The 143,510-nt window shown below is 38.5% G+C and overlaps 3 protein-coding genes across 20 annotated transcripts; 2 read left to right on the top strand and 1 right to left on the bottom strand.

Moving 5' to 3' along the window:
- The first annotated feature begins 8,531 nt into the window (after positions 1 to 8,531).
- Positions 8,532 to 15,479, top strand: CCDC28A (coiled-coil domain containing 28A). 5 transcript variants are annotated; one of them, XM_061990975.1, is made up of 7 exons: positions 8,537 to 8,603; positions 9,621 to 9,774; positions 9,896 to 10,084; positions 11,872 to 12,032; positions 13,407 to 13,561; positions 14,186 to 14,208; positions 15,276 to 15,479. In XM_061990975.1, exons 3-7 carry the CDS (start codon positions 9,927 to 9,929, stop codon positions 15,331 to 15,333), a joined length of 555 nt encoding a protein of 184 aa, XP_061846959.1. In that variant the 5' UTR covers positions 8,537 to 8,603; positions 9,621 to 9,774; positions 9,896 to 9,926; the 3' UTR covers positions 15,334 to 15,479. The 5 variants fall into 5 exon arrangements, with proteins under 5 accessions (XP_061846960.1, XP_061846959.1, XP_061846958.1 ...); XM_061990974.1 differs by lacking the exon at positions 8,537 to 8,603 and adding an exon at positions 8,669 to 8,940; XM_061990976.1 differs by lacking the exon at positions 9,621 to 9,774 and having other exon boundaries at positions 8,532 to 8,603.
- A 14,383-nt stretch (positions 15,480 to 29,862) lies between these two features.
- Positions 29,863 to 97,309, bottom strand: REPS1 (RALBP1 associated Eps domain containing 1). Of its 10 annotated transcripts, none has more exons than XM_061990801.1 (20): positions 96,966 to 97,309; positions 79,447 to 79,570; positions 75,060 to 75,256; positions 64,909 to 65,062; positions 59,603 to 59,730; positions 58,979 to 59,141; positions 58,614 to 58,677; positions 57,695 to 57,849; positions 53,179 to 53,318; positions 48,590 to 48,670; positions 45,459 to 45,546; positions 44,769 to 44,870; positions 41,767 to 41,839; positions 39,395 to 39,513; positions 38,603 to 38,667; positions 37,323 to 37,508; positions 35,849 to 35,944; positions 35,123 to 35,228; positions 34,363 to 34,468; positions 29,863 to 33,268 (listed from the first exon to the last, which is right to left on the bottom strand). In XM_061990801.1, exons 1-19 carry the CDS (start codon positions 97,116 to 97,118, stop codon positions 34,389 to 34,391), a joined length of 2,274 nt encoding a protein of 757 aa, XP_061846785.1. In that variant the 5' UTR covers positions 97,119 to 97,309; the 3' UTR covers positions 29,863 to 33,268; positions 34,363 to 34,388. The 10 variants fall into 10 exon arrangements, 9 of the variants coding, with proteins under 9 accessions (XP_061846785.1, XP_061846782.1, XP_061846781.1 ...); XM_061990798.1 differs by having other exon boundaries at positions 35,080 to 35,228; positions 53,179 to 53,297; positions 96,966 to 97,308; XM_061990797.1 differs by having other exon boundaries at positions 35,080 to 35,228; positions 41,767 to 41,836; positions 53,179 to 53,300; positions 96,966 to 97,308.
- Positions 97,310 to 116,617: 19,308 nt separating this feature from the next.
- ABRACL (ABRA C-terminal like) lies at positions 116,618 to 120,918 on the top strand. Of its 5 annotated transcripts, none has more exons than XM_061990012.1 (3): positions 116,618 to 116,688; positions 119,117 to 119,183; positions 120,361 to 120,918. In XM_061990012.1, the coding sequence occupies exons 2-3, from the start codon at positions 119,123 to 119,125 to the stop codon at positions 120,567 to 120,569; spliced, it is 270 nt and encodes an 89-aa protein (XP_061845996.1). In that variant the 5' UTR covers positions 116,618 to 116,688; positions 119,117 to 119,122; the 3' UTR covers positions 120,570 to 120,918. The 5 variants fall into 5 exon arrangements, with proteins under 5 accessions (XP_061845996.1, XP_061845998.1, XP_061846001.1 ...); XM_061990014.1 differs by having other exon boundaries at positions 116,642 to 116,675; XM_061990017.1 differs by lacking the exon at positions 116,618 to 116,688 and adding an exon at positions 116,721 to 116,793.
- Positions 120,919 to 143,510: the final 22,592 nt, after the last annotated feature.

Here is a 143,510-nt window from a genome sequence, read left to right on the forward strand (position 1 = left end):
TCCTCCTTCCAGGAATCTCCCTTAGGGTCTCTTTCCAAAAGTTAGCAAATTTAATCCCTGGTTGAAAATACACAGAAAACTCCCTCCAAACATAAACAAAACAAAACAAAACAACACAACCAGTCTCACAATGATGCCACTTTGGTTCTTTAATTTCTTGATTTTTCTGTACTTTGTATTCAGTGACAGTTATGACTGAAGTTTTGAATACTAATACAATTACAGTGATCCACAACCAAAATTTGCAAATGCTGCTGAAGTTAGTAACTTTTTACTATGCTTTCCCTACAGTTGTTTTTTTAATATGCTTTGATAAGGAGGTCTCATTTAAGCCTTTTATTCTATTAATTTAAGAAAACTTTAAACTAGAAGCTTTCTCACTAACAGCTACTGCACTATACTACAATTAACTCTTAGGCTGTATGCAATTGCCTTCAGTGCTACTTGCATGCCCACTGTGTTCCATCATGTATTTAAGCCTTAAATGTTTTGCTACAGAGTCTCACTTTATCCACAGGAATAGGGTGCACATAGTCACATCTGTCTTGTTTGGACCTGAGATCTCTTGCTGCTTTCTTTTTAGCATTTCCAGTGCAAAGGAAAATGCTTCAAACACTTAACTTTTGCTTTGCTAATTAGTTACTGGAGTAAAATCACATTAAAAAGAAAACTCTATTACACTGTTTAACATAGGCATTGCTTAGAAGCAGCTTTCTGTACAAATATTTCTGTGTACACTCATTATCTTTAGGGAATGGATTTTTGTTTGTTTTTAGTTCTGCATTTCTGTATGTCTAACAAAACACAGTCTGATGTTACCAACATGCCTTCTGATGTCTGTTTGGAAGAACAGACATGTAATCAGTGGAATTCCTCAGCAATGTATCTTATAGCCTATAAAAAACCAGTCACTTGATGCTTTTAAAATGTTGTAGCAGTTGTGTTTATACTGAACCACAAAGCTATATAGCAAGAAGGGAATTAAATTTCACAAATCACATGAAGAAGTGACATAGGGCCAGCTACAAACCTTAGCAGGAAAATCTGCGGACTGCAAATAACTCACTGTTTTACTTTGATATTACGATAGTCATCCAAGTTATATTTCTAGAATATACCTATATCTTTTGATAATATTTCTATAACTGTAATTATGAGAGCTATATTTCATGCTCTTAGCACACTCAATAAAGAAAGTCCATCTGTTTGCCTTCACAGTTCTTTGTGGGCATAACCTTCACAAACTTTCTCACTCAGAAAAATCACTTGGTTTTCTTGAGTTGAATCAAAGTTTACAGATGATGACTATAATTTTGCACATAGACAATTTCTTAAGAAAGTATATTCAAGTTAGTTTTATACTGTATGGCTCAATAAGAAAATTGTAAGTTTCCCTGGTTTTCTTTTAAACCAGAGGATCTCATCAAGAAAATTTGCCTACAATTCTTTCCTATAAAATGCATATTCACCATTGCCCATGATGCCAACAGAACCTTTGACAAAAATTAGGTAGCTGCTGTGCTTAAACCATGGTCAGTTATGTAGATTCAGGTTGTCTGATTGTATTTTCTTTTTACTCTTTTGTCTTGCGTCCATTTGTTGTATGATCTTTGTGGGAGGAATTGCCTTTATTTGCTCTCTGAGTTTTGCACCATTAAGATTCATAGACATTACTGAAGATTCAGAGGTGTGTGCAGGTGATTATGTCCACAGCTCATGTTTGTGCACACTAAAGGTGAGGCTGAACTGCTTTGAAAAGTTGAACTTTCTTTACTGGACTTTTCCTGGCATGACAGGGTTACTCTGCAATAGCAATACCATTCAGCAATACCAAATGCCCTTCATAGAGAGAATGTGAGTAGTAGTTTCTCCTACTGACACCAAATATAAACACTGGGAAAGAAAACAAAACAATTTTTGTAGGCACTAAATCAAACTATTAAAACAACTGAGCAAGTATTTTATTTCAATTGCTACCTTAAGATTGTTTTTTTTTCTCTCCAAGGTCTTACTCCATTATGATAATCTTGTTATAAATTACTGAACAGTTTAAGAAGCAAGCTGTAGAAAACAAAAGATGTGCCCTGGTTCTTTGTGATATCAGCTGCATGTTCTATCTTGTACTAAATTAGTCATAAACATTAATCAATATTTAAATATTTAAAAGGGGGAAAGAGCAGGTGCCTGCCAAGAACAGGTGTTACAAATGTAAGGTTAAATAAAATGCAACAATCCTTTCCACATATTATTTCCACAATATACATCAGAAACCCCACTCTGCATTAATACATCTCCAATTGTGCAGAAGAAAAGACTTTTTCACATGTTTGCTAATCTGACCTTGTTTCTAGAATTTACTTCCCACTCTGGTTCACAAGGGTTCAGTTTTTATGACCTTGAGAATTCTGTAAATACAATGTTGCCAGTCTTAGGACTGATTGTAAATGTTATGTTTACAATGAGTAGCTCACTGAGTATCTGCAGAATATAATTCAGCAGGGAGGAAGGATTTACCCAAGGTTTATTTTTATTCATTTTAAAAGCACATATGAAATTCATCATTGTCTACTATTGAACATGCATGCAAGCATTTGAAGGAGTGGTGCCATATCATCCAAACCTTTTAAGTCCAGCAATGGGTCACTTGAGTCCTGTGAGAAAGGTTATTTAGGATAAAATTAGTGGAACAATTTGGTAGATGGAAACATTTGATGATAATGTGTATGTAAAAGGAGGGCGTCAGGCTCTTCTCGATGTCCAGTGATAGAACAAGGGGCAATGGGTACAAGCTGGAACATAAGAGGTTCCAAAGAAACACAAGGAAGAATTTCTTCACTGTGAGGGTGACAGAGCACTGGAATGGGCTGCCCATTGTTTTTGAGTCTCCTTCTCTGCAGACATTCAAAACCCAGCTGGATGAGTTCCTGTGTGACCTACTCTAGGAGGTCCTACTCTGGCAGGAGTATCGGACTGGATGATCTTTCGAGGTCCCTTCCAGCCCTTGAGATTCTGTGACTGTGAACAAGCACTGTCCAAGCAAGACAATGGTGAGAGATGGAGATTAGCAATCGTTATGTGCAAAAGGTCTTTTCCTTCCTTGCTTTCCCTCCACAACATTTCCTTTCAGTGACTCACAGCCTTATCCTTCAGAAAAATCTACTCTTTTTACATGTCAGCACCTAAACTCTGGAAAATGTTTTGAAATAATTCTAAAAGAGAATGCGTTACACACTGGTGAATAACCAATGCATTTCTTGCTAATGTTAGTTTTACAACCCCTGACAGAATCTGAAAAACTGTATTAGGTTTGGGACGATACACGAAATATCATGTGTGCTGGCAGAGCCAACGAGAGACTTTTTCATTTTCCAGCTGGAGCATTGGTGTTATTAAAACAATTAATGTACAGCTCCAAAGTGCTTTTTCCTTGGAGGATCTTAATGCATGTTACAAATATTTAAACTAAACACTTGGAGAAAGGCAAATGTGACTGTACCATAGCTTCTCTATCTGTTGAACACACATACAATATTAGCATCTTTTCATATAACTAAAAATTGTACAAGGGAAAACTTCTTCACTTGCACTGTAACGCAGGACTGGAACAAGTTATCTGCAGGGCTGGTGGAATCTCCATTCTTGAAGGTTTCAAGGCCTGTCAGGACAAAGCCACAGCTGACCTGAAGTGGCAGTAGCTGTCCTCTCAGCAGGGGGCTGTGCTACAAGACATTTGTGCAGTCTTCATCCTTGAAGGTTTTCAAGATAGGCTGGATAAAGACCTGGGCAACTTGATATGAGCACAGAGTTGACCCTAATTTGACCTCATGCTGTCCTACCCTGAAGTAGCCCATGACACTTACAACCTCAAGAACTGCTTTCCAACCACTATTACTTTGATCATACTGTGAATATGAAATCCAAATTAACTAGTGGACATGGTAATAATATTCTTTCAACACAATTTTCCAGGCATATAAAGAAATCAGGCTGGCTTGTTGTTCTTCTCTGGAGACAAGACTGCAGCATAGATCCCAGGAGTCATCCAGGACCTGAACAGAGAACTGGAGACTCTTAGCTTAGTCAGGGATTGACAGCCCTGGGCTGACTTGAAATGAGACTCCTGGCTCCACAGGCAGTGGGGCCTCAGTTGGGACTGGCCAAGGCCATTCAGGCCCTAGTGGCCTAGTTCTTGGGATGGCTACTGCGTAACATTGCTATGTGCATAGAAACTGCATCTGAATCACAAAGCTGATGGAGACTGGAAAGTATTCAGGGCAGCATCTCATGTTCACCAGTTTCTTACAGTTTTTTATAGGCATCTGCAACTAGGTGCTTTGGAGTTAGCACACTGGGCTACGTGAACTTTTGCTCTGATCAGTAGAGCCATCTTTATATTTGGAGCAATTCCTCAAAACTTCCATGACAAGAAGAATCAGCTTTCATTCCTTGGTATCTCCTAGGTCCTAGGGAGATCATCTCAGTCCTTTGAAGGCCAAAGCAGGACTGGAGAGAACTGAAGATACACAGAGATAAAGAGAAGGAACTGGGGCATGACAAGAGTAGGCACCTCCAGTAGTGAGGAACGCTGGATCAAAACTGACCAAGAAGGTCCTATGAGGACATTAGCAAGGAGCTAAGAGGTTGGTATACAGCTGAAAGCTGAGGCAAACAGAAGCAATACACCTTGAGCAACCATCCTACCTCAGAGGCAGGCTTACATATACTTGAAGAGATTCTGCTTCTCAAGTGATTTGGCAGCCCCTTCTGTTTTCCGTTCTTCCTCCTGTTAACACATCATGGGTACCCAAATCACCATACTGCTTGCCTGAGGAAGTGGTTTATTCAACATGAACATTCTGGCAAAAGATTTGCTTTGTTTTTAAGCAGGTCACATATTTAATGTTTCGGTAGCTAACCAAGAATTGGGTTTTTTTCCAGTAAGCTGACACTGGATACACACATAATACTGGTAGAGGTTTTAAACTACTTGCTGTCATGTGTAATAGTGCTGACTTGAGCGGACTATTCATGTTTGAGATGTGGAAACTGATCGGTAATAATACAGAAATCTAAATATTTATATATGCTTATATTCCTTCACTTAGCCAGATCCGTGTGTGTGTCTACAGTGATACACTGTTGGTATATATGTTGACACATTTTCAGTGACATTTCAGGAGGGCACATCTATCATCATTCTGTAAAGAGGAATACACATGTGCCCAATCCACACGATTCTACATCCATATTAATCCAGTGATCATTAATTTCCTTTATATATACTCTCAACGTCACAGCATTGCTTTGCACATTTAGCTGCCCAATAGATACACACTCACACCTTGTTATGCTGCTAGTCATAAACTAGAAATAAGTACTTGATGTGAACAAGTACATCTCAGACTCTGCTCTTTTTCAGAAGGTTGTGCTACAGCAATGACAAGCTACTATGAGCATGAGGTGCCACCCTGTGAAATATATCTGAGGTGAAATACAGAAGCTAAAGAAGAAGTAGCTTTCATCACTGTCTTGGAAGCCTTTAGAACCAACTTGCCATCTCATGTTAACTGAACAGGGGTTTCAGAAAGAAGAATCTGATTTTATTTGCATGCATATCTCAATACAAAGTACAGACTAACTTCTTTGAAGTTCTTCTTCAAAGCATCTTCAAAAGTGGGACTGTAGTTTGTATAAGGAGATAGACATGTAAATAAAATCAGATTCAATTAACGTTTTAATTTGCTTCTTTAACAGTAACGTTGTGCTTGATGATGTTGTCAGAATAAAGCCTTATAAAGGAAGAAAAAAGCCTTTTCCAAACGCAAATTGTTGCTACAATACAAAATTATGCAAAAGCTCAGCTAAATGGAGATAATCCAAAATCTCTTCCCCACCCATGGCCCCCCCTATTGAGTATATGATATCTTCATTTGATTCCAGGAAACAGTGTTATCTGCCAGGGGATTTGCAGTATCAAATCAAGGCTATTCTATAGTTAATTCTCAACTTATTGTTATCTTTTAGAATAAACTAATTATTCACTACAAAATAACTTTCACTATGCAAACATACAATAAACTCTGATGTTTTCCCAATTATCTGCCCCTGTAGGCTCTGCTAAGTCAGATATAGAAGTAATAGAGACATTTTAATAATGATTCTAATGTCATGTATTGTGTATTTCTAAAAAGGGCACGTGGAGCAAAACAACATCTGCATGCTAAAACTGATTGCATATCTTTTCCAGTGTGTCCCAGGAAAATCACACATAGCTTTTATAAGAGTAACTAAGTTAGTGTACTTGTTCCCTTATACTAAGAAACTAAACTGAAGCAGTTGACTGGGGAATTCAACAGCTTTCTGCATATAAATAATTTTATTTTTAAAACGCTTATATCAGTGATGGAAAGATTTTCCCTTCATTTAAAAACAGCCCATAAGACATTCTACTTAAACTACTTGGGTAGAAACAAAGGATATCTAGTCACTTTTTGTCCTGTCAAACCTCTTTGCTATATTCTGCCAAGTGGGACACCATTAATCCACGGCAGGTGGGGGGGGAAACCCCAAACAACCAACCCCACACCTCTATACACAAACCGTAAGGTGGCTACATTTACTTGCTTATATAGCATGTGAAAAATAAGCTGAATGAACACAAGTATTTCTGAACTCACCCTGCAGAAACAGTATTTATCTCATAAAAATCTCCCATATAGCTACACAAACTTGTCTGTAAATCTTGTTTTTCCCAGTTTTTGTAGCCCCCATCTCCTTCTCCTTGAGTCATTGCAAATGCACTCTCCCTTTTTGGACTCAAAGTGGCCATCGAGTCTCACAACTACAAGGTCCCATGGAAGTCTTGATGAGGCACTGTTGTATCTAATAGCCCCTCGGGGACTGATTCAAGATCCACAAGAAAGTTCAGGATGAGGATACAACCGGAGAATCAGGTTTTTGGCATCACATAAGCTCTAGACAGAGGTAGGGATGCATCCCTGCTGCACACCTGTTAAGCCATGTGATAGCTTTATACTGAGACACACCCTAGCAAACACTGGTAAAGCTTTTGGCCAATGTTTTCACTCAGGGTGATGCAGATTATACCACCCTTCACAGCTGGTGTGTAAATAATGTCTGAAAATTTTCATCAGAAATAATGCAGTTATGAACAACACACTTCTCAGGTAAAAACTAAGATCACATTGCAAGTAGAAGAAATTCAGGTTGATCAATTGTAAAGATATTTGATAAGTTCACCTCTCTAGGTAACGAAGTACTGCCACATGGGGGAAAAAACACCTCGAGCTACCACCCATAGCTAGGAAAATACGTACCCAGCATCAAACCATCGATGTCAAGGAGCGCTGAAGACAAAGGTGAGTTCTTATACAACAGCAGCAGTACCATGAAATAGTACTGCTATTTCATGGGGGGGCGGGGCCTGGAGTTATTAACTACAAAGGGTAGGTAGGCCTGCCCTGCTAATATTGCCTGCCTTGAAAATACTGTTGCCATCATCCAACTATTAAAGGCCAGAATTTTGGTCGGTTAAAGAGAGAGCGAGCTGCCTCAAACCCAGCGCCACAGCAGGGTCCTCCTCCTTTAACGTGGATCCATAACACCCGCACTTGGAACATCTCCGTCGGGAGCGAAGCGGTATGACTGAGTGGGGCCTGCTCGTCCATTACAGCTGTTACCTACCCGTGCTGCTCCTAGAGGCAGAGCTCAGCAGCCGGGACGGGGAAGGTGGACAGCTGCCCAGGCTGCAAGAGCCTCAACTCGGGAGCCGACGCGGCTACCTGTAGCGCGGGGCCTGCCACGGGAGGGAACCTGCCTCGCGCCTGCATGAAGCTGCCGACCGACAGAAACGCCTGGGCTGCTTCTGCGCCTCGGTGGGGGACAGAGCCCCAAAAGTCCCGCGGGGCATGGGATGCCCCACCACCGGCCGAGGAGACGGTCCCTTCTCTCACCAATCCGAGTTCCACCGTTTCAGAACTGGGGAAGGTTTTTCACAGGCATTTCTAACACGGTCAGCGAGGCCTCCGTGACCACCTGTGTGCAGACAGGACGGCTGCACGGCAGAGGGCAGGCGGCGGCGTGGCAGCTTCCCTCCGCCCCTCTGCAGGGCACTGAGGCCAGAGGCGGCCGCCTGCCCGGGAAGGGGCTCTGCCGACGGAGACCTGCGCCGGTCCCTCAGTGCGCGGCCCGAGAGCGCTGCGGCAAGGCTGTGGCGGGGGGCGGCTATCCGCCCGGGAAGAGGCTGTGCCGACAGAGCGGCGCGCTGCGGCCGGGGGCGGTGGCGAGGCCAGGACCGGCCGTGTGCCGGTGCAGGGCTGTGCCGGTGCGGCGGGGCGCGACGGCGGCCCCGCCCTTTCGAGCCGCTCGGGGGCCACTCCGCCCCCACGCGCCACCCCGCCGCGTGCGACGAACCCGCTCAGCCCTCCCGCGCGCGCGGGGGGTTCTGGGAACAGTAGTCGCCCTGCCCGCCGAGGCGCGAGGCGGGACTCCCAGAATGCATTTCTCGCTGGGCAGCCGCAGCGCGCGGTGACGTGACCCTGAGGCCGGCGCCGGGCTGAGGCTGCCGCGTCGCTGGGGGAGGGGTGAGCGCCCGCCAGGCCGGGGGCGGGGCCTGCGCCGCGGCGGCTGCTTCACGGGGACGGGGGTGGGCTGTGGGTGAGGGGCCGGCGGGAGGGCGGTCGTCCCCTGCCGTCCCCTCCCGCCCCTCCTCGTCCGGCAGCGGCAGGCGGCGGCGTGGCTCCCGGCCGATAAAATGGCGACACGGCGTAGGGGCTGCCGGTGCCAGAGGGCTCGGTGCTTGGCCCCGGGCTCTTACCACGGGAGGCGGTGGCGCAGGGGAAGGGACCCGTGGGGGTCGGCACCGCCGTGCGCGCAGGGCGGCTGTTAGAGAAGGCGGCGTCCAGGCGAGGGGATCATTAGGTAGCACCTGATGGTAGCGTATATAGTAGCAGCAGTCTGGTATATATATTAGTGAGTAGCACCCTTCAATAGCATGTCTGCCCCTCTGCTGTGCCTCTGGTGAGGCCTCATCGGGAGTACTGTGTCCGGTTTTCTTAGGAGGAACGGCTGTGGGACCTGGGGCTGTTCAGCCTGGAGAAGACTGAGGGGAAATCTCATTAACACTTAAAAGTACTTGAAGGATGTCAGGAGAGTGAGGTGGCACTTTTGTTGTGTCCCGCGACAAGACTAAGAGTAATGGACTTGAGTTGGAACACAAAAAGTTCCACTTAGTCACAAGTAAAAACTTCTTTGCTGTGAGAGTGATGGAGCCCTGGCACAAACTGCCCAGGGAGGGTGTGGAGCCTCCTCTGGAGGTTTTCAGAACCCGCCTGGACACATTCCTGTGTAACCTATGTGAACCTGCTTTAGCAGGGGGGTTGAATTAGATGATCTCTAGAGGTCTTCAAACCCCTGCCAGTCTGGGATTCTATGATTCTATATAATAGCAATACTAACTCGGCATCAAATGAGTTTTGACAAGGCCATTGCCTCTCTCTACAAAGGAGGTTATTTGGACAGGGTGGATCACAGCATCCTCATACCGCCATCGTTTTTTTTTTTTGATTGGCGCTGACTCAAGTAGTTGTGCTGTTTTCTAGCAATAACCAATGGGACACAAAGCTTGAGATCATTTTGAGGTACCTGTCTGCTGAAGATGATGCATAGGTTTTGCTGATCGGGCAGGCCTGGGCAGCTTCTGAAAACTGGATTCTCTTGTTTGAAGAAATGACTGACTGCTCATCTTTGAAGAAAGTATAAAGCTGTATTTCCATGCACTGTGACCTGTTTTCCCCCTTGCTTTTGTTGTAAAGCCCATTTTTAATTTGGTGTTTCTTGCCCTTTTTTTTTTTCCCCCTTCCCTTTGGAAAACAAGAAATTAGTCTAGATGCAGTAAACTGGAAGAAATGGAAGAAAGGAAAATTAAGAGGAGGAGCCCAAAATCATCTACCAGTCACCCTGCTCAGGTTGCTAACTCCAAGAAAAGCTCAGTGCCAGTCAGTAAAAGTACAGCTTTTTCAAATCCTGCACCACAGCCTGCAGTACAAAAAACAAAGTTAAAACGGTAAGCTTGGGGGAAGTGAGAGACAGAAACCTGGCAATGCTCTGATGGTCTAGTGGGTATTTAGACTGGCTGGGACAAAATGAAAAGAGCTGAATTCACACTTCTGATGACGTGTCTTTTTTAGCAAAGCAATTTGTTCAAAGCAATAGCAAGTAGCAAATTTATCAAAGCAGTAACTATTATATTGTTTAATGCAATATAACAGTTATTTTCTTGAAAAAGATGACTGTCAACACTGTGGTACATTTTATAAGCTGTTACACAGTGCTGTAGACTCATACCAGTAACAATTCCACTGAAGGGAGGCTAGATCTGCAAGAACCTAATGAAATAAGTTTTCCAAGAGTAGTAATATTTTGTATTAAGCTTCATATACAGGTGGAAAAAGTTGATGACCATTCTGGCATATAAACCTTTCTTTAAGTCTGAAGTTGAAGCAGCAATAGCCAAAAAACCACCCTAAATTGAGGCATGTTACTCCAAATTCAACCAGATAGGGTAATTGTTGGACTGTTCTAGCATGCAGACTGTGTAGCATATGTGATGTTTATAGACCATGTAAGTTGTTAGGTTGGAAAAATAGTAATTATTTCCCATAGGAAAGAACTTCTGACTTGCAGAGCATGGGACTATTCAATTGAAGGGTGGGGCTTAATATGCTGTAAACCCTGTTATTTTAACTAATTAAATAAAGCCTCTTTACTAAAACTATGATTTTTTTTTTCTAATATCCCATAATATCCTAAATTTAAACTTTTAGCCTCAAAATTTTTCACTGAATCACATTCTGAACAGACTCACCACAAGGCTGCTGAAGCAGACATGTTAATGTGAGGGAAAGGCTGCGTGTGCACATAAGGGGGCAAATTTGGGATGAAAACAACTCTTCACCCAAGTTGAATTGGTTTAGGATGCTGTCTGTCTGTCTGCCCATCTCTGGATCCAAGATGGAAAATGCTGCTTCTCACTGTCAACTGTGGGTTCATTTGGATTCCTAGTGGTTGTTTGTAGTCATCTATGTAGTTTCTGTAGGTACTGCTATGAATAAATTTAATGTCTAGAGAAAAATGCAGGTGATCTAAGAATTTTGATGGTTTTGTTGCAGTGGGGCTGTGAAGAAGTTTTATCATGTGAAGCATTTGTTTGGGCACGACTAGTTCCATCTGGTGTGTGGTACAGAGCACTGAGACATTGCTTTTGATGGAAAATTTTACAAAATTGGGATTTTGAAGGTGGAAAGAAGGGGCTCTAGGAAAATTTATCTGGAGGCAAGGTCACCAGCTTATAATGACATGTTTTCCACACAGGTGGCAGTCTATAGATGGTTGGGGCAATGGGAGCATATGATCATTGAGGGTTTTTTTCCCTTCTGCTTGAAAGAGAGTATGCAGATGCTTTTTGGGTGATTGTATGTAGATAAGGCCCCTAGGGTCATGAGGCATGGATGGGTAATAGACGTAACAAATAGGGCAATAAATGGTCTTTAGATTATTAAGGTGGCCATTACATACTTGTGCTCTGTTGATGTTTCCCACTATTAGTAGGAAAGCAAGTTGTTGGAGTCCTTCATTTTGCAGTATGAACTCATAAAATGATGGTTTATGTTTTCATGTTTTTATGACTTTATTCTTAAGAGAAATGGGTGATCTGGTTTTTAACTTGAGGGCTTGCAATATGTATTATATATTTCCCATTTCATCTTGAAAGCCCACATGTACGTTTGTCATACATTTCAGATGCTCTGAAAGCAGGAAATAACTGTTTTGTTTTGTTCCAATTTTTTGCAGCGTGATAAAAGAGAAAGCCAAACCTCCAGGTGAAGCAAAAGGGGCACAGGCAGCTCCAATCCAGCATTCTTTTCTCACAGATGTATCAGATGTTCAGGAAATGGAAAGGGGACTTCTGAGTCTCCTGAATGACTTCCACTCTGGCAAACTCCAAGCATTTGGTAAATGTGTGAATTGTTTGTATGCAATAATAGTTTCTACAGCTACACCACGGTACCATTTGCAAACCAATGTGCTATAGGGACAGACTGACAGTTTGTCACAGGAGGAGCTGTTGAATTACATGAGGTTTAACGTAATTTCATAGATCTTACTGCATTTTTTTAAATGATAGACCTGTTGTAAGGCTCTCTGTGGTGTGAGATGATTGAAATGCCATTTCATCGTTCCTTTCAGCATGGCACACCAATTGGCTTATGGATTTAAGATCATAGAATCACAGAATAGTAGGGGTTGGAAAGGACATTTAATGATCATCTAGTCCAACCCCCTGCAGGGGGATCTAGTTGGACTAGATCTAGGGTCCACCTAGATCAGGTCACATAGGAACATGTCCATGTGGGTCTTGAAGACCTCCAAGGAAGGAGACTCCACAACCTCCCCAGGCAGCCTGTGCCAGGGCTCCCTCACCCTCACAGTGAAATAGTTTTTTCTTGTGTTTAAATGGAACTTTTTGTGTTCCAGCTTCATCCCATTACTCCTTGTCTTGTTGCTAGATACCATAGAGAAAAGGGATGCCCCAACCTCTTGACACCCACCATTTAGATATTTGTAAATATTAATGAGATCCCCCCTCAGTCTCCTCTTCTATAGACTAAACAGCCCCAGTTCCCGCAGCCTTTCCTCATAAGGAAGATAACCAAATTTGAAGTCACTTATTTATGGTAGTATAGGAATAACAAGATGTAACTGGTTTTAGCCTAATGGTTATATAGCATGTTAACACTTCTGACTGTTGATAACAACTTCTGTGGAATCCAGTACATGTATTTTACACAGCTTTCTCTTCTGTCTTAACATCTTACTGTTCTTACTGTTTCAGAGTTGGTGGAGGTTTCAAAAAAACCCCATTTTTTCCCCTGAACTCCGTAGAAAGATGCATATGTGCTTTGGAAGTTTAGTTTTAGGTCAGCACGTCATGTTAATTCCAGACTGATTTAAAAAGAGAAGCTGAAAAAGTTATAAAGTATCAATGACAAGGAAGAAATCCCCAAGCTTTATCAAAATTAGAAAGAAAGTTTGTTGTGATCAGTTAAAAATAACAGGCCTTTCCTAAATTGGTGAGAAATTCAGAGTACAGAAAAAAGATGTAAATTCTAGAAACCAGTTTAGTATCATCAGTGGTTGTTGTAAGTTCAGCAGAATACCAGACAGATGACAGAAACTTCAGTAGTGAAACAGGGAGAAATGGCTAAGAAAGCAAATGAATTTGTATGTATTTGGTGTTTACGTTCTCTAATGTAAAAAACTGCAGCTGCACACCTTCATCTGTTCTCTCGGGTGTCTTGATCTAAAGCTGTTACTCATCTTTTTAGGAAATGAATGTTCCATTGAGCAGATGGAGCATGTGAGGAGCATGCAGGAGAAACTTGCTCGCCTCAATCTGGAGCTCTATGGGGAGATGGAAGAACTCCCTGAAGATAAAAGAAAACTGGCCAGTGACTCCAACCTGGACAGGCTGCTGTCAGATGTAAGTACTGGGAAGGCATAAAACATGGAACTTCTCCCCCAGCACTCAGCTTAGGAAAACCACACCGCTGGGTGTGCAGAGATCTACAGTTGAGGAGACCATGGCTTTGTAATGAACCAAAACAACCTCACCTTGGTTTTGAGGAAACACAGGAACTCCTTTTTGGTTTTTTCATAGGCTGCTGCTTGTTTGGTGAGTGGAGCAGCCTAGCTGTAACCTGCCCGAGGATATCGGCCTTTTTAGGACAGCCACTGTACCAGAGAACTATCATTTTCTTTGTGGTCCATCCTCTTACATCTGGGGAAGACCACATGTAAAAAGGAATTTCCAGTTGCATATTCTTCACAGCTTCTCCTTTCCCTTGTGTATTTCCACTGTTTAAAACTTCTTTACGTTTCCTGAGATTGGAAGATTTAAACTTAATTTGTGACTCGGCTCTGTTGGTGTCGAGTTCAATGCAGGTTTGCCTTGCTTTGTGTAATAAGATCGTATATCTCAGCCCAAACAATTAGTGATTCCCTTCATTTAAATACATTTTAATGTATTTATTTCATCGTATCATTGTAATTGGTGCATTTATTTGACTAACTGACATTTCTGATACTTTATAAATTTATATTGCAGCTAGAAGAACTGAATTCATCTATGTATCCTTTTCCTTAACTGTCTATTTTGCGTTATAGTCACTATTAACTGTAATCAAGTTACAGTATAATTCCCCAGTACTTTGCTGGTGTCTGTACAGGAGTCAAATTGCTTCAATAATGTCCTTTCTTTTAAATTAATAGTGTAGCAGCATAGATTTTAGGTTCTTCCAACACATACATGACTGGATCTCAACACTTCTGATTACAGGCTGTTTTACCCTGGGGTGATTTATTTAGCCAGTGTGTACCACTCCAGACAATGTGCTGACAGTTGATGGCAGAGCCCAGCAGAAGCAGGGTCATTGCACAGGCATCTCACTGAGACACTCTGAAACAAACATACATCATAATAGCCCTGCTGTAGTGTTCAGAAGCATTCTGTCCCATAGATAAGTGAATTGTGTTAAGTTTTAGGGTTTTTTCTAGAAAAGCTGTTTATCACCAATTTTACTGTGACTACTAGACTGACCCAATTTTTTATTTCTAGAGTCAGACTCTGGTTGAGCCAAATACTTCAGCAAAGCTCTGGTAATTGAACAAATATGTGCTCTTAGCCCATCCAGAAGAAGATAAAGCTGAATGTCTTAGCTTGATAGCTGAATATCTTAGCATGATATTGATAAGCTAAGAACACGGTTGAGGACTGTTGCATTCTGTTTATCCTGCAGTTATTTCTGATGTTAATGCACTTTGTATGCATGGAGGAAGGTGGGACTTGGGTTTGTAACTTAAGGTACTGCCCTGGTATATGCATTCTCTGTCTGTGGAAAGCTGTTAAGGCTTGGTCTTACACAGAAGACAAGGGGAATGTGATAGTATCTACACACAACAGTAATAAAAATAACCTGCTGTCCCACTCAACCTACCAACTAATTCTGGAGGTAGGTAACGTCACCTTGAGGAAGATGAATCTACTGGTTGAGAGCTAGCATGGGAATTCATAGGACTGAATTCAACTTGCTGGGTGCACACCCACCACAGGACTAAGCATAGTCTCATGTAACACTGCTAGATTGTTTATACCTTATCTATATGTGAAAGTATTATTCCTTAATTGTTTGCTTCAGCCAAAAACTACATTTAGCAGATGCTCAAGATATTCCACCAAATAGTGCCACAGGCTGAAAGCACAGCTTTGTCAGTTTGGATTCTCCCAGAAGCTTTTCTTTTGTTTTTTTCCCTGCCACTGGAATCTGGAACAGTTGTGGGTTTGTGATTGTTGGGTTGGGTTTTCTAATTTTACACAATGAAGAATCAAAGTGCAAATGCAAGTGTTTATTTTTGCACATTCCTCTTTGTGCACTGTGTAATGTCATGACTCTAGTATCTAGAGTTTTAAGTAGGTTACTGTGACACCGTGCTTGGTTTTATTGCCTTATTTAACAGGAAAAAAAAAGGGGAAACACGAAAGTACATTTCTTCTGCTCCCTGGTGTTCATAGGGTTGAACATGGTATATCTAAGTTCGTTAGCATTTATCCAGTTTTTATGAAGGCAGCAGTAACGTTGTCTTTCTGATCAGGATGTAGACAATCTGAACACTCTCACCTTCAGCATTTCACTGGTCACTGACGGTACAGATTAATTTATTATCAATTCAGTAAAACCCATTAGCAACTTCTCCGAATGAAACATGATGTAGTTATTTGTTCAGCTGTGTTAAGAAGACCAGAGTTCTTGCATGGTCTGAAAATTTACAGAGTTTACTTTTTTTCATTACTGTGAATAATTTTAAAACCTGACTAAATGAGAACTAGCGTGCATGCCAACAGTCCACACCGTTTTATTGAGTATTGTGAAATTCCCAAAGTGAGGAAACAGATATGTTTCAGTAAATCCAGTGTATGCAATGTTGTAGTCATTACAGTGTTATAAATAGTCTGGTATTAATTGGTATCATCTTTGTGTTCACAGTCAGAGGAAAAAAAATCTGTATGAGTGCAAAATCAGACTGGGTTTAGAGCCAAAATTTCTATCCTGGTCTGTCAAACTCTGCTTCTAGTTCTAGATTTATTTCAGTGTCTAAGTAATACATTCAGATTCTATATTATATATACTTACTGCGCAACAAATTAAATTGTTACCCCTCTGCCTGAGAACGAAGCTTTTCCCTGTGCACAGCGGGCACGTGGCCAGGGAAGGAAAGGCCCCTTTTGTTTTGGCACCTCTGGAGAAGAAGCTTCTTCCCCCACAGGCTGCAGTTGTGGATTTCATCAGCTCCAGCTCCTTGTGTCACACATTGTGCCTGCAGCAGAGGACAGAAACAGCACTGAAACACGACAGCATGCTCTGGCCTCAAATTCTGCCTAGGCCACCCTTCATTCCTCCCTGCCTCACCCATCAGGCAAACCTCAACAAGGAACCAACCAGTAAGGATCACAGTTGGGCTTTTCCTTGAGGATGTTCTTGTTCTTTACACAATTTATCTCCTGTGTGGTTGAGAGCCTCCAGTTGTGAAGTTGTGCATGCTGCTTGAAGTACCTTGCAGTCCCAGCCTGCTGCTGGGTATGTACCTGTCATGTGAAATCCAAAGACAGCTTACAAGAACTTCGAATACAACATGCTTCTTGCACAATAAAACCAAGGTGTCTGGGGATTTTTTTCTGTCACTCTTTAGCCAGTTATCAAGCAAATAATCCTTTTCTGCACAGTAACTTCTCACTGCTGGCACGTTGTCTTTGTTTATATTCAGACTTCTGAACATCAAGCAAAAAAGCAAGTTTTATCCTCACACCTCAAGGTGTGAGGCTGGTTATGGCAGCAGAAGTCACCAGCAGAGCTGCATTTATAGAAGTGAAATGACATTGTCACAGCTCATTTTGATCCAGGAGAGCTGTACCCTCACTAGCAGCATGTCTCTAATACAGTGTATTGCAGGACTGCAACATATGCTGGTCCCCAAAACACACTTTTAACATGTAGTTTTCATAATTCAAGCTGGTTTACAATAGATATAATTATTTTGCGTTTTTGGGCTCTGCTACCTAACTGCCTAGGCTTGTGACTTCACATTTCAAATAATTTACAAATCTGTGGTCTCAGATGTCTTGATCTTTAAGTTTCTGAGGCAATTTGTGCAAGCATATAACGCAGAGCTGGAATTTGAGATATGTCATTTTCTCAAGCAGCCCTTTAGAATTATACAAGAATTAGCAACTTTTTCTTCAACCACCTTAAGCCCAGAGGCAAACACAAGTCACAAAGAATGCATTCCGTGCAAATAATTAAGAAATTTAAATTCTCTTATCTCCTGGATACACATTTGAGCCTTTTAAATGATCCATTAATGGTGTATGCTCATTATGTTTGGCATTCATAACAAGAACATTTTGTAGCGAGCTATTTGAGAGACTCTCTAGGTGGTAATAAAGTAATCACAGCTCTAGGCTCTCACAGAAAAAGAAAAAATCTAACACATTTCTGGATGGGTTTTTGGTAATTATAAAAGTACGTAAGTGGCTGCAGAAAATGAGCTGCTTTTCTGTTATCTTGTTTCCTGGAGAACTGTTTCTGGAGATGGTGAGCGTACTAATGCTGAATGTTCCCTGGCCTAAACTCACACTGATAAAGGAATACAGTGTTTGAAAGAAGGGGCTCTTTCCTGAGTCACTGCTCTTGGAGTGAGGTAACCTAGGGACATCTGTGTCAACCTCGGTAAACTAAAAATCAGGAAGAAAGGCAAATAGGAAAGTATCTAAGAAAAGAGAGTTTGGAAGAGATGAGAGCCAGGGGTATTAAATTAACTTTCTTCAAAAACAGCAAGATGAATTATTAAGGCATTAAGAATCTTATATTCAGAAAATATAACAACTCATAGAATCACAGAATGGTAGGGGTTGGAAGGAACCTTTAGAGATCATCTAGTCCAACCCCCCTGCAGAAGCAGGTTCACCTAGATCAGGTCGCATAGGAACATGTCCAGGCGGGTCTTGAAGACCTCCAAGGAAGGAGACTCCACAACCCCTCTGGGCAGCCTGTGCCAGGGCTCCCTCACCTGAACAGTGAAATAGTTTTCTCTAATATTTAAGTGGAACTTTTTTGTGTTCCAGCTTCATCCCATTACCCCTTGTCCTGTTGCTAGCTACTATAGAAAAAAGGGATGTCCCAACCTCCTGACACCCACCCTTTAGATATTTATAAATGTTAATAAGATCACCCCTCAGTCTCCTCCAGACTAAACAGCCCCAGTTCCTGCAGCCTTTCCTCATATGAAAGATGCTCCAGTCCCCTGATCATCTTGGTGGCCCTGCGCTGGACTCTCTCCAGCACTTCCCTGTCCCTCTTGAGCTGAGGTGCCCAGAACTGGACACAGTACTCCAGATGAGGCCTCACCAGGGCAGAGTAGAGAGGGAGGAGAACCTCCCTTGACCTGCTGCCCACACTCTTGATGCATCCCAGGATGCCAGTAACTCTTACGTTTCAACAGTTAAGGTCTGACTTTTTTTTTTCCCCCAGTAAGTTTATTAAAAATGACAGATGTATACAAATGCTGACAGACCCAGGCTGAGCAGTGTCTTGAAATTCTCATTTGTGAAAAGGAACAGAAAGGTAAATTTACAGCCTGCTGACCTCATGCTACTAGTGTTCAGCAGGTTGTGTTTTAGAGCTGCAGCATCACAAAGGGACAAGGAGGAAAGGTGTAACACCGAAAGAAAAGCCTGGGTAAATTTGGATCATCATCTGTAAATTCATTTCAATCGGTAAGAAATTGGGAGTATTTACTACAGGGTTCAACGGCACATCAGAGCCTTATAAACCACAGACAGTATGTTGAGACTTCACAACTAGGTTGCATTCTTCATATTTTACATGGCATATTGAGTGTTGATGCCTATTCAGTCTCCCCACTGATCCCAATCCACCACGGGGTTATGTTGCAATTCAAAGTAATTCACCTTTAACACAATACATACTGGGATCCTGAGGCAGCCGTGTAAGCATTTTTCATAGGCTTCAACTCTTGAAACATAATGTATTTTTACTTTTAGTTCTACTTATAATGGCAATTTGAGAACGCCATCTTACCCTCTTCACTTTCTCAAAGCAGAGCTGGGTTTTTCTGGGTTGGGTTTCTTCTTTTTTGTTCAAAAAATGAAGATTGGAAATTGCCCATGAAAGGCAGCAATACACAACTCTTGCTCCAGGAGTGGCACAGATGTGGGAATGCTTTGTCAACATAAAGTCTCACACTTCTTGGGAGAAACTGAAACACCTGTTTTCATGTGGATAATTTCCCCAACTATTCCTTTCTGCAAATAGCAGCTACTGTAGGTGTAACATCTGGTTTGAGGATAGTTTTTTTTTTTCCTAGAAAGGTGCTATCTACCCCATGGAACCAGGGCATACAGCTCACTTCTTAAAAATGAACATAGCAGCCAAATTTGGCCTAAAAGCACATGAGGATGCAAGCAGGCTTACTGTGTGCCAAAGGAGCTCCTTCTAAATGTACTTGCATTTCATCACTCCTCACATGATCGAATCTGCACTTCATGTTGAATGTCACATACACAATTCAGTTCTAGGCAAATAAACACCAAGTTTTGAGTTCACAGAGTGTTTACGATTACTAAACACACACGTTTTAGCCAGCAATGCTGGAAATTAATTCCTGTAAAATTACAAATAATTGAATTCCCTGCCAGTGATCTGTGCCTTGTGCATCTCATTGTCGTCATCACAAAATGTGGGCTTTATCACAGGTCACTTCACTCACTACAAAAGACAAATAAGTACATACCAAATGTGCAGCTGACTGCCCAGAAGTGCCAACCAGCACACAGTGCAAAATGGTCAACAGCGGGAACGAGACATCAGAACAGGTCTCACATAACTGCATTGTAAATGGAGAGAAGGTATTTTTATTAAGACCTTGCCATGGTTTAACCCCAGTCAGCAAGTAAGCACCACACGGCCACTCTCTCCCTCACTCCTCCTTGTCTGTCACTACCCCTGTCCCCACAGTGGGATGGGGAGAACTGAAAACAAGTAAAACATTTTAATAATTTACATTAAAAACAAAAAACTGCAGTGAAAAGATACCCAAGAAAAGTAATGCATGATGCAATCCTCATCACCTGCTGCTCAATGCCTAGGCTGTCCCTGAGCAGCCATCTGCCCTCCCTGTCAGCTCCCCTTGGTTTGTACAATGGGCATCTTATGGTGTGGAATAGCCCTGGGGTCAGCTGTGTCCTGGCCATGTCCCCTCCCAGCTCCTTGTGCACTTCCTCAATGGCAGAGCATGGGAAACTAAAAAGTCCTTCACTTTGGATAAGTGCTGCTTAGCAACAACTAAAACTTTGGTGTGCTACCAGCACTATTCTCACACTAAATGCAGAACACAGCCTTTTACCAGCTACTAGGAAAGAAAATTAACTCTGTGCCAGTTGAAACCAGGACAGACCTGCATCAATAAAGCAGAACAATCTATACACAACTGAAGGCTTCAGCTGGCTCATAGCAAGGAGTTATTACAGGCTACTGATTGTTACAGCGAATGCACATGAGCTGCAGACCAGCTGACATGTTTTAATTTGGAGGTGGCATTCTAGAAGACTTCATGCTACTTGCATGTTTGCTGCTTCACTCTTGAGAGCAGACTACTACTGCTGTACCATATTTTACAATTTCTTAAAATTGTTAAAAGCTTGCAGAAAAAAAACCACTGCTACAAATCATACTCTTTCAGCTTTGCTTTTGAAGAAACAAAGAATGTTTTTTAAAATCTGGCAGTAGAGAAACTGAATGTATCACTCTTTATAAAACAATGCTCTAACTCCACTAGTCTGAACAGCTAATTTCAACACAAAATATAAGGCAACTCTCAGAATGCAATGACTGATAAGGGTAACAGTATACTGCATATAAGAAACAGCATCAAACATCTGAGCTCATGTGATTTGGCTTTTGTATACCAAACACCTTGATGAAGGAGCTCAGCTTCTTTCTTCATCCTAATTAACTTGCTGACACATCTTTGCCTTCTGATGTAGACGTCGTCGTCTTCTGCGCCAGAAGCACTTGCAGCAGATAGAGTTATAAATTCAAGGGCTTTAATTTAGTGGAGTCCATGAGGTTTCTAACCTAAGACTGTGATTGAAATTCAAAGTTGGCAGGAGACTTTGATTTCTAAGGCAAGGTTTTAAGTTCCAGATTAGTCTGAAACAATTGTTCTCAGAAGCTCATGAAACTGCCTCAGCAGATCTAATGTAAGCATACAGCCATGGGTTCAGAAAGGCACACAAATAGAAAGCAGCAGTCCCCTTGAAGCAACTTGGCACTCAAAAGGCTGCTAGGCTGAAATGGAAAAATGTGATAGCCATTTAATTTTTTGTCACACACATTTCAAAGTTGAAGCCCTTTGGGCTAAATCTACCTTGGGATAAGATAAAAGTGTGCCAAATGTAGATTTACAAGGAAATCGATTGCCAGTAATTTGTACTTTACAAACATCAAAAGTATGTTTTTAAACACCCTGCTCCTCATATGACAACAGCACTGGAAAAGGCCTTCTCTTCCATCAAAACCAGTAAGATATGGTCTAAAAAATAATCAGAGTGGCTGAACTGCCTGTTTATAAATCTGTAATCTCACCTATTAGGTAACGAAGTTGAGTTTTCTGCCAGAAAAGTTGGGTCTTCAATAGCAAATGAAAAGCACGTTGCAGCTGAATACACCATTACTTCTGTAAATGAATTCAGCCAAAGAACTGCTGGTGAGCTGCATCAGGAAGAGAACCCTCAACTCCAAAGGCTCTCTGGGTAGGGATTCTGAAACAGTTTCCAGCCTTCAAAATTGTGTGTGCTTGAAAAAACTCCAGCCTGCCAGGGCTGTAACTGTGCACATCAGGGTGCTTACTCTTCATTCACTGTCCTCAACGAAAAAATCTAACAAATAGTGGCAGGGTGGGACGATAAAAGAGTTTAAAAACATGAAATATGTGAGGTCCTGGAAAACGTCACTACCGTGTACATTTTCAAAATCCTCAAGTTTTTCAAGTTTCTCCACTACATTAGGAATTCATAATGTCATCTTGAACAGTGTCTAAAAATGGAACACTGTCAAACAGAGCAAGGAGGGGAAATAACTTGTTTCTTGTTACCATCCCAACACTTCAGTAGGATCGTCACACCTGTTTTGCATGGGTTTGTCCAGACTGGCAAGGAACTGTCTTTACACAGTTTGAAAACCACTAAAAAATATGCAAGCTTTTAAAACAGCTCCTTCTATAAAGCAGCTCGTCTCTAAAAGATTGACCAAGTACAAAGATCCAGCCAGAGAAGCTTTTATTGCCAAGATGGGAGATAAGAAGAGAGCACAGGATTCTCAAATAGCAGTTGTCACTGTTTTTCTGTGCAAAAAGCTTTACAAGCATAAATTCCTGTGCAAGAAAACTCAGCTTTTCCCTTTTAAAACTACCAACATGATTAAACATTTAAAAAGGCATCTGTCTGCTCCTCAATGAGTGGCATGTTCCAGGTCCATCCCTTTGACTGATGACCTTGTGCTCAGACTGAATGTGTGATGTCTGGATCCTGAAGAACAACAAAAATGAAAGCTGCAGTACATGATCTAGAGCCAGGAAAATCAGTTTTACATGAATACTTCTCCTAATGATCCTTCCCATCTAGGTTTTGAAAAACAGTGACACACTTTGTATAATAAATACTAAGTAATTAAAGTGGTGCTTAATATTAATTTCCTGCAATAACAGTACTTTACAATCTTTAAGTAGGTCTCAGATTCTTGAGTAACTGCAATCCCTGTACTGCTATTTGGTTCCCTAAAGAATCAGTTTATTTCTGACAATTTTTAGCGTAATTTTTACCCCCACAGAATTTATGGAACAGTTCTTGCATTGTCACGTTTTGACTAGTTAAAAAATTGCTTGAAATGCTTTAGTCTCAAAGTCCCAAAATAAAGAGCCTAACTATTAACATGGAATATTGATTTTAAAAGATCAGTGTTACTAGCTTAGCTCCTACAACTTACCTCATTTCCTCATCGTTTTGACTCAAAATGCGAGTTGTTAAAGCCTCATCCAAAACTTTTAACACATGCGAATAGATGAAGTGGATGAGAACAGCTCAGTTCAATGAGCTCTTCAGCACAAACACCACATAGGAGTTGCTACGTACAGTACTGGGATAAGGACTGCATAATTAATACAACTAAGGATCACATCGGCTTGATCGGGGATAAAGCAGTCATCTTACTCTTGGCTAATAAAGAAAACCCATTGGTACTTGCCTTTTTTCCCCACTACATGATTATATACACATACCTCAGAAACCATCTGTGCATGGACTGTGAGTTGGTCTATGCCTTCTGGCATACTGCTCTCTCTCCAGTATAACGCGTACCCAGAGGCGAGATGCGCAGTAAATCCACTTACCTGCCAGTTCTTGAGATTCAACTGCAATGTCTGGTCTAGGTCAAAGCAATGTTTCACAGCACACAGTTCTCAAAAAGCATTCACACCTCTGTCAGGAAACATGGCTCAGACTGGAGTAGTGCCAAAGAGAAATGCAGACTGCCTTTGGGCTCTTAGAAGAAGAAGAGGCATGAAATGCAAGAGCTGAGTTTTCTTCTTGTAACTCAAGTCTATCCAGCAGGATGAATTCAAATATTTAGAGCTAGGGATGGAGAACCTTTAAAAGCATTTTCTGAGGAGTTCGTTACTGCACAAAATGTGATTACACTAATAATTACTTGAAAAGCTTTTACCAGAATCGTTACAATCATTCTTAATACATATTTAAGACTTCTGCCAGTCAAAAAAGTTGACAGAATCTATAGTAGCTAGACCAATGGACAATCTGAACAGCTTAATACAAGCAGATACTTCAAACAATGTTTTTCCTACTCAAAGGCAAAAAGGGTTTCTATTTAATTCTCAGACATATCACAGAAAATGAGAGATCACTGAACCATGGGACTAACCACAGAATGAGTTAAGAACCATTATATAAATCACCAGATGCAGTTTATAAGCAGCAAAATTATTTTACATTGTTTTCTGTATATTTTTAAGCTACAGCTTACTATGTAAATGCTAGAAGATAAAAATAGCCAGGAAAATAGACATAGAAATGCACATACCGTATTCCTGTAGCAAGTTCCATATTCCTGTAGGAAGTTCTACTTTTTGCTAAGCATGTGCCTAGAGACCATTTTTATTTTGGAATTTGTAAGCAGAATTCAGAGTTGAGTGTCTCAAAGAACATGCACTTTTTATTCATGTTCTTTTAACAAAAAAGAACCCTTGCCACGAATTCAGTTCCCGGTTGCTCTTGTCCCCTGTTCAGAAGGAAAGAACCCACACACATCTACAGATACTATAGAGCAGAAACAGAATATTTTTTAAAAATCATTTTTTAATTTAAACTATCATCAGAACAAAGTGAAACTTGAGGTGGTGCTGCATTTCAACTGTTTGTTAGTTCCCAACAGTACGGAAATTTAATACTACTACACAGCACCAAACTTTTACTCAGGGTGAAAAGTCCTGCTTTGACTGGAAGTTATAATGCTGCCTGGGTCACTGGACTGAGCTGGGAGCCATTACTCCAGTTTTGCTCACGCTGCTGGCTTATCGTACCCTTAACCATGGAAGGCTGTTATTTTTCTCTTTTTTTTTTTTTTTTTTTGACAATCTGTATCCCCAAAACATAACACAAGTCAAGAACCGTACTGAATCAGAACCGACTGTGGCTCTGGTTCTGCAATGAGACCAAACAGGCAGATATCCATATTAGCACTGAACTTTGTTGAAATAAGGCTTTACATGGAGACTTGTGGCACACTTCCATGACAGCTGTAAATCTCTCCAAGTGAAAAAAAAAAACACTAAAAAAAGCCATACAATATTTCTAATGGCTGACATTAGATCTAAATTTTGAATATTAAAAAGTTAATCATTGTAATAGATCAGAATTTTCCCCCTTCCTATTTAGAAACACCAAGATCAGTATGAGACTTTCAACACTTAGGTCTTCAATAGTATTAAAATAACAAAAAAAAGGAACATGAAACAACTGAAAACACACAAGTTTCTCAGAAACTGGAAGACTGGGACTAGAGTAAGTTAAACAAAAAGAGCAGTTTGCAGATAATCTGACCACCCTATCAGTGCAACTAAGCCAAAGGCCAAAATATTGAAAAGATGGAAATCTTCAAACTACTAGAACAAATACAGTCTCACAGTTAAGCGTGTGCCAATACAGGAAACATTTATACAGAACCCTAAAAACTGATATGCATCTGTGACGGAAAATAGGGGCACATTAGAAAAAAAAAATTAACCAGCATTTCAAGTTTAAAACCATTCAGACTATCATTGCAACAAATTTGTTTCAATTTGTGTCAGGATTTTCAATCTAATTTAATGTAAAATAAACCCCTCAGAACCTACAAGGAAAAAAAGCAAGCATTTCTTACTTTAGTTTTAAAAGCTGGTGATTCAGGTGGTTCGAAATGTAGCATTGGCAGACCTACTTCAACTTGCACTGATTTTAGAGGAAAAGACTATGGAATCTACTTGAGAAAAAGGTCTGTCTTTTACTTTCTACAGGCTTAAAGTTATAAGCATCTTAATACCTTCAGAGCAGCAGTAACGGGCTAAACAGGCTACCAAATAACACAAGGTCTGAGATCAAAGCTGTACATTTATAAGGTGTCTTGAATTCACAGAGATCCTGAGGATCTTAAAATCAGAAATCTCTCATTGGGTTACCTCCTAACTCTAGAATGAAAAATAATAATTAGTCTTAATACTGCAACCATACACTAAGCGCCGGTACAGAAAGAAAGAGTAGGCTGGAATGTTTTTAGACTAGTAAAATAAGTAGTTTTAAAAGCCCAACTAACTGGGCTTGTATTTTTCAGGGTAACAATTCTTTTTGTTCTCATGTGAAACCTAGGCAGACCTTAGATATTCTGACAGAAACACTTCCAGAGTAAATAATCTGCATAAGGTCTGGACTGACATAAGTTCAGTCTACCCCTTCAAACCTGTACAAACGTCTTCAGCAACATGCTTTACTCTGCAGACTCAGTAGTTTGCAGGTCAATCTGAAATCACCAAAGGAAGTCCACAATTACCATGCTGGAAATGAAAAGAAACTTCTCACAGCTTGTTTTGATACGATAGTTTGAACGAAGGTTTGATTTCACAGGATTCCACATCAGGACTGAAATTTTCTGAAACATCTACAAGCAGATTGTAAATCCACATGAAACCAGAATGAATTTTGTATTAGTACTATCAGCTTTCTGCAACCTCACAGCAACTACATGTACTATACTACTATGAGTTTGCATCAGGCTCTACTTTTACCTTACATCCTAAAAAATACAAGAGGTGTCGAAAAGCAAGATGCACGCATGCACCAGTTCACATGTCTACTGGTAAATTTATATGTCCAAGTGAGAAGTAACACAGAAACTCACAGTATTTATCAATAGTCTCACTCACTTCATTTTGAAGTTACCAGCTTGATCATCCAAACACACAGATGCTGAATAAAAAATGCAAACCTCAACCTTATTCCTATTTAAGTGGACTAAATAAATATGCATTCAGGCTTACAATTAAGCACATGGTATCTGGTACCCAAGACGGGCAATGGCACTGCATCTATAGACACAGCTACACATAGTTGCAAGCTTCCTCTGGATCCAGTATTCAATCTATTTGTGCCTGTTTTTCTCTTACTTTAAAACCACCAGTAAAGGTAAGAGGACACAAACCTAGAATAACATGAAAAATAATACTTCATAATGCCATCTTTCTGAAAATTTTAAACCCAACATTCTATCTTGGGATCAACATCATATCTAATTTCAGTTACATTTTTGTCAGTACTCGCTTTGTATTAATTCAGAACAGGACAATTTTGAGTTGTGACAGCTGAAATGCAATGCCACTGAAAATCAATGGATACTTTTTCTTTCACAAGTGGAACAAAAAACTTCCTGCTATTCTGCACACACAGCTATTTGCAAAAGGAAGTTTTAAAACTTCAGAAGTTTCCATTGTTTGAAAAGGCTACAAAAAAAGAGGATAAAACCCATTCACAAAACATCTGATACTTTTGACACATAAAGTTCTAAGAGTTTTTAGCATGTTTCCTGGTTAATGAGTCAATCTATGGAAGCAACTTGGTGAAAACCATAAAATCCATTACAATTAGCCTCCTAACGTTCATTAAAATGGCACATGAATTAATACTGCTTTTCCATGGGAATTTTCTTTCTTGAACACTACTTCATCCTCAAAGTATAGTGCAAACCCAGGAATATACTCCTTTTAAGTACCCTTTGACAGCAGAAACATCTCTTGATTTTTCTGTGAACTTCTTCCTTTTGATAGAAAGCAGGTGACTAAGTTCCTTCATGAGAGCAGTGAAAGACAACAGGACTGAAGCTCTAAAAGGGTTTGTTGCAAACTGCAGCACTCTTCTTCCAAAGGTAGGGATACATAACAGAACAAGTACAAGCTGAAGGCATGTCACTTCTGCATTTTCTGACAGAATACGTTCAAATACACCTCCCTTTTCCTTGAAATACGTACTGCTTTTTCATATAAGACTGAACTCAAGCTTTGTATCAGTTCAAGGTCTCCAAAAAAGGCACAGCAGCACTTTATATAGAATGCTGAGGCACAGCAGCACTTTTATATAGAGTGCTGAATTCCACAGTTTAATGAAACGTGCTCCTAAGACACCACAGGAGTTCCCAAAGTGTTTCCTTCAGCTTCTGAGAAACCACATGGCTGAAGCTACCTACCATCCATACCTTCCTCTTAAGTCTAACACAATCAATCACATATGCCAGAAACCCTTAACAGGTGCTCACACACACACAAGTGTTTATGGTTTACAGCAACTGCTATAATGCTCATTCTACTCACTTCCCACTCATGCAACACCATCTTAGGACAAATAACTGATTTTACTGCATCCTTTCTCATTATGCAACTGTTCTCTCAAATGCTAGTCTTTCTAATTTGCCCTTTGAATGGATATGAAAGACAATAGGCTACTTTCAGAAGACATTCCCTGTTTCAGAGTGCTGTCTCTTAAATTTAACTTGTTCCATCCCATGGACCAAACCTCCTTCTGTCAGTTTAAATGCAATCTTATTTAAGCCAAAGAGAGAAACAGTTAGTCCTCCAAAGTTAGATGACAGAAAGCGAAAGCCACCATTACTGCTATATGGAATATATCAAAGAGTTTACATGAATTGTAGAGTGGGATGTAGTGCTATCTCTCTGAGCTCCTCAGTAGGCTGGGAAACATACTCCAGTCATGTTAGCATCAATAGCAGCATTACTCTAATTTGGGGGTTTTTCATCAACACATTACTGAATGTCAAAAGCTGAAGTTGCTTTCACTATTTATTATGATGTTTTGTTCATTTCTTAGATTGCTCATAATCAAAACCAGTCAAAATGACAAAGTGTCAAGAACATACTCTACTAGAGATGGAAGCGAATTCATGTAGCTTTCTGTGCTACAGTATGCTCTCAAAGTGTGATAAATAGTACTAAGTCTTCTCAAAACTTTGGCTATAAGCTGTGAGATCACAAACTTATTGTTTCATAGAGTTATAATTCTAAATTTTTGAGTATTATAATGAAACAAAGACCATTTCTGACAAAAACTGAAATGTAATATATTGAATGCCCATATAGAGTAATCTGGAGAAAAGTACTGTAAAATCACTTAGGAATATACTAATAGTGTACAGCCAGGTACAATTAGTGTACAATCTTCATCATCACATGGTTTAGGTACAATTAGTGTAAAATATAGCTTTAAAGCAGGAATTACACTTTTAAAATCCATTTTGCCAATATAAAGAAATATTACTGAAAGGAAATCACACAGGATTAAACTCTCCCTCCAAACACACAATTGAATGAATTTGGAAAACCAATTAATTTAAAGACTCTTGAGAAAAAAAGTTTATATTTTGCTTGGGTATTATTTATCAGGACAACACCATTATTGGTAAATTTACATTTTTAACATTGCTCCTATACAATCACTAGTTAGTTATTATCAAAGACTATTAAGAGCAACATAATATTTATTTTTTTTGTTGTTATTAGAGAATAAAGTCATTGGTTTTTATGTGTTTTGTTCTAGAGGGTTGCATTAGAAGTTATTAGTACATCAATATCCATGGCAAAACAAGCTGAAATACTGCTTATGAAATTAAATAGTACATCTCAAAAAACAGAACTTTGGGGAGTATAAATAAATACTCAGCTGCACATGGACTGGTTTGTAAAGTATTTAAGTAATTTAAACAAGAAACTATGTTTAAAACACATAAGTTATTTTTTAATTTTCCACACAGAGCAGGAACTGCATTGTTATTACTCAGCTGGGAATGACAAAACTTTCAAAAACATGTTGTTTCATGAAACTACATTCTACTAGAAACTAAGACTAGAATGAGTCAAAAGGCAGTGGTTTTTATTTTTTTTTTTCTTTTAGGAAAAATCGATTCAGACTAGGTCATCCATAAAGTTCCATTTAAAGACAAACTGTGTGTAGCTGAACCCAGAAGCGTAACTTGACTTTGCCCTAAATTTACGGTGGAAACACAGCACACCCCATCCATAAGGGACTGAGACATCTCACACAAGAAACAATGCTGCAAATTTATTTTCTTTAGTTTTAACTTTTTATAACCTCAGCTTTGTTTATCCCACATAAGACATACCCGGTAATAAGCAATCCTTCTAGTTCATATACTATACAATTGCAAGTAAAACGAGGGGCATGTGAAGTACAAAAAACTCAAAAACACTAGCTTACATTGGGTAGACTTAAAATACTGCTCAAAGTAAGTGGCTTTTCAGCTTTTTACCTCTGCATTTTGGAAATCTTCTCTGCAGTACAAAGACAAGCAACGAATGGAGAGAAAAGCAACTCCAAAGCAGGTGGAATGAAGAGGCACATTAGTAGAAGAAACAAAAAGGAAATGCAAATCAATCGGGGAGACACTACTCCAACCACAAAGTCCAAAGAAAAAAGTTTTGCAGGTGCTTCAGAAATGCATGCTGCTGTCCATCCATCCTAGCTGGGTACATGAATCATACACCATACTGTTTAGTAGTCTGAATTTATAGCATCAATACAGAGAGCACATCTCTTGTACGGCACATAATTACTTGCTCCAAGGAGCTTACAATCTAAGTTCATAAAAAAGAATGCATCAAGTGGCTGGATCAAGATCAAACAAATGGAGAAGACAGGGAAATAATTTTATAAGGGCTTAAAGTCGGGTTACATTACTGAGGTAACTTCTGAACATCATTGGCAGTGATGTTCTTAAGACGTAAGTAGTTTTTCAGTTAGAAGCTCTTCTGACCATGAAAAACTGGTTTAAAATGTACTGAATGATACATTAAAAGTAATCCACAAAAATTCTTAAAAATAGACTCATTGGTAAGACAAAAATGTTCAGATTGCGTAAGTTCTTCTCGAGACACTAAGTTGCCATTCTACTAGAAAGATATGGATGCTACAAGAAATTCATATGTACATGTGACATTTGAATGTAAAAGGCTTTTTACATTTAAGCTAAAAATGTTAAATTCTGATTTAAGAATCCTGCTGCTACACATAGGCTTCACACTTAAATATTAATATGAAAATAACACTATTTTTAAAATGTATTTTAAACTTTTAAATAAACTATGGACAAGATTGTTGGTTTGAAGTCAACATTCTTTACTGTAAGTGACCTGCTTTTCCCAGTTTTTTTAGACACTGTTCTTGCTACTTGGCAGTTATAATAAAAGTGAGTAGTCTTTCAGCTTTAAAGTTTTTACTTTTGTTTTGCCTAGTTATATCTTGTCTTTTTCAAGTCAAAATCTTGCACTTTATCTACTAAATGGCAAGACGTCATGGAAATGCAATTTATATGTAACCTTTGTGCCCATTTAACTATCATTTCTTAATCCTTTTACATGCAAATAAAAAGTACCATGCAACTATGACATTCATGTCTTTCATACCAGTGAATCTGCTTTGGATTACTATATACATAAGCCATCTGCAACACTTCCATGACATTTGAATAAAAAGTTGGAATAGTTATAGCAATAAAAAAAATTAACCGTAATGATTCACTCTGTATGGAATAACCAGAAAGAGAAATACTTCTTTTTCACTGTAACAAACAGCACATCCAGCAGAAAAATCTGACTTGACCTAACCATTTGGAAAGGAAGCAGATGTTAAGAGAATTTAATTCAAGCACAGAAGCGAGGCATTAAGGATAAGGAGTGCTAATAGGTGATCCATTTAGTTTTAGCTTTGAAAGGTAATCTCAAGGAAATCAAACCGAAGTGAAGACTTATAAACTACACATTTCTTTAAACTCAAATCAGCACTAGCATTTACTTCTTAGAAGCTACAACTGAATTAGATTTACTTATGGGAGGATACAAAAGGAGTATAGCCACAGATTACCAAGAGAATTTTATAACTTCTGACCAACAGCTAAAAAATGGAGGAAAAAAATGGTCAAGGGATTATGATCAACTGTTTCTTATACATGCCCCAGAATTACAAAAAAATTCCCTGCAGACCTGTATTAAGCCCCTCCCACCTATCTGAATGAGTTTCAATTCCCAGGTAAAGATGAATCAACAAAATTAAAATATTGTGCTGTTTTATTGGTGTAAAAATCACACAATTGCTAGTTCTGATTCTGCAGAGATACATCCATGCAGTTAAACATCTATGATCCCACAGCCAGAAGAAGCCATTAAATAGAATATCTGCTGTTAGTCAGCAATTAATGCAAATTTACATATGAGATCAAAGGTGTGTATCGTACAATATACAACAAATCCTAATACAGTACATCAACCTGAATAGCAGGATACACTCAGGGAACTCTGTTAATAGTGAAGCCTGTCTATATGCCAGAGAAATAAGGCCTGGAAACAAGATGACAGAAGGTACCCCAGAATTCCTAAGAAGCAAACAGTCTGAGGTTTTTTTGTGTGGGTGGTTTTTTTTGGGGGGGTTGTTGGTTGTTTTTTAGGTTTTTCTTTTTTTTTTTCTGGGAATCAGAAGTTCATAGAGGTACTGACACATTACTTGACAATACAATTTGTTATAGTGAAAACTGGTGGGTGTGATCTGTTATTAAAAGGTAATGTGTGAAACATGCAATTACAAGTGGTGCTTAGGTAACGTGTAATTAATACGTTGGGGTTTTACACCCAACTATTTTCACAAAGAGGAGGATTGAAAACAAGGTGTGTTTGACAAAATGACTGATTGTACCATAAATCTTTGAATGCATGCGGCTGAATTGGAATCATGAATGGAGAAAATGTGAACACCTGGCAATCTGTGGTTACATAGTCAGTAACATATGCAACAAAAACAACCGAATCCAGCTGATATGGCAGTCGGCCTGCAAGAACTCTGTCAATCTGAACAAATTGGTTTATTGCAAAGAGGCAGGCTTCCTAAAATTGTGAACAACTTTCCAATTGTGAAAGGCAGCTTAGGAAGTAACATTGGCTGATGACAGATTGCTAGTTTTTCTCTTGTCTGGCACAATAAAACAAATGCCATAGTGAAAGAAGAGTTTGTGCTTAAAGTCAACTGATTAGCAATTCTCTTCTGCAAAGATGTTTCAACGGGAAAAAAGAAACCACTAAATAATTCCAGTTGGAAATTTTGGCGACAAATGCTGCAAACTCAAGTCCCACAAAGATCACGGATGCCCACAGAAAATGATGTGAGAGGCAGTGTCACATTCAAGGAAAAAGTTTTTTTTTTTTCTCTGCACTGAAATTAAAATACTTAAATACAAAAGTGGACAAATTGACAAAACAGAACCACAACATTTAATGTAGAATAGAGTGCACTGAGCTAGATGCATGGATCTTTAAATAGGCTTTGAAAACAATACCCCTTTCAAAATTAGTAAATTCACAGTTAACGGCAGTAGGCTTAGAGGTGAGAAAAGGGTCGAAGTTGTTCCAGTTGGACTTCCAGGGAGATTCTCTCTTCAAGAACATCCTACAAAAGAAAGATTTTTCTACTGACTATCCACACAAATGATTGAAAAATTTCCTCATGCAATCAAAACCGGTAAGTGTCAGCTTCAGTTCTGACAAGGGTCTTTTCTAGAATCTGGAGAACTCTTTCCATAATCTGAATAGAAGACTGGTTTTGCTAGTAATTAGTTATAAATGAAAATCACTACTTTGCTCAAAGATTAAGTCATTTAGTATTTTAAAATTTCTTTCAAGTCACCAAACCCACAAAGCTGTATCCATTTGCAAACCCAACTATAATATCATAGAATCATAGAATGGTAGGGTTTTAATAGTCTTATTAAAAGTCTAAAACATGAAGGGAGTAAGCTTTCATCTGAGTTGAAGGACTGGGAATGCACAATTTTTCCCCAGTTTTTCCTCTTGTGAATTTTACACACCTTGACTCAAACAGTAACAAGTGAAATTCAGGCTGGAGTTTTTAAAATGGCCCTTATTCCAGTCTAGACAGTATCATCTTCATTCCTGTTTACATTTAAGTGTTTTTTTATTAACCTGATAATTAAAAATAGAGATTTTAAGGTAAGAGAAAGATGTTAAGATGGTGCCTACAGATAAATCCAAACTGATAGTAAGTGACCTAGACAGAGGTGACTACTGTTGTTTTTAATGAGCAGAAAGCTTTGTATTCCAGATTATTGCATTTACTTGAAAATATTAATATTTTTATTAAGACTTTAAGGTTTGCTTTTTCCTCAGGAGAAAGCAAGCCACTTCAGCTGCTCATATCAATACTGTTTTTAAAGTATCTGATGATCACAACAGCTACCCCAAATTATTAGTACTTAAGTTAATATTTGTGCTTTTTTGTTTTTAGTGTAGCTGAAAGGAAGTTAATATACCAAAAAACTTAGTTTTTATTAGCAAAAACATCCTTTGTAATTTCACAAAGCCTGTCACAATTACCTATATTCTATAATCTATAAAAACAACTAAGTATTTTATATCACTGTCCTCTACTATGTATAGCACTGGTTTGCAGGGATGCCTGTTATTGTGCATTGCTAACATCTTACCTTCTCAGGCTCTTCTTAAACAGAAAAAGATTATGATTACCTTTAGTTGCTGTTGTAGTTCACTATTCAGTCTGGCCAAAACAGTGTTGGTTTCTTTGTTACGTCTGATTGATGCCTGAATTGCCTTCTTGTCTTTCCCCACTGATCTGAGAAAAATATATTAGAAGTACTGGAATAAATTCGTTTGCTTATCTGAGTATCTCACAGAGTAGAATCCTCTTCTCAATATTTTTTTAACTTGTTACACTGTTAATTTTCACACTTCTGCCTGGCTCAATTAACTTTGATTGTCTGCATGGAAGCCACATATACTTGGTTTCAATGAAACAACACATATTAAAAATTTTTAAGTCAGTTTTCTGCAGTCCAAACACACTGTACCATATCCATTTACCTCAAAGTGACTAATGTAATAGTCTGCTTTCACACTAGAACACAAAGACTGCACATTTTGGATTGTTCATAGCAATCATTATTTAAAATTAAATACTACATCTTAATATTTCCATCACTTATTTCCAATATACTTGTAGAAGTTAAAAAGAATTTGCTCTCCAAAATTCAAGATCTCTAAAAGGTCTCTCAGTAGTAGAGGCCTAAGGGTGATCTTGCTTGTTTTTCTTCAACAAGCACATTTACACCGTTAAACTAATTCAGACACACTGGAATTGTTAGCAACTCCTGGAACAGAAAGCGTGTACACTGTTTAAATGTAAACTTTCCAGTAACAGATGTATTTATACACTTCTTGGGTTACCTAGGAATAGATGGCTGTGAAGCAAGAACAGCAGCTATGACACCTGTTTTCTGTGTATGTTCCTCAGCTTCGGGTCTTAGCTCATCTTCTGATTTTAATCTTCTGCGAATTGGCTTTGGTGGTGGAGCAAGTGGGGTAGTGCCTTTACCCTGAAGAGGAAAACATGGCCTATTAATTATCAGAAATTGCATTTTACTTGGATTATAACCTGGTAACTTGCTTATGTTACATATTCCTAAAAGCAGTTACTGAACTAACTGATCTTACGACCCATCAGATATTTTCTGATGGACACCTAGCTGCATTCTCATCTAGTCTGGAAAAAATCTGAAGTGCTAAATTTTACCCTCTGGTTAAAGGGCAACAAGTTGCTATGCTCTGACAAAAGTGGCAAGCAGAAACACAATAGTACAACCAACAACAGCAAATACACAACATCTCAAAATCTCCTTCCTCCCCTCAATTATGTGTCTGTAATTAAAAAAAAAAATAGCTGTTGTTAACCAAGTTCTGCACTAGAAGTTTTGCTATGTTTAAAAGACTTGAACTTGTACAAGTATCTTAATTTTTTGCTCTCTTGAGAATAAAGCTAATCATGAACATCTGATGCAAAAGTTTACCATACGTGTGACTATTTCAAGCAGGTATGAGACCTAAGAAAACTAAGTTCAAGTGGAAGTGTTTAAAGTTGCTGTTGCAAATGAAAACAGATGTATAATTTCATATACATTAGACAACTGCGCTCTTCTTCCAAGTGTACTTTGCATACCGCACTAGTGGGGACATTAGCAGGTGTTTTGTCTTCAACTCTTCCATCTGCTTTGGCAACTCTTAGAGAACTTGTAGAATCAGAGGGTTTTTCAACCTGAAGGAACATAAACTACATTTAGAAAACTACTTAACAAGTATTTAATTTGGTAACAGTTGGAATAAATGCTGTGTTTGTGATGCAGGAAGACAGTTAACACCTAATATTGCAGTTCATGCCTTCTTTAGAAGCACAAGCTGGAATACAATATATGATATCTGCGCTGGAGCAAACCCACTTAAAACTATCCTGGTCACAAACACCGTTTTGTTGTAGGGGTAGCTTATGGAAGAGGCAAATAATTAAAAAGCTGTACTTTCAGAATAAACAGTCAGACCTGTCTTTTGAGATCTAAATTAAGATTCAATACACAATCTTGAAATCCCTCAGAAAAAAAGACAAAATAGTTACTTGAAAGTACTCTATTCTCAAGCACTGTACTCTGGATGTTGGAAGATCTCAGAATAAAGTAAAATCCCCCGTGTTGTGAGGCAACATATAAACTGCTATAGCTATTTCTGCTATTACATTATCACCATTATCTGTTATGACCACAAGTTAATCCCTCCAATGGAACACTGCTCCCCACTCACCTCAATGCAAAACAATCAGCAAGCTTAACTTGAGCAGTTTTCAGTGGCAGCTAAAGCTAACATAGCTGATTTTGCAGTGAGGTACATAGAGAGTGCTCATACGGTTCTATGTCATTGACCATTGGTTCAAGGAAGCAGGAATATGCTGCTGACAGTTGGGAAAACTTTAAAGAACCATAGGTACTTTTCCAACTGAGGATGCAGAAGTGTCCCAGAGAATTTACAATCTGTATGAAGGCTCAAATTACTAAAGGAAAACATGAAGTAATTAATATAATGGCAGTAAGCTACTATGACATCAACAGGAATAAACCCTGAGGCTTCCAAACATTTAAGTCCTATGTCTGTAGCAGGAAACAAAGTTTGTAAATATCTCTAATCATGTATTATAAAAGGATGCCAGAGCTCTATTCACATCAGCTCTTTGTCCAATGTCTTTGAACAAAACAAAATTAATGGAACTTTAGCAGATGTTTATGATACTTGACAGTCATCTCATTTAATAAGACAGACTACTTTAAAACTTACCAGTAAGTCATTTGGAAGGCTGGCAAGAGTAAGCAGAAGAAACATTTTGCCTGTGCTAAGTCTTAAAAGTTGTATTTACTAGCCTGTAAGTGCACAAAAATCTTTTGAATTGCAATCAAGAAATGAGAAGACTTTATTCTGCTTAGGTGTTTGACAATCAATAAATAAGTGTAGCAGGGTTATATGTAAATGCTTCCTAGCAATGGATTGGGACACTATTAAAAAACACAGCGTTCAAACAGTGAAAGTAGGTTTTAAGTCTCATAACTCTTGGTTGGTATTAAGAAATTGACAAGATCTTAACTTTTGCTCACCTGCAAGACTTCTGAGTGTGTTTCAATTTCATCTTCTTGTTCTTTGTTTACACCTGAAACAGCAAATGCCTCAAACTGGCTGAAGTCTGCAAAATTTGGCTGTTCTGGTATTTGTTGAGGTGAGGTACTGGTATGAGCTATTAGGCCTTCAGCATCTACTGGGCGATGCACATGAGGACCTGCACCCTACAGTAAAATAACAAAAATATTTAGTGAGATGGTTCTTAACTTCATTATCTGATGCAAAGAATCTCACCAAACAAGAGTTTGTGACAGAATAGTCAAGAGTATTTCCTTTTTTAGTGGACAAAGATTAATGTCCTGTTACTAAGACAAAGTGCATCTCATCCAAGACACAAATAGATAGATAACTCTGTGTTTATAACACAGAAATATTTAAGAAGTTAAACCTATATAAAGACATGCTATTTTCCAGAGAATGAGACCAAAGATTGATTCGCTTTAGGACTGGCCAGACTCATTGGACAGTAGATGTTTCTGCTGTAACACAGTCCAGCTTGATTGTCATGCCTGATACAGATTTTCAGTCTAGTTTCATAAGAAAACATGCTTATGTAATCACACTGTATGGAATATGTCTGTCATTGTCTCCTCTTTCCTTGCAGATGACTTCTGAATCCACTGACTGACTTTGATTGCTGGTAACTGAGATTCTAGCAAGTAGCTGTTGCTGAAAACAAACCCTGAAAAGCAATTTTATCTGTTCCATGCTGCACAATATTTGTGCAGCAGACGAAGGACTCAGGTAATTGAGACAAAGAAAAAACAACTTTTTCAAGATTTTTTTTCTACCAAATGAGCTAACTGAACTGACTCAGACCAGGACTGCAAAGATCCTTTTGGGAGCAGGCACATTATGTAAACCTATACTCTGTGCCAGACAGATGGAAGACAAATTCGTATCATGCAAAACATTGGAAGACTGCTCTCGCAGTCTGTTTTGGCCTATTAGCTACACAGGGACAGGTAAAGAAATATGAAAGTGTACCTTTCCTATCTTTCCTACAATTCAGAGCTACAGAGCCACTCATTTCCTCCTTAATCTCTGCTTTAATTCCTTCCTATAGTTCTACCAGAAACGTCTTTATTCAGGAAAGGATAACATTTGGCTATTGTCTAGGTTTTGCTGTCATTCACATCCTGGCAGTTTCAAAAACTGTCAAGCAATACTACTCATTTTAGAAAGAAGTTAAAATTCAAAATTGGATAAAAGTGGTGCACCAAGTTAGAGTATGATTATTCAAATGTGGCAACATCACCTGTGAAGGCTGTGGTCTTGGAGGCACTGCAGGGGGATAGGCAACAACTCCAGCCTGTTGCTGTCCTGTAAAAGAGGCATCGCATTCATCCACGATTGTTACTCTTGACATTACAGCACTGATTTTTTTACTTGTCAGCATGAAGAAAACATGCATTTTGCCTACATATTAACCTGTCATATTGAAAACCATAATTGTAGTGTCATCTCCTTTCAAATTTGCAAACAGATAAAACAAGGAATTAGAACAAAAATTTTTTGTTTGTGCCAGGATGAAGTGCAGACATTGTCATTCTTTTCTGATCTTCGTCCTTTTATTTCTTTTATGCTCATTATACACTTTTAACATTCTCTCATACTTAGTGAGCCTGAAAAGTAGTGACAAGTCCGAAAATCCTTAAGCAGAGAATCAGAAGTGACCTTTAATAATTTCCTCCGAAGTCAAATACTTAACACTTGTCTCTAATACACCTGATACCAAAAGAAATACTCTTGAAAGTTTGCTGAAAGATGCAATTCATTGCATGTGGGTGCACTACTGAAATGTTATTTCTTGGCTTAGTTTCCCACATTCACCTAAAGCACTACAATGCCAGCATTCATCATTTACTTCTGAATTATCTGTTTAAGGTAAGTGGAGTAAAAATCAGAATGCAAAGAGGAAGAGTTAAGCTTTTTTGTTCAGAAGCACGTTTTTAAAAAAACATTCTAAATCTTTCTTCAGAGGAAAAAAACCTCTGCTTCAGGAATATATGTGTTAAAAAATAACATACACAAGGAACATAGTATCTACCTGGTGTCACTGAAAATGACCTGTTCAAATCTAAAGATGATGATCGAGAATGAGAAGGATGAGGCCTTGGAGGGGGTGGTGGCGGCGCAGTGTTATCTGGAGATGTACCTGAATGTGATCTGCAAAACATATAAGCTTCTGTAGTGATCATAGGCAGCTACAACAGAACAAAAACTCAACAGTTCTTCAAAGTATGCAATTAAAAAATAAAGTCTGACAGATGGAAAAGAGCCTTATTGCCATTGATTATGAAGACTGCAAAATCAGTTTCAAACTTCTGGTATTCTTTGATTTCATAATTGTTTTAATGTTTCTAGTTTCTTAAATATCCATTATCCAAATTATTTTTGTATTACCACAATTCATTTATCTTTGGGGAACCAAAAGCTCGACAAACATCCCAAACAATGATAGTTCAAGAACAGAGAATCCTAAAGATGGTAATTCCATTCAGATGGCAGACACTGTAATTTGCAAAGTATGTAAGACGTAGTCAACACCTTGATTGGGTTTTAAACAGGTTAGGCTCAATGTCGTTGAAGAAAATATTAAGTTTCTGTTGGACCTGCTGCCTCTGTGTATATTGATCTCAAGAAGTATCTCAGTGTACAAGATAGCTATTCAATTCACTGTCTGAAATTTTCCAAAACTATATACTTGGCAGCAACTTCAGAAATTTTAACTCATTCTTAGGTAGGATCACCATCTAGTGGATAACTTTTGTAAGTTCATCGGACACACATGCAGAAAGGATAGAAAGATGAAGTACTACACTATGAGCCATTTAAGTAGGACTTGCTGTACATAGAATTTTTGTACAGCTTCCATTTAAAAACAGCTTGCAGAGACTTACTAATTAGACCAATTTGAACAAGACAGATTTAATGAATCACTAACATGAATACAGATACTCTGTTATTCAACTCAAATGTAAGTAATAAAATCTTTTCTATAACTGACTTCTGTAATATTATTCTATAACTATTACAAGATATAAAACCAGGAGAGGTACAAGGTATTTAAGTTTCACACAAAACCTGAAATTCCTGGAATTCCTGTAAGTTCAGATAGAAAATTGAGCTATAGGAATAGAAAAGTTTGCTTTCTTAATATGCACTCCAGGACAATGCTTAACCCTCTGCATAACTGCATAATCCTCCAACTGATGAAATATATAATTACACTGACTTCTAGAGTCATCCCTCTAGATAGCCTAGTAAAAAAGGCACAAGTTGGATTAAAAAAAGGGAGAAAGTGGTTTTAAGGATATTTCTGAGGTGTCAATATCTTGACATAGTCTTGCCAGTTTTTGCTTTTTGAAAATACAAAAAGTACTCTGGACTAATGGTAGGCTTAAGGACAACCTCACATCTATAGATACAGTTGTAACTGGTAGAAGAGTTATCAGTGTAAGGAAGCAAAAATGGGAGTGGTGACAAAATTTCCTGGTTTGACACCACCAGAACTGCCAGATCTGAAGAGATCTGTGCCAAAATGCAGCACTCATCAGAAAGCTTCACTCACCTACTCCAGTTGAACAAAAGAACCCAACCCAAAATCTGAGATGAAAAGAATATGTGGAAACCATCATGTGGATATAACAAAACCATAAATAGAAGCAGGACAGATAATCAAATGTGCCATTAAATAACATGAAAGAAATTTTCAATCTGCTGTACTGAGAGGTAGTTGCAAATGTTTCTTTGCTATTGAAGTCTCCCTAATTATTTTTGTTTTGAAACTTGCCTCTGAAACTGACTGTAAGATGGTTAATGGCGTAGGGGTTTTTTAATCCTATTCAGGCAGATTTAATGGAACAAATAGCACCAGCTAGTGCAGCACATTCTCTTATGTCAAATGATGCAGTTGTTGATTATGTGCTTGCATAGCTTCTTCCAGTCTCTTCATTTATGTTTGGCCCATGACTGCTCTTCATTTTGTAAAAGCTCATTATTGAAAGAGATTGAGTTACTGCTATGATATTTATGTTTTATTCTTCTCTCATGTTACAAAGTCTTGTGCCTAATGGATATTTTTTGAAATACAAATAAATTGGCTTCAAATAATATCACGATCTCCTGTGCTTGCACTCCCTTGTGTGTAAGGAGAAAGTAAAAATTGCTGACTGAATGTGGAGTTTCGATTGATTGCCTAATCCCAAACAATCTTTTAGAGTACATTATTTTTTTGAATTTTCACTTTACATGCTAACAGGAACAGTATACATTGTTAATGCATTAGAAAACAGACTGTCTCCAGATTCCTGAGTGTTAAGAATTTATTTAGCCATCATTTTACAAGCTCGTTGTCAAACAACCAGAAGCTCAGAACATGCTTTTTTCAACCTTTTTTTCAGTTGATATGTTACTGACCGTTGCCGCGTTACAGTGCTTCCAATTTGCTCTGCATCTGAAGTATAGGAGTCTGAACTGCTGTAACCATCTGCTGGTAAAAGAAAGCACAAAGTTTCATATTTGTTTTCCATCATTAATTAACAGATATAGGTAATACATCATTTAAAATATCCAATTTTTATTTTTAAAAAGAGTTCATGTCCTTGTATTGCTTCCTTGTTAGATACCATCTGGGCAGGACTCAAAATCCTTCAGTCTGAATAACTGAAGGATACAATACAAAGCAACTCCCCTTGCCCAATACTACGAGTTATTGGTTACTACTGGGAAGTACTGAGAAATAAACAATGATAAGAATGTTGTATTTGAAATACAAAAAGGCAAAATTCATGAACAATAATTTTTAAACACTTGAAGTTCTATCACTTCAACAATCTAACCAACAAGAATAAGAGACATCCAGAAAAGAAAAAGAAAGCAAGGTATAGGATATACTTGATTTTAGAAATGCTGAAAGACTGTCACCAACCTTAGAAGTCAGAAATAGATATTTATAATACACAGATGAACTCAGTAGCATTGCTACTACTCTAACTTCTGTACCTTCAAGGCTGGTAGTCAGCTCTGTTTTGGACTAAATCTTTCAAAAAGCTTTCAGCTTTTGGTTAAGATAGTCTATAAAAAATAATGATGCTATTGCAGCATCACATAGACAGTTTCCTTAACAATATTCTTATCCTTAAAAGCTGTGCAAAACCTTTTTTTTTTTTTTTTTCTGTAGAAATGAGGAGTATCACCAAAATAATAAGATTTGTGTGGAATGAATGTAGACAGAAAAATGGATCTCAGAACAATTTATCACAAGGGTTGATTGCACAGCACCTGGTAAAGCACAATTCAAGGTGGAAAGTCACTGGACTCATCTGATTAATTATGAGTAAAGAAGAAAATTGTACCCAAGAACATAAAGTTCTTTTCTGAATTACCCAGTCTCAAAGGACTACTTTTAACATCAACCAGAACTCAGAGACAAGAATCCTGCAGAGAAGGCTGTTTAGCAAGATTTACTTTATTGTTTAGCACAATCTTACCTGTTACCCCATAGTCTCCCTTAAAACTGCAAGTATATTAGTCTGGTGAAGTTAGCTTCAGACCTTTACGGTGCACAGTCAGTTGAAGAATATCTTATTTCAAGTTCATGTCAGATTAGAAGTTATTTTGCAGGTTTGTAAGTGTGTGTCTATTCAATGAGGACTACAGAGAATTACAAAATGATATCTATATACATTCTTCGGAAAAAAATATGAGAGAAACGTCTACCATGGGATGATGTTTAAGTTTTTAAAGATAAAGAGAGAAAATTAAGTTTTAAGAAGTTAGTTATGTGGAAAATGAAATTATCTCTCTCCAATATGAACACCTCTAGAACTGGGTATATTTCTCAATAACATAACCCAGTCCAACAAGAATTCATGTAATCAGACTTATAAAGAAAAAAACAGTAAGCCCTTCTGGACCTAAAAGTTTCACATTATTTCAGCACAAAATTACCTGATTTATACTGGTAATAGAAGAAGTATTTCTAAAACAATTTCAAAGACTTGGACAGTAAACAATTTTAACAGTTACATAAGGTGAAGGATGGTCATATAGCAAATGTAGTCTTCACAGTGCACCAATATTGGCTAATTCCTAAGTTTGAACACAATCTTAAATCTTCTAACAGAATTATATTTCACTATTTCGAATAACATAGGTGCAGTCATCAGGTAAAGTTCCAATTATGAAGGATAAAGAGACTTTTGCAATGTTGTTTTCTTTGTAGTCAGTTACGAAGGAAGGTAATTTAGATTATCCTTTCCTTCAGATTGCAGCATTCATGATCTTGTTTACATAATTTCGCAAGTGTTTAAAAGAACATATTCAGAAAACAGTCCTTAATAACATCTTAAAGTAGCATGTTACTTTAAAATTAATTTGTTAAAACAGTAAGTTACATTTGCTTTTACTTTTACTTGCATAGTAACAGTTTCAACACTGTGGGTGTCCAGCAGTTGGAAGAATTATTGATGAACCTTTCCAGTTACCACTTTCTGAGGTTATAAAAATCCACTCCCCTTTGTTCCAAATCACACTGCTTGCACAGGAAGACAGCTGTGCAGTACCTACGCCTACTGACTTCTTTCTTATCTCATGCAATGGAAAAGTTTGTCCCTGCCTTCTGGCTTATGTAAGATGCTATTTACAAGTTCATAACTTCCAGCCTGAATTACTATTGATGTAAAGCACAGAATATAAAGACAAAATGCTAATTTGTCAACATCAGGATGCTGCTTATAACTCCCTATATTCAAATACTATTTCAATACATTGATCCACGAACAGTAAACTATGATAAGTAAAATAATTACCCTTCATCTAAATTTTTGATCAATAAAACACTAACAATTCTGTGCTCCTCTGTAAAATGCAGAAAAAAGTAGATGACCTAATGAACAAAATATTCTAGAAGAAACATCCTCAAGAATATCCATCCATGAATTAGCACTTCCAAAACAGCAATGTATATAAAAAATATCCCAAAGAAAAAACTCATTTAGAAAAGGACTTGCTTAGGTTAAGATTGAGACTCCCAATTCTCAAGTTAGTTCTGAAACAGCTAAACAAAGCCAAGCAGCTAAAGCCAAGACCGGAAAATGAGTCCACCCCAACAGTTCAAGGAAGCACACTATAGACATTGTCACTGATTCAACACAGAACACGATCACTGAAGAACATTAAGAAATGTAATCATTAAGACAGCACGTCTGCATGAAAAAAACATTGTGTTAGATTTACAGTGTTTTGGAAAATGTTTTGAATACAGGATATACTGAAAATCAAAAAGGCTATTAGAAGCAAATAAACACTTGAAAAGCTGTACCTACTAAAGAAATCTAGAACGCTACTGTATTATCTTAGTAGCTAACTCTTCAGAAGACATGTGGTTCTGAGGAAGTAGAAAGCGCTTTTATACTTACTAACTGTATTTCCAGGTGTAAATTTTATAGATGAACTAATTTTGTTTTCTTCTGGGAGATCAGGTGGTTTTACAAGTAGAGGACTAGTGGGGTTAGCATGATCTAGATGGAAAAATAAACATAAACAAACAAATGTATTCAAACTCGCCTTTAATTCTGAAATCAACGCTTTACATTTGGCACATGACTTCAGGAAATACTGGAATACTGGTATATATCTATAAATTGAGACTCCACTGTTCCTCAAGGAAAAATCATTGTGCTTATTACTGATCAGAGTATTTAAAAAAAAAAGGCCTGCCAATACTCACAAATGCTGCCAGCTTTCAAAAACTCAGTATTTCTGACCACAGTAGAACAAGCTTTAGCAATACAGCCTATGTTCTCCATCTTCAGTCTCCTTTAGTATTTAATAAGGAAATCTAAATCTTCTCCTGGAGACCCAAGTTAAATATGAAGCTCTTGGACTACTATAAGCAATGATAGATGGTGAAATCCTCACTGTAGGAAATGGTCAATTCAAACTTTGCACTTCTGTGAATGGACTCTTAACTCAGAGAATCTCATTACTTATGCTGGTTACAACTTCAGATATAATATTTTAAGAAGAAAAAGGTCCGCATGTTTAAGGAAGCAAAGCCAACTGTAATTGTACAAAACTTTCCTCATTAGCAAGAGAAAATATCCTACCACTTCCAGTTCTTTTAAGCTCCATTTCCTGCATGTGGATTTTGCTTGGAGTCATTCTTATGGGAACTGGGTGCACAATTGCAGTATCCTGTGGAGGAGATCAGAGTCAAGTCATGCTAATCTAGTTTTAAGTTGTTCTATTTATTGTAAGTCTCTGACAATATGCAAAATGTCATTTTGAAATAAAAAATATCATAAATTGATTTTCTTTCTTTATAGAGTTCCAGGGAACTGAATATACCCATAAACTCAAAGCTCTATATATGGAAGTCTTTTTAACAAATTATAAAGTGTAATCTAGTATAGTACTTAAAAAGAGCACTAGAAATTTTTCTATAGTTGTGTTGTAAACAGGACCTCAATTTTACCAGCTTTCCACCCCTTTTGGCATATCAGGTATCTGTTACTCCAACCATATCTTCAAAAATAAAACAACCCAATCAAAACAACTCACAAAACTCTACAATTTCAAATCCCACTCCCCTGCTTTACTTAGGACGACTCTGAACATAACAGCCTCTTTCAATAACATAAGTAATTCTCTATAAAATAGGTAATTTGTAGTAGTTTAAGACAAATAGCTTCAGGAGTTTTTAAAATAGTAAAATATTCTGAACTTTAGGAAAATAAACCCAATGGAATCTATCTCTAGATAGGCATTGACTTTTACACATGGTGTTTTCTTTGTAGTTCTGTCAAGAGACTCCATTTTAATGTACTTTATGGACAGACAATTCCATTTAGTTTGGAGATTTAGAGTAGGTATCTTAAAATCTCAGAAATTTTACATCTGTTCATAATTAACCTAAAGAAATGAAGAGGGCTGTCTGAGGATGTTTTACCGTCATCTACATTCAGAATATACGAATGGATGGGACAATGACAGCAGAAAAAAAATTCCCAGATTATATTCTGCCCCTAGAAATAACAAGAAGTTTCAAAACTACCCTTGTATCAGAAATTTTACCTGACTACTTCTGTAGATCAATTTCATCAAGCATAATACATTAATATTTTCTAAAACTGTTTAAAGTGTCTTGCACTACTCTCGTTGCAAATAGAAACTTTTTGAGCAACTTCTTGTCACAGCTACACCAGGCTTTAAGGAATAGTTACCACTTTAAAATATATTACTTCCACTACACTGTAATGGGATTATCATGCAAAGTTCACTCTTGCCGTAGCTACTTCAGTCCTTTGCTGTAATCTAACATGCAGGAACTGCAAAACTCACTTCTCAATAGCTAAATGGATTTTCGTGTAATGTAGTTAATTCAGACCATTAATCTGATTTTACATAACAGTTCGGATTTTCACTTACAACAAGCAAATTACGTTCCCATATCAGAGAATGAATGCACTGTTTTATTCTTTTCAATTATTTTTTACCTCCAAAGCAACTACTTTTCCAACAAAATGAGAAAAGAACTGGTCTATAAATTTGCTATTTAGTTAGTTTTTAACAATTGCTCGAGAAAGCTGATACTGTTCTTTGGAAAGGAGGAGTTGTTCAATCAGTCCCATGTATCATTGTTGAGACTGCTAAAATAAGAAGTTAGTATACTGCTACTGAAAATTTACTGCCATTTGTTCTTATTTCTACATGAAAATAAAGACTCTGAAGCACCTATTCCCAAAGTCTGTTATTTTAGCAAGCAAAAAGATGCTCACCATTTTTAAAAGTTTCTCTCAATTACAAGCATTAGAAGGAAACAACTCAACGTCATCTCCTAGCGTTTCACTTTAAATTTCACTTTATACATACATGCATACACACAAACATAAACATATATATAGCTCATATATACATATATGAGTTTTCCATATATTATTGCCATTATCCTTTTTACATAATCAATGTATGGGAAAAAGATTTCAAACTTCAGATTTCTTCCATTCATTATGTGTAAAAATAAATTACTATCTTACTGTAGAAAGAAGACAATGATAGTTTTTTTACTAACAATTACACACAGTAAGAAACAACTATAAACTGACTTGTACCATGTTTACTTCACTTAAACACAAAAATACACTATATTTAAAAAAAAAAGTCTCTTGCAGATGAAAAAGGGCTGGTTTTTAATTTAACAATGACATTTTCATTTGTTTCGAATGTTTACTAAAGACAATTCTGAACAAAGGCAACAGTGCAGTTTGAATTCTAGCTTCCAGCATCTAGAAAAGTTATTTGCCCATAGCGTGAACTATGAGAGTAGAGCACTGAAGTATTTAAAATATATGCATATTTATGTATTATATCTTTTCAGAATCAACGTTTAATACTAAAAGCTGTGTATTATGTACATCTATTATACTTTGTTACACAATGAAATGGATTCTAACACCATAATTAATTAAAATGGGTGGTAACAGTGGCAATGAAATCTGTAAGAAAAACAAGATGAAAGCAGAAGCGAAATACTGAAGTAATTTTAATGCATTTCAGAACTGCTTCGATGTAACAAGCTGTGAAGTATAAAACTAGCAGAACTTGACACACTAGTGAATTTCTGTAACTGATTCTGTAATTTCTTGAAACACTGTAGTGAATTTCTGGTTTAAACTTGGCAAGATATTTAACTACTTAATTCTTCAGAGTACTCACCATTGAATAAAGCATTAGAACAGCGTAAGTTTAGCTGGAGAAATATTAAAGGCTTACTAGTAAGTAACTTAGTGAAAACATTAATAGTATGAAATACCACATCCATTAAAGCCTAGCAGTTTTTTCAGCAAAGCTGGCATTGTCAATTCCTATAAATTTGTGCAAACCAAGTCCTATAACTTGAAAAAAACAAAACAATGCTGAAGACAAAATCTAAAATGTCATTGGTTCATCACTGGGAGCAGCCCTTGCGTTGACTTATGTTTTCAAAAATGTATTATGTTTAAATATTTTGGTAATTAAATTAAATTAAAAATAATTGGTATTACACCACAAGGCAAAAAAATTAAAATAATTCTTTGCACTCAGATATTAAACATGAGAAGTACTAAAAAATTACAAAGCTTGCCACCATTCCCCAAAAAGCAGTGCATGGAATCATGCATAATAGCTAAACACAATGAATGGAAATTCAGTGTTAATAAAATTAATTTCAAACAAGCAAGCTAAGTGATTGACTTACAGGATCAGCTGGTGCAATGTTAGAATCAAATTGGGTCAGAGTTTGTGAGCTTGAGGAGCGTTCGCTAAATGTCTCCCACTGCTGAACAGACAGAGGAGAGAAGTCAGCATGATGAGAAGGATGGGAGTAAAAGATCACTGAGGAGATTTAGCACAGTAGGTCGGAGGTTGCACTGGAAAGTACTATAGTTTCACTGGATGGTACTTGCAAAGCACATCAACACACATTCAGTACTTATATTTCAGTCAGATTGTTGTACAAGCAAGATTTTTATCTGTCAAAATTAATCCCTACATTTGTATTTTATGGTGAAGATACAGGTGCACAATCAACACATAAGTACCTTCAGAGTTCATGTTTGCCAATGAAACTCATACAATTAAAAAACTGGTTAAGCCATTAAAAACCTGCAAAGACAAAATTAGTGACACATGTTGTGTGTATTTGTAATTATAAAATTCACAGAAAAGTTCCTCAGCTTTGCAGGTGTTGAGTTTGAAATGTATTTTGTAAAAGCCAATTTTCTTACAAAATTCCAGATAAATGAACACTGAGCAAAGTACTCTAATTACACCAGTTCAGCTTGCCAGTGCAACCGCTGAGAAGTGATTCTATGCTGTAAAAGAGCATTTTTACAAGTCTAAATCACTGACAAGGCAAAGAATACAAACATATTTTTTTACTGCTAAAGGCAAATAAGTCAATCTCTGAACAATTTTTTAGGATCTAGGCATGCTGCATCAATATGTGGTTGTCTTCATGCTTAGTAAGTTAAGCTACAGCCACAACTGGATCAATAAAGTAGCAAAGTACATAAAAATTAGTCTGTGATCCAGAAACTAGACTACAAATCACAACTGGAACACTTGTTATATTTTGATAAGATAACAAGTAAATATTAACCAAGTTTCAAATGTTACAAGAAAAATTACAAATACAAAATTTTTAGTGCTCAGAAAATTTAACAGAACTTATGTTAGTGTAATTGTGAAAACAAATTAATATTCTTGTTCTATCTCTATAGGCAAATCAATAAATGATTCCAGAAGAGGCGGGAAAAGCTATATGGTGTTAAGTCAAACTAATCTCATGTAGTCTTCTACAAACTATATTTAGTGAATGTCCTGTGTATTTCAGAAAGAACTCTTTATGGAAATTCTAAATAACTTTTCAAACAGCTGAAATTAAGTTCAGAAACAAAAAAAATCTTCTAAGTGGTTTCATGTATGGTGCTGCTCCTTGTGGAAACAGAGCCTTATCTCTTTATTTGAGACTTAATTTTAAGGCCAAAATTATGGGATACAGTTCATTTGGTTTGTGGGTTTTTTTGTTGTTTTGGTTTTTTCTTCCTGATTGCTCTGTTGTTGGGGTTTTTTTGTTTGTGGATTTTGGTTTTGGAGTTTTTGTTTGTTTAAACAAGTCTGTTCATGGACAGAACCTAATGAAACCTTTTTAGTAAGGATCTGAGGTTTCCTTTCTTAACTGCTCTGTCCCATTCCCTGTATTATATAGTTAATCTCTGTGTCACTACAGAAACCTGCTGAGTGAGTCAGTTTTTATTAAGTAAGAAACTTAATGACCAAGTTCTGCCAGCCTGGCCCCTAATTTGGCCTCTTGCATTTACACAGCTGCTCATTTTCATAAACCATGCATTAATATTTATTTTAGGACTATTACCACCCTTTTAAACTTGATTTTGTTAGGGGCTTCAAAGTTATTAGTAAGTGGCAAACAGACCATTTGATCGCAGAAATATTGACTCTTAATTTTTCAAAACTTCCATAAAGGCATACAGTATCTATGTTACAATTAAGATAAAAAATTTAAATATTAAGAGCAAAATATTATTTCATACAGGTGGATGTTGAATTTACCTGTTGTTCTACTCCTCTTGAGCCAAACAGGACATTTATTACTTGTCCTCAAGCTCCCTAGCTGGACACAGACAAATGAACACCTCCTCACTGCTCTAGGGAATGTACTATTGTACTCCACCCTGAAATACTACCAGAAGGCTGTTACTGCTAATCTCCTGGTTAATAGAAAGCTACTTATGTTAAGGAACTCAAACTTCCTGCAAGGCTTAAGAGCATTGACAATACAACTGATTGGTAAGAATAAAACTCTTACTAGCTGAAACTAAAATATTTGTGTTCTAGACTTGCAAAAAATGGTTCAAAAATACTATCAAAGGTTAATCACTAGAAATTAAAAGGAATCTGAACTGCTACTAAAATCCACTAAGACATTTGAAATTAAGTGTAAGAACTGTGAACTACAAAGCAAATCTCCTTATCTGTGTCAAAACTAGTGTGACTATATGACACTAGGCTGTTTTCAATAAAAATTTAGTAGGCTTCTCAATCTTCAAGCTCTCAGAACTAAGTGCTCAGCCTTGAGATTAGATGGATGCAGTGTTTGAAGTAAGGAAGAAGTGATGAGTGAAGATATGAGAATGTAAAGCATGTAGTATCCAGAGTTAGGTGGATTTTCACGGTGCTCTTTATTCTGAAGTTTGAGATTGATGTCTTTGTCCACATTTCTGAGCTTACAGTAACTGAGCCTGACAACTAGAGTCTAAAAATCAACTATGAGCTGGAAAGAACAGAATAACCAACAGTTTTGAAGCTAATAGGGATAAACTGCTTGGACATGCTTTGGCAGAAGGGGTTGACTAGATAATCTCTAAAGGTCCCTTCCAACTCCTACCATTCTATGGTTCTATGATCCAAATGTGGCACACCTTTTTCAAGCATTTGTTCATGATAGCTATAAGAGGTTTAAAAGGAAAACAATTACACTGATGCCTGCAGTAGTACTAAAAGCTTTTTCTGGCATTAAAACCTTGAGGACTTTGACCTGACTCATGCTGAAAAGAAAATGCTCAGAAGCAAGAAGCATGCACAACAATATAGCTGAAAAATCGGAAATTCCATTGTGTTAGAACAAAAACCCTTTAACATTTATTAAAAATTCAACTTTCTTTTTTAGTATAGTTAGTACCTGGTAGTATATTTAGTGTGAGAACTTTTCCAGATCTCTTGAAGTTTTAGTAGATAAAGAAAATACCATGTTATCTATCTCAATGGACAAAGTCAGTTTGGCAAGAAAAGATTTTGGCTGACAAGGAATTGCTCTTAATTTTATTCCAGTAGTGCAATCACCCTATTCAACAGGCTTGAGTTGCATTGGATACTAAAGAAATCTTGTTAAATTACAATGCAGCTTACCAAATTATTAAATCCTTATTGCAAACATGAGAGAAAGTATCGTTGCAAATTTTAATACGGTTGTAGACATTTTCAGCCTTTTAGCAACACAGTATCTGCTCATCTCCCTCCTAAAACACAGCTTCCTACCAGTAGTCTAAGAGTCACTCTGTCAAATAAAACAACTAAGAAATACTAAAGTATTTCCTACATTTTTCATTTGGTAAGGATATCACTGTGAGGTTAGCATTTTCCTTAAGAGGAACAGTAAACTACAAAATCCTTCCTCCTGAGAAAAGACGAAAATTTTCTCTGCTCCTAACTTCAATCTTAAAAATTTGCTTATTTTCTGTTTCATACCAACTCTCCTCTAGTTTGTCTAAATCTTTTCCTACCAAGCTTCTATTCATTTGAAATCTTACAACAAAATAAGAAAGTCACAAAAAGCTATTTCAATAAGAGAAGCAGGTAAGATAATGCTCAGCTACTGCCATCTGTCTTACATGTTCAAACTAAATTTAGATTCTTAAGAGTCTCAGTTTATTAACGGTTAAAAAAAAATCAATATCCTTATAATGAAAAATACGCCTCACAGGATCTCTGTAACATGGTTGCAGTCAAGAACTCATTTGAGTCTCTGAAGTAGCTCTTACTGTAAAATACTGGGGTTTATTCTAAGTCAAATGCAAAACTGTTAAAAACATAGCAACAAGAAAAATAAGAATCAATTCCTTACAGACTTATTAAACAGTGGATATTTGTGGTTAAAAAATATCCAAAAAAACCCATTCGTTTGGCAACATCAGTTTCAAATTCTGACAAAGTACAGATTATATAGCAAATATGCACGGCAAAGCAACAGTTGGCTTCAGGTTCAACTTTGAGTATTTGCTTCCGAAACAAACCCAAAGTAAGACTTCTCTATATTACCAGTGAGATATTTTAAATTTAAGGGCAAAACAATATCCAAAATCCAATCTAAATGTCCAGATCCATCATAAATTTATTCTGAGGTTTTATAAAAGTCTTGGCAATAAAAGTCTGTCAGAAGTAATAAAACCCCATCTTAAATGAAAAAATCAGGAATTAATTCAACTTCTTCAATAAATGCCATGAGATCGTTTTCTGAGAAATACAAACCTTAATTACCACCAATGACAACATTTTAACTAGTTGCTTATGTCAGAATGAGACAGAAAAAATCAGAAGAAAATCATTACCTTGTTTCAAAATTTAATATGTTGAGAACTTTCCTGTGTCTTTTGTACTGCTCACTTTTTCACAATTTGTAGTTGACAATCCACTTATGATGAATTAGGGATGCATACACAATTTATTTATTAACTGGCAATGAAATAACTCTTAAATAAAAGTGCTAACCTCACTGCTCTGATTCAATTCTGGCCAGGTCTGGTTTAGGGATGGCATTGATGGCGATTTGCTTGGAGGTGCTTCTGCTGGAGAGCCGGAGTAACCTACCTCACCAGTCTGTTCCCCAACTTCTGAAAAGACAGGAAGCACTATAAACCAAAATCATGAATTGCATTCCACTTATTCTCTGAAGAGCTGTTCACATCTCATGGAAAGTCCAAAGTCTTTTCCAAGTAAATATTTAGGAAGAAACAAAACCTACTCATTCAAGTAAAATATACCATTTGTCAGGTGCTACACTTTTGAGGATTGTCCCGAAAATTGGACTTTGAGGATCACTCTGTACCATATTCTATCCCTGTACTTTGTCTTTTAAATAGCATTTTTAGATTTTGATTACATGTAGAAATAAATAGAATTCTGACATTATGAGAAAATAGCTTCCCACAGCTTCCATGTTTACTACAGCAAATCTAGCACTGAGAAGTTTATCTTGCAGAATAAAATACTTCCTTATATGAAAGGTTAAAGCAAAACCAGTATATCAATGGAAACACAAAAAATTTTAAAACAGTGATTAAAAAAACTCCCTTAACCAAAGAATATTTTAAGTTTTAAGACTCCTTAACTAAAGCAATAGTGTTTCCATACACTACACTTTGCAAATTGAACAAGTCTAGCAGCTGTCACATTGCAACTGTACATTGCTACTGTTCATTTTTCTCTGAGCTTTCAGCAAGTACAGTGCCTTGCAGAAACACTCTTCCTTCAGAGTTGTACAAATTTTTATGATGCTGTACACTTACTTCTGTTCAAACTGTAAGAGAATTGGGTAAAATAAATCTGAACAGCAGATTAAGCATTCTGTGTAAGAAAAATCCTGCTTATAGTATCTTCTGTTTTGCTAGATAGCACAGTACAAGCTAAAGCCATGCACTGAAAGTCTCAAAGAAGTGAAATTCAGATTATAACTGGATAAAGTAAGCAACAGGAACAGTTTAAAGAATGATTGATAAGTAGCTAGACATAGTAACAAGATGTCTAAAGAATTAAAATTGACCAAGACAAAATACTGCACAAGAGGAAAGATGGTTTAACTGAATTACCTTTTAAAAGGACTGCTTGCTAGATAGGTGACTGATGAAGACTGCCTCAAGAATATGTGATACACTGTACCAAAAATCGATTAAAATGTATAAAAAGACTGGTTTCAAGCTCCTGAAGAGCTGAACTCTGCAGACAGCTATGACAGCAAATTGTGCTGTCTGCTGTCTTCCATTCAGATGATGACTCATAACAAAGTCAGTGTGAAATTGAACTGGAAACAGTCAATGGTGACAACTGCACCTTTGAACACCAATCAACAATACATTATTGTCTTTGAAGTGCTAATGGGGACAGCAAGATGCACGGTCAAAAAAGAACAGCCAAAACACTGAAGTTCAGAAAGAAATTAATTGTCCTGTCTTGAGGCCAGGCAATACTAAGATGCTACTGACATGAAAAAAGCCATACAGAGAAACCAGTAACTCGTGAAAATTTCAAAGGCCTATAAACTTTCAGTAAATAGTCAGACATCAGGTTGAGACTCAATGTCCCAAAACTGTGCCCAATACCTAGCATCATATACTACTGTCCTTTAGGGAAAATGGCTTTACAAATTATTCCAGATAAAAACTGCATCTAATACCCGCTTCAGGCAAAAAGGCAACTAAAAAATAGGCTACATCAAGCTGATATTTACAGGCACAATGATGTCACCAAGTAGCCAAGATGACATGCTGTGGTCATTGTACACAAAATAACACAGTAAGTTCAAAATATGTCAATGGCAATGTTTTGGGAATGTATATAGCATATCAATTAGTATCAAGTGTAAATGCAAAAAAAAAAATAAAGTCTAATGAGTTAAACACTGAAAATTCTCATTTCAAAGGTGGTGCACTAGATAACTGAACTAACTACTACTGTTAACCACAACGTCAAAACATAAGGCTGAAAACTGCCTTGGATAGACTATGCAGCTACTTGTAATTCAAGGTATTTTTCAAATATCTGCACAAAAAATGTATAAGATATCTATGGAAAACTTCAGAGGTTATTTAGTTGTATAAGACACAAAGCATGGCTGACTTTTTCTTACAAAGAAATCGCATTGTTGCAGCAGCCCAAACAAAAAACTGAAGTCAAAGAAAAGCAAAACCTGTTTTGATTTTTGTAAAGGGTTGGCAGCTTTTACTGAGAAAAATCCCTAGTTTTAAAGGAAAATATTCACATTTATTTATGTAGCTAGAAATGAGACTAGTACTCTTTTCAGATGCAGATCATAGATTCTTCCAAGACAAATGCAGACATTATCAACAATATTCAATTCATAAATATATAAGCACTTAAAGAAGTATTTGTACAACTGCCTGACTTCTTGCTCTCATTTTCATTCACTGTATTCTTCTTCTACAGGCTGTCCTTATGTATACAGATCTTGCTCATTCTGAGCAGCTGACACTATCTATCTACAAATACCACAAGACAATATTAAATCTTAAAGTGAAGCTGCTGCAATCAACATAATTCTTTGAAGTATATTATCCAATTCAAAATACTAAAACTGTACTGTAGAATTACCACATTACTTTAAGAACTTAAACCATCTTATTTCTTTATCTAGTTAGATATTAACACCTCATTTAACTTTTTTTTTTCTACCAAAATTCTGTGGAGGTGTAGTGTTATACCAGAAAAATTACTAACTTTATAAATGCTTTATAATACAATAGATCTAAGTCACGTGAGAGAAATACATATCCCTGGTCATGAAATCTGATGTAAGGCAAGGCCTATACATTAACTAATGGGCCTGAGACACCTGAAGTTGGTCACATAATAGATTCACAGTGGCTGATGAGGGAGAGGCTGCCAGAGCAGACCATAAGAGTTCTTCCTTTACTCTGTCTGAACAGAAACATAGGGTGTAGGGAGCCCTCTGCTACTTTTCTTTCTACGGGCCACTAGAGTTAAAAACTCAGAACAGAAAGAGACTGCAAGTTTCAAAAGCAGAGCAGAAGCATTGAAGATCAAGGGGAAAGTTTCTAATAACAGGACAAAATTAATAACAGCGCTGTAATTGCTTTTGAAACAAAGTTTACGATCTTGCACGTTGGTTTTAAGAAGACATTTGAGTAATTAATCTTCTTGAACAGTCTGAAAGTAAGTTATTCATCCTGAGGTTTCAGTCAGCAGATCACTAACAATTTATCTGTGAACACTATACCTAATGAAAAAGTGTCACAGTTCACAGTTTCCAATTTTGAGAAGGCTGTTGGAAGTAAGCTTTATTGAAATACAGCTTTTGCGGCAACAAAAAAGTAAAAAATATTACAGAAACTTAACTAATTGATCTTTTTAGGCTGACTGACAGTCCCTAAGTTGAATCTGCATAATTTAACATGCACACTAATCTGCACATAGATTTATGAGTAACTTCTAATTCAGATTAAAACAGTAAATGTATACTGGAGACTTAGACAGTTCTAACTACAAGTAAAACTACAGCCATGTCAGTAACTTCTCCTAAAGGCTTTTCTGCAATTGTCAGATGAAAATCTTTGATATCCTACAAACAGTATGAAGAGACCCTCTTGGTAAAAAGAAATAAAATTATAGGAAATCATAGTACCTGTGCAACCACAGTATAATCTGACTTTTGAAGCAAAGACCACTTGTTAAAAAGTGATCTAAAGCAGTTTCAAAACAGTTTCCTTTACCTGTTTTAAAATATAAGAGAGAAGATGGCCACAAACATCCTGGTTTTAAACACCACTTTTACATGGAACGGTAGTTAGCTTTTGAGTTATGAGACAGAGGTTTTGGCAAACAGAATTTATTGGCAAACAGAACTTATACATTCAGTGGTTTGTCTGGGATCATCCATAGGTAAGGACTATGCAAAGAAAGGCTAGATGCCAAAGCCATGGAAGATAGAACCTTCTGTCAAGTTAGGAGTAGAATTAAAAAGAAAAAAAACCCCACCCAGTGCTGTTGACACTGTACCTTTAAATTGCACTGTCCTGCCTCTAGCATTGAATCTGGCAGTATTTTCTAAGTACTTCCAAGATTTAGAAACTCATGCTGTATTTTCAAAAAGGAGAATGCACATCAAGTATACTAATTCGAAAGCAAATTTGAGATACAGCTGGATTGGTAACTGTAATGCTATACCTGATCATGAATAAAATCTATACTGTCACAATTTTGTTTTCCTTAATCTTTAAAATAGATAGTATTTCCAAATGTAATAGCTTATATGTGTACTGTTCCTAAGTAACATCTCCCTGTACAGAAATATATAACTGCTTAGATTAGCTTTGAGCACTGATTAAGGCTTCCAAAAATTGCATATGGCTTTACTTCATACTGACTAATGTGTTATGTTCATACCTATAAACTTATAAATATCTGCTGATATGCTGTAACAACTATACCATCATTAGAAAGTGGTGAAGTTTTGTGCTGAAGCACATCTTACCTGTCGAGTCTTCTAGATCAATCAGTTTGGGCATTAAACTTTCAGGTAACTTTTCTGGCAAATCATACCCATTCTTCCTAGCAACTACAAGATGAAATGCAGCGCAGAACTCATCCAGTGTCAGTGCACCATCTTTATCAAAATCTGATAGTTCCCTAGAAAGGAAAACTCAGTATAAATCGACACTTTTCAGACAGTCATACATCTGTTGTGCAGTTTGGAAGATCGAAACATGGAGTTTATAGTTCATTTTACCCTATTAAACACTTCATATTAGTGCCACATGCTTTACTCTTCAAAGAAGATGAGCCTTCATCAGTAAGTTCAAGACCATTTAAACACAATTTTACCTCTGCAGATTTTTCACTCATTCTGGTCTCAGATTTTTTACGAAGTATACCAAATAAATGACAGTGCTGTGGCAATGTGATTTACTTTAAATGGGGAAATACCCAACTTAGAAATGATTACACTGAAAGAAAGATCAAATCTGATAAGGTAAGTCCACTCCACAATTCAGTTCCACAATACAAGCTTTGCACCAAGTCCAAACTAAATTTGTCAAGTCCCACTACACATATTTTTTAAAAAATGCATTTGTGCATTTCATTTAAACTGAGACTTGAATATATACAAAGAATTAAATGCATCTTTAACAATAAAAACCCCAAATAAATTACTTCTTACTCTGAAGTGTTTAAAATTTCTTTGAAAGCTCAAATCACCTTGTAAATAGTTCCAGTCTAGACCCATTAAAACCCATTGAAGTAAAATTGGCATAAATGTGAGTAGGACTGAGTATACTAGAGTACTAGGGAAATTTCACTTAGCACTTTCTAGTAAGCAGATTATTAAAGGACTATTGAATAGTTATCATATTTTAAAATAATTATAGTGAATAAAGACACATCACACTTACCAAATATGAGAAAGTTCAAGAATAGGTAGTTTTGACTTAGTGAAAAATTCTTTAGCTGCAGATCCTGAAAAATTCCAACAATTCTTTTTAATATTTAAAGCAAGTTAAATAGTTCAAGACTTAGACTTATGGTAAAGCAGATGAGCTAGATAGCAAAGATTTTGGGAAAAAACCCATTAACTACGGGGGTTAAAAGAAGGAAAAAGGCAAATTAATTTTACATCCTTTCTTGAATTACACTGGAATTTACCAGAATGTTATGGGTAAAATGTAAAACTTTCTTGGTTTGCATACCTAAGTACAGAACAAAATTTTTGTAATAGAACTGCTGCACCCACAATCGTATTTTTTAAAGAGCAACTTACCTGGTATAAATCCATTTAGATCAGGTTGAATGGTTTTAAACTGATTAACATAATACTGCCTTTGTTCATCAGTTATTTTCCAGGGGTCATCATAACTACTTGATTGCCTACGAATTTCATTTGTTGTTGTAGCTGATGCTACAGTTCGTACTGTTGTCTGGTCCTGAAATGAAATATTTTTCCTCAGTATTATCTACCTAAAACGCTTCTACGAATTCGCAACTTCTCGCCTTCAAAAAATAAAGCATAGTTAAATCTCACAGTAGTTTAAAAACTGCAGGAAGCTATCAGCAAATTGCACCTACAGGATAATGACAGGGTATTTTTGCACATTAATATATATGGATAGGAATGACTGCAGATATGTAAGCAGAAAAAAAAAAGTATGGCACATATGCAAAAAAGCTAAACACAAATGTTTTAAAGTCATAACTGTTGACTTTTTTAAAATTAGTAGCATTCAGTTAATCATCTCAAAAGAAACAAGTATCTGTTGAATAAATAGTACTGAACAGACTTACAGCACAGATATACAGTAAACGTTTGCAATGAAAATTATATGAAAAAAAAGGATTGCAACATCAATCTGAATGAAGCAAATCAAATATCAATAAAGTGTCACACCTGGACAGAAGCAGGATGCATGGCTAAAAGAGCACTGGTTGGTGGGGTATCTGCAAAACTGACCCAATTTTCTTGATGGGGTGGTGGTGAATGGCCAGACCATATGGGATCGCTAGAAGTAGATGAGCCTGAAAGCAGAATAAATAATTTCTTTTCATTAAACAACCTTGAAAACTGAGTAAGAAACACAGTTATGGAAAGCAGTAAAAAAAAAAATCCTGAAACACATGCCTCTATCAAGGAGATATACACTTATAGAACGGTGAAGAAAATGAAAACCGAACTGTACCGAGGTGACAAAGACCACCTTCTGACAACTCACTCCTACAAATGTTTACATGAGGTCAGCTTAAATCTACACTATAAAGAGAAGTGAGGAACAAGCTTATTGCAACACATAAAATGGAAATTGGGTTTCAGGCACTTAATGGGCTTACAACGAAAAGTTTAGTTTGCCATTCTATGAACAAAGTCTTGGAAATTCCTCTTAAGAATCAGGCTTTTTGGCACAGATTTTTTTTTCCTAAATTATTTCTAGACTAACTTGGCTGCTTAAAAGTAGGCCAAGAATTATAAAAGGCATCCATACAGAGCACTAAAATCTGCTATATATTAACTATCTAGAACACAATAATTGCGATTCACTCAGTGCCTTGTTACAATCTACTTCTAAAATACTGATGATATTCTATGTCTTAATATTAAAAAGACTGTGAAGTAACTATAGAAAGATTTGGCCATCCACTGCTCTGTGTGTAAACCACTTAAAATCCTCCTAAACTACAGTTGCAAAATCAAAATTTAAGGAATTCAGATTGGAAGGAAAACAATCTAGACATCTAGAAGAATCTCAGACATCCATTCTACTCCTTGATTCCTAAAAGAAACACTGAACTCTTTCTGAATTCCTAAAAGAATTAGTGAAACTAATTAATCTACTCTTCCTGCACAACTACATGCCTCTCTTGAAATATGTTAAATAAAGTCATACTTCATAGGAATTTCTATGTCATAGGATCAATTTCCTCTCTTTTGAGTTTCTGTAAGCTCTTCACTCAAACCACAAGCAAGAAATATGAAATTGTCATAATTTTTATCGTCATCAAGATCTAGATTGAAACAATGAAGCGCAAGAACTTATTGTCAAGATGCTGTTAAAATACTGCTATGACAAGTCCATTTATCTATACATAATCAATTAAACTGACAAATATAAACAATTTCAGGTTCTTGGAGACTGATGACACTACCAGTACACACTGCAGTGAACTGTGAAGGAAATCTGAAAATTAGTGAAATAATCCCAACAAGAACACTCTTGCTTTACTGTTCCCATTATTTACTCTGTGATGCAACATTTTAGGACACAGGGTGGTAAGGCTGGAGTGCACTGAAGGAAGACTTGCTTACTAGTAACTGTGGGCACCTGGATCCATGCACGTAATCATAGACTGCCACCAGTAAGTAATTCAATTCTCTGTCATTAAAACTACATCTCACATTTGAATTAGAGCTAGTTACCCCTCACTTCCTCCTCAAACAACAATACCAGACTGGAAAAACTGAGGTAGAAGAGAAAGCAGAAGAAAACTGGCTTATAGAGAAGATTCAGAACAATCAGTGTATTTTTATTTTATTATTTGTAATTCAATGAAGAAACAACTTTCAGTGATCTTTGTGCATTTTCATTAGTGAGAATACTATCAGCAGCACTTTGAATGGAGAATAGGCCTAAGACCAACTATCAGATTTGAGCTAGCTGGTGAAGGCTAATGTACCATGTTTAGTATGAAGACCTAGCTTGAATTCCTATGGCTGCTCTTTATCCTTCTCTTCTAGCTGGGGTACCTTACCAAGGTATCGATAACTTGTGCAAAGTGATGTCATTCCCTGTCACACATAAAGTTACCCCCCTCACCTTTAAGCTACAAATGCATATGTAAGTAATGGTTTATCTAGAAAACATCTGAGTAGCTTGTACTTTTCAATAACTACACAAATGTGAGTTTACTCACAGAGAACTAAATTTTCAGTTAACTTCGTAAACTAGCAAGAGCTTTCTTTAGCACCAAATTGTGATGAAACAAAAACATAAGGATAATACAATTTTGGTAATAAGATTAATACTGTAGACATCTTTCCTCCCTGAATAATCATGTCCAGGTAAGAATAACCCTTAAGTCGTAGCAAGGCCAATTATCAAGTTATTGAAGCAGTAACTAGAAGACAAATGATTATTCAGTCACTTGCAAGCATAGTAAATATCTTAGGACTCTAGTGATGTACATGAACTGTTATTACAGTAGACATGTTCTACATTTGTCTATGAAGTTGTCTGGCTCTTGATTTCATGAACTGCAGCAAAATCTCTACAAACAATGAAAATAAAGCAGCATGGCTTATGGCTGCAAGTCCTCATACATATTCTGTCATCAAACCGGACCTTTGACTTAATGCCAAAGAAAGATAACAGAGGACCTATGACTAAATGAAAGATCTCAGATTTCTTTTACTAGTTGACATCATGATTTGGGTACTACTGACATAAATGCTCTGCTTTGCTTCCAGCCAGGACAAGACAATAAAAAATAATTTCTAGCCTTGATTCTGACAAGCTAAACTATCATTTGAAGTGAAGCAGTCAGGTGTTCTTTCTCCCAAGTTTGCTACCATCAGCATCCTTCCAGCAGCTGAAGCTGTAGTGCAAAATCAGATGACAAGGCAGAAAACTATGAAGTACTTTTCTCCACCCCCCCGCCCCCTTGTAACTACAGGAACAGGAGGCTCTCATACACAGTTCAGTTTCCTACAAAGGCTCCAGTCATTCATTGTATTATTCTATGAAGACTAATTCAGATCAGAGATGCAAGACAGAGATGTAACAATGTGATTTTTTAACAGCTTTATCTTAAACTGTTAAATCAAAGAGACTTGGAAGGCTTGAGACACCCAGGTTTTAACAGCATCGACTGGCATTGAAAGATGAGACTTGAACTAGCTATAAACATTCCACACAGGTGATCAATGCCTGTCACTGAACTTTTGATTCCTTATATTAAAGTAAAATACAGGAACCTTTTGGAGGTCTGCTGACAAAAAGGCTTGAAAAAAGGTAGTAATAAGCCTTTGCTTCTGATTTTATACATGTAAGCACACTGAGCTAGTCATGACAGTGCCCCAGAGTCCAGCTACTTATGCAGCATCACTAACGCTATCCTAAAAGAATTACAGTACAACAGTAGCAAAGAAATTGTTAAATCCAAATTATTCTGCTCTGTTGAGAATAGGTTTTCTTCCTCAGAAACTACAAATATCAAGAAAATCCTGAGAACTATGGCTATATTATGCCAAGACTTCTGATACAAGAAAGAAATGTAAGATTTAAAAAAAACAACTGAGTCAATAACTAGTAATTATTCTACAGCCCAATTCGATACAGAAAGAATTAAATAATTTTGTTCATGGTGGGAATATTTTGATACAATGGAGTATCTTCACTACACATAAGTCAGAACCTTGCTGTTTATACACTCCTTTCTCCAATCAAAAAAAAAGGTGGGTTTTTTTGTCCTACTGGTGTAAGGCAACATGCTGTTTATTATTAGATCTATCAGAAATATTTTCACACTTGAGATTCTGTGCTTTTGGTTGACAATCTCCTTGCTCTCAAAGTATGTTTTACAGAACATGAAATACAAACAGAGACCTGGGTTCTTATTTTTCTTGGATCACAAGTGAAATGGCATAGCCCTGCTTTAAATCCTACTGAAACTAATAATATCATATACTTGCAAACTACCTGATTTCTCAATAACATCTTGTATTGGAATAAAGATGAGCTTGCACTGCCGATTTTAAGAAAAGTAACCAATAGCCTATTTGGTTCTACCTAAATAATCAGCAGAACATAATTTTTCTATAAAATATTGACCTTAAAAGTTAGTCTCAAGAGATGGAGAAAGAATGGTAGAACTTCCTACAACAGCTGAAACTCAGAGGGGTAATTAATCATCCGCAGTGCAAAAAAATCACCCATAGTGACAAAAAATCACCACGGGATGACAGTTTTTTTAAACACGGAAAATCCACTCTGTCCTTACAATGGGCAGGACAATCTTTCTACAACGGTATTTCTGAAGTAAACACTCTGTTAATGTGTTTCAATGTGGAATATAAAACTGGTGAATATTAAGCTGGTTTCAAAATATTTTCATACTACTACTACAAAATTTATCCATTAGACATAACAAGGAAGGCATTGCCAAACTGAAATATTAACATGGTATCACTATTTTTAAGGGGAGAATACTGAACTCTTCAACAGCAGAAACAGTTTTCATGCTTTCCTGGAATCCTTGACTTCTTAAGTTAGAAAAACTTTTTGTTCTAAATTATCTGGCATTTACTAGCAAACAACATTCAAGACACTTGCATAAACCTCTGTATACAACCAATTTCACTTTAAAAATAAAGTTTATTTCCTTATTCAACTAATTTTAACAATCCTTAGTCGTCCACGGATGCTTGTAACTACAGAATGACAATAAAATGAAACATAACAGATGAATTTTGGAATATCACAATAAACCAACCAACCACAATTCAATCTGAAACTACAGCCTACAAAATACAACATATTATTTTAGCAGTTATAACAAAAAACAGAACCTGAATTAGAACCGTTCCTCTGTCTCCATATTCATTAATATGAATTGATATTCAGATATCAGAACTTTTTAAAATATGAGCAGTGATACAACAGGAAGGGTCTTTGTGTTAAGTGAAGAACAAGGTTGAAAAGCTTTACTGAAACAAGTGGTTCTGCTGTGACTGCTTGGAGATACAGTAGCTTCAGTTACGTTTACAGAAACTTTAAAGAAAGCAAAAAAAATGTTGAAGATAATTAATTGTTCTGAAAATTCATCTAATCTACCAGAAACATAATTCAAACAAATCATACATTATTTGCCACCTTCCTTTGAGCTCCTCATGTTTTTGTGGATATTGACAGTTCCTGCACAGCTTCAACAAAACATCAGTTTTGCATTAGAAAACTTTTTACTAGGAAACTTTCATATTCTTGTTCCCTCCCTTAAAACTAAGCATTTCCCATACTGCATTAAGAAATGGATCCGCCATATGCGAGACTACAGATTCCACACTGCTGCCATCAACATGAACATCTGAATCTGCAAGAAAATTTCCAGGACTGGAAAAGACAAAAATAAATTGCCCTAAACTCATTTGATATTTTCAAATTCCACAACTTCTGGTTACAGCTGAAGCATAACAGAAGATATTTATACCTGGTTGTGCTTCACTAAATGGAGCCCAAAAAGGCCCAGGTCCAGCAAGAGGTCGTTCATTATTCCCTCCGCTGGGATGGCGGTTGTGCTTCCTCCATGTATGTGGAGAAGTTGGTGGGGATTGCTGTGGTGAAACAACTGGAGATGTGGACTCCTAATAAAACAAAGGAATCTTTTAAGTTTTTTTACTAAATAACTAAAAACATAAAAGTCTATCTAAAACCATTATTTCTAAGAACAACCATCATGGTATTTAAAGTCTCATTTTAGTGAGTGGAAATTTTAGTTCTTACTAAAATGAGGGAACAGGAGAAATCAGGTACAGTATGACTGGAACTGGACATGTTCATTTCAAATAATGTCATGTAATGTATTTTTAACTTGGCACTCAAAAGCAATGCGGAGTTAAATGATGTAGCTACAAAGGAAACTAGATGATAAGACTCACTTTCACTTGTGATAAAAATTACATTTGAACCCAGGTCTCAAAAGAAAAGATTACTTAACAGTATAGCTTATTACCACATCTAACTTTCATCAAGTGATTCACAATCAGTTACTTTCATTTAAAAAATGAACCAGAATTAAACACTGAAAAAACCTCACTAGACAGGCCACATATTTTTTATTATGCAAATAAGAGATACAATTTTCAAAGAATGATGCCATCTAGGATATACTGTAAAAATTACAAGGTAGTTTTGCTCTGACATTAAGGCTCAAGCTTCTTTTTAAATCTATATGGTACTATATTTTCTCTAAACAGGTAGGAAAACAGAGAATCACACATGCAATTTCTACCTGGAGTCAGTTCACATAAGACATTTATATTACCAGATTATTCATTTTCAAATAAAATACAAAGGAAAAAAAATACTTATTTTGTACAAAGGGAAGTATTTATACAGTGGAAAGTAATTTCCTCCCTATATCTAGACCTCCTGAAATTCTTGTTTGTCAAATCTCCCAATTTGAGCCAAACCATATTAGTGAAAACAAGTAAAACAAGAAAGCAAAGCTTGAACTCCAAGTTTCCTGAAAAGTAATGACAAAGCTAAAAATTTTAATATCTCTTTTGGGAGTAGACAAGAAAAAAAGTTTGGTACTCTGAGTTAACAACTGTTAACACACTTTTAAGTCCTGACAGACAGACTGTAGACTTCCACATGACTCCCAAAACTGAACTGGTTCACTTCGTCAAGTACTCAAAGGTCATTATGATTTTTTAATCAATATTACATCAACAAATGTCTAAAAGTCAGTGAGAAAGTGCCATAAACAGTTTAAGCTTTTCTTCAAGAAGGGTCCATACCAAAACTACATACATCCTAACAAAAAAATTTTAGGGCCATGATGACTAGCTACTTTCTAATGTGTTGATGCAAACTTTCACCTTTTTGCCTTCTGATTTTCATATTTCTTGGGATATGCGGCCAGACTGATTTATTCTGCAACTAAGGTATGTTCTGAGATTTCTGATCATTGAGTAAGATTTCATTAACTAAGCTCCTAGGCCACAAGGTCTCAAACTTACCATTCAAAGTATTTAAACAATGCCCATACACATTAGCAAAGTGCATTACAAAGAGGCTGGGAGGGGCATTAATGCACTTCAACTTTCAATGCAAGGACCATCTGACCGTATAGTCAAAGTCACTGTTATTCCACTGTACCTGCACCAGTTCAAAATTTCTTTATTGCAGTTGCATGCCTTCCTAAAATTTCCCTGAAGATTCCTCCTCTTAACATCCTACTTGACAAGAAATTTATTTTTGATGACAATACATTCTTACGTTTACAGTTATATGGGGCTAAGGGGGAAGGAGTCAGGGTAGCCAGAGAGTCATTTGTTGGCTGGAAGCTACAACAGAGGTTGAATGCTTAGTGTGCTCAGCATAGTGCAACAGGTGCTAGGAGAACCATGATGATGTGTCACTGAAATCAATGAAGCTTCCTTTCTTTCATTGGCTTTTATACAGGTCATCTTTTATCAAATAAGATTTGAAGGAAGTTTGAATTTTCAGACAAAATACCACAAGTAAAACTAGGAAATGCTGTGCTTGGTTACAGACACTATTAATTTAGTACTCTTTCTCTGCTAAGTCAGATGGTCCAGAAAGACATAGAATAAAACCTGAGGCATACAAACATATGGATAGTGTACCTAAAGGAAATCCCTCACTGCTTCTAACTGCATGTGAACATTAAAACACTCTTATCATACAGTCCTCATGAAGCTGCATCACCCTAATGAAGCTACTGACTGTGACTAACCCTCTAAGAAAGATTTGACATTACGCTCAAAACATATGAAGAAACTGTAAATACGATCCTCAACTTCAATCCTTTTAGAAATTCACTTTGTATGTTGTTCACATGATTATGTAAAGCATATAATGATGGTATTCAGATCATCAGAGGTACAAGTGTAATAAATAACCTTCTCTCAATGTGCCAGTCCATATTATGATCAGAGTTCTGTACATTTACAGATTTCTCACAACTGACTTGGAGTTTCAGTTTATAGACTTCAAAATTAATAAAATGCAAAAGCATGTCACCAAATCTGATGTCCAAAAACTTCTGGAAGAGGGACAAACTACATGTTCAGCTTTATTGTCATTACAAGACACACATTCCCCAGACAGCTGAAATCAAATTATATATATTTGGTTTCAGCTGTCTGGAGAATGTGTGTCTTGTAATCATGACTTTAATGTGAGACCATCTTTCCCTTGGGCAATCCTAGTCACTCACATATAAAACTCATGGCATTCATTTATCTAGTTTACTAGAAGCTTAGAAGAGATTAACTCCTTAATTGTTTTTTTTTTAATTATATGTATGTACACACACAAATATATGTGTATGTGTGCACATACATATATATCTAAAAAATGTCTTAGCCAAAAGACTGATGGCTTGATGCAAGCATAAAGAAGGAATATGCGAGCCAGAATAGACTGGGGAGGACAACTGTAGAAACACTGACTCTCATTCAAAAGCAGTCATGGGAAAATACAGTGAGTAGTGATTTGCTGAAACTGAAATTACATACAGATTCACTCACTTCTTGTATATAAGTTAACATCGATTAGGTATCTGCCTTTGCAGTGAGTAAAAAGTTGTAATTTTCGTATAATCACGTATAGAAAACATGGTTTGTTGTACTAATTTTCCACTTCAATTTTGCATTGAGCTTCATATTCTAGTAAACAGAAGCAGCACATTGATTAGAATCCTCAACTGCAGCATATGTTCTCAGAAATTGAGAGTGTGAATCCAAGTGTTGAGAGTTTAAGACAGTGTATATATCTTGCAGATGAGGAAGTAGAGTTGGCCACTTTCATCTGTCCCATCTATTAATAAAATAAACTAATTTTGAAAGTCTGAAACATCCAGGATTAGAATTTCATTTAGAGTATTAGGGTATAGAACCTAAATTAATTGCTCTTCAAAAACCTAACTTTTAACAACTACAAGAGTTTGCTTCATTTAGGCAACTGATAAGTTGGGGATTTTTAATTTCACCAATTTTAACAGATGTTACCCACCTAATCTCCTTGGTAGCTTTGATAATTTTACTCACCATTTGCACACTGTACTTGACATAGCATTTATTAGATCACCTACTTCTAAAATCTTATTTTGATAAACTGTTTTAGCACCTTCAATGGAATTAGAGTGAAACATTTTAAACACTAGCTGTTAATTTCTCTCCACACAAACCTCAGTAAAAATCATAGTAAAAAACCAAAACATAGTAGTTGCTATGTTAAGACATTTTTCCTTTTCACCTTATTCCAGAAAACAGATCTAAATAAAATCTTGTTGATATAAAAAGTTACTCTGCTTAATATTTTCATGTTAAATCAAACTGCTGGGAACATTCTTCTAAATAACTAATAAAAAAAATAAGGTTAGAGCTAACAGGCAAATTTAAATATTAAAAAAACATTAAGAAGTTATAAAAAAGCATGATTTTTGTCAAACTAAAATTGGAAACTAAGACACTATGAAGGACTTGGACTTTTTTGGACTGACAAGCAGTTACTAAAAACAGCATGTTATTTTAAAAAGGTGATATAATATATTACTCTAAAAGAAGAACCTTAGTGAAGATAAGTCAAACAAATTGATGTTAGGCAACACAATACTGTGCTAAAGCAACTCTGGAAGAACCTCAAAAGGGCATTGCAAGCATACACGAGTCAAATGAGATTATAAACCTTTTCCTGGATCTCACACCTCAGGCCAGAAGAAAGACTCCTAAGGAGAATTCCAGAGACAATGAAGCCAGATATGGTATCCGAAGGGTAGTTCTAAGGGTGCTGTGATCCAGGTCCTGATACCACACAGCCTGCATAAGAGTCAGGGAACAGATCCATCATGAAGAAAGATTATGCTAGAGATGGTAACTGTATTGCAGAACCCATGTTTTTGTAATCAACTAGCGTTCATACCGAAGAAAAAAATAGTCCAAGGTTCAATGTGAACTCCTCCACATGCAGCACTACACATTTTTAGAGGCATGGTGTGTGGTTCAGCCAATCACAAATTCGTTAGCCTGACCTCAACAGTTTGAAAAGTTTTAGACGAAGTTCTGAAGAAAGTAAATCAAACCACAGAGAAAAATGGGAAACTTTACTTTAGTTAAGACAATATTTTTGTGATTTTCTGGATGGAGGAACTACACTTAACTTGAACCTCAGCATACTTCAGTGGGGTGCCATACAAGGTAAGAACAACAATGTGGGGAGTAATACAAGAATCTAAGGTGCAAAACAACTAGCTACAAAAGGAACAAAGCTGGACCGTATTAAAATGGGAACTATGGGATTGAAGGGAACATTCTAAAAATGCTCCTGAGTGACTGACTTGGGGAATGAATTAATTTGATACTCTAAGTAACTGATTATGCACACTAAATAGCATGTTGATGAATTCTGACAACAAATGAAAGGAGGCAGGCACATGAATTCCTTTCAGGATCTAGGTAACAGTTAATTATCAATTTTTAAAATAAAAAATACAGTTTCTTGCATAGTGGAAATTAATACCACAGTGCATAATAAGAATCAATCATCTGAAAACAGAAGAATGGATGCACAGGTCAACTATCAGACCACTACAATATGTCAAATATGACAGATTTGCTTTATTCACAGCTGCTAAGGTGCATGAGGTGAGATGTAACACACAGAAGTAGGGAAGCACTCTGTAAAATAGTATTAATACTGGTGAGATCTCATTTGGAACAATACAAATCTAGTAAAATATTTTCAATAAGAACAAATTCAAATTGGATCAAAGGCAGAGAAGGACTGTGAGGATTACTGTAACTACTCTGAGATCAAACTGAGACTACAGATTGTTTTGTCAAATAAAACAAAGCTAGGGTGTCCTGCAGCAAACACTAAGGAGAAAGCTGTTAAAGGAATGAGTATTACCTGATCTGAGTAAAATGAAGTGGGAACTCCCACCATATTCCCATGAATATTCCTCTATATTCACTGTATTTCTACTAAGGCTCTGAAATAGCTTTCTACAATTCAATGTGGATAAAAGATTGCAATTTCAATACAGAACTCTGATTACTTTTTAAAAACTCATTATCTAATATAATTTCTCATGATAAGAGAAGGACAGACTCAATGACTCATGATGTCTTTTTCAGTTCTGTGCTCCTAAACAATTTATTTAATATTATCTATATTTTACCTGGCATTACCTGTTCAATCTACAAAACAGAAGTGAATAGAAGTGGACTATTGGCAAAACCTTGAAAGAATGTCACACAATCTCTCTCAGTTAAAAAAAGTTGATCAAATTTTGACTGCTACAGATGCCTGTAGCGAAAAAGCAGAAGAGTCAAAAAAGCTTCCATCTACAAGGACAGCTCATAATTCTACTACGGGGATTTTGTTCATAAAAGCACAAGTAGAATAGCTTCTAGTACCTAAGTATAGGGATATGTATATATACAACAGCTTTACCTATGCTAACAAAAGTGCTCATATAGATGCATATTGTTAGTAGAAGTGCTGAAATCTACTTAGCCTCTATTAGTTAGGAAGAAGAAATTACACCAGTAGAAACTAAAACATTTTCCCCAATGTTTTATCTCCACTAGGATTTTCAGTCAACATGTCATCTAGTGAGTGAAAGCATCTTTCATTATTTGGCTTAACTCCCGGAATCAGTTCTGCAGCTTCCGTGACAGCTAGGCATGATTTCAGCCATCTTCTATTAACACTAACAATGTTAAAACCATATAAACTTCTGGTCAGTGCTATATTTACATAACATGTAGCTATTATAAACTAAAAATGCCACCACAAAAATGGCTAGAGATAGAAAAAGGATGTTACTAAACTTTGCTGATACTTCCTTTAAAAGATGACATAATTTATAACTACTCTTTGGAAACACAACCTGATTGCCATTGCCTGAGTCTCCGTCTCCAAGTGAAGCTCACTGAAGGGAACTGTCAAAATAATGCACTGATAAAGAACTAGCTTTAGCTAGGACAGTTCAGTACACAAAACTCTAAGTAAAATTATTTTACATAATTTTTTGTAGTTATAAGTCACTAAAATTTTGCAATTATAAAATATTAAGCTATGCATGAGAAAACTCATCAACATGGAAGGCTTCACAGTCTTTAACAAACAGAGTCTTTAAAGATGAACATAAAAATAGCTTATGACCTCATACAAATAATATTTCAGTCGGAGTATTTTATGAAATCAATGTACTTTGAAGTGCCAGGCATATCATCACAGTAGGTACATACATCAAGAAAAAGAAATAAAGCCACAAACTCACTAGTGGAGTATCTAACAGCTACATAGCAAGCTGTAAAAGTGAAACATCCAAGCTTAACTTTGATACCTAAATTCCTCCAGAAAGAAGAGTCATATCTAGGAAAATGGCATGTTGTAATTTACTTCTCAGACTTCAGTTCCTGTCCTCATCACTGAAAGAAGTAGCATATAATGAGAATTCAGAGTTTGAACCTCTTTCTAGATTTTAACTGAGTGTTATCTCCAGGTAAAGAAAATTGGATCCATAATTTCTACAAAAACACATATAAAAGCTGTGTTCATCTTTTGGAAAATAACCAAGGTAAGAGTATCTATGTAGTTAAGCAAAATGAGGGCTCAGGAGTCTTTCTCAGCTTGTTTCTAACATGGTATCCAAATAAAATATGTTTTAGAATGGGACAAAAAGGTTGCTTGAATGGATTCATTGTAGAGTCAGAAAAGTAGAATCTGCCTCAGAAAATAGAGTTTTAAAACAGAGTGCAAAATTAGACAATATTTTCCTAATGTTTCAGATGAACAACATAGATTAAAAATGCTGGACTTGATGTTGTGTTGTCTGATACCTTTGCTTCAAGACTGTTTTCTGGGCCACGTCTCTCAAAGGACTTATACACAGAGATTCTTTATTCTGATGATCCCATACAGACTTACGTGAAAGTGAGACAGCAAATCGATGCTATCAGTCAAGATGGAAAAATGAAACCTGTATGCTTATACATGTTTGTGAATATGTGGCTTCTTTATCCAGAACATAGAGACTTCACACATCAATTTCTTCCATCCGTATTTTAAAGTTACACCAGTACAGATTCCTGCACCAAATCATAGCTGTTCACTAAAGCTCACCACAGTGATGGAAGTATAAAAACACTATTTCAACAAAACTAAAACCCCATCATCAGAAGAAGATCTGCAATTTATTTCTTAATGAGCTCTCTCAAACATACCTACTCAAAAACAGACATTGACAACCTATCTCTGAAATGTTATCACTAAACATATGAAGGAAAAGATGGTTATCAGGGGGAGTCAACGTAGCTTCACCAAGGGGAAATCCTGCTTGACAAACCCGATAGACTTCTATGAGTGCATAACCAGCTGGCTAGATGAGGGGAGAGCAGCAGATGTCATCTGCCTTGACTTCAGCAAGGCTTTTGACACCATCTCCCACAACATCCTCATCAGAAATCTCAGGCAGTGTGTCTTAGATGAGTGGACAGTGAGGTGGATCAAGAGCTGGCTTAATGACAGAGCCCAGAGGGTGGTGATCAATGGCACAGAATAGAGTTGGAGGCCTGTGGCCAGTCGAGTTCCACAGGGATCATTTCTGGCACCAGTCTTGTTCAATATCTTCATCAACGACCTGGATGAGGGGACAGAGTGTACCCTCAGCAAGTTGGCTGATGACACCAAACTGGGAGGACTGGCTGATTCCCCAGAAGGCTGTGCTGCCATTCAGCAGGAATCGACCGGCTTGAGAGTTGGGCAGAGAGAAACCTCATGAGGTTCTGCAAGGACAAGTGCAGAGTCCTGTACCTGGGAAGGAACAACCCCATGCACCAGTACAGGCTGGGGGTTGAACTGTTGAAGAGCAGCTCTGCACAGAGAGACCTGGAAGTCCTGAATGATAATAAACTAAACATAAGCCAGCAATGTGCCCTCATGGCCAAGAAGGCCAATGGCATCCTGGGATGCATCAAGAAGAGTGTGGCCAGCAGGACAAGGGAGGTTATTCTCCCCCTCTACTCTGCCCTGGTGAGGCCTTATCTGGAGTCCTATGTCCAGTTCTGGGGTCCTCAGCTCAAGAGGGACAGAGAACTTCTGGACAGAGTCCAGCACAAGGCCACCAAGATGATCAGGGGACTGGAGCATCTTTCATATGAGGAAAGGCTGCGGGAACTAGGGCTGCTTAGTCTAGAAAAGAGGAGACTGAGGGGTGATCTTATTAACATTTACAAATATCTAAATGGTGAGAGTCAGGAGGTTGAGACATCCCTTTTTTCTATTGTAGCTAGCAAAAGGACAAGGGGTAATGGGATGAAGATGGAAAACAAAAAGTTTCACTTAAATATAAGGAAAAACTATTCTACTGTAAGGGTGAGGGAACAGTGGCACAGGCTGCCCAGAGGGGTTGTGGAGCCTCCTTCCTTGGAGGTCTTCAAGACCCGCCTGGACATGTTCCTATGCAACCTGATCTAGGTGAACCTTGGTCTAGATGATCTCGAAAGGTCCCTTCCAACCCTACCATTCTATAATTCTGTGTCCAGATCTACTGCCAGGTCACCTTTCATTACAGTCCCCATCTCCAGTTTGGGAGAAAGGATGTGGCAGCCAAACACTGATTATGGATGGTCTTTGATAATTTGCTTTTTCTTTATATTGGATCAGTCTGGGCTGTTCCCAGAGAGATTAAGACATGTTTAGGAGTGATTGCTTGATTCCCAAGAGAGATTAAGGGATGTCTGCAAGTTCCTCAATGCTTTACAAAACAGGTCGAGAAGAAAGCATACCATAGGAGAAAAAACAGGTCACTCAATAGTTATGCACAGACATACATACACCCAGCAAAATTTTAAATTTGTATTCAGTGTTCTTGCTTGTAGAAAAGACAATAAGAACGTATCTCCCCATGGAAAGACTGTGTTGAAGACTATAAACCCCAAGGAATTATCGGGACATACAGATCTGAGATCTGTAAGCCTTTACAGTATTAATTTATTCAGATATCTTGTAGCTGAAGATGGAAGAACCAACTGGAAAAGGAAAGGAAATCAGTTTTCTCAGAACACAATAAGAAACTCTGTTATTTCTGGTTCTCACTGTCTTTACTTAATAATTAAACAGTTGAACAATAAAAGGTAAGGCAGAGAAAAGTAATTGTGAGATATTTTAAAAAAATCTAAAGAAAATATTTCAAATTTTAAAGTATTGGAGCATGCTGAAGGATTACAAGCCCAGTGTTCCATGGTATTCAGTATCACTGTTCCGATTACCAGGGAGCTAATGTGAACTACCTAATAGATAAGGTGTTAATATCATAATGATTACAACTTGATATTTTCTATCACATCTTACACGTTTTATTTTGTCTCAAGTCTTCATTAACACCAATATTTTAAACACCGATTATAATAGTTCACAAAAAATGTGCCCTACATGCATGAATTTCAGAAGTATTTGTTGTATCCATGTGTAATATAGATCAATATGAGTTTTTTAAAGGAAATTATATTGAAAACAACAAAGCTTACAAGTCCTAGCAAATTGACACCTATGCAGCAAAGTAGAGTTAAGAGTCCCATTTCATCTTTTCAATTAACTTACTTGTTGATCAGTTGATGTACGCTGCTGAACTGCATCATGGCTCACAGAGCCTTTTTTGACTTGTATCCTGCCAGGTGGAGGAGGAATCACACCTGAATATGAAGCTGGGTTATCAGCATCTGAAGAATACACGGCTGTGTGTCTTGATTCCTGTTCATTTTTTGACACAACAAATCTTGGAAGAGGGAGGTCCTTTACTGTTAAAATAAAAACAGAGCAGGCTACTCACTAGACTGAAGTATGATGCTTAAAAATAAAAATGTAGTTTTATTTTGTAGTTAAAATTTCACATTTCCTTCAATTACTTCAACACTCGAGTCAAGTCAATATCTGCTAGTTCGAAGAAAAGCAAATACCCTTTTTGCACTATACTTCACAATTCTCATACCAAAGTTCTGGTTTTGGTATACAAAGAGGAGTTCACATAGGTACATAACAGTTTTGCATTGCAATTCTGCATTAAATGCAGTAACAATCAGATACTATGGATTTAGCTCATTTTTTCTTAGTTTTGCCAACAATTATTGAATTGTGAACTTCAAAATTTATCTTTTAATATCTAGCAAATACATAAACATAGAATCTTCATACAGAATAGTTCATCAGCAAATCAAATGTTAAAATAACACAGTATATACAACATTATCTTTTAGTGAGCTAATGTTATGTTTATATTTACAGCAGATGAAATAATCTAGTCTTATTGCAAAAACTGAAAGTATTGCTGAAACACATCTGTGTATACCTTTCTACAATAGAAGTTAGACTATCTGTTTAGCTAGGATACAACTGCAACCGTTCCAATATCATCTCACTTTGTAAAAAACACCTATAAAGCAAAGTTTCTACAAAATGCTATCTTTATGTACTATGGTTCACATTAGTCTGATAAAAAAAATGAGTCTTCAATTTTTCACTGCAAGATTTCTACCATTTTCTGAATCCCAACCACAATTTTTTACTGGTCCACTGTGAATAACAATAAATTGTGAATTTGCTGTACCACACACTTGCAAATCAATTTACAAGTACAGCTCAAGTTTTATTTCTATTGGTGACTACTTACATTGATTGCTTTTGCTACTGAAAACGAGTTTGTGGTAATACCAACTATATTAAAATATGAGACTAAATTGCATAGTTTATTACATAAAAATTAAACACCAAACTGATTTGTATTTGAAGAGTGTCATTTGAATCCACAGTATTCAGCAACTATGTGTCCATAGACATCTTTACGTGACCACTATTGAAGAACAACACCCCAGTAACAATAAGTTTTTATTTAAGCCTCTATCACTAAGCACAGTGCAATGTACCAAAAGCTTTCACTATAGGGAAGGAGTATGCAACAGAGTCTCTTTGCTAAATTTGTGGTTACTCATCACATAGAAACAGTGTTAAAGCAATCCATGATGCCTTCTTTATTCCTAGATGACAATTTTCACATTAGCATTGTACCCCACGTTGCACTGGGAAAGTTATTCATGTAGCTAAACAAGAAACTACAGCCATATAAAAAGTCATTGCATATAAGTGAAAATCTACATGCATGCAAAACTGGGTGTAATACAGACACTAGTAAAGCCAAATGACAAAGGTGAAGTCTATGCAATTGCTTGTTTCAGTGTGAGGCTTTGTCATATCGAGCATCATTTCACAAAATAATACAGAGAGTTCAGAAGAAACAAAATACTCTATGGTCTTCTTTAAAGTAAAGACTCGATAAATATAGGGGTTTTTTTTCTGTATTAAGTTTCTACATGACCAATGAAATCTGCCAATTTTACCTCCCTCCTCTGTCTTTTCCCCATAATAGCAAATAGAGCTCACGTCAACATCACACTTGCTACCATTCAGAAATACCCCAATTATAAATGTAATAGCTCTTACGAATGGAATTAAATCTTGATATTGGACAAATCGGAAAGTTCTCTGTACTTTTTATGACCACATCTTCATTAACATTTTCTTCCACTGAAATCTGTATTCCATACTTAGAAAATATACATTACTCTGAAACAGACAGCACTCATTAATTTCTCAATTTTTAGCTTCCTGGAAGGAAAATTATTTGGGATGGTAAAAGAGAAAGAGACTTAGGGGCCTGTAGTAAAATAACTAAAGGCAGTCCTTTTATTACCCTGCATCTCTAAGTAATCAAAAAAGCACTGAGTTAAAAAAGAACCAACTGGATGACACTTGAATTGGATGGAATTAGTACTTAAAAGTTGACTGTAGTCTCCACTCAGCAACTCGTACAAAGCAATCTTCCTATCCACTGAAGAGACACAGTAAACCAAAGAGCAAAAGAAACAGGAAGAGATGGGGACCGAAAATACCAAGAGAAAAGAGTGAATAATATTAAGAAAATAATTGAATAAAACATGCATAGAATTCAGAAGTAAAAAGCTGATGTCCTAAAATACTAATTTTAAATGTTTAACTTCAAACATTGCTTTGGGATGGTTCTAACAGTTCCTCTTCAAGACCATCCTTGGGGATGGGCTGTAGGCAGAACCCAGCTGTTCAGGCTGCTGAACCACAGTTTTCAAAGTAAAGAAAATCAAGCTCAAAATTATTTCATGAGTCTTCAGCCTGCTTTATTTCAGCTGTTTAGTAGCTGCTACAATGCTTGAATCATCCTAAAAGACAGAACTTCACAGACAGGACTGGAATCATTGCAACCAAGGCAACAGACAACCAAAGCTAAAAACAGTTAGGGTAAAAATAAATGCTCTGTCAATTGTACTTGTTGTATTCAGTAGGTTTGGAACCAGTTACAGAAAATTATTCCTAGAGGTCCAGAAAGCATTATAAGTATTTCTAGTGTTGTCACAAATCAAGGAAATATAGTCCATTATAGAAGTTCCAATGGCTGCTGATTTTACAGAAATGTTTTATAATTTGTAATTAATTCTGTCTTTTCAATTCCTTCATTCAAATTTCTTTTGGTTGTGGTTTTGTTTCTTCTCTTTCAATAGAAAAGCTACTCCCAGTTAAGATATCTTGCATTAAAATAAAAACAAGCATACAAAGCACCCAAAAAGGCTACATACAGAGATTTTAGTTTTTGCCTTCTTCAACAGGTATTTGATAAGAAATTCCACAAAAATTACACCAAGTTCCATTACTATTGGATGTTAAGGGTTAAAGATCCCTTTCCAAGCTTTCTGATTCTAGGGCATTCTGGTACAACCTGCTGAAGCTTTAGATTTAGCAATATGCACCAGGAAAATGGTTAGTAAATATAGGGTGGTTTATGAGCAGAAAGGAATTTGAATGCTAGCAAAACGTTGACTGAAATAATTCACTTTTCCAAAAAGCTACAAAAAACCCATAAGAACAGTACATAATGTTTATACGAGCCTAGTATAAACATAACTGTAAAAATATAAATGAACCTTTTTTAAATAGCTTTGTCAAATACTACATCCCTACCAGATTGCTTTTATCATAGTCTCCCCAACTACTCTGTTTAATCTGTATCCTTTAGACACAAAAAAACCTCAGAAGTTTTCTTTTAATTTCTAGCATATATAAATCATGATGTGTATTCCACAGAAATTCTACTACAGAATTCACCTTAATGCAAAGCTGTGCTCCATAGACATTCGTGAGTTGTGTACTACATTGCAAAGAGCTTCAGTAGCTTAAAAAAATCACTTCCTTTCTCTTCCTCTTTCATCTTACCGAGCAACACTGACATGGATTCACTTATGTCACTCAGAGGGCTACAGTAGAGCTTTATAAAGCTTTTTCTGCTGTTCTGAACCATCTTCTGAGATGGTTCAGATGGTTTTCCTGTTCTTATTTCACTACCCACACCACAGCTGACCTTTAAAAAGTGGGATAAGAGGTGTTTTGGCTGATAAGAGCCAAATGATCTTTTACAAGTCAGATTTTTCTCTAGGAGACTCTTAAGCCACTAATCCAATTTGCACTAAGAAGGAAGAAAACTGTCAAGCCAAGTGCAAAGGACTTGCAACTTTACTGAAGATGACTTTTCATTTGTTAAAATCAAGGCTTTGTAAATTCAACAACTACAAAAGTTGTCAAATGTTGCATTCTCTTCTGTTCACATTAGTCCTATTAGTACTTTATTCAAAGGATACAGCACATTTCTCAAATTAGTAATCTACAGAATGAACTTGCACCTACACAACAGTCAGTAGTAGTTGCTCATTCACCTCATGATGAACACAATACTTAAGTCAATAAGATATTTCACCATGTTTATTGCACAGTAAGCATACAGTCCCTCATAGTCTGTTCATGTTTTTTTCAAGTTAGCAACATGTAAAAAATACATATCCCACTAATTTACAAGGTTACTCTACAAGAATGTGTGAACCATCTACAATTCCTCCCCAGTCCTGCAATTTACCTGTATTTAAGCTTTCCACTCTTAGAGGGAGACCAGATTGCGCCACAGCAACAAGTTTCAAAGCAATGTAAAATTGACTTCTTCCAAAATAGCCAAGTCTTGTTGCACCACAGAGCTCCATTATCTGAAACAAAACACAGAGTTACTTCCACAAAGAAACTTAAAACACAAACTGTTCCATAGAGGTAAACTCAAATATTTAAGAGTAGCATGCCTAGTATTAAATGCTTGTAACAACTTCATATGCAAGCTTTTAATTATTACATAAGTCAGAGTATGTGATTCTTCACAATTAGTAAAAGCATCAAGTCTAAAACTTCTTCTTTTTCCCCAACTAGTCCCTTTTTCTGTTACCTAGAATTTAGAGGTTCTACAGAGTTAATGTGAGAGCAAGATATTAACCAGGGTCATGTTCCTTTTACTAAAAAATTAGCCGAAACAACAGCCAAACAAAAAAAAACCCTCCCCAAAACCACAAAGAAAGCACAAAATACACATCTTAGATCACTATTAGCTATTCCATTAGCAGCTATATTGTCTGTCTTCAGTAACTGCAAAAGAAAAGGAATGTCATTCAACATTTTCTGTATTGTCAGATGTAATTCAGAACATAAACCAAAAAACTTTCAAATAATTCTCAGATAAAATTGAATGGTGAGTTACTGATCAAGTTACAGAAATAGTCTGTCCTCAACTTTCCCTCTGAAGAATTTAATAGAAACATAGAACAGTAGATGTTGGAAGGGACTTTTAGTCCAGCCCCCCTGCTAAAAACAGGTCCACCTAGATCAGGTCACTCAGGAACGCATCCAGGGAGGTTTTGAAAACCTCAAGAAAGGGAGATTTTACACCCTCTGTGGGCAGCCTGTGCCAAGGCTCCCTCACCCTCACAGTAAAATAGTTTTTCATTAGGTTTAAATGAAACTTTTTGTGTTCCAGTTTCTTTCCACGCCCCAGTCTCCTGACATCCACTATTTAGATATTTGAAAACATTAATGAGATCCTCCTGCAGTCTCCTTCTCTCCAGATTAGACAGTCCCAGGTCCCACAGCCTTTCCTCATAAGGAAGATGCTCCAGTCCCCTGATCATCTTGGCGGCCCTGCACTGGACTCTCTCCAGAAGTTCCCTGTCCCTCTTCAGCTGGGGAGATTTCAATTATAAGGTCAGACTTTACAAATAACAAGGTTTGACTTTACAAAAAGTGAGAAAGCTAGACAAGTGCAAATGGTAAGTTCCAGTCTTTTCTGATACAGGCTTTCTATAGCAGAATTTTTAACTTATAAAACAAACATATTAAGCATTCATTCAGAACACAAAGAATCCACACATATGCACGGATTTCAGCACTGAAGGACAATGCTGGACTTCAGGTTCTCCAAACAATGCCACAGATGCTATGTCATTTAAGAAACACAACAAAGAAGTGGTATTATCTTATTCCCTTTTCTTTCCCAGAAAGAAAGCAGGCTCACAATGATATTAGCTATCTCTCAGCACTCTCAGAAGCATTCCATCTAATCCCATGAACCTGATATTTTTCAAGAGATCCATCAAACTTCTTGTAGTACTGCTACTATCTCATTCAACCCCACCTCCGGCCACAAAGGTCCAAGATATCTTATCTGAGAAAATCAAATCACAGAAAGCATTGAGAATCTCAGCATCATCTACATCCACAAGCACTAATTTCTCCTTTCTCTTTCTGCCAGAGGTCAGTCATAAATTCCCTGTTTGGCAATGTTGGTCTCTTGATAAATCTGTTCATTTTCCTAACTACTAGGATGGACTGTTACTGGGCTTAGAGAAAGTTGTCCTGAAAGACTTCCCAGCTCTCAGAGGACACAGTTCTGAAGGGCAGAGAAGCCCTACTTGAAGGCAAGTTCCAAGTGAAAAAGTCAACTACATTTTCATACAGCAGTGACTGAACCGTGTCATCTGTGAGGAGTTAGTCTGTATGCTTCAGTACTGCTGAAACAGAATCACAGGACAGTTGGGGTTGGAAGGGACCTCTAGAGATCATCTAGTCCAACTCCCCTGCTAAAACAGGAAATAGACACTGATAGTTCCAAACAATCAAATGGACAGGTTAACTATTGCTAGATACGGCTCAACAAAAACCTGCTTAGGTATTTTCCTTACCATTCACCAGAATTCTAGGACCTCATGAAAGTAAGTTGTGGTAAAATCTGTCACATGAAGGTGTGTAAGATAGACAAACAGTCCCAAAGAAGCCCCAAGAGAATTAGGAAGTCTAGGGCTGTGTATGCAAAGAAGCTAGCTGCATGAAATCATGTGGTTATATCTGCATCACACTTCCCACATTTTCCTGCAACATCTGTTATTTGTGTTGTCCTATTATAGTGTTTCTACAGCATGATGTCTGGATGGAAGTCAGGAGATAACAGGCTTTTTTTAAAGCTCATTAACTAAAATAAAATCATTCAATACAGTTGGTTCAGTAAGTTGATTGGACTACAAGAAGTGCCATGAGAAAAATGACAGTGTAAATTGACAGGTGACAATTCAATCACAATAAAAACTTTGAGGCATCAACAATTGCCTGTACCCAACCTAATGGCAAAAATAATTACACTGAGTTTTAATTAACTGGCAGAACTAAAGCTGTGGACACTAAAGAGACAGCTAGCAACTGAAACCAATGCAATAGCAAGAGTCACTCTTTTTATTAAAGCATTGTATCCTGGAAGACTGATGAACATCCATGTACTTGACTACTCTCAACACAGAAAAAACTTGTGGATCCAGTGGTTTTGCACTGACCGATAAAAAACTAAGAAGACTCTCAAAAAAGCTTCTTAGGATCTACTGGGAAAACTCGGGCAGAAAGCAATCATCTATAAGAGGTGAAAGCAGGGGCTGGCTTCTTGGGAAGAGTATAGGAACATTGCCAGGGTATGCAAGGGTGCAACTAGGAAGGCTAGAGCCCTTCTAGAATTAAATTTGGCCAGTGAAGTTCCACAGGGATCGGTTCTGACTGTCAATCATACTGTATAGTCACTTATATAGTAAATAATTAATTCATAACTCTATTTATGCCAGCAGAGCACTCGGCTAATTTCAAGTATCACAGCTCAGCTTTGTTTGAAAACAGTTTATTTTTTTTCATTTAAAATATGCTGTCAGATGACAGTGGAGATGATTAATATCCATTTTGATGTGACTGGATAGAATTCTAAAATCCATTCAGAAATATCAGCGCCTTTGGCAAATGCAACTGTCTTAGAATCAAATTAGCAGTAGAAAATTATGGATTGTAAACTTGATCTTTTTCCTGTAAAGATGATTCCTTTGTATTACAAGTTGTCGTGGTTTAACCCAGCCAACAACGAAGCCCCACACAGCCATTCTGTCACTCCTCCCTGGTGGGATGTGGGAAAGAATCAGAAGGGTAAACGTGAGAAAACTTGTGGGTTGAAATAAAGGCAGTTTAATAGGTAAAGCAAAAGCTGCTCACACAAGCAAAGCAAAGCAAGGAATTAATTCACCACCTCCCGTCAGCAGGCAGGTGTTCAGCTGTCCCCAGAAAAGCAGGGCTTCATCATACATAAATGGAAGACAAATGTCATCATTCCAAACATCCCCTTTTTCTTTCTTTCTTTCTTTCTTCCCCCAGCTTTATATGATGGGGGAAGAGGGTCACACCATATGGTCTGGGATATCCCTTGGGTCAGTTAGGGTCAGGTGTCCTGGCTATGTCCCTTCCCAGCTTCTTGTACACCTTTAGACCACTTGCTGGTGGGGTGGTGACAGCAGCAGAAAAGGCTTCCACTATGTGCAGGCATCAATGTTATGTTCATCAATAACTAAACATCCTTGTGTAATCAGCAATGTTTTCAGCACAAATCCAAAACACAGCCCACACTAGCTGCTGTCAAGAAAATTAACTGTATCCCAAGAAAAACGAGCACTGAAATGTTGACCACTTCACCAATGTCTGTGAAAAATGGTGAACATGCCTTCATCTTAGCCTAATCCTCAATAACTATTACTGCGGACACTGTAAAATTACAGGGCTTTGCTGGCAGTCTTGATGGCTTTTCAGTTACATTTCCTAGCTTTCAAAATACTGTTTTTTACAAACAGATTTCATCTATGATGTTATAAATATTTGCTCTTTAGATTCTTGTAGAATTCCTAGACTTCAAATTGAAGTTTTACTCTTTGCTTAAATGAGTTTAAAGTCAGAAGTGAGTGTAGGGAGCTGTATATTGACTATCAGATTTTTCTTGCTGGAGCTCCAGGAAGAATTAGTGTAAGAATATATTTCCCACTCCTTTTTTCTTTACCGTTTCTTTAGATTATAGGGATATTACTAAGCCAGCAGTGTCATTCTTTCTAAACTAATGTACTGAGTTGCTCATGTTTGTGACTTGTTTTTCCAACTTGAGTTGTCTAAAGAGTTAAATTATTCCCTGCAGTTGTTTTACTTAAAATACATTATAACTTAGGCATGCCTGTCTCTCTATAGGATCTGTGTTTTGATAGATTAAAGGACTTGGAAACAAGGACAGTTTGACCTGAATTTCTGGAATGATCGACTTCTGACATCTAAAATGCTCCTGAAATATAGTAACAGAGCAATGAGTAGACAAAGTTTCAAATACATCTTTGAATTTCAGTAATGCTAGAAAAGCGTGTCACCAGTACTGAGTGGTGTGAAGTTTAGCATTAGATGATCACTTACTACTGCTTCAGAATATTAGTTGTGAAGTGTGTAGAAGTCTGTTCTTACTGCAATACTGTGTACTTGTTTTTTTCTGAATTAAAATATCTTAAATCATTTAAGACATAGTAGCTCTTTTCTGAGTCTCAAATATAGCTCTGCAAACATGCAGATTTTTGAACTTTTAACTGCAGTTTGTTTAAACTTCTACAGACACATTGTTAAGACTTGTAGGCCTTAGTAGGTGAAGTAGAGCAGTGCAAAGCTAGGTAACTAATTAACACTGCTCAGATTGACGGTCGGAGGAAAACAGATTGATATGGGAAAGCAATGTAAAGTAATGAGCTCAGTAAGTTCAGCTAAACTTACATGAAAGTGCTTGGGAATAACAGGACCAGATCTAAGCACTCATATTTGGCCACACCACAACATGACCACTAATTCTGGGATCAGAGATTACCTTGATCTTTGTTTTATTTTAGCCAGAAGCTTGTGTTCATTCTTTGAGGTTTTTCTGTCTTGGTTCTGGCATAGTGAATGAAAGGTAGTATGTGTGGAGAAATTGTTTTTTGTTTGTTTGGGTTTTTTTTTAAAGCAAAATAATTTTTAGCAAGGAATATCAACCACTGGAATGCTTCTTTTAAAAAGGAGATCTGAAAGGAATCAAAACTTCTGTATAAATGCCACTTTCTTCAGCATTTAGCACTTGAGTAGAAATTTTGCAGGAAAAGTACTCTGCTGCGTGGCAGGAGCATCCACAATTAGAACATCCATGTGATCTTCTTTGGACTATTTGTTATTGAAGTAATGATTTCAAATACTAAATACATTTTTGCTCTAAAATATCTCTCCCAATGCCTAAGCTACATGTTTTCTTGGTGCTTACACATGGATACTTTGTTACCATTTGTTCCAGACAAGACAATCATTGGAGTGCTATAGAATCACCCTTGAGTCTGAAATTGCCAGCCAGGTTCAGGTATCCAGAGTTCTTGCTGAAGTGTGTTTCTTCATCTCCAATTGCTTAAACTCTTCATGGCACCACCAGGAAAAAGAGGACAACCTTCTTCTGAGAGGAGTTTGTAGCAGCTTGATACGTGAATATAGCTTTCCCTTCTAAGGAGGATTTCTTTGAGTGAAGCAAAGAAGTTGGAGTTGCAATTGCTCCTGATGTGACATTCTGTTCAAATGCCTCATTTAAATACAACACAACTTTCTTGAGGCTGCAGCATTGCAAGAGGTCTAGAGTCAAATGAACAAACCACCAGTCACGTGTTCCGACATGTCTTGTATCTGCTGAGGTGGTTTTTGGTTGTACATTAGACAGATTCAATTTAATAAAACTAACACAGTAACTTTTACTGGATCACTAAGTGGAGTTATCATATTGTGTGATCAGATGAACAACAGTTAGTGCTCAGGTTGGTGCTTAGGAATGGGGAACTGTGCAGCTGAGACTACAGGAGGGATGAGCTATTTAGGTAAAGCAGTAATGTAAAATTGCATGGGAAGATGAGACAGGTATGTGGAATATCTCCTTTAAAAAGAACCTGTCTTTATGCATCAAGTATTAGAAATTATTATTATAGGTTGCTGGGCTGTCTTTTGCTGCTTTATTATTTTTTTTAAAATTCCAGTTCTTGATGCTCTATTGTCATTACTGCTTGTAAGGTACTTTTCTCATGAGCACCTACTCTGTCAGAAGAACAGCAGTAGAGAGAATCTTAATGCAAGCAAAGAGCAACCCTGCCTTGAGGTCTTCCAGCTGTGACTTTTTACTTGGGAGGACAGTAGTTGCCTTCTGAGTGAGGATTCATCTGGCTGTGTGGACTTTCCTTTGGTGAAGCTATTGAACATGTCAAAGGATATTTGGCAATAATTTGAGATATAGTTGAATAGGATAATCTATGCCTCTAGATCTTTGGAGAAATGGCTTTTCTAAATCAGTATATTGAACTTTTTTTGTAGTTGCATCCTATGGTGCATCTGCCTCATCTTTATCAATTGATTAGTAGTGGTAACCATGTACTACCAAATTCAGAAGGGAACTGCTGACCTCTGGGGAGCTGTGCAGCTCTGCATAAGAGTCTCTGCAGGTAAGATTCATGTATATAGCTTGTAACAACTTTTCCAGGAGCTGATGCCAAGACCACAAACTTTGATTGCAAATTAAAAATTAAAGCTACAGCATTAGAAAGTGTCTTTGGTAAGTGAGGCTAATCCACCATAAACATACATGCTCCCAGGAGTGACAAGAGATGCTTCAAACCACTCTTGGAGTGGGCTGAAGTCAGGAATGACCTAAAAAACTAACTGGTTCTAAAAGTACTACAGTGGGGGGCGTGTGATGTTCAATATATTCATTGTTAAGAGATGTATTTATTATTTGCTCCTGACAAATCAGATTTTTAAGCTTTTAGTGCTTTTTGTTGCTTTTCTATTAAGAGTGAAAGCATGACTTCAAATCTTACTCTAGGAGTGGGCACAGATACCAAAGTTGTGGTGGTTTACAAACAGTTCATTACAGATGGACTTTGCCTCTGCTTCTTCTCAGGGGGAAGCCTCCTCACACTTCTCACTGCTACAGTGTGGGGTCCCTCCCAAGGGAGACAGTCCCTCATGAACTTCTCCAATGTGGGTCCTTCCCATGGACTAGTTTTTCACAAACTGCTCTGGCATGGGACCTCCCACGGGGGCAGCTATTCACACACTGCCAGCTCTTCATCCAGCAGAATAGTCCTTCAGGTACCAACAGCTCCAGCCTGAGTCCTGCACAGGATCACAAGCCCTGACAGCAAACTTTCTCTGGCATGGGCTCTTCTCTCCTCACAGGCTCCCAGCTCCTGCCAGGAACTTGCTCCAGCGTGGGCTTCCCACAGAATTACAGCCTCCTTTGGGCATCCACCTGCTCTGGTGTAGGGTCCTCCATGGGCTGCGAGTGGATCTCTGCTCCCTGGTGGCCTCCGTGGACTGCAGGGGCACAGCTGCCTCACCACGGTCTTCACCATGGGTCAGGGGAATCTCTCTTTCAGTGCCTGGGCACCTCCTTCATTACTGACCTTTGTGGAGATGTTCTCACATTCCCACTCCCTTCTGCTGCTGCTGCTGTTTAGCAACTGTGCGGCAACTTCTTCCTCTTCTTTAATACGTTATTCACAGAGGCATTACCTCCATTGCTAATTGGCAAGGCCTGGATCAGCTGTGGGTCCATCTTAGAATTGACTGGCACTGGCCCTGTCAGCTACAGGGGAAGCTTCTGGCAGATCTTTGTTTAAAGAAGCCATTCCTGTAGCTCCCACCCTCCCCGCCTTCCCCCCTGCCCCAAAAACCTGGCCCAGGCAAAATCACTACAAAAGTACAGGGGCAGAAAAAATTCTCTGAAGCTTAAGATATTGATTCATTTTTTGACCAGCTGATTCTTTATTTCTTCTATGATTTAAATCTGAAATTTGAGTTGATTGAAACATATATATGTTTGAACCTGAAGTCCTCCAGTACTATCGCTTTTATTTCTTTACCTGTGTTCTAAAGCCAGGTTTGTAGTATTGACTAAGATCCATCTTCATGGATCAATCACTAAGACTTTAAAAAGAAGAACTTAGTGTTTGTTATGCAACAAAATACAACAATGTCCCAAATATACCCTGTGACTGGAAATTCTTAGTATCTACTAATTAACTATATTTACTACTATGCTTCTTAAGTACCTAATAAGATAAATGTTTGTATTAGAGGTAATGTTATACTTGCTGTTCAACATATGAATATTTCCTGCTTCACACATAAGGAATTAAATACAGTACTTCTTGATATCCTTCATAAGTGCATTTTTCAAATGATCTTTGGGTAAATGTAAGACGGTTCGAGTGTTTATCATATATTGCTGTTAGTGCTTGAACATGGAATTCAGAGCAATACTTGGACTGTTTCTTTTAGTGGCTTTTTTTTTGTTCTATCTCCAGGTTGTTGGGTTTTTTTGTGTGCCAAGGTTTGTGGAGCCTTGCAAAGAACTGGGTCAGAGACTTGACTTGGTTAAAAATAACTCATGAAAAGAAGGATCTTTGTCAGTTCTCTGTCTTGTTCCTGCTATACTGTGCTGTCAACAACTGTTGCATCTGAGAAGCTACCTGTCGAGATTATTTTGAAGAAAAGTTAAAAGTTCTTCATGAATAACTAATCAGTATTTCTTTGTCCAGGCTGTGGTTTTTGGTAGTTAATGATGTTCAAGATGTTTTTCAGCTACAATAGTGGTGAATAGGAAATATGTTTTTTCAACTTGTACATCATCAGATTACATTACAGTATAGAGATATGGTTAAGTTTTGTTGCAGCTGAAGCTTCAGGAGAGTACCTTTGTAGGACAGCATATCCTAGCAATCTGATTGTATTCTGATAAACTTTTAATTTGTAGAACATCCTACCATGTCTGTTTAATTCTTAAGTGTGTAAATTGTAAAATGAATATAAAAACTTACTTTGCACCTCTGGCATCATGATATTCATGATGATTGTTTCATTTAAATGTAAGAGAAACCTTTCTTAATCTAAGTGTGATGAAACACTGGAAGAGGATGTTCGGAGTGTCTGTAGAGTCTCCCTCCTTGGATATACTCAAAATCCAAATGGACATGCCTGTAAGCAACCTGCTGTATTTGAGCCTGCTTTGAGCAGGGGAAGTAGAGTGAGTGATCTCCAGAGTTCCTTTCCAAGCTCAATTAATCTCTGATTCTACACAGGATTCCTTTGTGCTTATTAATTTAATGAAGTCTTATACAAACAGTACAAGCATGAAAATTCCTATCAAATCACAGCAGAACTACTAGAATACATCAAATTAAAAATATATTCTTAAAATCAAGACAAAAATGTATACTCTGAATCCCAGTTCTTCTTTCTTGTTTTGTGTCAATATGTGGGGTTTTTCGCATTAATATCTTAGCTCAGATGAGACAGTAAAAAAGATGCTCCTTTGAGTTTTTTTCTCTCCCTGTTCTTATCACCATAAATCATGTGTGTTGTAACTTCCAGCCTTCAAAAGTCTTGCCTCTTACCACCCTCTGGTATGGAACAGTAGGTACTTCAGTAACACTCGCCAAGCAGATGAAGTATTTTATCTTTACTATGTAGGTGCCATGCATGTTGCTTTATTTACTGTTTTAACATCAACGTCATCTGTGATTAAATACTGATGCACTTTTGCATAAATAATATTTACATATAATGGACTTAATTTACCTTGCAGAAGAATCTAGGGACAAAGGTACTCTGATATTCTGGAAGATTCTCCAAGTGAGGTTTTCTGAGTACATTTCACCACCTTTAATAGAGATGTGATTTGTTCTACTTCACTTGGAATTTCTAAAGGTTCTCAAGTCTTAGTTTTTTTGCTTCACAAACCTTTCCAAGTTCAAGAACCTCTTATTTGAAATCTGTAAGAGTACTAGAAGGTATGTGCTTGAAATGGTACTCTTTGTCTGATCTGCACCAACTTCTGATATTGTTGATGCTGCTGTTATTTCTTTGAAGTATGATGACGGAGTGTACAGTTTCATAGTTTACAGCTACTGCACTGAGATTTGGGTTTGGGTTTTTTTTGGTATCAAAAGCTAACAGCAATTCTGGAGCTTTACAGAATTGTTGGCCTTAATCCAGTGAATTACAGTAGCATGACCTCAGAATCTTCATGTGTAAGGAGGTAAAAATAGTTGTGGAGCATTTTGTCTTGAGGATGGCTCTACGTTTCTTGAAGAGTTTTAAGAAAATTCCTTATCCTTTGCCTTCCTAAGAAGATGAAAGCCCTAAACACAAACCTTGGTGAAGCAATTGCTGGATTTTTGTTTTCAATTGTTCACTGCCCGTCTCCTCCCCATATTACCTGTTGAACATTTAAGTCCTTCAAGGAGATTATTGGTAGGCTGAGTATGTTCAAGCATGCTGTAAGTCAGCAGAGGAGTCTCCACTTGATGTTTAGATTTAACAATTGTACTCAATCTTCACTCATGTTTCTGATTGGATTATTCTACATTTGAAATAGAGGACTCCTTTAGCCAGAATTGGACAGCTACTTGTTCACAGCTGCAGAAGAATGCTCTTTTTTATTGATTGTTGTTTGGTGTTTTTTTATCCTTAGCTTTTTTCTTTTCTTGATACTTGCATTTGGCATATTTTCTACACTTCATTTGCTTTGAATCCATACTTGTCTTCCCTTATCTGACATGGTATTGTAATTATTAATTCAGATTGTAACTGAAGTTTTATTCAATCTAGCAGCACTGATTAGCTCCAAATTCAATAACTTCTGATCCAGCACTGGTTTTGAAATGACCTAAAGCCATTACTATCTAGTTATTCTATAGGCTTCAAATGCCTGTGTCATTGCTTCATTTCATAGAATCATAGAATGGTAGGGTTGGAAGGGACCTTTAGAGATCATCTAGTCCAACCCCCCAAGTGGAACTTTTTGTGTTCCATCTTCATCCCATTACCCCTTGTCCTGTTGCTAGCTACAATAGAAAAAAGGGATGTCTCAACCTCCTGACTCTCACCATTTAGATATTTGTAAATGTTAATAAGATCTCCCCTCAGTCTCCTCTTTTCTAGACTAAGTAGCCCTAGTTCCCGCAGCCTTTCCTCATATGAAAGATGCTCCAGTCCCCTGATCATCTTGGTGGCCCTGCGCTGGACTCTGTCCAGAAGTTCTCTGTCCCTCTTGAGCTGAGGACCCCAGAACTGGACATAGGACTCCAGATGAGGCCTCACCAGGGCAGAGTAGAGGGGGAGAAAGAACCTCCCTTGACCTGATGGCCACACTCTTCTTGATGCATCCCAGGATGCCATTGGCCTTCTTGGCCACGAGGGCACATTGCTGACTCATGTTCAGTTTATTATCAGCCAGCACTCCCAGGTCTCTCTGTGCAGAGCTGCTCTTCAACAGTTCGACCCCCAGCCTGTACTGGTGCGTGGGTTTGTTCCTTCCCAGGTGCAGGACTCTGCACTTGTCCTTGTTGAACCTCATGAGGTTCCTCTCTGCCCAACTCTCAAGCCGGTCGAGATACCACTGAATGGCAGCACAGCCTTCTGGGGAATCAGCCAGTCCTCCCAGTTTGAATGACAGTCAATTTCGAAGGCTCAAAAACAACTACACTGAGAAATCGGCTGAAAACAAACATAAGCCTCATACTTAATCTACACTCCTAAAGTTTTGCCATTACCTTCCTGCCTTTCATTTCAAAAAACATGATTATACTCTGACTAAATGCTGCTGAGACACGAGAATACTCAGACTAAAAATTGATTGAGAAATCAATTTGCAGCCCACTATAGTCCCATGAAGGTACCATCGTTACATAAAGATTTTTACCAGAATTCTGCAGAAAACTCAAAAGCACAAGTCACAGGATACAAAGCAGACTAAGAGGCACTTCAGGCACTAACACAAAGTAGACTGCTTACATATCTTGTCTCTACCGAGATACAGAACTAACTTAGTACTCAGCTGAGAGTAAAGAGAAATACTCTATTACAGTAACATTTATGGGGACAAAAAAGATTTCATTCACAAATTGGATATTCTTTACTGCACATCCAGGCACTGTTTGTATTTACAACAGATTTCTAATAACTTTTGTTTCCTAAACAAGAACTGACATACAGCACAATGTATGTACAAACATGCTTTAAATATATAAGCATGATATATTTATATATACATTTTATATGTTTACAATCATAAAAGGGTACAAGGTGCATCAACTTCATGCCACTTAGGCTAATATTATGAATTAGTAAGAAAAACAGTCTAGTTACTCATTTCTACATTGGAAGAATGCCTTAATAATGACCTGTGGTGGATACTGCCCCAGAGGAAATCTAAATTAATTTTATTTTTAAATGTCATGTAGAAAAGTTGTAAGCTTTAAAGTAAAAAAGTACACACACAAAATGTATAGGTTCGATTCACTTAAGTGATTTCTGTTTAAAATTTGGGCTTTTTTGCAGATCAGGTAAAGGGCAGTATTAAGAGAGGAACACTTGAATTCTAGCTTCTTATCCTGTTTGTTCTGAAAAGACAATTAAATCAGCAAATTAACCAGAACAAGGCCGAATCTTCCGTATGTCTCCACCACACAGGTAATCCTAAGCATTCCCTGGCTCAGCCACCACTTACAGTTGGCATTTAGTAAATTCTCACGACTTGATGAACAGGTAATCTCTGCACAGGAAAATGCACTGAAACACTACCTGCCACAATAAAATAGCTGTGCATGAGGTTTTATTTCCTTAGATTCCCTTCTCTCTACACCCATTCTCCAACAAAGAGGTTAACATTTTAAATCAAGAACCTGCAGCTTCATTTTGTCATGTTCTGCCAATGGATTATAATTCCAATTGTAACTGTACCTTATGCTAGCAGATGAACTGTGGCATCTGAGGAAACTACCATTTCATGTTCCCCCTTCCTTATGTTTGCCAAAGCTATTACCCCAAGAACAACAGAAGCAGCATATGCCTGCACCTTAGCTGTTTCTCTCTGCAGCGCAGAAATTGTAGCTGATGAATGAGACTTTACGCTGAGAGTATGGACTTCACAATGAAGCAGCTACATCACAGATATGAACTTTCTTACAGCTTTTGATGTGAAGGCAGTAAACTCTTGAAAGAGAGTTAAGACAATCAACCAGAGGCATATGACACAAGAGCAACCAAAACTAACCCGGCAGTGAAGACTCCTTAGAAATGGGCGGGGGGGGGAGAGGAAAGCTTGAAATTATCTAAAGAGAGCCAAAAATAGGCTTTACTAAGTCATAGTAGGCTTATTAAGTTACTAACCTTGCTGTACAACACCAATGCTGAAAATAACCATTCATTTTAGAGAATGTATATGCAAATACTCTCTTCTTTAGTTTTCTAGTAATTTTGTACCTTATTAGTATTATTTTAAAGGTGCCGTGACTCATTAATTTCAGATGAGTATCATATGCACAATTGATTTACTTCTTGTCTTGTAAAGTTTCTGTGATCCATAATCAAAGAAAAGAGTGCAAGTTCACAAAACATTCTGTGACCTACATAAGGATCCTAAAAATTGAGCAAATGGGACAGCTATTACATTAATCCCATGCACAAATACAAACTTCAGAATACATTTTTCAGATGACTAGCCTTTACAACCAACTTCACCATCAGTACAGAGGCATCAAGAACTGACTTGAATATAACACCTATATTAGTTTTAGGTCAGGCTTTTGAAGCCAATTTCCTGATCTTTCCCGATTATCCTGACTGCTCTGGTTCACACTGTGCAGGCATTCCAGAATAGGAAATTAGAATTTTTGTCTCAAGGTAACTTAGAAAATACACTCTAGAGTTGCATCTAATGAACCCCTTCTAACATTCAGTCTACATGACCAAGACAGAACTTCAGCACAGCAAAACTTCTGAAAAATATATACAGTGCAGATGGCAGCTCCTCAGCATCACTTGTGTGGTGTCATACTACTTACTAATACAAACATCAATGTACATGCAACTGAGTCATGAGCTCAGACAGCTGAGTCAAGTGAAAAATACCTTGGCAAAATCTCCTAACTTTTGGCTGAACCAGCTCATTGTCTGTTCAAATGAATGTCAGTGCCAGCTTCTAGTGGTTTAAGCTACCATGAAAACCATGCGAGGTCACCAGTGAAATACCTAATCACACTAGAATCTCCTCTTCCCCTCCATCAGCAAATGGTTTTCCTGCCTTCTACCCCGTACCAGCACCAAATGTCATTCAACCCCACTATTAGCTGATACAGAGTTAAAATCAACAAAAAATTGTGGTAATTTTTCTGCATGCACAGCATACAGCAGCATCAGACAAGCACCAGTGTCTCTGCAGAGAGAAGCAGCAGCAGGAGCACATGGCTGGGGGAAAGCAGAAGACTGAACCACCTCCTTCAGTAGCAACTCACCATTATATTGGTTTAGCTGCAAGGTGAAAACCACACCCTGAGAGTAATTTAAAAACTCATGTACTGTTGTGAAGTAGCTGGACTTGTTATCCCAACACATGTACTTTTATTTACTGCTTTACACAAATCTTACCTTCATGCTAATTTTGAGCATGTGCACAAAAAAGCAGAATTATGGGTTAATAAAGGCTGCTGTTCTCACATGTACAGCTGAGGTTGTAACAACTTTGATGTGGTATTTCTGTTCTGGTAATAAGGCTGTCATTTTGTAGATATGTACTAAGTGGACATATAGTTTTTCTTTTCCAGGATTTTGCTGCTTTGTGGGCATATGATCTGTAAACTGCAACAGTAACTGTTTCAGTCTTCGATATGTTCATGTATTCACACTTAATAGGCAGTTGACTGTCCTTTAAAAGCAGAAGTGAGAATGATTAGGAACAACTACCCACATGTATTAATTTTCCTGCTGCAAGATAGATATCTCACATAAACATACCTCTTTGCAGGAAAAGCTGCGTGTACATCCAGCCAAAAAAAACACCCCAATTTGCAAGCAAAACAAGTTATGGGTCTACACATGCAACCATCCCATACTTCATTTCCAATGTAATCAATTCTGAACTATTTTAAAGTATCTACAGAATTGTACTGCTGAAGAACAAAAAACCTTCAGGTAGGTCCCCTTGGACTACTCAGTCCCCATGAGTTTGAAGAGCAGTAATTTTGTATTGCTTTGCACACCTATGAAGGCACTTCACATGACTAACACTACACTTGCATTCCAGGATTATATAAGAGTTGGGCAACTGCACCAAGTTCCTTTCACCACAAGCATCAGGTGCTCCAAATGAACAGGTAAGAACACGGCACCATGTGGTCAAAAGAAAATTCCATCTTCTTCATTGAATTTCCTTATCTCTAAGCTACATCAACTTGGGTTTAGATACATAGTCGCAGCTTCCGAACCACCAAGTGCAATTTCCCTTTGAAGAACCCCCATCCAATGTATTCATGCCTACGTTAATCTGAGGTACATCCATACTTCAGGGAGAACATAAAATAACAACTACATTCTCTTCCTCACAAGTACAAGCTATTTCACAGATGAACAATAGTGATTGCACAAGATATTCATAATGGGTCAAATTGCTTAGGGCATTTTGACTTTCTTCATATTATTTACAGCATCAATCCTCAGGCAATCTAATATCTTGTTTGCCATTTTAACTGCAAGGCTTTCCTTGAGATCACTATAGTGATAAGCCAGGTCTGCTTCTTGAGTTAATTTATTTAGAACTCATGGAATGATGCCTGAGTAGTTTCTTCAGATGCAATCTACTCTGCGAGAAAATATCTGACCTCCTTTGCAACAGATAAGGACATAATCTGTGGCCACTTACATTCAAAATTCCAAGTACTTCCAAGTCTTTCCAAGTCCATGCACTAAATCTCTGCATAAAACAAAACCCCTTGCACTAGCCTACTTTATCTACACAACAATCCTGACAAGTTTTAAGCAAAATAGATTTTCAATACAACAAACATATAAACATTCACTTTCCTTTTTCTGAAACTGGTTAGCCACACACAAAAAAGAAGCAGTGGGTGGCCCTTGAGAAACCTCACTCATAATACTGAGCATGCAGACTCAATTACCATTAAGTCCAGTTGAGCAAGTCATCAAATAAGAGATTACTAGTTTTACCAGTAAGAAGTATTTCTTATTCAGCCCTCTTTCACTTTTTGTTTTGCATCTTAAACTCATTATAACTCACTAAGTTTCTCTTAGGGGCGCAAAACACATCAACAGTAACTCTAGTTAAGCGTAAGTATTCTCCCAAAACCTGGTACTAAATTGCAGAATGCTGAAATTTGTGTATTGCCTTTACCTGGCTACGGTAACTTTAATATTTTCTTAAAAGGACTACTTATATCTCACTAGGCTAAAGATGAAAGTGTGTAAAAGGCAGTATGGCTTTTTAAGATACAGCAGCTCAAAACACTACGTACACTTTAAAGCATTGAACAATGACAGAGGGAACTGCAGAAGCAGCAAATTATTACAAACAGCTCTTCGTAAAAATGGTTCACTGGGAATATTTTCCTCAAACAATTACAAAGGCACATCACAGCAGACTTTCCCTTTTCTGCGTGGGTAGCTCTGCAATATCCATACACCTTTTAGGTGTAACCTAGTCAAGGAAGCAAGTGCTAAAACTATATATTTTAAGTATGGGCCCATGTCACTCTTAACACTGCATTTTTCATTGTTAGAAACGTTTTGATGACTACAGGTAAATTAATACCTGCCAGGAACTGATGTCCAAAACAAGACTGCAACGCTTAAGTGATGGGGATCTGCGTCAGTAGCGCCCAACGATACAAACCCAGACGAATTTCCCCCGCATCCCTAAAATGCTTTGAAGTTCTCACGGTTTGGATCGTCTCTGCCGACTCGAAGCAAAAAATACACTTTCCTACCAGTTGCTGGACACTGCCGCCAGAGATCACCAACAGCCCCTTCCGAGCCTCGGAGCCAGCGACCCCACGCGTACCTAAAAGGGGCCCGCTACGAGCCGCTCACTACGCTCCCCGCCCTTCCCGCTCCGCCGGAGCGGCTCGGCCTGCCCCTCCAGCCCTGGTTCAGGTGGCCGTCTCCCAGGTCGGACAATAGCCTCCAGAGGGCCCCGCTGCGGCCCGCCACCGACGGCGGGACGACCCCCGCCTAGAGGCCACCAGGCGGGCGAGGGGGCGAGAGCCGAGCCGAGCGCGGCGGAGGGGAGGGGCGGCAGCCCCGGGACCGAGCTGTCTCCCCGCGGGCAGTAAACGGCGGGGCGGTGCCCGGGCCCGTCGCCCGCCGGGGGCCCGCGACGGCTACCTGCATGACCACGTCGTTGGGCAGCTGTGCGGCGCGGAAGAGCTCCAGGACCCGCCCGTTGGACGCCACCTTCTTGGTACTCTCGGTGTCGCAGTAGGAGAAGAGGTCGCAGTAGTAGCGCTGCTCCGCCTCGCTCAGCGTCAGGCCCTCCATCTTACACACCGGCCCGGCTCCGCGCTGCGCTGCTGCCGCCGCCCCGCATCCAACGGTGGCGGCCCGGCCGGCGGGGAGGAGGGACGAGGGTAGGCAGCCGAGGGCACGCGGGGCCGCCTCACGCAGCGCAGCCCGGCCCGCGGCGGGTTGGGGCGGGGGGACGCCACCGGCCGCCACCGCCGCGCGCCCCAGCCAACCGCCGCGCGCGCGCGCGCGAGGGGCCGCTCACACCTTCCCCCAACCAACCACCCAACCACCCGCCCCGCCCCGCCCCGCCCCGCCCTCTCGCCCACACGGCGACGCGCCTGCCCCCGCGCCTGCGCTCGAGCATGGGGAGACGGCCCCTTCCGCGCGAGCGGCGGGGGAAGCGCCGGGCCCGGGGGGCGGGGTTAGCGGGGAAAAGGGCCAGCAGCGCGCCCCCCAAGCCCGTGGTTGTCTCCGTCGGCGGCGATCCCGGTGGGAGGGGGTAAGGGGGAGTGGCGGTGGCAGCGGCAGCCCGGATGTGCGGCCTGGCCGTGCTCGGTAGCGCCCTCTAGGGGTGTGGCGGTGCGGGCTGCCGGGCCGGGAAGTCGTCTCAGGGAGCCTGTGAGCCCTCAGTGGGGTGCTGGGCCTGCGGCGCTGCTATGCCGGCAGTCAGCTTCCCGCGGGGGAGCACCTGCTTTTCTGCGAGGCTGCGGCGTTGGTGTCTGGCTCGCAGGCCTGACTGTGACTGCCGCCAGCTCAGGCCCCCGACGGAGCTCCCCGGTACATCAGGCGGGGTTGCCTGCAGCGCTGCTCACGCAACTGTCCTCATCCCGCGAAGCTCTGCAGGTCGCCCGCCGTGTTTGTAAGCTCCGTAGCGTTCACCTCTCGCGGACCGATCTGGGAAGCCGGCGAGAGCAAGCCAGCAGTTTCACCTGCACCAGCTGCCGCGGGGGCTGAGTGTGGGTGGAGCGGCCTTCTGAGCCTGCTTGCCAAGGGGCTCGGGGCACACAGGACCAGCGCTAGTGAAGTTTCTTGTAACTGGTGAAGAATTGCTCGTTCTGCTACAAAGGCCCTGCTATAAAGGATTACTCAGTAACCTTATGCAGCGACACCATGTAATGCACAAGAAGTGGCCTGGATAGTAACTCTGTATATCAGTCTTCTGAGCAATGATAAATAGATAGGAGCTTACTTATCTCTTCAGCCATAGCTTTTGCTCTGCCTGTCTTTTGGCTGTGTTTTCCTGGATTTTGTGTGTTTCTCTGGGTAAATCTATGCTCTTGCTGCAATACAGTGACAAAGTTTGTTCCCTGCAAGCGACTTTGGTTTCTAGAGTGTAACGCCCCAGAGAGAGTAAAGGGCCTATGCACAATGCCACAGTCTCCTAGACCCTTCTGACTAGCTGATCTGACTTCAGTCCTGCTAAGGTGACAGCCTGTACATACTTCATGCTTAGAGGCATCCTCTCATTTTTAATTTATCCTTCCCTTCTAATTCACCTGTTTTTGCAACTCTTCTAATTTTTCTCTTTCCAGATTGCTGCTGCCAATTGCTGTACTTGCCTTAAGCATCTCATCAGTTCTGCTTAAGATAGCTATGTTCTGAACTTAAAGCTGAGATTCATCTTCCTTGCTATTTGCAATACACAATATATCCTTTTGTTGCTAACTAAAGTTTCTGAAAACCATTGATCTGTTAGCTTATAGTTAAAATAGCAGACAAAAGGATCTTCCCAGAAATGTACCCTTACCAAGCTTTTGCAGCCCGAAATGGTGTTAATGATGATTAACACAGGCACAGATTGATCATGTTTCTTAGTTAAAATTCTTCAAAATAGACTATACTGAAGAAAAAAAAATATTGTATTTAGTTATTATTTTATAGACTTAGATAAGGCCAACTTAGCATCATAGGTCAGTTAATTGGAGCTATTGTCACATCGATGTCGCTGCAAGTAAAACAAAAGTAATCTTTTCTCCACAGCTACGTTGGATGCTGCAATTCTGTTAGTTATACAGAGCAATTTGTTTAAGAGGTTTTTTAATTGCTTATTAGCAGATGATTGGGTTCAAGTGCCTTTCCTTCTTACAGGTTCAGTGATGATATGTTAGTTCAGGCACTGGAGTTTGAAAGATTAATAAATGTATATATCTGTAGCTATAAAGCTCTTCATCAGTATAAGGATCCCCCAAAAATATAATGTCAAAATAATTTTGAATTTTATATCTAAAAGTAATCTGAGCATGTAATTTTGAGTTATTATTTTATTATTTCCATTTTTGCAGCAGAAGCATGCTTTTAACATTAATGGGGGTCACTTGGCTGCAACAGTTTCTGCAACACACAAAGTGTAATACAAGGAGGAGGTTCCCTGGAATGGACTATTCCCCTGTGTCCAAATGCCAGACTATTCTGAAATAAGTTTAGTAACTCTATATTTCACTAAAACCATGATATGTCACGTGAAAATATCACGTCGTTGCTTATTGGGAAGTAGTATGCATTGGGGGAATATGCTGGCTTTTCGCTGTGTATAGCACCACTCTGGAGAAGTTTAGGCAGCTATTTCAGAAAACGGATTGTTGAGTCTCATTTCCAACTCCTGTCCTGTAAACTTACCTTCTTGTTTTGTGCTAGTTCAAAAACTGTGCAGAAAGAATAGGAATGACATGATGTATGGCAAATTAATCTCTAATTCCCAAGACATACATGATGGGGAGAAGCACCTTTGCCTCCGAAGGCTACGGGAACCTCCCTTCTCCTTCAACAGGCCCCTTGGCAAACCTCTGGGCTGAGGAGAATCTGCTGTTCAGAACATGACCTGTTCCCATCAGGCCAGACTTAGCACCTACTGAGAGAAATAAATAAATAAATAAATGTATGTTTTTAGTGAATTCTCAGTGAGGATTTGTTTTGTTTAGCTGGAAAATATCCAGTTTGTAAGTTATGTTAACTTCTCTGTATTTGCACTTTTCAGTGCAATTGACCCAAACAATGAAATCATATTCCCACTTCTAGTTCTTTTTGTTTAGAAAGATCTATATCAGAGTATCTCACAGAGCTCATATTAGATATACAGAGAAAGCGGCTCATGGCAAAATACCAGACAAAATGAATAGTGATATGATTCTGATATAGCAGACTCAGCCTTTAGTACATGAAAAACTTGATTTAAATGCCTTGAATTATGATTTTAAAAAAGCAAGGAGAGTAACTTTTCTTGGCTCTTTAGGTATTGTACCTTCTATTTTCTCTTTTTAATGTATCCTCTTAAAATTCTAAGAGGTAAGCTATTATCCACATGGTGCTTAATTTTACAATATTTTATTTTCTGTGAAGCAACTCGCAGATGACATGTATTGAAATCAAAGTGATTATCCTTTTTAAGAGATCAAAGTCTGAGAAAATCATCACTTTCAAAGGAAGGCCATGTCTAATGACTCAGGTGGAAGTGCAAGGTTGTTCTGCTGCCTCTAACAATGCTTAGAATGAGAGCCAAATTATACATCAATAAAATATTTTTTTTTAGAGAAGGAATACTTTTACAACTTGATATCCAACCAGAAATATATATATCCATTGCTACTAAAAATTTTTTTAATAAATATTTTATTAAGGTAAATCCCAATTAAATCACTGCGCAGGTTTCAGTATCTTTTATCAGCTGTGAAATTAATACTGGTTTCTGAAAACTTGCTGTTTCACATGCTGAGACTCATTTCTGAAAACAAACATGATCCACGCAAGTCGGCAGGGTCTAGTCATCATTAAGTGTAGTGGGTGTGCCATGTCTGCCATCTGCCTGCTTTTGATGGGCCTCTGAATCTCTGAGTTCTTAACTCCAGCTAGTGGGTCTCATGTACTACCTTATTTACACTAAAGTAAGCTATATGCTCAGTTTTGGTTTTTGGGTTGTTTTAATTAAAACATCTTCAGATAACTTTCAGCCTTATTAAGTATGTATTTGGGTCCACTTTCCATCTTGCATCTGGTTCCCCCAGTGTAGAAAAATGGCCCTGAGGTTATTTGTCATTGCCTTTCTGAATTCTTCTGCATACATAATGCTGTGGAGCAGGTTTCACAATCTCTATGGGTAGACTCATTTACTTGCAGCTCATTGGGAGTTACAAGAACTTGTTCTACCCTGATTCTGTAGTGGAAAGATAAGTAGATTAAGGCGGATGGGAGACATTTAAAAAACCCCTGCTGTCTCAAACTCTAGAGCTGTTTTATTGTTCCTGCTTGATCTTTTCAAAAAAACAGAAGATACATTTGGAGGTAGGGTACTTTAATATCAAAGAGAAGAATATTTTGAGAATGGTCTTAACACAAATGAAAGAAGTCTCTCTTGTGCTTTTCTAAAAGCATCCTTATTTGCTCTGTACAGAAGCAACATTTTAATGCAAATACAGACACTTTACAGATGTCTGTACCAGTTGTTTTTTAAATTTCTGCATGTATAGTCTATATGTTAAAATTTACAGCCTCTTTCCAACTTTGATGGTAATATTCTTGCAATTTTGAAAAAATCGATTTTATCACATAGGCAGGTTTCACCTTCAGTTCACATTTTACCTTCAATGAAATGGCATCCATATTTCAAAGAACCTACTATCTGTCCTTCCAGTCTTGCTGGGATTGTTTCTCTCTCGAAAGGGCATCCCACAGCTAAGGCTATGAGATTTTTGCATGGTGGATGAAAAAACCCTTTCCACCCAGAGCTATGTTGCAGATGGGAACAGTGAGCAACGTGTTTTTTTTTTCCATCTGTAAAAGGAGAGCACCTCTGCAAAGAGCATTCAGCAAGAAATGATGGATCTAAAGCAACGTTGTTACTCCCCACAATGTGGTCATTCTGGTCTCTCTTGCATCTCTGTGCAGGTGTGTCCCGGAAGGGAAAAGAATAACTTGTTTCTCAGCAACCTCCTTAGCATGTTGTGTCACTGCTGAAATATGTATGGGATCTGGGCTGGAAACGTCTACTGTGGAGTACTTAATAATCTTTCTATGTGTAAATTTCTTCAAGGGAGACTGAATAGTACCTTTTCCATATTGCGTCTGCTTGCACCATTGCATCTGCTCAGTTTTTCCTGCTGTCTCCTTTAAGCTTTTAATTTATCTGTATCTGGTCCTTGTAAAAGTTGTATGTATTTGAAAAATTGGCCCTTTTTTATCCAGAGACATCCATTGATTGAAAGGAGTAAGCAGTCAAATGAAAGTCTCTAAAGGAAAAAATAAAAGTGGAAGATACTTTAAAGGAGAAACCCCCACTCCTTTATGATTTTGACAGATTTCTACACAAGATTTCATCTCCACTTCTTAATAGGTGAGGGGCACCTACCCTCACCCCAGCACAGATACATGTGTTTGGTAGGTTCCAGAGAGGGATTACTTCAGATAATTAATTGAAAGGAGCTTGACCTCATATTTACCTGAATGCCTCAAAAAGCTGAGCAGCTGGTCAAATCCCACTCCTCTTTAAAGTTTAAAACTATTTTTGTTTTTTCTAAAAGGAGAGGATGTCTGCTTCTGCTTACATGACACTATCAAATAAGTCTTTTCTTATGGAAATTATAACTCCTTTTAGAGCCTTTCAACATTAAACTATAAATCCATCTGGTCTTGCTGCTGTGTTTGTTTACAGGTGATTTGTGACAGTGTCTACAACCTCTTTTCTAAATTTTGACTCTAATTTTGTAGAGTCAAAAGGGGTAAGAGTTGTAACTTTTCTTTGTACTTATTGGCACTAACATACATATTCTTCATAAAATTATTTATATATTGATAACAACTGCTTTGAAGTATGATAGGTTATGTTCAAATTACTTTTTCTTAATGCTTTGGGTTACCTTTGTAGTTTCAAAGCCCTAAAATGTGCATTACCAAAGCCCAAACTAGTCTGAAAACAGTCTTGTGCCTCTTTCACTGCCTTTATTTACCCATCTTCCATCTCCCTGGATTATTGAGCAGTTCTCATTGTTCTCACTCTTTTTTACGCTTTTCTCTTGCTCCCTCAATGTCAGAGTGCACTGTAACTTGCTGATGGAAAAGGATGTTATCCCTTCCCAATGGATAATTATGACACTGAATAATGATATCCATCTGGGAGGGTAGTTAATGGCTACTTCAGGAAACTTCTGGCACATTACTGAATTTGTAAGAAGTTGGTTACAAAGTTGGAAGTCCTGAAAGCAAAATCTCACATCTCAGTTTCCCGTATTACACACATACTGCCCCCTCCTTCCTTTTCCTACTCTCTGCTTTTAGCTGTATGTATAAGCATATCTTTCCTTTTTCATTTCACTTATAGTTTCCATCTTACTATTTTTTCCTTATCAGTTTTCAGTTATAATCAGTTACTCAAGGATTTTATTTCCTCCTTTAACCTTTCTTTTTACAGATTTCTTTCTCTCACTAGCAATACAATCCTCCACAATACTAATAGTCTTGGGAGTCATACTCCAATTTGCCTTTTCTTTGTACTTTGGTACCTTCCGTATTCCAAGTTCACCAGTCTGTTATTTCACAGTGTGATTCTGCCTCTTGGTCAGAATTTGACTCAGCCTGTTCTTTTAGCTATTTTCCATTAAGATCACTTTCCCAAGGATTTTAATCCCTTCCTTTTTTTTTTTTTCCATGGTGATGTGGGCTGCTCTTGATACATTAAGATCCCTCTGTGTCGTATATTTAAGATAGCAATAATTTAGTTTATTTCTTATAGTCATCTAGATCAAAAACACCACAGTTTGCTTTCAAATCTGCTTCTTTTGTTAAAAAAAATAATTGTAATGACATTTCTCTGAGGTTTGAGTTGGGTATAGGAGGGATAATAAAAATGCTGTGTGTTCCATCTGTGGTGGGTACAGGAAGGAATCTAATAGGTTTCTCTCTATATATAACTTTGCTTCAATATGTTTTACAGACTCTCATTTCTTCACACTTTTTTTTTTGTTTTTTTTCTGTCCCCTGTCTTGTTTTTTTCTTTTCTTCTTCCAAGCGTCTTGTTTTATTTTTAAAATCTATTTTCAATTTCATGTCTTTATCCAAATTTATTGTCAGTGATTAGCAAGGGAAGCTGGGAGCTGAGCATGATGACAAGGCAGGTAGTAGCCATCTTTCCCAACAAAAATCCCACCCTGGGACCCCTAGACAAGACACCGGGCAGGACCAGGAGGTCTGCACCAGCAGCCCATAGCCAGGGCCAGGCAGGGCTGTAATACAGTGGGCAGACCCTGAGGTGAAGGCAGCTCCCATGGGATGAGGTCTGCCCTGGCTGTGGCTGCCCCATGGGCAGATGGCTTGCAGCTAGCCCTCACCCCTACAGCCAAACCTCCACATACTTCTAGGTCATTGACTGCACTTCTGTGTCCCCACCTTACCTATATTGTTGTAAAAGCTAGAATAATTCCATCACCCTGAGGAGAATAACTTTGCATTTACGTTACTGTACCTGGGAGCAGAAACTGATTTTGAAATATGGTATCATATTCATTGTGCTATCATCCTTACACAAAAAAACCCACATTTTTTGAGTTCAACAGATATATACAAAATACACAGAACTGCAACTTCTTCTGCTTGCATTAAGTAACTCAAGATGTCAGAGAAGAAAAATGTAGTTTTCCTACTAGGGTATAAATAATTCCTGAGGCAAAGCTCTTACCATCTTAACTTCCTGCTAAACTTGACTCAGTTAGCAAATGCTAATGACACTTCTGTAATGTAGAATCAATAAATGTGATCTGAACTAAGCCTATTATTTGAGCAAAGTAGAAATATACTTAATTAACACTCATTCAAATGTTCTGAAGAAATTATGTTTCTTTATTTTTGAAACATCATGTTCTGTTCCAGACATTTTAGAGGGACTATATTTGGTAGAATTGAGGCTAAGCCCACATAGTGCTCTAGCTCTCTGAATTTAAGTGGAATCATTGCCAAGTTCTTTATTTATTACAGTTCCTTCTGGAAAAATATTCATATCTTACAGTTATTTAATCATAAATGAGTGTATTAGAACCTGGCAGGATGGAATGAATATATGTTTATAAATATGAAGACAAAATTGCATCTTTTGCTACCCACACATTTTATTAATGTAACTTTAATTTGTGTGTGCCCTTGTGTGTGCTTCCTACCAAAGTCCTTTGCCAGGATTTGTCTGTGACAGAGGAAAGAGAATACTCTAAGCATGTAAAGTGCATATCTCTTTTTTTACTGGAAGGTGAAACAAAGCAGCTCTGCATCATTATCCTTCCTCTGCGCCTTTTCTTTTAGACTAAAAGCAGTTTGGCTTTCTTATAGAGACAATACTTTTGTTAGGATGTATAGTCACCCCTCTGATTGAAAGGTTATGACCTGAACTGGTATCTCTTCTATACTCCCCAATAGATGAAACAATAGTTGTGATAAAAGGCAACACCAATTCTCAGCAGGGATCCAAGCAATGTTGTTACCTGGCTCAGGTGGCAGCCTAGCTCTCCTGGCTTCAACAAGTCCTAGAAAGTAGTAGGCTATCTCATCCTTCTCTTCCTCTCCTGACCCAGAGAGAGGTGTACTAGTAGGTTTCTTTGTGGATAGCTTTGGGAAATGTCTGTGTAGCATCTATTTTTATAGATATATTATTATTAGATATATCTATTTTTATAGATGTCTTAGAAATAACTGAGAGATAGAGAGGACAAGCTTCAAGCATGATCCTTGCCATTGCTTTGTGGAGAATCTTGAACAGACAGAAGAAACAGCACTGGACAACAAAGGAGGGCTTGTGGGGAGCATGCTCAGTGTGCTCATGCTTGCTTCTCCAGATCTCCAGTTGCAGCTTGTTGCTGAGTGCGAGCAAAAATTCTTGTATGGCTTCCCAGTTCATTTCCAGATGAGAATTGTTGCAACCCTGGCAAAAAGCCTGGCACTCGGGTAGCCAAGAGAAGGCTAAATGTACCTCATAACTCAAACCTTTCTCTTTTGTATATTTGATCATCATATTCCAGGTATTCAAATAACTGAAGAGTTACGAAAAACAGCTGAGAAAAGAACCCTCCAAAAAGTTTATTGAGATGTTGTGGGCAGGTTATTTATTTGTGTGGTTTGATCTTATTATCTTAGAATAGAGAGAACACGGAATGAAGAACTGCTATATTTCATATGAACAAAACCCAGAGGCAACAGCTTCCTTGGATGTACAACCTTTTTATCAATAAAATCTTTGCTGATATTATCTGTGTACTGCAAGAGCCATTTATGAATTATTAGAAAACTTAATATACTAAATAGAGATGATGCTTTCAAAGTGGCAGACCCTTGCTTTTTTCAATGAAGCATAGTGAAAAAGGGTAACAGGAAACTGTAAGAACAATAGGTCTGGTCCAATTTTCCTCTTCTCTTTATATAGAGATTTTGAAGGAAATGAAATGAGTCTGTTTCCTCCCATCTGACCTGTGAGAAAAATAGCTGTGCAGTCATTTTTTTTAGCTTGGGAACACTTGCAAATTACATTTCCCAGTAATGAAATAAAGGATGTGTATTCCTTAGAAAGTAAGTGCACAACAAAAAAATCCTGCATTTCTTCTGGTGCAAAATACAAGTCTTTCCACCTTCTGTTTCCCTCATGATGGAAAACATTCTGATACATGTTAACCAGTTAACCCAAATACCAAGTCTTTATTGATGACTGTCTGCTGTTGTGAAAAGCTGTTAATACTGAGGATAATTTCTATGTTTGCATAGAGAATCTTTGGTTAATTAACAAAAAGGGGTCACCAATGCAGCCTTTGTACTTTGTATGTCACTTAGCCCACAGCTCTGATTAAAGAACTATTATTTATTCCATCTATCTTTAGCTATCTAGAAGTTAGATGTCACCTCTGACCTACTTATTGAAAGCTCTTTTTGAAAGTTGAGGTATTTCTCTCTCTTCTTTACTATAGAGACATAAGAATGTATACATGCAGAGAGTTATCCAAGTAACTAACTTAGACACCTTACTTGCAGGTAGCTAAACTCTGGTGAGATGGATACTAATGTAAGATATATGCACAGGTAATACAATTTAAAAGCCTGACTGAAAATTAGGGATCTTTTAATTCCTTATCAAAATCTTGACCACCGTACCTTACCCAGTAGAGTACATTACCATTCTTAAATGCCCACTGGCTTTTGAGAGAGTTTGTTAATTGTTCTCTACACAGTTCAGTCCTACTTTGCCAGCACATGCAGATAAACAGTTTTCCATGACTGGTCTGTAACCTAGCACAATGCCAGCCATTTTAAGCAGTGTACATCATGGTCAGTTTTGCTTCTGAAAAGTGTACTCAGAAAATGCCAGCTGAGATCAAGTTAAGTCTTCTAAAGGGTTAGAGCATGGAAGATCACAAGGTCACAACCTACCATATTAAGAAATAACAAGACATTAGGCTCTCACTACATTTTTTGACGATATCTCTTTTCTCCTTTGTTTCCACTGGCAAGTGAAATAATTCAATAGGAGGATAGAGAGAAGGTTAGGTGGCTGGAGTCTTTGGCTTTGCATGCTTCTCTAGAATGGGACAGAAGTGATACACTGATCGACCTAAAGATCAATTGCCTCTGTTTTAGAGGCTCTTTCTCCAGTTTTCCTCCATCCAGAGGACCTCTGACGACTGTCTTCTTATGGCTCCAGCTATGTGATATAAAATAACTGAGAATAAGTCCCTGTTCTATTCTTTATTTCTGTTTCAAGACCCCACCTCTCCTGAAGGTACTCTGAGCAAGATGGCTAGTATTTCCTCGGTACCTTATCCCAAATACTGTACCTTTGCCAATGTGTAACGTTTTCCTCTGAAGGAGAAAATCTGGAGGATTTGCTTAGTCTATGATGCAAGTGGTTGTCTAAAGAAAAAATAAAACTACCTCTCCCCTTTCTGTTTCCTGTTAGATCTGTAATTACAGTTATTTATAGCTTTTAGAGCAGAAATATATGTATAAATTTTGGAGTCATCACATCCCACTCCCTCCCCTTGTTTCTGTCAAATATGTAGACCATCAGAAGCATACTTTCATGCCATCTAATATTGTTTTGCAAGCTTTCATTAAATTCAAAATGGAGGTGAACTTTTTAAAGTGGAGTAGTATGCTGGTTCCTCATAGTGGAAGGAAGTTGAAGCTGAGCTAAACTTATGAAAGGAAGACTTGGATTAGGAGGAAGTGCACTGGAAAGTTTTTGTAACAGTTTACAAAGAAAACGCTTGTCTGTGTGCAAAGACACCTTTTGTGCTTCCTTCAGTAAACATAGGGGAAGTGAAATACTTATGAGCCATTTGTGTGATAGAGAACAAATAATATTTGCTTTAAAATATGACATCACAATACCTTGAGAAGCAAATACTATTTATATACATGTAAAACAATTACACAGGATAACTATAAACCAAACAAGAAAACGGTTTATCTAAGCTTCTCCAGCACATCAAAGATACTTGGAGAAAATTTCCTCAAGGATAAATTAAAAAGTGTAAGACATCCCAGAAGTTTGCGATTCACAGTTACAATTAACTTTGGGGATTAAAAAAATCACAAAAATTTAGAAAACTTAGGTATTAGGTGAAGGATAAAAACTGACACATAATTTGTAATCAAGCTAGATGGTGTGTTTAAAAGCATAAGTTAATTTGACGTTCTCATAGTATTTCCCTGATAGATATTTGTCTACTATCTGAAGTCAGCATACAGTTTGACCACCTACACCGTGACAGAAATTCATCCTAGACTATTAGTCAATAGGTGAGACCACTAGCAGTGCTCTGTGGAAAGCTGCATTGGGAATGTGATTGTTGTTCTGTGCTGCAGTTTAAAACAGCATGAAATGAAATTATTTAGAATCAAATGACTTATTGCTGCACTACCAGTGAAACTGGTAAAGTTTGAAACCTCATTGGGATTTCAGAGCTGCCATTGTATCTTGAAACCAGAAAAGAATTCTTAAAAGGCAGTTTATGTATAAATTTGACCCTAAAAATACACTTCTACATTTGTCCTGCTTTTGGATAAGACAGAGTTAATTTTCTTCCTAATAGCTGGTACAGGGCTGTGTTCTGCATTTAGTGTGAGAATAATGTTGATAACGCACTGGTGTTTTCATTGTTGCTAAGTAGCGCTTATCCTAAGTGAAGGACTTTTCACTTTCCCATGCTCTGCCAGCAAGGAGGTGCACCAGGAGCTGTGAGGGAGTGTGGCCAGGACAGACCTGACCCCAACTAGCCAAACAGATATTTCATACCATAAGATGCCATGGCCAGTATATAAACTGGGGGGAATTGGCAGGGAGGGGCAAATCACTGCTTGGAGACAGTCTGAGCATTGGGCAATGGGTAGTGAGCAACTACATCGTGCACCACTTGTCTTTTTATCGGGTTTTGTTTATCTTTGCTTTTCTTATATTTCTTTTCATCGTTATTATTTTGTTGTTGTTGTTGTTGTTGTTGTTGTTGTTATAGTATTTTATTTCATTTTAGATATTAAGCTGTTCTTATCTCAACTCATGAGTTTTACTTTGGTTTTTTTTCCCTAATTCTCCTTCACACCCCACTGGGAGCTGAGGGAGTATATGAGCAGCTGTGTGGTGCTTAGTTACTGTCTGGGGTTAAACCACAACACCATATGAAGGAAACAAGAAGAAAGTGATCCTGTACTTTACTTCAAAATATAATATAGATTCAGTGTAATTGCAAAGATTATCAGATTCAAGTGATCCAATGTGCACCTTAAACACAGTTTTTGAGCTACGAATCTAGAATGTAGAATAAAAAAATTACAGGTTTATCTCTAGAAATACTTATAAATATGATTTTTGCATTAAATAATCATTGTCATTAATCCAGTGACAAATATTTCTTTTTAACCAATTATAAACCTCTGTGACCCATTCTTGCGTGGCCAGCAGGAGGTCTTGACATTTCACTAAAAAAAAACAAAACCACTAATGTAATGAATTTTGCCATGAAAAAAATCTCATATGTTAAGTAAATACGTTTTGACAAACATCAATCCACAGTTCCATTTCAGTACGATTTCCTTCAGGAAAAGGTTTGATGTACTTCTGTCATGAGTCATTATAAATGCCTGAGCTTTAAGAAGGAAATTTATATGAAACTATATTACACCTAGAGCTGTATGTGATGTAGATGTGAATAGTAGTTCTATATTAATGTCACTGCCATCTCTGCTACCGTTATTTGACATCTTTATGCAAAGACAGTATTTTTAGTTTTCTGAAAAAGTCCCTGAAATGTCAATATGTGTAAAGGAAAAGAGAGAGGGGAGGTGTTTTTTTTTTCCGGGATGCATACCAACCAAGAAGACAGAGGGACTGGATGATTCAGCTGTTACCACACTGTCTGGAGATCAGGAGGGACGTACTGCTGTTTCCTTGGTACAAGAGTTTTTTGATACAAGAGTCTGGGAAAGTAATTAGTCTTCACATTCCTCTCTCTCACATATTCAGTTGTTATAGCAAGAACACCACAAACCATATTAAATACAATCAGCTGTTTATATATTTCTTTTTATCTTTGTAAACTCTCCAGCTATTCTGTGCTCTCAAGACATTACTACACTTCCTTTCTATTTCACATCCTCTTGTGCAGAAAAACATCACTGAAGCACAAAACATATCCACTACTAATTCTGACTTTGTGCATATTTAGGGAGGTTTTGAGTTCAGTCTTAATGGTTTTAGGTAACTCTTCTCAGACACATTATTAGGTTCTTTTACAGCACATGCTATGTGAATAACATCCTGGGCCCAGTCTTTTAGTCTGTACTGATACAGTACTGATACAAGTTTACTCTTGGCTTTGGGGTAAAGCAAGTCATTTCAGTTACATACATCAAGATTTTAAGTACTCCTTTTTCTATTCAACTTTAATAAAGATTTACATGCTTAATTTAGGAAGAAGCAGCATTACATTGCTTGAAGCACCTAGTGGATAACAAGAAGGTTATGATGCCCTGGGGACCATTTATGAAAAAAGTCCCCTCTCCTGGACAGACACAGGTTGAATAACAGTGTAAGCAAATCACTCTTTTTACCTGAATGGAAGTGCTTGTTCAAGTGCCAAGAATGTCAGCAATCACTGTGTTTGTATTTATAGTCTCTCTTGTCCTGAGACTGGTCTGTCTTGTTTGCTTTTATGCATTGCTTGAAAGAAATGTGTATGTTTGGCTAGGTTACTTTTTCAACTCACTGACACAGAAAAAAGACAAAGTGGGTGTTTTTTTGGTTTTGCATTTTGGTTTTGTTTGGGCTTTTTTTGTCATTATAGGAAAAGTAAAGCTAAGAGCACATACAATTCATATTTTAAAACACGACTTTAAAGGAAAATGACAGAATCACAGAATCATTTAGGTTGGAAAAGACCTTTAAGATCATTGAGTCTTATACCATTAACCTAGCACTGACACATCTACTACTAAGCCATGTCCCTAAGCACCACATCTACCCATTTTTTTAATACCTCTAGGGATGGTAACTCTACCTCTTCCCTGGGCAGACTGTTCTAATGCTTGATAAAACTGCCAGTGAAAAAAAAAATTCCTGATATCCAATCTAAACCTACCCGGGTGCAACTTGAGGCTGCTTTGTCCTATTGCTTGTTACTTGGGAGAAGAGAACAACACTCACCTTGCCATGACCTCCTTTCAGGTAGTTGTAGAGAGTGATAAGGTCTCCTTTCAGCCTCTTCTTCTCCAGGCTAAACAACCCCAGTTCCCTCAGCTGCTCATTGTAAGGACTTGTTCTCCAGACCCTTCACCAGCTTCATTGCCCATCTTTGGATACTCTCCAGAGTCAAAATGTCTTTCTTGTAGTGAGGGGCCCAGAACTGAACACAGTATTCAAGGTGTGGCCTCACCAACACTGAGTACAGGGGGACAATCACTTCCCTGGACCTGCTGGTCACACTATTTCTGATATAAGCCAGGATGCCATTGGCCTTCTTGGCCACCTGGGCCAAGATTCGTAGAAATTCTTGGAAAGTTTTCCAGAGCATCACTATGCTTTTCATTTTGGTAAAATAATTTTCTTCCTTGAAATAACTGCTGACTTAAGAGAGGGAGAGCAGCCAAGTAAGACTAATGATTGGAGCCCGAATGATGGAGGTGCTTTGGATATGCAGTCCATAAGACAAAAGAGTGCTACTTTCCTGGCTGGTTGGCTTACCTCAGACAATATATTTGTGCTATTTCTAACAACCATACTCTCTAAATTTGGCTTACTGCTCTCAGATCTCCAAACCAGCATTGCCTTGCTGTGATCTTTCTCATTGCAGTCAAGGACCCTGTCTTTTCTTCTAGGAAAAGATATTTTGCTTTCTTTTTTTTTGTGGTGTTACAAAGTCCATGGGAATAAGGAATGCAGTAGATCCTCTACCACTTGAAATCTTTTAATCATGAAAAGACATTTTTAAAGACCTGTTTTAGCCTGGGCTGAAGTGGCTTTACGACTTCATGTTGAGTCATGACTCTTCAGTGAGTTGCACAACACAGCACACCCATGTTGAGAGGTGACTCACTGCACATACACATGTTCCTGGTTGATTCACAGCACTGTAATTTCTGTCCAGCTTTGGAGACAGTAAGAAGAATATCTGTCACTTTGCACAGGTATAAGTTGCTGGTGTTAAAACAAAGGAATGGGATGCAGGGAAGTGTGTCAGGAACTGATGTCTCTGCCAAATCAACAAGTCAAACAAAAACAGTTTTTGAAACCACAGTGGACAACGATCAGCACTTTTCAAGCCTGAAAACATCACTATGTCTTTGTATATACAATACCCATGTGCTAAATAATGCTGACAGTTCTATGAATTCAATTCCATAAAAAGAACATGGAATTATTTGAAAAAATATAAAGAACAAGAAGAAGGATCAGTGACATGGAAAGACATTAAATAAAACTAGAACTGTTCAGGTTGACAATAAGGTGAGTTATCGGGGACCTATAGGCATGAACGTGATGGAGAAAGGAGAAGATAGAATTACTTGGGCCAGTAAGTGCCAGGAACCATGAAAGAAAAAAGGGATCAACCATTTATATTACACTGTTTTCCAAATGCCTGCCCTTGGTCATTGATGGAAGCAAAATGTTGGGGTAAACTGATCTTTTGATCAGATGCAGTATATCTCCTGTGGTATTCTCAAGTTATGTTTTTAAATCTTACATTGCATAATTCCTTTGTTCTGCTGCCTTCATGTAAAACTGTACATCTGGGAGGACAGAAACAGTAGAGTGAGGTGCCAAGGAAAGTCAAATTAGAATAGTCTGTTTTAAGGCAGAATGTCATGACTTTTGGGAAGCACTCTTAGTAAATGTAGCTAAAATACATAGTGAATTATGAATGTGATGAAGACCTTAATCAGTGACATGAAATATGTATGAGCCAATATAATACCAATTTCCATGTCTATCTTGTGAACTTGGACAATTTTTCACCCCTTTTTTTTCTTTTTTTAGTGTCATTTTGTGGAACGAGAACGGCTGGAAATCACTAGGCCCATAATTTTCATGTTTCCTGTTCTCTACTGCCAGTCAGTCCTGATGCTGCTCAGCTCATTTTCATATTTTTGCAGAATCACAGTTCCCTCCATTGTGATGGTAACAGATGGTTTTGGTTACTTATTTACCTAGAATTACTTTAACATTACATGACAAGGACAGATCATGGAAGAAATACTAATGAAAGCATATTGCATTTCAGTAATCTCCTAACACGTTCCTGGGAACTGATACTTTGTACTTCTTAAAAAAAATGAAAAGGTTAAAAGAAAATAAGATAAGGAATTACAGATTTTTGTTCGTCTTTCATGGATGTATAGTTGATCTGCTCCTTATAAATTAGGGATTATGACTTAGAAAATATTTTTTACATTGATGATATAATATTATTCATATTAATAACAATAACAATGCCACTTTCTGTCTGCAAAGTCCTAAACTGTAACTTGGTCAAACATAAGTTATCCATAATAACAATGACATAATGCAAAGCAAAGGCCTACATTATTTATGCAGATCTACTGGTAATCTGATGATTAAGAAATGTAGAGTATGTTCATGATACAACTGAAAGCACGTTCCTAACAATAAAAACAGAAAATAGGCATTTTTTATCTACATTGCTAAATAACTGGAATATTTGCCATATTTGCTAACATAATTAATTTATCTTTTAAAAGGGTAACGTCTCAGATTTTCCTGAAAAGTCTATCCTTTTTACTGTAGTATTTAGCATTGTGTTGGCCAAGAAAATGAAGATCTTAGGAAAAGCAGTATGCCATAATACACTAAGCAGATATGCCATCAAATACACAGAGCATCAATGCCCTTCAGAGACTACATTTTACTCAGACTTCTCCACTGTCTTTTGATCCAATTCAGACAGATTTAAATTTCATTAATTTTGTAATCAACTTAGGAATGAAGCCTTTCCAATCTTAATTTGTTTTTCTAACTACCAGAGTTTGGTATTTGAAAACAGCACCCCTTTACTGATGTTAAAAAGAGCTGATCTGTTTGGGGAAATGTTTTGATATGCTATCATCTGCTGTGCAGCATGAAGGGTTTTTTTGACTAAATAAAGATTCTGTTACCAATACACAGTGATTATTCTAAGGGAAAGTTAATATTTTAATAAAAACACCAACATCAAAAAAATCCCTTGGAAAAGCAAAGGACTTGGATTTCAGTTACACATCCCTGGAGTGATAAAAATGTGATCCTCATGGCATCATTTCTACTGCGCAGATCAATTTATCTAGCTGCAGGTTCTGCCAAACAAGCCCTAGCAGAGCTTGCTCTAGTGGTTTAAGTCACTGTTACCTATTTGTTCATCCTTACACCAGGAATGAGAGGATGTAGTAAGGGACCAGACATAACCAGCAGAGCTTGCAGACTGAGAAAGTGTCTCAGCTTCACCTTCAGAAGCTAATACATGAAAACGTGAGTCGCGAGGGCTGGAAACAGCTTAATATACCAAAATTGCTTTATGGGCAGTGATGACTGATAAGGAGGAGGAGGAAGAGACAGCTGGCAACGGCAATGCCTTGAGCTATGCCAGTGAGAATTTTCTGGAAACATTTGGTGTCAGCCTTGCCTCTGACTACTGGGCTGGTGGCAGCCTCATTGCTTCATAGAAGTTAACGCAGCTCAGTTTTAGTGCCTGTGTCTTTGAGAGAAGATGTAAACATTTCTGTGAGATAGAGGAAGCAAGAGAGTCAAGAGCAGCAGTCAATACCAAGACACAAGATGGAAAAATTTAAATTGCATTCTCTCTACAGTGTAGCCTGCAAGAATGTGGTACTGAATTAATAATTAGAATAACTGCAACATGAGTTTACCGAAGGTAAATTATGTTTACCTAGCACTTTTTACCTTCTCTGGAAAGAGAAGAGTTTTGCCTAGAGAAAACAAATGTGGGGGCTGGCATAGGAAGAGAGGGGGGCACAAGAAGAGAACGTGGCATAGTGTTGTTATAGAGGAATCAGCCTCTAAAGCTTTCTTAACCAAACAGAATTTTATTAAACCAATTGTAGCAAGCGATAAAAGGGCAAACAGCGCTGGGTGACCGGGGGAAGTGCAACAGTTCCACCACGGCACACACATTCATCCTTTGCATGTCCTTATATATGTTTTACCCCCCCTTCATGGGCTGGGACACTGCGACGGATCGGTCTCTGGTTGGTCAGTTGACAGTGTCCACGCGCCGTCCTTGCCCATCTACCAGCTCCAGATTGGTGAAAAATGTTGCTGGGTGTTCCTGCCTTTGAAGCTTCGCTATTTTGTTGCACCTTCCGAGCGCTGCCCAGGTGTTGGCTTAACCACTTAACTACTATTACAAGACATAATAAAACTTACACTGAATCCCACTCGATTTGCTCAACAATAACAATTTTTACCATTACTTATTACAGTGTCTTCGGGGGAAGCCAGCAGAGATAAGAGTGTGTGAGGCATGGTATGGCAACGTGAAGTGACTTGAAGCAACACAGTATCTTAGGTTGAGAGCTGGCCTACTGGAAGAGAGTTACTGCAGGGCTGTTCTTGGAAGGCATTTTACCTGGCAAACTCACTAATGCTTTTGTCACAAACAGCAGGGATGTGTGCTGGTGAAATCTGTAGATTACATAAACCTGGGAGTTGCTGCTATGCAAAAAACCGAGGTCATCGGGGTGAGGAGAACAACATGATCCTTCAGCGGGAAGGTGGGGGCAGGCCCTTGCGAAGGGCCGAGGGAGAGGCGGGCCTGGCGCCTGAGGTGGTGTGCCCGCCGGTCGCTGCCGGCCGCCAGCCCTCGCCTTGCCACGAGGCGCAGGCACAGCAGCAAACGGTACAACACCAGAACCCAAAATGGCCGAGAGAGTCGCAGTGGGGCCGCGAAGCGCTCACCGCCGGGAAGGGAGGGGAGGGGAGGGGAGAGGAGAGGAGAGGGCTGGGCCAGGCGGGGCGAGGCCCCGGCGGAGGCCAGCTGGCTGCCGCCCGCTCCTCGCCCTGCCCCCGTGCTGCCTGACGCGCCTCCCGCCGGCGGCTGCCCCTGGCGGCGACAGCGGCGGAGGCGGCAGCGGGTGAGCGGCGGCGGTGAGTGGGGACAGGGTGCGCCGCACCGCACCGGGGACAGCGGGGCCGCCTATCCCTTCCCTCCGCTCCGCTCTGGGGAGAGAGGCGCTGCTCGTGCAGCTACCGGTACCGACGGGAGCTTGCGGGCGAGGCTGCCCTTGGCGCGGGTGGGGCCCGCTTCCCGGTGCGCCGTGCGCTGGCGGCGGTGGGAGCCGCGGCTTCGGCCCCGGCGCGGCCCGCCCGGGAGACTCCTGCCGGTGGTGCCTTGGCGGGGAGGGGGCCGAGCTTCTGGCACCCGACGCGAGCCTCCGAGGAGCCATCTTCGCGGGTATTTGAGGGATGTGCCGCGGGAGAAGTCGGCGCGGCCGGTGGCAAAGGTGTATGTGCGCTAAATAGCCGTTGGGCGATTTTCCAGCGAATTAAAGAAAGTTTAGTTGTACCTCGTACTGAAAAATCGTGTGGTTTCCCAGCAGTGCGTTGGCATCGGAAATACTAGAGTTTATTTAATAGCTGGCGTGCACTTTTGATAGTTGGTGGGTCGAGGGTATGATAATAGAAAGTAAACAATGAAGTGTGCTGAAGATACTAGAATTCCATCATCTTACTCTTTATGCAGCCGCGGTTCTCTGACCTCGAAAGTGTTGCATAGTAATGCAGAAGTTTTTTTTTAAATACTAGATGTTGTTATTTAAACTGTCATTGTATGTGTGTGAGGGGAAAAAGATTTTAAATTAATGTGAATTTATAAAAAGTTAAAGGAAAAAAGGCTTTTAAAGGTAAAAGAGCGTCTTGAAAGAGAAGCTGATTACACCGTTGCAATGACCAACGTTAAAACTGACAGTTTTGCAAATTAATAATAATGATGTAAGCTTTTTGAGAGATGAGCCATGTTTTCCTTGGTGGCTTCTAACAATGCATTTTAGTGGTCAGTTAAACAAAATTGAAAGTTGGTAGAAATCATCTGAGGCAATTTAAATCCTGCAGTGCTCCTGTCCCTGCCCTTTTAAGGCAGCTTTGCAGAGGTGGTACCACAGCAGCACATCCTGTTGCAATGTTATGTGTCTGTTAATATCCGCTTGGGTGTTTGTTGTTGCCGTGTGTCAGGGATGAAATTGTGGTTTGAATGGGGCTTTGCCTGAAACCCATGCCGATCCTAAGATTTCTCAGTTTTGTGTGTTAAAAGGACATTTTTGCAAGTGAACTTGAGATCTGAAAATCGGACTCAGTTACAAAGTCTGATTTAGCCTCACCGGTAAATTTTTTGAGGGGTCAGGAGGTGGAACTACATCACTCTTAGCTATTTTAAGTTGATAAAAAATGAGAGGAAGCTTTTGTCTAAGCAAGAGTTTGTGATACATCAAGATGTCAAGTTCTTTTCTCCACTCACCAGATCTGTGCAGGAATCCTGGTTTCTTTAACAGCGGAGAGGCGTTCTGCTGGAGAAGAACTCTGTAGCTTTTATTCTGCACTGCATTGTTAGCACCTGTGGCAGCTGCATTTGATGCTTAGTTTTGCCTGTGGGGCCCGGTTTCCTGTCCTTACCTTGATGCTGTGTTTTGCTTGAAGAGTTCCACATCTAAAGGTTTCATTGTGTTGATGTAGCTTGGCACAGCATAGATCCCAAAAGACCTTCCAGGTGCCTACAGTTACTAACAGTGGCTGCTTTTGGAGCCAGTGTTTTGTGTGGCTAGTGTTGCCATCTACTAAGTTGCTTATGGCTAAACTGTTCAAGGCATTGGTGAAAATTTCCCTGTTTAACAGCAGAATGGTGCATAGAATACATTTGTCAGTGTATCAGTTCTTTGTTCACCGGAAATGGAAATGGAAATAAATGTTAAGCCTTCTTAAGGTGCTTGCATGGTTTATTTCTGGTTCAATTTCACTCTGTCACAGGTATGCAGTAGCTGCTGTCCTTTCAGACACTGCGTGTGTAGACCTCCTGTAACTAGCTGCATCTCTGCAGTATCTTCTCAGGATAAGTGGAAAGCTGTGATGTGGTTTAAAAAAACAAATCTACCATGTGTCCTCTATCCCAGAGAGGAATTTAAAGGAAGAGGTTCCGTTTTTATTGGGGGTATTGATAGAAATTTGCAAAACCCCCGAAGACCTGTGGCATTACCAGGATGCTGTGATTCTGTGGTTGCCTAAGCTCATTTTTTCACCCATACATAGCCACACCTCTGCCCCAACCTTCCTACATTTTTTGTATTTTTTATATTAGCTCCTTATATTTGTATTTAGTATGTACAAAGGTTGTAGTTTCCGTTCACTTCCCATCGGATGTGGAGGCTCTTTATCTGTTCAGGACTGAAATTTCAGATAAACATGTGTCTCGGTTACCACGATTTACAAAGCACTATGACATTCTTGATGAACTGAGAACAGTTCAGGATGGTGCAATGGATTTACAGGTCTTAATAACTTTGTCAAAATCTATTTTACGTTTTAGACCACAATGAATGTGGAACATGAAATCAGCCTCTTAGTTGAGGAGATTCGGCGTCTGGGAACCAAAAGTAAGTATTGTGATACCTCTGGCCATACAGATGTAGTCATGTTATACCTACATGTATGTGTATGACATACATGTCATACAGATGTAGTCATGTTATATGAACCTATGAACTTGGCAAATTTAATTAAGAAGGCTCAGATAACCTGAGAACTTGCATATGTACTTAATCTGTATGGGACTCATACATCTCATCCTTTAAAGCAGTTCTGTTATGAAGTCAAATGTTTAAGCCTCCATGGCACAGATGATGTAGGCCCAAAATCCTGCTATCACTAAAATCAGCTGCAAAGTTACCATTTTCTTTCAACTTTCAATGCTTGCTACAGCCATCAAAGAAGAGAATTGCACCTTTTACTTTCCACTTTCCTACTGGATAACCCTGAACTTTGGAATTCACACGGTTCAGTTCTGTGTAGTACTGAAGGAAGGAATTTATGTGTAAAACTAGTTAAGGAGTTAGAGGTGTTGTCCAAACTTTCCTTAGACTTGCTTAGAAGGTAGCATTTTCTCTTAGATTGTTTTTCATTGTTAAACCTCCTCTTCCTTTACGAATATTTATGCAATTTGCAGATGTGCTACCTGCTCATATATTTCATTTCTGATGCAATTTCATTCAGTCGGTTCCATTTGCTTTCCAAAACCTAAATGGATATGAATACATCTTGCGTTTTCTGTGACTGTATCTGCCTTTTAGTAATAACCTAGCTAATCTTAACATATATTTTCAAGTTCTTGCTTTGTGTGAGAAATCAATTCACATTGCAGCCTTTTCAATGCAAACCTTAAATATTAATAAGTGAAAGAAAGTAATTTGAAAAAAAAACCCACCAAAACAAACCCCACACCACAATATTTTAATTATTTAAAATTTATTTCCTCCTTATGCTTTGAGGAGCTTCGATAGCCTGTGCTGGTCATGGGTTTCAGAAAGTCCTCAGTAAAAATAAACATAGCAGATATGTAGTCCTTGGTATGAGTCTGGGAAAAAAGGAGAAGTCTTATCAGGCAGGAGTTCTGCCTACCATTTATTGTCAGAATTCATAATATGTTCCCTAACACACTGGGAAACACTGTGGGGTTTACTTTCAGTGTTCTGACTGTGTGTCACTTTGTTTCCCCAGTAATCTCCTAACTAAAAGAAAATCTGCATGTGTTTTCTTGTTGTGTCTTTGATTTAGATGCCGATGGGCAAGTGAGTGTGAAATTTGGTGTGCTCTTTGCTGATGAAAAGTGTGCGAACCTCTTTGAAGCCCTAGTGGGAACTCTTAAGGCTGCAAAACGACGGAAGATCATCACTTATCAAGGGGAGCTACTTTTACAAGGCGTTCATGACAATGTCGATATCACTCTGCTGCAGGACTCATCCAGCGTTTCAGCTATGCATTAACGGAATTGTGCAAGACAGTGACTTGCAACATCCTCTGATTAAGGCTAATCATTCTACGGTGTTTTGATGTATTTTCTATATCTTTGTAGTCAAATGAAAGTGTCCTATTTTGTAAAACATTCCCTTTTGTAATTCTTCCTAAAATGGTACTGTATGTTAGTGAGACAAAAGATGCCAAGTCCTTCTCTTTCCCTTGGGTTTTTTGGGGTTTTGGGTTTTTTTTGGAATCTCAGGTGGTGCTCTAAAATATCTGGTGGTTATTTTCAGCATATGAAGAAGAGGACTGGTAATTTAATGTTTACAAATCAAAATGTGCCACAAAAGTATAAAATAAAAGCACATACTTAAAGTCGTTCTTATGGCTGTTGTTTCTATTTGCAATTTGAAATCAAAGCAACCTGAATTATTGTAAGGAACGTAGTTAAGCAGCTGTATAGAAAGCATAACAGTGAGACAGAAATAATTTTGCAGTGTGATTCAATTGAAGAATGACCAACCTTTGGAGTGACTGGATTGTGCACAAAATCATAAATGATAGATGCACCTCATTCATCTCTAGCAGTGTAATATGCTTTCATTTTTTTATCCCCAAGGCTTTTGAATGAAGTGAGTGAGGAGCTCTCTGAATGCTTACATGCAGTTTTAATCCAAAGATGGTACAGCAGCTTCAGCCTCACAGAAATCAAGCTTCCTCTAAATCACTCCAGGGAGAAAGTGGGAGGGAAGGAAAAAAAGACCTTTTGATTGTTTTCTAGCTTAATACTAATTCTTCCTATCAGGTAAAAATGCTTGCTCCAGAAGGGAGAAAGAGTTGCTACATGAGTAAAGCAGCAGTGAGTAAACAAACTGCTTACTGCTGTGTGCTCTCACTCTGCAGCTGCAGCTCTTTAAGTTGCAGGATGAGTGAATTTCCCTTTACTTAGCAGCCTTTTACAAGTGCAAAATGTTTGAAAAGTGTCTCCACATTTCCAGATACAGGAAATGCATGCATGGTTATGGAATCTCTACAAAGCTGTGTAATTCCAGCTGCTGCCCCTTTGTTTTATCTTTGCTCTGCATCAAGCAAAAGGAAAACAACTTAAATCCTGTATGCAAACAGATCTGGGCTGCCTCTGCCTGTGCTGGCCCCAGAATCTGGGGAGCAAGGAAGTGATACGCAGAGAAAGTTGATCTGTTTGAGTTCAAGCCAACTGGAGTGGAGAAGGAAAGCCAAGAGCTCAGCATGGCTTACTGGCTCTAGTGCTCTGTAACTCCAACGTAGCTCTTCTGCTTCCAGACTGGAGCTGACAAGTGCCGGCATCCCTGTGCCCTGCTGGTGGAAAGGAAGGGGACTGAAGCCAAACCTTCCTAATTAGAGGTGAGAGCAGGTAGCTCTATATTACCAGAAAACCACAGTTGCTGTTCCCCTGCCTCTGTGTTGGAAGCCTGAGTCATTGTCTGGGTTCACAGGATAGCCTGAGTATGCTGACAGATACCAAGTGCTTTGTGAGTGTCTGAGATGCCACTTTTTGTAGAGGAGGTCTGCCCCAGCCAGGATACAGTTCTCTGTGTTCACGAGAGGTCTTTAAGCAATGAAGGGGTCTCAATCTTGAACATTTATTTTAAAAGCCCCAAACCAACAGTAAATTTAAGGCTCAGCACTGATTTGGAGCTGAGACTGAACTATTGAGGAAACCTTCACGTCTCATTTTGGGTTTATCCTCTTAACCATGCTAATAAATGTATTCAGGAGTTCTGGGAATACTGTGTGGAAAGCAACAGAGAAACCTGACATTAAAACACATTTGTAACAACCAGAGGAGAATGTGACTATTAACCGCCCAGGGCAGCTGAGATGCGTTTTCCCTGTGTTTCTGAAAGCAGAAGAGAGACATTGTGAACAAGGATGTATATCCAAGAACTTGCCTTCAGTGCAATGCTTAATGTTTCTACTGGCTCCAGAATTATGTAGACTTCATATCAGGTTATATACAAACCCTGTTGAATTTAATTTATTTATTTATTTATTTCTCTAGAGAAAATAAATACTAACATGGCTTCACATGCATGGGACCACACCTCTGTTAAGGAAATAATTACCCCAGCAAATGGCTGGGACACAAATTCCTGGAACGCTTGGTACAATAACTGAGAACCTAACTATGGGGAAAGCATTACCTATTTTTGTAAACAGGAGGACAATGAGCAGTCTCTTATGATGGGTTCATGACCTTGCCAGCTGTAGGTCTGAAGGAAGTTTGTAGGTCAGCCAGCCACACTAGTGATTCCAAAATAGCAAGTAATTCTCCTGACTAGTGGGAAGTAGGAAGATAAAGAGATTTTTGACAACTGGATAGAAGAGTTGTCAGTAGGGCTGTTACCTGCCTGTGGTAGTGCTGGGAAATTAAAGAAAGAGGAACTTAGCTAATGCAGCCTCCATCGATGTAAGATCCAGGAGCGTGGTGGAACCTCAAAGACAGTTAGATGAGCTCCAAGCAAATCTAGCTGGTACAATTTAAGATGTTACCGCTGTATGTCTTCAGCAGGGACTGTTAGAAAAACTGATGGAGTGGAGTGTATGTACTCACCTCACCTCAGCTGTTTCCATGCAAAATCCAGAAACATAAATGTTCTTTTCAAAGCAGTTTTGACTAAGCTGTGAAGGCACTGAGGTGCAGGTTTGCATGACCTTTGGCAAGGGGTGATAACATCTTAAACTTTGCAGGTATTTTTCTTATGAGCATGGGTTTTTGCTGGGTACTTGAGCAAAGGAAGGGTTGAGATGTATGCGATACTATCTTTTATGTGCCTCGCTCACTTCAGAATGAGTTTTGAAAGTGCATGTTGTGTTTTGCTTCTTTCTCATCTCCCTTCCAAAGCTTTGCTGGAGGTGTTCATTTCACTTCAAGGGATTTCTCTCAGTGACAGTGATGTCACTTTTGCCATTTGTGTCTGTATAAAGTTGGTTATCTTTCCATAGTTTCTTTGTCATAAAAAACACTTGAAGAACAAAAGTAGAAGAAGCAGGAAGTTCTTACGTGCTGAAAACTGATTATATGCTACTGATACTTTTGGCAGTTTTATTTAAATTTAGTTGAATGTTTCACCAATAGGCTGAGATTCTCTTCTCCGTCCAGCAGCACAAAGTGATTATTAAGCATGTTTAAACAGTTTTAGAACCTTTGCTAAGATGATGTAGCATGAATGCCACAGGACTGGCTTTATATATAAAACATATCAAAACACCGTTCATGATAGTTTCGTATCGCCTTCACCAAGTATAAAAGAACAGTCCTAATGGGTTGTAGCATAATTCATATTTGGTATTGCCTGAAAATCCTCTCTGATAATTGTATGATGGGAATCATAGTTTCAAGGACTTTTAAAAAGCCAAAAAGCCCAACATACATTTCTTTTGGAAGCTGGAAAAGCCAACAATTTTGCAAAATTTGTGTTTTTGTTAATGTCCTCAGGCAAATATGGGATATTTAGTTTGTAATGGATCTTCTTTTCTGATTTGAAAGGAAGTGATTTATTTCAAAACCAGTCACAAGGCACAGAATGAAATTTGAACAAAGCAGTTAGAGGGAGAATGAACCCTTAGACCAAAAAATATGTTTTGATGCTCTGACAGCTATTTGGAACAGGTCATCTGACCAGATGGAAGTGTACAAGTTTGGTGACCCAGTGACATATTTGAGCCTGAATACCTTTCAGGACAAAAGTCAGTATGATATTGTTTTGTAACTTGAAAGATTATGATATTTGCTCCAATACTCTGGGATTTGGGTTTTTTTTTTCTGCTTCCCTACAGACCAGTCAACTTTCACTTTGGAAACTGTCCTTACAAAAAAGATTCAAACTGTCTCCTTTGTTGCATTTATTATGTATCAAAGAAAAACACAAGGACAAAATAACTGCTTAATGCTCTCCAATACATGCAGACAGGGTCCAAGAAAAAGCTGTTAAAGTTACAGGTGATGCTAAAAACCAACCATCTGCCTTTGCTCATGTGTCCAACTTATATCTCCTAAGGATTTTGTTTTCAAGGCAAGATAACTTCAGTGTTTTGATCTGAAGTGACATTCTCAAAGAAAATTAATAGCAGGTTGAAGAGTTGTTCCAGTGCAATGATTTCAAAGTATCTGTATGGTCAATATTTCCATGTACTCCTTTTTATTGAAAAAAAAAAAAAAGTTTAATAGATTGGTTAAGGATAAGTGCTTGACATTATTTCTAGAAAGGTGGTGTATTTAAGATCTAGTTACATAAACTGCTTAATGTGATACTGTTCTAATAAAGTTTTCCTGAGGGTGGCAGTTCAGTTTAGTTCTGTCACTCTGAGTACAGCTTTAGCCACAAATGTGCTGCAGATGTATATTTAAGCAGCTGAAGCTGGTCTCCCAGCAGGTATTTTGCATAACACACCAGAGGTAGTTATCTTTCCGTGTAGCCTAGATGTCATTGCAGGTTCTGCTTATCGCCCCTGGAGCACCTGAGCGACTAGGGGAGGTTAAATATCAGGCTGGTAACCTGGGGAGGAACTAGTGCGATCTACAAACACACTTCAGAGTCTTGTCAGATCAGACCCAGATTGAACCTCTTTTCAGAGAAATGCTTGAAGTCAAACCTAAGCATTTTACAGTACAGCATCTTCACAAATATGGCAGCATTACGTCCATTACCTTGCTCCGTTTTGGAGGTCATTCCTGCACAGCCACTGCAAGCTGAGTGACACTGGCCAGCTTAAAGCTGTTCTCCAGAGAGGACAATAGTATGAAACATGTATTTGCATATGCTTATTATGCATATGTATTGGTACAACATGTACTGAAAACCTGACTGTTTTTTTACCCAGTGAGGAAACAGTAAATTACAATTATGCTTGAATGGCAATATAGTGAACTGCATTTTTTGGTCTTTGCTAAATGCCAGATAAGATGATTTTAGGATAATTTAGAGTTTGTATTTTGCAGATATAGATCTTTTGTGAAGCTGTGGTGATAGAAGACATATCATTGCCAGGTATTAATTAGTTAAGAGGCCTTGGTCTGTCTCAGCAGCTAATGTTCTAAAAAGCTTCTCTTATAAAGTTGTATTATGGCACACAGTATGATTTTCTTGGAAATCTGCTTTCAGTTTTCTTAGAAAAAATAAAAAGACATAAAGGTAAGAGCAGTTGAAGATGCTCACTACTGTTCAGCAGGAGTACAGCGCTATGTAGCAGTTGACATAGAGTTCAAGATCCAACCATGGAAATAATTGCATTACAAGTACCTTCAGTGGCATTGGAATATACTTACATTCAAGTATGTGACATCTGCAAGGTATTCCAGTAGCACCAAGTCCACAGGCATTTAGGGTTTGACTGAAAAACTTTGCTGGGAACCTGAAATCATGGAAGTCTTGGTCAACCCAGAGGCATTGCCGCCTCGTCTGCGCCAAACACCAAAGTGCTTGTCTCAGAGATATGTCCACAGAAAATCAACACACATTGATGCTTAAGCTCCCCCAGGATCTGTGCTGGAAGGCATGGACACTGAGTAATCCTGAGCCCTGTACAGAAATGTCTGTCATTTTCTTCTTAAGAATCTGCTAAGAGTCTTTTTGTTACCTCAGCAAATGGTACTGGCTTGAAGGGGGTGGAAGTATCTGCATGGCATGTGGTTCACTGAAGTTTGTCAGCAGATGAAGAGAAATCACTTTGTAAAAACGTGCCTCAGGCTTCCTGGGAAGTTGGTCTGTGTTTCTGTGTTAGAAACAGTGATGTTGAATGTTTGCTGAGAGCCAAGAATGGGATTCTCTAACCTGTGTCTTACTCTGTGTCATGGAAAACAATGCCACTCTGTGTGCTTACTTTTGAATTGTATTACATCCAAGCAAGCCCAGCTGTCTGGCCCCATAGCAGGGAGCTGCCATAGCGGAAATCCTCGGAACTGTTTTCTTGTCTATAAACACAATTTGGCAGTTTGTAGAATCAGAGAGTATCTCACATTGGAAGGGACCCGTAAGTTTGTAGCACATGTCAGCTTGGTTCCCTCTCAAAACACCTTGCACGGTGAGAAAAAGATCTCCCATTCATGCTTGGGACCCCATTCATAGATGTTGGACCTAGTAAGTCCCAAGTGAATCCCCTAATATGACTGTAGTAAGGGTCTTGAAAGCTTTGTTGACATTACTGAACACATCTCATCTTAAAAGTGTAACCATATATGGCCTAGAAAATAAAAGGCTTAAAAAAATGACAATACCACAGTCCCACTGTTATCATTAAGTTTAGGCCTGTACCCATACATGCTTCCCTAACATTTTAAAAATATCCAAAGACAGCAGGCTTGACATTTGGATGTAAAAGTCAACACTTCCCCTCCACGGTCAGCAGCCCAAGTGCTGGCAGGATGTGGCAGCTAGATGGTGTCAGCCAGGGCTGAAATGTGCCCTGGGCTTCTGCAGAAGGGAAACCGAAACCGATTCACTTCAGCAGAAGCAAGAGGAAGTAAATGGTATAAACAGTGCAAAGTAAATGATACTGCAAATTTTTGTTCTATTGCAATCCAAACTGCTAGTGATCATGCAAACACAGATTTAAAATTGCTGTATTGATAATCTCTATTTTAAACAGCAAAAAAACTCGTAAACATCACTGAATCTGTCTAGAAAGATCCTGGCTTGAGGCATACCTTGCGAGCTGCATGCATTGCTGTCAGGTCTTACGACAGTCTCCTTTAAATTTAAGAAACAAAACTATTCATCTTCGCAATATTAGTTACAGGCGACGGCAGTAATCTTGGCCAGTTAATGACGTGTTGAGGGTAAAATGCAGACAGTTGGCATTTTATCTATTTATAATACTTTTTTTTTTAAATGGCAGTGCCATCCCTTTACTCCCACTCTACCTCTCCCACACACACTCAGCATTTTATGAGTCAGGCTGCGAAAATATCGAGAGGCTGATGTAAAGATAAGCTTTTGGAAAGTTATTTTGCAAAGAATGCTTGAGGTGCTTTTTCTTTGCCTTGTTTTTTTTTTCTGGCTGTGAATGGGTCATATTTCCAAGACACTGTCTGCAGTACAGTGACAAGTTTTTCATTAAATCTAAAACCTGAAGGTATTCTATGCTTAACATGAGGCTACAAGAGAATTTTTTCATCAAAATTCTGAGGATGTTTTTGCATTTCATAGGACTTTAATTTTTGCAAATGTTTAGGAGTCAATGGGGCAGTTCACCGGCAGTCAAACCATGGCTGTGTCTATGCGGCAATCTGTGAGAATCACAGGTTTCATCACTCACTATATATACACTATTTATACCCCAACACAGGTTGCTTGTGAGCAATTTAGGCATAATGTGTCTTCATGACCACAGTGATTACTGATACCATATCATTAACCAGATGGTACCAAGACCACAGCTTGGGCATTCAATCATATTCTAGATAGATCTGCCTCTTCAGAGAGGTTTACATTACTATTTTAGCCCACTAACTTAACTGGCTTGAGATGTGTTTCAGGTTTAGAGGTTCACTGGGGTAGTAAAGGTATGAAGGCTGCTGGGCAACCCATTCCTCCAGCTGCAGGAAGGCAGCATTCCTAGGGGAGAAGCCCAGACTGAAACTCTCAGGTGAGCCAGAGGTCCCTCCAGGTACTCAACCCAGTCTTGCCCACAATTGAGAGATGAGGCTCCACTCCAACACCACTGCTGTGTCTACCATCTGTAAAGCAGATGTTCCAATGAGGACTACGTTAGGGGTGCATAACATTCATGGACAAAAAGAAACATTATTCACTCCTTCTCACTTGGTGGTCAGCAGGATAAGAGGTGGGCATGCTGCTTCCACCTTCCACCTCTCTGAGATGTCACTTTTTGAGTGACCGTCACAAAAAATATTACTACCTCTGCCCTCATTGGAGAAATATAGTTGTGTCTCAGTAACAACAGCAGTTCATTTTGTAGTTTATCTGGTTTTGTTTTAGTTTATATCTCTAGGTAAACATTTAAATTAAACAGAATTACATCACTCCTTACTCTTTTCCTTCCCCTCAAGCCTAAGCATAACCCTAGCCATTACATTGTAAAATACCTCCATCTTTGTGTAATGGACAGACAACTTTTTGAGAGGTCTTAAGCCATAAATTCTAGAAAAAACCTCTTGTAGAGGCATTTGATCACAGAGCCCATACCTGTGCCTTTCCAGGTAGCACCAGAACTTTTTGGTATAAACTCTCTAGATTAAATAATGTTTCTTTGAATTTGTCCACGAATGTTATGCACCCCTAACCTAGTCCTCATTGGAACATCTGCTTTACCCATGTAATGGTGCAAATGATGGTATCATCTAAACTTGCATTTAGTAGCTTTCCAAATAATTTTTTCTTGTCAGAGTTTGTTTTCCACAAATACAACAACAAAATTTTAGAAACGTCCATTGTTTTGCGCCAGAGATGGTGGTGAGGTGAGAGAGAAAGGTGAGAGAAAGATGCTGCAGGGGTCTTTCTGGATCTCAGTAAGGAAGGCTCAACAACAAACAGATCGACAAACCAGTCGATAGAATAGATAGAATAAGATAGAATAAAAAGAGGAATACAGTGAGTAATTCTTACATCTTTTCAGATGCTGTATACCCTGTGTTTACACAGTATTGGATAGGCCTCAGATGGATTTTCCCATGGCAGATCCCTCCAAAGAAAGGTTCCCTCTTTTTAGTCCTTTGAGCTATTAAATAATTTCCTTACAAGGAAACAACTCTGTTCCTAAACGATGTTTACAGGACAAATTCTAGCTCCACTTGCAGATTAAGGCAAAATCAGCCAAGTCGCAAAATCATTAGTACCAACTGAGAGTTGCCCACAGGCTCCTCTGTTATAATGAGGTGGTAGAGTTTGTCCCATAGGCAAGGGATCTATACTGCACAACACAGGCTGAAGGCCACATTGGACGTGTGGCACAGCCCAGCACAGGCCTGGAACTGCTCATGTTCACTGTGATGTGGCTGATTGACTCCCTGATGCCCAGCAGTCTCCTGGTCAGGATCACTGCACAGATGCTTTCAAATCTTTAGTTTATTCCTTCTAACAAGCTGTTAAGCTACTCCTTGGCTCACCTCCAAGATGAAGTAATTTAATGTATCGGTGGTAACAGGAAGAGAAATTGGGAAGTACTTTCTGTTGTTGTTTTCAAGTAGAGTAACCAATCTATCAGAAAATTTGGGTGTTTCACATGCTGGAGTTGAGCTTAAAAACTGTTTCAAGGAGAATTTTGCCAAATGCAAATTTTCTGTTATGTAAGAACTATATCGTATCACATAGTTAGGACCTTAATAAGCACTTAATCCTGCTGGGTGTCATGTTCTGTTTCTTTGCCTTCCTATTCTTACAAAGATGGTCTTCTCTGATTTTCAAAACTGCCTGGCGTTCTAATGTTGGCCCATGTTACACTGAACTACATGCTTCTTTTCCACCCTTTTGTGTCTAAACTGTTGATTCACTGTTTGTGAAGCAGCCTGAGGGAACTGTGGTTACAGTCAGGGAGGAAGTCTATAGCAGAAGCAGGGACACATCTGAGTTTTATCTTATGATATACATTTGCCTTATTCCAAAAGACATGATGTCTCCTACAGCCTTCTGCCTTTGCTCTTTGCAGAAGTTTCATTTCATACATGGTGGAGCAAGTGAAACCAGAGGCCAGATTAATTCTCAGTCTTGCTTCTTTTCCTTATCGCTGCTCTCATCATATGACAAGATATCTGTGGGAAAAAAAAAAAGAAAAACATTTAGTTAAAGGTTGTCCTCCATTGCATATACACAGGGACCAAATTAAGGCTGCATGGAAGGTGTCATTTATAATTCTAGAGTATTCAACTTCAGTCTAGACCATATTATGTGAGTGCTGTATGTATCAGCACATACACGTATTGATAATATCTCCATATTGAGAAGTATTTATATGTACAGATCCTCCATGAGGAAGATGGATAACCAAGGTCTCATTATGGATCCATGTATGAGTTATTCCTTTTATTACACTGCATCCTTCCCTTCAAAAAGGTTCATGCTCAACTATTTTGGAAGGATCTTGGCAGTGCAAATGTGGACGGCAGAAGGTCCACAGGAACCTGAAAAAAACTGTCATCCAAGCTTGAATGGAGCTCCGCAGAAGGCAGGCAGAGCACTTGTCATCACTCCCCTTCAGACTTGCAAAGACTTTCTATGAAGTAGAGATAGCAACTGAGCTACAACAAAAAAGTTCAGATATCTTTTGCAATAGCAAATATTAATCAAACTAAATATGTAACTCCTCACAACAAGTAGTTTGCTCTCCCATGTCATCCTTACTGATGAATTAAGTTCTAGAAAAAGGCAGGGAAACTCCTTCAGAAAAATGATTTTGGTATGCTTAGAAATTTGATAAACTTAGAATGTATTTTGTTCTTTTCTCTGTGGATACACAATGGCTTTTAGAAGCAAGTATAATGTTTAATTTCATCCTATCTGATCCAGTCTCACTAATTACATCTTACTGAGCATCACCAATTAACAGCTGTTTGCTCCCAAATCCTTTTTAGAGCTTTCCCTTCTTAACTTTATTATCACAGTACTGGGTCTCAAACAGTGCAGGTCCAGTATAAATAATGCATAAACTGGATGCAAGCTGTGTTTTCCCTCCAGTCTCCATGACTGCCTGTAAGCAAGGTTAGAGGACAAGATGGTAAAGATGATAACTTTTTCCTACTGTCCAGCTGATATTGCTTTTAGGAATGAAGCTGCTGCACTTACATTGTTTTTTCTACTTCCATTCTATGTAACTTCCACAGTTTTGTGGGTGTTTTTCATCTTTCCATCTTCCTACTTGTTCTAGAATCATAGAATCACAGAATGGTATGGATTGGAAGAGATCTTACAGATCATGTAGTTCCAACTCCCCTGCCATGAGTGGGAACACCTTCCTCTAGACCACACTGCTCAAAGCCCCATCTGACCTGGCCCAAAACACTTCCAGGGATGTGGCATAAACAGTGTCTCTGGTCAATCTGTGCCAGTGCCCCAGCACCCTTAACAGTAAAAAACTTCCTCCTAATATCTAATTTAGATCTACCCTCTTTCAGTTTAATGCCATTACCCCTTGTCCTGTCACAATGTACCCTTGTAAAAAGTCTCCGGTAACCCTTTAGGTACTGGAAGGCTGCTATAAGGTCTCCCTGGAGCCTTCTCTTCTCCAGTTCGTACAACTCCAACTCTCACCTGATCAGGAGGAGGAAGTGGATGAGGCCTACAAACAGCTGAGAGCTGCCTCATGGTCACAATCCCCGGTCCTCATGGGGGACTTTGACCACACTGATATTTGCTGGGATAGCCACACAGCCAAGGCACACGCAGTCCAGGAGGTTCCTACAGATTGTTGACGACAACTTCCTGTCGCAGATGATTGAGGACCCAACGAGAAGAGGTATGCTGCTGGACCTGGTACTGACGAATAAGGAGGGTCTGGTTGGGGATGTGAAGCTTGGAGGCAGCCTTGGCTGCAGTGACCATGAGTCGGTGGAGTTCAAGATCCTGTGTGGAAAAGGCAGGGCACAAAGCAGGATTGCGACCTTGGATTTCAGGTGAGCTGACTTTGGCCTTTTTAAAGACCTGCTTGGAGGAATCTCACTTGGTAGAAGTGACCAAGAGAGCTGGTTGATCTTCAAGTGCCACTTCCTCCAAGACCAAGATTGGTATATCTGCACTAGTAGAAAATTGGGAAAAAGAGGCAGGAGGAGGTCTCTGTGAATGAACAAAGATCTGCTAGGACAGCTCAGGGAGAAAGCAGCGATCTATGAGAGGTGGAAACAGGACCTGATTTCTTGGGAAGAGTATAGGAACATTGCCAGAGTATGCTGAGGTGCAACCAAGAAGGCTAAAGGCATTTTAGAATTAAACCTGGTCAAGAAAGTAAAGGAAAACAAGAAGGGGGTTTTCAGGTACATCAGCAGCAAAAGGAAGATTAAGGAGAATGTTGGCCGGCTGCTGAACACAGAGAGTGTCCTGGTGACCAAGGATGCAGAGAAGGCTGAACTACTGAATGCCTTCTTTGCTTCTGTACAGCCAAGACAAGCCCTCAGGAAGCCCAGCCAGCAAGGACTGTAGGATGGCCTGGACAGCAGAGGACTTGCCCTGGGTGGAAGGGGAAGAGGTTAAAGACTTGTTTGGCAAGTTTAATACTCAAAAATCAATGGAACATGATGGGATGCATCCAAGAGTGCTGAGGGAGCTGGCTGATGTGGTTGCCTATTATAGCCCAACAATCTCATGAAAGCAAGAAAATCATCTCTCCAAATTCTTTTCTCCTTGCAGAACAAAACATTTATTTGCTGTGGCTTTGCACCTCACAAAGATGGCAATATGATGTACAATTATTACGAGAACAGAAAAGGTGTTTGTGCTCAGTTTGCCCAACAGCAGGTGATTACGCCATGTACAAACTGCTGTACAGTTAGGCCCACTGTTTCTAAATATATGCAGAGCTAGAAAGGGTAGGTTTTACTGGAAGTTTTCCAGCAGAAAGTATTTGATCTTGCAGCTTATACTTTGATGTTTGTTGAATATGTCTCAATCAGAGTTGTAGGATTTGGCTGAATATATTCAAGGCAGTTTGAATCTTTTAAGATCACGTCTTTTTTCCATTTCCAAACCTGATGGTTTCAAATCATCACATTTCATCATAGCTGAAGTGATTTCTATGTCTTAGCAGTGCTGAAAACTGCAGTCTTCTAACCTAGAACTCTCTATGCTGGGTATTAATGCTCCCCAGCAATTCCAAATCACTTCACACATTGTAAAAAGGGCTATGTGATTAACACTCTTAAAACCACCTTATGTTTTACAAAGATTTGCAATTAAATCCCAGGCATGTAGAAAGCCAGCCTGGAACAAACCACAAGATGTATTATTTTATACATTGAAATGTGAAAGGTATTTCCCAATATTTTTGCTCTATGATTCAGCTAAACGTGTCAATTGTCAAAATTACTCTCTACCTCTTTAACTTCAGTAAGTTCTAGTTAAAAAAAGCCAAGTAAACTGGTGTGGATTTTTTTTTGGCATAAAATGCAAATTCTGACACTATTATATTGTGCTTCCCTAAACTAAAGACTGTCTCTGTTTCTCACTGCTCTTTCTTCTCTTCTTTTTCCTCTTTATGGACTGTACAGCACAGGGGATTGTTTATATAGACAAAGGGGTGTCTCTGAGGCTATACAAAGCAGATCCAAAGCTGCATTCATGGATTAGAGTAAATCCATTGGAATTCTCTCTCCTCCTTCTTTTCTATGATCTGCTAAAATGAGGAGATATAGATAGAGTAGGAGCATGTGAGGTAGGATCAGTAGGTGTTGTATGGTGGTTGGAAGCAGATGGGCCTTCCAGATTTGTTGCCAATGGATGCAAAGGTATTTGCACAGGTGGATTAAGAACAGTCCAGTGTGGAAATTCTCCTGTTTTCCTTATTATTTTTTTTTAAATGCAGAGCAGGCTATCTCTTTACAGAAAGAGAAGGCTAGAGCTTATTGGCTTCCTTAACCAGCTGCAAGCACAAAATCTGTCCCTTCTGTCCGTGTACACATAAACACCACCTTCATTCACATTGGGTCTGTCTGCAGATGGACTCCTCCAGCAAGGTTCAAATCCTTGTTTCTTCCTCATGTTCCTTTTTTATCAACTGCACTTTTGTTTCACGTTACAGCTGGAGTCCCTGCCAATATACGTAACCTCAGAACTATAATTGCTGCTGCTGGCCCAGCAGCTTTGGCCTCTGGACCCTTCTCTCCTTTTCCCCTAGCATTGTAATACAATGTCCTCCTTGAGACTAGTCTCTTGAATTTGGATCAGCGGAGTTTTAACACTGAGCTAGTAATGTCCACAGAGAATTGCTGCTTGATTTTAGCCCTCCTGAACCTAAGTCCCAAAATCTGTGTGTTTGCTTTATCTCATCAAACTGCTAAATTCCACTGTCAGCACATCGCTGCTACATCACTACAATCAATCCCATTGAAGGGTACAATGGAAAGGCAACATCAGCTATGTACAATACTTGTGGTGCAAAGAGCAAAGGGTTTTTTTTGAGAAAAGATCTCTTCCTAAGTATGTGTCTAGGGAATTTCGGCACCAACTTCAAGGGCAAACAAGATGAACCACACAATTCTTTGAATTACTGATATATTAGTAGGGTAAAACAACTGTCAGCTCACCCAGAGGACTAGGTTTGGCTGAGCATCTTGTTTTCTCTGCTAAGTTTGATGTTGGAAGTTTTCTGTTTGTTTACTTATTTATATTTTCTTCCTTTGTTCTGTTCTGAGAGGAAAGAACTGCAAGCCAAACACTACCTGCATGCTTATTTCAAGACAGTACAGTCTCATAGGACTACAATCTGTGAGTCTATAGGATGAACTGAGTTATAGCAAAAGGAGTAAGAGGTTTATATTAGTCTGCCTTTGAAAAGGAGAGAGTCAGCTATGGGACCTGCGAAGCATCTACCACGTCCACTCGAGGCTGTTGGTTTTATTTCTTAATGATAAGCTTTTAATCTGCACCTGTGTTTGTATGTACAGGTATGAAACACTGAAGATTAAATGGAAATGAAACATTAGCTGGTCTTCAAAGCTCACTATTATTTTTTGTGCCTGATGTTTTGCTAATATAGAAGCAACCAGAAGGCCCTAGAAATACTGCATGGATCTTCTCAAGACCCCAGGTTGTCTCAACAAAGAAAGAAAAAGTTACCAGAAGCCAAAAGCTACAAAGTGCAATGTGCTTCTGACAAGAATCAGGGTCCTGCTGCCCATGATGGTCCATGGGACATCAGGGCAGATTGGCTGTGGCCTTCTCCTCTTTAGAGGAGTGCACTTGAATCTGACTCCATGGGAGATCAGTTTTGTTGCCTGAGGGAAGCAGTGTGAAAGCAAACTGGAGAGTTTGGCTACCTGTTTCCTGGTCCTAGCAGTGGCCTCAGCTCTTTCTGTGATAGCTTGATGGCTCTATGTTCCTGTATGTAGGATATGGGTAGTAGCATTTACTTACTTAGTGTGGTGAAATGTTGGTTAATTAGTCTTTGTTTTTACAGTCTGATATACTGAGTGTATGAGCATGAGCCCTAGCAGAAGCAGTTGCTCTCTGCTTCCTGAACAAGGCAGGTAGGTGTCTGGATTTTTCCTTCCTCAGTCCCACACAAAGGTGTTTGTCTTTTACCTGAAGGCTTAGTGCAGATGTGGGTGTTTTGAAATCACCTTGTTAACCATTCCCCAGATTCTAGGCTAGCCCAATGCCTGGTGATGAAGATGCAGCAGATGTGAGCTGGCAGCCGTAGGTGGCAAATTGCATTACAAGTTGCCTGGAATTATCACACTTGCCCTTCAATGGGGGCAGCGCCTCCTCCATCTAATTGTAACAATAAATGTAATACAACATAATACAAAAAGATTGTGATGACAATAATATAAATCAGCACAGCAGTTAATGAGAAAACCCTACAGGCCATTCATGCATTCCCATTAACTGGTCTTCATTCTGAAACTTCATTTTTTTTTTTACTCATTTTTCACTGCAGAGGATTTACAGGTCTGGACGGTAAATCTATTTGACTTTTGTAACAAAGTAGTAAACAACTCTGCAATCTAAACCTCCACTCAATACCTGATGGAAGTACTTCTGCTCATTAGAGATGAGGGAAATTAGAAAAAAGCTCTTCTAAGAAACTTCAGCTGTTCTCAGTGTTTCCAAGGACTAAACATCACCTTCACTCTCTCTGCTCTTTTGGTCACGTGCCTGGGGCTATCTGTAAAATCTCTATGGATTCACTAGAATTGCTAGAGCTCATGGCACCCCCGCAGGTTCCAACATCAGCTGCTTTCTGTAGGACAGAGGTCTATACTACAGTAAAGAGGGAAGGACTCTTAATGATCTATCCCAGAGCCCACAGCCTTACTTGCAGAAATCAAGGAATGATGGCAAATTAGGGAATGAAAAAGACCTCTCAGTTTTGTTTTTATAGTTTTTCCTTCTTGACTGGTAGCAGATTTTTTTTCTGCTGGAAACTACATATATGCTACAGTGTCATTATTATCCTTTACACCAAGTTCATGCATCTTTCCCCATGTGAGAGCTTGTGATACGTGATCCACTTTTCTTTTGTGAGTTGAAAAATAACCTTCTGACAGGAAGAGAGAGTTTCAGCCTGTGACAGGAATGGGAGGGAGGCTGAGTCTGACAGCAATGGCTGTATCAAGAGGAGATGCTGTTGGTGCCTGCATACTACCTTTGTGTTGAGTTATTTATAACCTTCACCCATCCCCATCCTGCCCCTGTAATCACAACTATTTCTCCTGGTAGAAGTGTGCTGAAGTGTTACCTAATGGAATCTGCTCCTGAAAATCACTAACGTCAGACGTTCAAAGCAGCAGCCAGGCCTGGAGTAACAAATGTCCTCACATTAATGGTATTCTTTTCTATGATGAAGAAAGTGCATTGAGAGTTCTCATCTTCTCCTTTTTGAGCTTTCTGGTTGCCTTGAGGGTTTTTTTTTTCAACTTTTCTCTGAAATTTTCTGAGACTCTGTTAATTCAACACCGTGCCCAACAGCAGGAGCTTTGCAAGAGACCTCAAGGTGCAACACTGGCCACCTGGATGGTGTCTCCATGCAGGCAGCCCAGCAGGACCTGTTTATTTGAGAAAGGCCATGGTGTGAATAAGCACAGGGAAGATGGTGCTGGAAAAATCCCCTGGGATCTTGCTGAGTCAAGCGCTGTCATCTGGCCACACTAGACCCCCTTCTGAGAAGCTGTCTCCAGCTTGCTGGTTTCTGCTTTGTTCAAGGAAGGAAGATTTTGTACAGTTTTTATAAACAAGTGGAGCTGTGTCAAAAACATCCACCTCTCTTATCACTAATTTCTCTTTCTAACAGAAAATGACCACAGAACCTTGAATTTTGGCTAATCATTAGGGTTAAAACACAAAAAGAAGAGGAATAGTAATATAAATACACAAGGCATGTCTGGTTCTCTTCAGGCATCCTGCAAGACAATGGTTTTTTTTCCTCCTTACCCCCTACCTGAAGCATCCATTGTCTACAGTGCAGGATTCACTTGAGAATGTAATTTCTTTTGGAAGCCATCCTTCCTTTGAATTTCTGATTCTTTTTTTCCTGTGGAACTTCTCATTTGCAGGATATATTAATCATTTCTGAGTTTGGTATGAGTTGGCACAGATATGAATTAAAAAAAAAAAAGGCTAATTGTCTGTGAACTGAGAATATGAGTTTTTCAGACAGCTTTATGGAACTGGAATATACCTGAATGAATGCATGTATTTTTTGTGTTATTTCAGGATAGCATGGTGAGGCTCTTACAAGTTGCTATCTAAATGCATACTCATGGTGATTTTTCAGCGTAGTACTTGACTTCATCCATGTATTTCCAGGCATTTTACAAAGGTCAGCCATATCATGGTCCTTATGCTAATAAATGAGAAATTTTAAACTAAAGAGAGATGATGATTGGCTCAACATCAGACTGTAAACATGTGGAATGGCTGGGAAGAGAAAGCAGATCTCCTGGAAGGAAAGCCAATATTCACAAAAAATAGCCAGCAGTCCCCATGTCTGTATCTCAGCATGAAATACTGATTTAATTGGCTATGTACATGATTTTGAGTCATTAATACAGGGTCTACTGGAATTGAAGATATTTCTGGATGGCCTCTCAAAGTTTCACTTGTTCAGGGTTTTATGACTGTATTTACAGCATCCCATTTCTCTTGTTTTGATGGCTTATAGAAGAACAGAATGTACTATTCTACAGACACCTGACTCTACGCAAAGAATGACAGAATGTCAGCAAAAAAACATGGAAAAATATGAAATAACTAAGCTACCTTTGGCATCTACCAACTCAAGTTAGATTAGTAGAGACAGAAAGGTCAAAGTACTGGCAAATTCCTCCTTCTCTCAGCTGGAGGGAAGCAGACAGAAATCTCAAGGCAGAAGTACATTCTTTGGTGGGGAATTTTGACTGATAATATATAACAGACTGATCTGGAGGAAGAAAAAGGGGAAACAAAGTCTCCACTGATGCAAGTTCAATGTAACTGCCATAGATACAAGACAGTTTTGTCTCCATTTAATATTAATGAAAAAGGTTTTGAAAAAATAATTTTAAAACAGTTAGTTGAAAGAGAACGGTGAATTATATCACTGAAGCTATGAAAAGATTTCCCAAGTTTAATTGCTCTTCTTTTTTTGCATTGTTTTCATACAGCTGAAAATTATTTTTCCCCTCTGTTACAATGTATCTTGTTCAAAGCAATTTCTAAAAAGCTCACAGATGATATTCACATTATCAGATGATGGTGAATATTAGAACTTGAAACCAGAAATTTCCTGAAAACCCAAATAGTCTTACTTGTCTTTTAAATGGGAAACTGGATATTTCATGCTTCTGAAAGCAAATGACTGGGGCCTGGATCCTCAGTTCTGGCCTTGTGATATTTAGTACACAAATATTCTTTTGTGTCAACAATTCATTATGAACTCCTCAACAGCAGCATCCTCTCTCCTCTCCTCTCCTCTCCTCTCCTCTCCTCTCCTCTCCTCTCCTCTCCTCTCCTCTCCTCTCCTCTCCTCTCCTCTCCTCTCCTCTCCTGTCCCAAAAAGCCAGAAGCAACATTTTTCTTGGACCTCTAAGCTGCCTGGTTCAAACTGACTGCTGTGGTCCCAAGCAAATCCAAACAATGGGCTCTGCTGTCTCTGGGGTCTTTGTAAGGCCGAAATATACTGTTAGATCTTTTTTAGCATCCACTCATTTTTGTCAGGAAAATTTGTCCCATATGCTGGAACACGGAATTTGGTGGATGCTGATAGCTGGGTAGTGATTCACTACTGGGTGTTATCTAATCATAAAAGTCAACGTTTCCCATGAGACTGGGGGAAAAAGCCCCAAAGCTCACACATACCTATAAGCTATTCTAAAATAGATTTAAAGCCTGGAATATGCCTTTCTGTAAAATATACTTCCCCCTTGCTACATTTATGCATGCTCTCAGAATCATCAGCCTGGATTAGCTCTTAAAATAAAATTAAACTCACAGCAGCAGCAGCCATAACAGGGCTGTCATCAGCAGGACCCAGACTCCGTGCATGCTGAGGGGAACAGCTGGTGCAGAGAAATGAATAGCTAGCCATTGTCCTTGCACCTGGCTGGTATTGGCTCTCGCAGACAGAGATGTTAAACAGGGTGACCATGGGGACGACTGGTATATTTTTCTGGAGAGGAATAAATTTAACAATAATTGTGGCAGAAGTCTATGATGTGTAAGAATGATGTATAAAGGACTGTGATAAACATGATCCCCCACTCCCCCCCATCAATGAAAGCTTTTTAGCTCTCTTGTCTTAGGGACAGAATGACATTGTATGTGAGGGGTGTCCTTTCATAAAATGGAAAAATGGGGAACAGCCAGATCAAGGAATGCAAATGAGATTCCCAGCACACTGGGCATGACTCTGGACAATCCTCATTATTCTTTGTGGACGCAGTGGTGATTTTGATTGTTGCTTTTGTTAGCTAAATGCAACTGAGACATGACTTGTACATGAGGTCCATCTGTTTGTAGGGGTGAGAATGGTGGGAGAACAGCAAGTGCTGAACTCATCCTTCCCCACTGCTTACAGTGGAGGGCATACCCAGAAAGGGACAAGTAAGGCCACTGCAGTGGCTGCGCTCAGGAACCTGGAGAAATCCTGTGCCTATGCTGCGTCTCCAGCTGCCCTGGTCCCAGGACTGGGAATAAGGGCTGGGGTGGTGGGAATGGGTTTCAGCATAAGGTGAACATTGTGCTCATGCTTTTCTGGGGTCAAGGTATTCACCTTTGATCATTAGTACTCAAACTCACTTGAGCACAAGGGACTGAACACAGCACTACTTTCGTTAATTTCACGTACAGCTCTGCAGTGCTTTGCGGTTTCCCTACCGCAGATGTCTAAGCCAATCTTTGTATTCAAATGAGTAATAACAATTAGTAATAGCAGCACTCATCTCCTGGGATCTTCTTATAAATCCCCAAACTCAGGCATTTACATATAGTTAGCAGTAGTGGGAGACAGATCTCCTGCCTGCCACCCCTCCTCAATGCAGGATCCCAGGGATGGCAAACACTTACCCACTAGATGTTTGGAAACTCAATCCATTTTTTTGAAAGTAAACACCACAAAAGTGATAGGAATACTTTCTTGTCCTTTCTCTATCAACAACTGTTGCTATACCACCTTCCTACAGACGCTGAGAAACCTTGCCCATGCTTGAGGCCTTTGCAAAAAATAGCATCCATTATTCAAAGAATGAGTAACAGCTCGCAGATTACATGTTGTGTTTCCTTTTTATTTTTTTGTTAAGAAAAGCCTGGAAGAAATGCTAACAACTTCTTTGCAGCAAACACTTATGGAGAACTGGAAATATTTCTGGGTTGTGGATAATTTGGTGTTTTGCAACTTCCCACAAAGCAGATATTTTTCCCAGACATTCCCTTGGAAAACCTGTGCACTGTCTGTCATCTCAGCAATAACTAAGTGAAATTGATTTAATTTTCTTTATCACTTACTCCTGAATAGCAGCAGTGAAGGTAATAAATGCCACCAATTTTCCTTCAGCAGTTGCAAGAGCTTTGAATAGGCTGCTCTGGAACTGAAGCTCCCAGGACTTGAAAAATACTTAGGGCTTTTCAAGAGTCTGTGTTCAGCCAGCTGCCACAAATAATTTCTGAGCTGAGAAGCTCACATTTTCTGATTAAGACCCTTTTCCCTGGCAAACTTCACTGACCAACTGTGACAAGAACAGCCTGCTTGCCGTTACTCCGTATTATGGTCAGAGAAAGATGCTTTGGGAAATGCAGATTTATTGTCTTAAAACCAGAAAGGATTCATGTAACACTACTTGGGAAAAATTAGAAGTGACTTGTGGGATCAAAATTACTTAGAGAGAGTGGGCTGAAGAACCAAAGTTGTTTCATCTCTTGCTTTCCGAGTTTCTGCCAAAGCCATTGATGGGAGGGGAGCTGAAGTGCAGATATTCCTGAGCACTCAGATAGAGGCTTTAATAACAGGGGATGGGAGGCAAAAGACCACTGTGGCACCAGTGGAAACCACAGATAGAGACCACAGAGGGAGGGGACAAGGGATTAATTTCTCTTCTGGGAGAATATTTTTGAAAGATAACTAACAGAAGCCTGGAGGTGAGTTTTTAGTCATCTTAAGTAGCTGGGTGAGCAGCAACCTGTTATCTGAAGTGACAGTAATAACTAGCAATAAAAAAACAATGGCCAAAGTACTCTATTTTCTCTCCTATGATGGATGTTTTATTTTATTTATTGGTTATGGAAAGTTCTATTTGACCAGATTGGAATTGGACTTGAATGAACATTTTAAAGTTGTGTAGAACTGCAGAGATCTGAGTTTGAGTTTTCAGTGACTTAACCCAATTCTTTCTTTTTTAAACCTTTGCTCCCGTAAAAGTACTTAAATAGAAAGTTTCTAACACAAGATATTTGTATTAAATATTTAAGACTGGAAGATTCCCAAATGATTCACGACCTCTCCACATTAGCACCCTCTCACAGGTGCTAATGACAGCCATGGAGTAGAATATGGCTCCACTCTGTCAGCAATTTACGTAAAATGGCACTGTTTTATCTATTCCTATTTCTTGGCAACTGAATCTCCTTCCACAGTATGACCCTGATTCCAAGTGTCTAGTCTGTATCTATTGAGAAAGTCTTGTTTGTTCCTATATCACCCTACAGTCATTTATTTCTGTTATTGACATTTTCAAGCTCTTTTTTTTTAACCTCAAAGGAGATTGCGCCATGAATAAAATATTGGCCAATACTTGTAAACCCAAACTGTATTGCTTGTGGTAATTTTCCTTCTTTGTAGAAAACAGTAGATTTTTTCTAAGTCTCTTGATTCTTTCTATATGTGCATCTCTTTTGAGGTATACAAATGTGACACTGTTTACGCTGTTACAGCTGGGAGTTAAGGTACCTTTTATGTTCTAAACCAAAATTCAGTGAGATTTAACAATTTGCGAATGACTACAAATCAGGTAACCTAAGGTCAACTTTCTGGGACAGGACCCCACAACCACAGGTAGTAGGATAGTGCCTATACCAGGAGACTGTTGCAGTCCAGTTGCCCTAACAGGTCAGGCAAGGGAAATTAGGCAGCATACACAGTTGAAATCAAGACAGTTGAGATGAGTTTCCCTGTTCAAAACTAGTGGTACCTTGAGCGTGCCTATTCAGCATGCCTCCTCCTACTCACTGCTCTGCCAAACAATTGTCCTAGGTCATAAACCTGGCTCATGGCTGGCTCAGAGTGGTGGGAATCCCTGAATTGCCTAGACAAAGGTGCCCATTTACTCCCTTACTAATGCCATAGGGTTTTTTGGTGCTGACCACAGACACACCCTTAATGGTGCCCAGTTCTTCTTTACTAAGTCAGCTTAGAAGCATCACATCACTTAGAGAGGAAATTTCACCTTGCTGTGATTACCTAGGACCCCTCTTCAGTCCTCTAGCTGCTACTCACAACCCTTCTGCTATTTGTTAACCAACAGAGCTCTTTGGTTCTCCAAGTTTTGCCACATAGCTACAAATCTGTCCTCAGCAATGTTGACAAGAGGCCCTTAATTTGGATTTGTATTTAGTAATGGTGCTTTGTACCCATAGAAGGCTTGTCACTACTTCATTAAGTAGGTCTGAACAAGGCAGACACCTCCTTGGTGTGAGCCAGCAGGTACTTTATCACAGTTACGAGAGACTTTTTTCACCCCCAGAACATTATGACAGATCTCCATGACTACTGAAACTGGCATGAATTACTCCATCTCTGCATGTATTTCAAGGATTTAACCCTGTAAAGGTCTCGCCTACACATGGCACAACCCT

This window comes from Colius striatus, chromosome 2 (genome assembly GCF_028858725.1).
Source record: "Colius striatus isolate bColStr4 chromosome 2, bColStr4.1.hap1, whole genome shotgun sequence".
Lineage (NCBI taxonomy): Eukaryota > Metazoa > Chordata > Aves > Coliiformes > Coliidae > Colius > Colius striatus.

Bases quoted from the DNA above. Each gene is read 5' to 3' on its own strand.
- REPS1 (XM_061990793.1), bottom strand. From the start codon at position 97,118: ATGGAGGGCCTGACGCTGAGCGAGGCGGAGCAGCGCTACTACTGCGAC. The intron at 48,671-53,178 runs GTTAGCACTTTT...CTGTCTGTTCAG, and splicing joins AATTGAATCAGAGCAGTGAG to CAGTGGGAGACATTTAGCGA. The intron at 35,229-35,848 runs GTATGCAAAGTA...TTTCCTCTTCAG, and splicing joins CTAATGTCCCCACTAGTGCG to GGTAAAGGCACTACCCCACT.
- ABRACL (XM_061990012.1), top strand. From the start codon at position 119,123: ATGAATGTGGAACATGAAATCAGCCTCTTAGTTGAGGAGATTCGGCGT. The intron at 119,184-120,360 runs GTAAGTATTGTG...TCTTTGATTTAG, and splicing joins TCGGCGTCTGGGAACCAAAA to ATGCCGATGGGCAAGTGAGT.
- CCDC28A (XM_061990976.1), top strand. From the start codon at position 9,927: ATGGAAGAAAGGAAAATTAAGAGGAGGAGCCCAAAATCATCTACCAGT. The intron at 10,085-11,871 runs GTAAGCTTGGGG...AATTTTTTGCAG, and splicing joins CAAAAAACAAAGTTAAAACG to CGTGATAAAAGAGAAAGCCA. The intron at 12,033-13,406 runs GTAAATGTGTGA...TCATCTTTTTAG, and splicing joins TGGCAAACTCCAAGCATTTG to GAAATGAATGTTCCATTGAG.